The 111,757-nt window shown below is 48.0% G+C and overlaps 2 protein-coding genes and 1 long non-coding RNA gene across 9 annotated transcripts; 1 reads left to right on the forward strand and 2 right to left on the reverse strand.

Annotated features, from left to right (window-relative positions):
• Positions 1-30,301: 30,301 nt before the first annotated feature.
• On the reverse strand, positions 30,302-34,278 carry LOC123632390. Of its 2 annotated transcripts, XR_006733363.1 has the most exons (5): positions 34,249-34,278; positions 32,990-33,145; positions 31,579-31,694; positions 30,846-30,933; positions 30,302-30,488 (listed from the first exon to the last, which is right to left on the reverse strand). It is a non-coding gene; the product is annotated as an uncharacterized LOC123632390 (long non-coding RNA). The 2 variants fall into 2 exon arrangements; XR_006733362.1 differs by having other exon boundaries at positions 30,302-30,933.
• Positions 34,279-37,188: 2,910 nt separating this feature from the next.
• On the forward strand, positions 37,189-47,094 carry SNN (stannin). 2 transcript variants are annotated; one of them, XM_045542612.1, is made up of 2 exons: positions 37,189-37,319; positions 44,025-47,094. In XM_045542612.1, the coding sequence occupies exon 2, from the start codon at positions 44,111-44,113 to the stop codon at positions 44,375-44,377; it is 267 nt and encodes an 88-aa protein (XP_045398568.1). In that variant the 5' UTR covers positions 37,189-37,319; positions 44,025-44,110; the 3' UTR covers positions 44,378-47,094. The 2 variants fall into 2 exon arrangements, with proteins under 2 accessions (XP_045398568.1, XP_045398569.1); XM_045542613.1 differs by lacking the exon at positions 37,189-37,319 and adding an exon at positions 43,783-43,875.
• Positions 47,028-107,014, reverse strand: TXNDC11 (thioredoxin domain containing 11). 5 transcript variants are annotated; one of them, XM_045542606.1, is made up of 12 exons: positions 106,616-107,014; positions 101,280-101,496; positions 97,544-97,641; positions 94,514-94,643; positions 83,063-83,156; positions 65,186-65,298; positions 62,855-63,055; positions 58,030-58,822; positions 55,576-55,718; positions 55,131-55,240; positions 52,009-52,089; positions 47,028-47,757 (listed from the first exon to the last, which is right to left on the reverse strand). In XM_045542606.1, the coding sequence occupies exons 1-12, from the start codon at positions 106,864-106,866 to the stop codon at positions 47,142-47,144; spliced, it is 2,847 nt and encodes a 948-aa protein (XP_045398562.1). In that variant the 5' UTR covers positions 106,867-107,014; the 3' UTR covers positions 47,028-47,141. The 5 variants fall into 5 exon arrangements, with proteins under 5 accessions (XP_045398562.1, XP_045398565.1, XP_045398563.1 ...); XM_045542609.1 differs by lacking the exons at positions 94,514-94,643; positions 106,616-107,014 and adding an exon at positions 97,825-97,977 and having other exon boundaries at positions 101,280-101,358; XM_045542607.1 differs by lacking the exons at positions 94,514-94,643; positions 101,280-101,496; positions 106,616-107,014 and adding exons at positions 97,825-97,977; positions 98,987-99,510.
• Positions 107,015-111,757: the final 4,743 nt, after the last annotated feature.

A 111,757-nucleotide genomic window follows, 5' to 3' on the forward strand; every position in this document is an offset into this window, starting at 1 on the left:
AGGCGTGACGGATTAATCACCGGCCTTCAGTGACCAGCCCAACCCCCATCCTCTCCTCCTAACCTGCCAGGTCAGGGGTGGGGCTGAAAGTGCCAACTCTCTAATCACAGGGCTGGTTCCTCTGGCAAGCACCCCACCCCCACCCCATCCTCCAGGAGTGTCCCAGACTCAGGTGTGGTTGAAAGGGACTTATTATGAACAACAAAAGCAGTCCCCCTCCCCTGCCACCCAGGAAATCACAAGGGCCTTAGAACCAGGGACAAAGACCAAAGTCTTATTATGTCACAATATCACAGGCCACGCCCTGGTCTTTGAGCACAGATCCTCTTACAGCGAAAGAACCATAAAAGTCAAACGATGACGCCGACACATTACTGAATCAGTCATTGATAGTGGTGCAGTCCATCACCGCATGAAGTGTATGGCGACGTCTCCCAGGGAGGCCACCGGGCTTGCAAGCTTCCATGGCATCGGCCAGGTTCCCAAAGCGGGCGTGGTCCCCGCAGTACACGGCTGCAGTGTCTCAGGCATCCGGGGTAACTGAGCCACGAGACAAGACCGTCTCTTGAGCTAAGCCTCTTTCCAGGTGCTAATGGAATACCAGATTCCCTTCATTCCATAACCCACTTATCTATTCATTCTTTTACTCCACTCCACGGTACTTTTCCTCCTTCTCTGCATTTATGCCCAGACTTTTCCACCTTTGGCAGGGACATTCCGTTCCGCACTGTGCCGGTCTAGATTGCAGGCAGTGGCACTAGTCTAGCCAGTCCCTCCTGGGGTGGGGGTGGGGAGAGCCTTGAATCTGTAGTCAGCCCAGCAGAAGTGGGGGTGGCCTGGGGATGTCATCTGCGGCTGGCTGGCATCTGAGAAGGGGCAGTCTTGTGGGACCGAACCCTTCTCCTGTGGAGTCTGTACTAACTCTGGGTAGTCACTGTCAGAATTGAATTGAATCGTTGGGCGCCCAGTTGGCATCTGAGAATCACAGCGTATCTCTGATGGGTTCCCCTGGGCTCTCCTAGCAAAGTGGTCTCTTGCCCGGTGGTCCACTGCCCTTGCCTCCCAGTGGGGGGAACGTTTCCGGGGCTGGGGGCATCACCCAGATCTGCAGGTGAGAACCCAACACCACCCTGGGCTCAGAGGAAGTTTCTCCACATGGTGTTACAAGGCAAACACAAGTTCCCCAAGCACCCTAAATGTCACAAGAAGGGACGTGCACCTCACCCTGTGGGTGAGAGGTTGCCAACTCAGCCCCCTTTGGGGGCCGGGCAGGCAACAGAAATAGGAGAAGTGACAGAGTGTGATTATTGCAACCACAGGGCATTCTTGGCTTAAGGGTTTACATGCTCACTTTTGAAGCTGAGGTGGGCAAAGGGAGTGGTTTCTATTCTGCAAGAAAATCGACAGCACAAGTATAACGATGCGAGGAATTCATCCTCACTTCCTGACAGGGAGGCACACAACATGGAGTGGTGGGGACTGTGGCAAACTGGAAGACGGGGCCCCGTGTATTTGTCAACCCCTCATACTGCAACCCTCCAGGGGCGAATTTCTACCTGAGGTTTTTCTCTTGGCCCATGTGCTGGCTGACTGGCAGCACCAGGGCATTAATCCCTGGGTCACAGCCCTCCAACAGTGACAGACACGAGTTGGAAGGAAATATCCCAGCTCCCTTGCCCCTCAGGCAGGCAGCACGACCCCAAGCTACACGGTACCCAGAGTCCCCTTCGGACAAGAGTGGCCCACTGCCCGACACCCTGCACTGTGTGTGGCCCCTCCCCCACCCACCTCTCTTCCCCGTCTCTGAAGGGGACCCCTTCATCTCTTCCTGGGGCCCTCCACCCTAGTAAACCACGTGCACCCAGATGCTGAGATCCTGGTCTCAGAGTCGGCCTCTGGGGCGACAGGAACTAAGATAAGAGACCAACTGCTTCTTAGCTACAGCCCATTTTTGCTGGGTAGGAAGGCGGCCCCATATTGGCAAGACCTTCCCATTTTTTCGAGAGAAACCAAAATCCAGAGCTTCCTGTGAGATCTCGCAAGTTTTAATGGCCAGCTCAAATTAAACAACACAGAACAAAATAAACCAGGGCAAATGACACCCGTCTGCAGCTGCTCCGGCCTCCGTCTGCGTGCTCGAGGCTGTCCTGGCCGGTGAGGAGGGGCAGGCGGTGGGGACGTGGGGAGAGGGGCGCTCTGGGGGCCCACCCTGTTGGACCAGGCAGTGTGGCCTGTTTGTGGGGCCGCAGCTGGATGCATCTGGAAGGGCTCGCTTGGCCGCCCTCGGGCCGTCAAGAGACCCAAAGTAAACAATCGGCTCAAACGCGCAGACCCCAAGCCGCCCGCGCCTTCCCCTGCTCCGGGGTGGGGAGGAATCCCAGGGCCCCTCCGCCTGCCTGACATCCCAGCTCAGGCCCAGGAAAAACAAACCTGGGGCGGCCAGAGCGCCCCGAGGACGAGAAGGCAGTCGTGGGAGAGCGGCTTCTAGACTGCACACTTGTGAACTTCTTTCTAATTTCGTGCAGATGGAGGAGGCTGTCGGTACAGATTTCCATCGACCCACCCCTGCTCCCCCCTTCTTTCCTCTGGCAGAGAAAACAAAGACGGTCTCTCTCTCGAGACTCTTTCGCACTGTTTTGCATGGTTATTTAAAGCCATCACTTTTCTGCTGTCCCTTCAGGATGTAAATTAAGATTACAAAGTGTCATGGAGAGTACAGGAGGGGCAGGCAGTGATGTGAAATTTCAGTTCTGCGTGTTTATTATTCGACAACCAGTCAAATCCGTCCACGCCTGTTCCTGAATGTTTAATGCACTTGGTGGATTTTAAGATGGAACTATATTCACTGAAGAGAAAAATTCCTGAGAGCTGATCTTTAAGGGGCTTCTATCAACCAGACATTAGTTCATTTAATCCTCATCGTGACCCAGTTAGTTGTATAGTGTCATTAGGATATCTTTCAGATCTGAAAGGGAATTTATTGGCTCACATAGTTGGAAAGTCCATAGTACGGACTTCAGGCATGGCTGGATCCAGGTGCACAAACACCATCATCATCTCTATCTCTTGACTCTGCTCTCTGGGGCTGTATCACTCTCAGGGAGGCCATTTCCTTATGGTTACAAAGACGGTCCCCAGCTGTTCCAGCGTATGCCCAACCCACTAAACATTCTTGGTAGAAAGAGAACATCTCTTCCCCAGTAGCTCCAGCCAAAGTCCCATGACCAGATCACATTGGTCTAGTTTGGGTCATGTGCTCATTCTCTGGTCAGTCACTATGGCCACAGTGATATAATCCCTGACAACATGCCCACCCCTGGCATTTGAGAGGGTCAGTCCCACTAGAATAGAAATGGAGGTAGGTAGTTGTTATCCCCAGAAGAGGTGCTGGATGGTGGCATTCAAAAACAACAAATGCCTACCACACAGTGGCATGTGAAAAGAATAGCAAACACCATGGTACCATGGGCAGCAAGGCTGTCATGACAGTTGCACAGGTTGTGCACTGCACATCTCTAAGGGGCTATATTTATGTTCCCTGTCACTGTATGTTTATATATTTATCCTGACAAATTTCCAACAGATGACCGTTAAGTGCCTTAAGGAAGGGAAGTGTGATAGATTTCAAATGAAACACATGGCCACAGGATTTTGCAACTCTTCCCATCAAGAGGTAGAATCTAGTTCCTCACCCTTCACATCTGGCTGGCCTCATCATTTGCTTTGACCAACAGAGAAGGACACTACAAATTTTGAGGCTAAGCCTTAAGGGGCTTGGTTTCCACTCTGACCCTCTTGGCATGCTGCCTGAGATTAGGACATATGCAGGCAAGTAGCCTCTGGGAAGAGGAGAGGTGACATCAGTGAGGACGGGGAGGCCCCAGCTGCCCAGCTCTGGACTGGAGGACCCAGGGAGGTGAGACAAAGTGCTGGGGTGAGTTGTTCTAAGCCAACTCGTTGAAGCTGAAAACTCAGCTTCCCAGAACTCCCTCCCTGTGTGGTTTCGGGGTTGTAGTTGGCCAAAAAAGGGACATGCATGCAATTTGGAGGGTAGCAATGAAGCAGTGACCGTGACTCTCTGAAGGTCAACATGGGCAGGTGTGAATATGGCGTTTCCTGGGGTCACCTCCCAAACAAAAACTACTTGCACCTAAATCTTGTCTCAGGGTCAGCTTCCGAGGGAACCAAGTCTGAGACAGGCTTCTAAAGAAACCCCAAGTCCCCCCAGGTTGTGTACTAAAGGGACACAGTGGTGGAAATCAGAGCAGAAAGAGATAAACCTTCCATTTTAATCTTTCATTCATTCATTCAACAAACAGTCAGCAAGCTCCTGTTATGTGCCAGCCCTGGGAAGAGAGAGAGCCCAGAACTCGCAGTCAGCCAGGCTAGTCCTAACCTCAGCCCTGAGACACGGGCAAGCCACCCACCTGCTGGAGCCCCATCTAATGCTCACGATGGTCCTAGGAGGCAGGACACGTCATGATCCCCATTGTTCAGATGAGGAAATGGAGGCACAGCAAGGTTGAGTGACCTGCCCAAGGTCACACGGCTAGTCAGCGGCAGAGCCAGAATTCTAACCTGGGAGCGGATTCCAGATCCCAGGCTCTCAGCCACTTCCTCAGCAGGCCCAGAGTCTGGGCTGGCAGAGGAAAGTCCCATAATTTCGGACTGGTTCCCATAAATGGTATGAATTACTTCCCCAATACTTGTGAGAAAGATCCCATTGCTTTATTTAAGTCTGAGCCCCCCTTGCTAGCGGGGAAGGCCCTTAACCACTCAGCAGCCTCCTCTGCAGACACCCCCCTAAACATGCTCAGTGATTGCTTCAGGGATGGCCACATGACCCAAGCTGAGCCAATGAGAACCCTAAGACGCTCTCTGGAGCTCCTGAATGAGAGGAATTCTTTCCTAGGCTGGTGAGACGAAGTCTAGAGCTGCGAGGCACCATCTTTGTCAGCACGTGGACAAAGCCCACTCGAGATTGAAGCCAACACAGGGAACAGCAGGGCCAGAGATAGGGACAGACCCCTGACAGCACTGCTTGAGCCCCTGGATCCAGCCGTGCCTGAAGGTATTAAACTCTTGACTTTCCAGTGACACAAAACAATGCATTCTGCTTTGGCAAAAGCCAATTTCAATTGGATTCTGTTGGCTGCAGCATTATTTAGCAGTCCTAATGTGCTAGACTTGTAAAGAAACGAGGCCTGTTGATCCTCCACTGGCCCAAGGCAAGCACAGCCATTCAGAACACAAGGACACAGTTGCTCTCTGCAGGAGACGGAGGGAGGGAAAAACACTTCCCATTCTGTTGCAATGAATCAACAGCCAGAATAAGACCTGATTCATTCCTCACGCAGGTTTTCTTACCTAACAACCATTACCCACCCAGCCCCAACCGGCCCTGAGATTGGTGGGGCCCCAAAGAACCTGTTACACTTGGAGCCACCCCAGTTTTTCATGTTCGTGGGAAAAGAATGTGTCATTTCTCCTTTCTCCTCCAGCTGAGAGTCCTAGGAGCTGGGTTTTCTAGAGCTCCAAGAAAACACCTTGCACCTAGCACTCTGGGAGGCTGAGACAGGAGGATCCCTTGAGCTCAGAAGTTTGAGACCAGCCTGAGCAAGAGCCAGACCCTGTCTCTACTAAAACTAAAAGTAGAAAAAGTTAGCCGGGCATGGTGGCGCATGCCTGTAGTCCCAGCTACTTGGGAGGCTGAGGCAGGAGAATGGCTTGAACCCAGGAGTTTGAGGTTGCCGTGAGCTAGGCTCACACTATGGCCCTCTAGCCCGGGCAACAGAGTGAGACTCCATCTCAAAAAAAAAAAAAAAAAAGGTTAAAAAAAAAAGAAAACACCTTGCAGAACGTCCCGCTCAAATCAACACCCAACAAATGCTCGCAATGCACAAGGAGGCAGCTGGAGATCTCGCTTCGGCAGAAAGTGTCCCACGAAAGGGAAGAGACAGAAGTTGGTCTTGCCGCTCTTACTGAGCGCTGGGCTGGCGCATGGGACCTCCGTGGCAAGGGGAGCTCGGCCGGGGTCAGACGAGGAAGACTCTGAAGGCTGCGCCAATGAAGCAAGGCTTTCCGGAGGGCGCTCAGGACTGCGGGGCACCAAGCCGGGAAAGTCAGACATGACCTCATCTTAGGTTAGGTTCCCTAGAAGCAGAGCCTGAGACGGAGATTTGGGGGCACGTGGTTCTCGGGAGGCGGGGAGAAGGAAATGCAATGGCTGGACACTGGCCTTGACCTGAAGCCAGGGCAGTGACAGAGCAGGAACTGCATCAGAGTCTAGGCGGCTGGGCTGCCGAGGGGTGGGCAAGGGGGTGGGCGGCACAGCTGCGAGCAGTTAGCGGCCACACTCACAGCAACCCACCCCTTCCTTCCTCTTCTTGGCAGCACCTTTTTTCAGGGAAGTCGCTCATTGACACTCATTGACAGTCCCAGCTGGGGTGTGAGGGATTAACGGGATATGGGGCTCAGTGGTTGGGGGGCCAGGGCTCTGGGGGCAAATGGATCTGGGTTTGAATCCTGCCTCTGAGCTGACCTGGGCCCACACCTGGAGCTGCAGGGGTGCACAGCTCACAGGGCGAGGTGGGGATGAAACATGACCAGGTGTTAAATGCTCGTCCACCCAGAGCCCAGTGCGTGGGAAGTGCTGGATAAATGGTGGCTTTGCAAACATCTCGGAGTGTCACAGGCCTGGGGGCTGTGGTGGAAGCTTTAGCGTCAGCCCCCAGGCACTGGGGGAGGGGAGGGGCTGGGGTGACTTCCTGCACCCCTCACGGCAGCCACAGACACTGGCTGAGCTTCTATCGGAGCCAGGTCTTGCTCCTCCTTACCGAGTGCTGGGCACACACAGGGGAGGTCGGCAGGGCCGGATGGGAACCAGAGCCCTTTGGGGTGTTCCCTGCCTACCCTCTGATGGAAAAGCACTGGAACTGGCATGAGTGGTCAACTGGTCTGGGCACAAAGCGGGGGTCCTCCCTGAGGAGCAACTTGGTAAGAGGTGCAGGAAGTCTGGCCTCAGCCTTGATCAGGGGTGCTGAACTTGCTTCAAACTTGCCAATGACACCCTAAGGCCCTGAGGACAAGTCCCCGCCCCTCACAGACCCTGCTCTGCAGGGAGACCTCTTGGGCCTCATCGCAAACCCCACCCCACCTCCAGGATGCTCGGGAGATGGGCAGGCATGAATGACAGCTGGTGAGGGGTGGACAGCCGCCGCCTCTGCCAGGGGCTAGTCACTGCCACCACTAATTACGTCCACTTATGTTGTGCCAACCAGAGGCACCGTCCCCCAGGCTGATTTTGTCAATGGTCTGTGATGGCCAACCATTTCCGGATCTATTTATTTCCAGTGAACACCTCCCTGCCGCATTGCACTTGCCCTTGCCCGTGATGCACGAACAGCAGGAAGTGCCCCGCGCATGGCAACAGCCGGTTTCTCTCTGCACCCGGCTCGTCTGAGCACTGCCTGGTCATTTTTTGATATCACTGACCCTGTTTCACAATTGTGGAAACTGAGGCTTAATAAGGTGAAAGTCACCCGCTCAGAGCACGTGGTAGAACAGGAATTTGAACTCAGGACTGTAGAAATAAGTAATCAGGTGACAATGGCGTCAGAGGAGAGTCTGGCTACAGGTGATGAATTGGTTTCCTGTGGCTGCTGTGACAGATCACCGCCAGCGGAGCGGCAGATATCTATTCTCTGTTCTAGAGCCTAAAAGCTTAGTGTCAAAGTGTTGGCAGGGTCACCTCACCTCCCTCTGGTGGCTCTAGGGGTGAATCCTTCTTAGCCTTTTCAGGTTCTGGCTGTGTCACTACTTATCTGAGCTTCTCTTCCCCCTGTGTCTTTTTTTTTTTTTTTGAGACAGGGTCTCACTCTATCACCCAGGCTAGAGTGCAGTGGCCTCATCATAGCTCACTGCAGCCTCAAACTCCTGGGCTCAAGCGATCCTCCTGCCTCAGCCTCCCGAGTAGCTGGGACTACAGGCATGCACCACTACTCGAGGCTAGCTTTTCTATTTCTCATAGAGATGGGGTCTCGCTCTTGCTCAGGCTGGTCTCAAACTCCTGGCTTCAAGCCATCCTCCTGCCTCAGCCTCCCAGAGTGCTAGGATTACAGGCATGAGCCACTGCACCCGGCCTGTGTCTGACTTGAACCTCCCTCTGCCTTTCTCTTAGAAGGTCACCTGTCATTGGGTTTAGGACCCACCCTAAATCCAGGAAGGTCTCATCTAGAGATCCTTAACTTGATTACATCTGCAAAAATCCTGTTTTCAAATAAGATCGCTTTCACAGGTGCCGGGGTTAGGATGGTTAGGACAGAGACATATCTTTTAGGGGCGGGTCACTATCAATGTGCAACAGATGCAGTGGGGGGCAGGGTTAGGCAATCAGCTGACCCCTCGCCCTGTGGACCGGGAAAGGGGAGGGTTGGCTTGAGCAGGGAGAGAAGAGGGCAGAGGCACAGAGATGACAGGAAGGGACAGAGAGGGCTGCCACGCTTCACTCCCTGCTGCAAACCCTGACTACAAAGGAGGAAGCAGCCCAGGGAAGCTCCACAGGTGCCAGCTCAGGACAAACAGCTGTGCCTCACTCGGTGGCCCTCAGGGCGCTCACGCCAGCCAGCACCCCCCCGCCCCGGCCCCTGTGGCCTGGGCGCCCTGGCACAAGGAAGCCCCACCGGGTCGGACGAGGGCTGCCAGCCAGACTCCAGGACCAAGGCAGCCGTTGCCCAGCCCCTGCTTTCGGTTCTGCAAATGCCACTGCTGCCCCGAGCACATGACTACGCTGAGCCCTCAGCCCTGCAGGGGCAGGAGTTTTCCATGCACCTCCTCCTCCTCCGCTGCCTTTGTTCTGCCGAATGCCTGGAATTCCACAGGAATTCCCACAGAGGCCCCTAGCAAGGAAACAAAGGCCAGCCCTGGGGGCAGGGCGGGAGGGCTGAGCAGGCCACTCCTTTGCTGTCCCAGTGCCCAGCAGCCTGCACTCAATGGCCCCTCCTGGAGCCCCCGCTGTGGGGCCTGGGGAAGGAGGCCTCTCCTGCCCCTCCCTCGTGCACATAGTAAGTGCAGCCCCGACACACACGTGCACACAGGAACCAGAGACACGCCTGGCACACGCGCACATACCACCCTGGGATGCACTGTTCCCAGAGGCGCACCCGTCCATGTGGCCCCGGGGCAGCCCAGGGCCACCTAAGCAGAGAACTGGAACAGCCTGAGGGTTGCCTTGGAACAACCAGCCTGGGTTCAAATCCCAGCTCTGCAACCTCAGGCAAGTTACTCGACCTCTCTGTGCCTCAGCTGCCTCCTCTGCAAATCGAGATAATAACAGTACCCACCTGAAAGGGTCGTTGTGAGGGTTAACTGGGTCGGTGCACGGAAAGCACGCGGAAGCCCGTGCACCGGAAGTGCCATACCTGCGTTCGCTGTGACTAGTGCCATAAACACACGGCCGTGTGTAAGGCCACTTACCGATACACAGAGACACATGTAGACGGACACGCAGAACCCCATAACTCACATGCAAACAGACACACATGGGCAGAGACACGCAGGCACTTATGCATATACGGAATGCACACCCCACGTGCAGGCACGCACACGCACAGATGTGTGCAAACACTTGCGTAGACATGCGCATGTGTGCACGCCGCCCTCCAGCCAGAGCCAGCCCCTGTGCTGGTCCACGCTCTTTTCCGCGCTCCCCTCCCCCTCCCCCACGCAACCCTGCCGCTCAGCTGTGTCCAGGACACGCCTGGGAGCGGTCATGAGGACCACAGGCCTCCCCTGTCCTTTGAGAGGCACCTGCGGTGTGTTGCAACTCTCGGATGGCAGCACACGGGCTCACATGCAGGCCGCTTTCTGTCTGCCCGACCACAGATACCCCAGAGCGCCCACTTCAAAGAGGAAATGCGCCCGGGGCCCCAGCAGCCTCTGGCCCCAGATCTCTCCCTGTGGCCAAGGGGAAGGAAAACACAAACTCAACTGTAGCAACTCCCTCCTGTCTCCCCTCCTCTGGGTCAGCGTGCCCCACCCTGGACCCCGTGGGCTTTCCTCCGTGGGACAGCAAAGGGCATTTCTGACCCACAACCCCAACTCCCTGGGACTCCCCCAAGGCCTGTGTCTCGGGCGGCAGAGTCCCCCATCCAGCGTGGCCACACAGGGCCGGGTCTGGGCCGTGCAAAGACACTGGGGCGTCTAGGGGAGAGGCAGGAGGAGGGGCAGGAAGAGCAAGACGCGGGGCCGTTGCGGGCCGGTTATTTTTCCTCCCTGAGCCTCAGCCATATCTGTGAAAGGGGGTCGGAAGAGGGGCCGTCGCTATCGGGCACGGGCAGGTGCTGTTTGGGGCAGCCCAAGCTTGGGGAAGTCTCCCGGGTCACGAGCCCGCGTTTCTCCAGCCTCCTTGGAGCCAGGGTGGGGCAACCGGGTGCACCTGGCCATGACAGACGGGCACTAGTGCCACAAAGGAGGGCCGGGGCTGGTTCCACTGCAGGTGGTAGGAACGCCCACATCCTGGGGCCAGTGTGGCTGCAGCCTGGGCATGGAACCCAGCCGAACATTCCAGGCATGGATCTACTGCTCACTTTCTCGCCACCTTCAACGAGACGGGGCTGAGCTCCTCAGTGTTCCTCCTCAAGTTCCTTTGCTGCCTACGTCAGCCGGGTCTGTTTTTGCTGCTGGCAGCCGAGCACCAGGGCCTCCCGTGGCCTCGTAAAACTGCTGCAAGAACGGAGTAAAACACTCCAGGAAAGACTCAGCCCGGAGCCTGCCGGTGAGGGGCGCACAGCGCACGTGGGCAAACCTGCGATCACCAGTGCCATGAGCCCAGCCCCATCACCAGTCCGCCGGAGGAGCCTGAGCGCAGCACGCCACCTCTCTGGGCCTCAGTTTTCTCTGCTGTAAGATGGGAACATTAACAGTCCACCTCCTATGGGTTTGCTGCGAAGATTAAATGAAATAATGCATGTAGTGAGCGCTCAGTATTTCCTATCGATAATATTTGCTTAACATAGTAACAGCATGATTTATTGGGGTTTCATGAAATAAGAACTGAGTAGGGGTCCTCAAATTCAGAGGATCCATGAATTTGTATAGAAAAAAAAAAATACGTCTTTATTTTCACTAACCCGCAACTGACATTTAGCATTTAACTTCAATTCCTAACGTAGCGATACACATGACGGTATTAGCAGGAGGCCAGCGGGAATCACAGGTATTTTTATATCCCACAATCACATTGCGGGTACACACAGCTGGCTGCCTTTGTAACCTGTTTTCTGTTTTTCGCATTGAAAAAAATTTACTCTGGACAGTCAACTCTAGTTATCTAAATGCATGACTCAGTGTTCAAGAGAATAGGTACTGACGTCAGCAACTTACTTCCAAATGCATCAAAAAAGTAAGATGTACAGAGTGATGGGTGGGTGGGTAGGTGGGTGGATGAATGGGGTAATTGATAAAGCAAATATTTTCTACAAGTATCCAGTCATAAATCAACAGATGTAAAATCCAGATACATCTTAGACAATGTTATTTTGAAAAGATTCTGGGGGCTTCACCAGGCTGCCCGAGGGGTCCCCAGGAGTTGGGGTGTCCCGAGCTGGGTCCCCTGCCCTCTGTGTCCTCCTGACCTTTGCAAGTCTCATGTGCTTCCCGACGGGGTTTCCCTGTTTTCAGATGGTCACAATGCAAACATGAGGCACCGCATGGCAGCCTCCTGACCACCCTGCGTGGGCGGTGGCCCCAGCCCTGGCCAGGGCAGGCACGAGGTTCGGGCCCTCGGGTCCCTGTTTCAGAGTAAGGAGACCTTGGAAGGAATCTGGCCGGAGTGACGGCCTCACCCTCTTCCTGGCAGAGCCTGGCGGGGAGCCACGTCAGGGACTGTGTGCCCCAGATATCTACCCCAAAGGCAGCCCGGGCAGTAGGGGGACCTGGGCCACGGCCAGGCTGGGCCAGCTGTCACCATCACCAGCATCCCAGTGGGAGGCATGGCTTGGCATGAGGCCCTCTGCCACCCACTCTCCAGGCCTGAGCCTGTTGTTCCTTCTAGACATATTTTGAGCATGTTCCAGGTGCTGGCACTGAACAAACATTATCTCATCGAATCCCCACACACCCTTGAGGGAGGAGCTACCATCACACTGCCCCACATCACCGACAAGGAAACTGAAGCACAGAGAGGTTAAGTGACTGGCCCAAAGTCACACAGCTCAGGGCCTGAATTCTGGATGGCCACTCCATGCTGCCTCTTTGAGGAAGGGCAGAAACCCAGGTGGGGTGAATGGACCCTGCTCCACCTGTGAACAAACTCCCACGCGGGAGGGTGCTGTGCCACTCAGTCCCTGCCTACTCCGGGAGCTGTCCCCTCCCGTGTGCCCCATACCCTGCAGGGCATCCCCACCCCCCAGCCACCCAGCCAGACACCTCCAGCCTGAAAACCCCTCCCTTGACACCAACTGAGTGACCTGTAGCAAGTCACTTGACCTCTCTGTGCCTCAGTTTCCCCACCTGTAAAATGCAGATAATGACAGGCCTAGCCCACAGAGTCAGCATGGGGTTAAAGTGAGGTTTTTATTAATGTGTACACACACACACTTACACATGCATGTATATATTAATAAAGGCCAGGGCTTCCGACGGTACCTGGCACGGAACAAGTGTTCGACGCTATTTAACTATTGTAACTATCATCTGTGTTCAGAGCTGAGCACAGAGGACAGGACACCAGAGAGCCCACAGCAAGTGTCTGGGAGGCCACTGATGGTTCCATGGGCAGATCTAGTCCTGTCCCTCTCCAGCCAACGGTCCTGCGCTGGCCCCCCTGAGCCCGAGGAGGAAGCACAAACTCCTCAAGCTGTCCTAGAAGGCTGAGCCGATCTCCCCGGTCCTGCCTGCTGCGCACTGAGCTCCCTTCCTCTCCTGTGACTCTAACACTTAAGCCCCATCCTGCCCCAGGACCTTTGCACATGCTGTTCCCCCTGCCCGGAACATTCTTCCTCTAATGCCCTGCACAGCGGACGCCTTTTCACATTTCAGGCCTCAGCCCATGCACCACCTCCTCACGGAGGCCTCCTGACCCCCTGCCCCACTGGATCAGGTCCCAGCACGTGGCTCTCTTCCCTCGTGGCACTAGAATGTCCACTCTGCAACGGCCAGACCCTCACTGGGTGCTCGTGGCTGGATCCCCGGGGCTTAGCACAGCCCCTGGCATTGAGCAGGTGCTCAGCGAATGTCTGTGGCACGAGTGAATGCACGATTCAGTGAATGAACAAATGAACGACGGGGGCTCGTCCCAGTGCTCGTTTTGCAGCCTGGGCAACCAAAGCTCGGAGAGGAGGGGGCTTCGCCAAGGTCACACAGATAGTGGGGGGCGGCGCTGGAGCCACCTGCACGATTCAGGTGATGAGATATTTTCTAAGCACAAAGGAAGGCCCGCGACGCACAGCTCTGGAAGTCCCCCTCTCTGATTCGCCGCACGGGCAGCCGGAGGCTCCACAAACCACTGGCCCTTCGTCGTGGCCACCATCACGCTGTGTAGGGCCCAGCTCGAGGTCTTTCCTCTCAGTGCTGGGGTGGAGGCCACCATTGTCCCTCTGGCGGGTACAAGGACGCCCGTGGGGACGGGGAATCTGATCCTAATTGCTGAGTCACAGCCAGGGGACGGAACAGCCTTGTCTGTAACCGTGACGTCGATTCCAAACTCAGCCCCAGCACGGTTTCTCCCCAGGTTCAAGCGAACCCCAGTCAATCTGCCCCCTCTCCGCACAGCGCAGCTGTGGCCAGGCCTGCTCACCCGCAAGACGCTGCCGGGGAGGAAGGAAGCAAACCCGGGGACAGGAGAGGGCTGGCTTGTGGCGGGTGGCCAGGAGGGGGGGGAACAAAGTCACAACAGGCAGGCCCACTGGGCGCCTTGTGCTGGGTCCCCCTAAATCCTCATCCGCACCCCTGTGGGCTGAGCAGAACTGCTCTCTCCACCACCCAGATGAAGAAACAGGGCTCAGAGAGGTTGAGGGCTTTGCCCAGGGGCACACAGCCAGCCAGAAGTCCTGCTGGGCCGGAACTCCAGAGCCTGTGTACACAGAATTAAAGCCCCTGGACTGACACGTACAGTCCCCTGCCTGAGCCGCGTCCAGGGAGTAAACAGAGCTGGAATGAGGGAGCTGAGGGCTGGGCAGAGGGACAGATGGCCTGGGGACAGATCGGCACACACCGGAGGACCCAGACAAGCAGGAGAAATCGGCCAGGACACGTACGACAGGCCGGTGCCGGCTAAAGGAATTCGCATAACTGCAGGGCACAGATAGGAAGGAAACCTGCCCTGACTCCTCGCCGGCCCAGCACGGCCCCCTGGAGGTCAAGGGTGAGATTTTAAAGACATACTCTGAAAACAGCCTGGCCCGGCAGAGGGCCCTGGGTGTCAGGGGTGACTCCCAGAGCGCACCATCCACCCATCTCAAGTGCTCAGGGGTTTTAGTACACCCTCAGACAGGGGCAACTGCCCCGCAGTCGATGTTAGCGCATTTTCATCACCTCAAAAAGAAACCCCGCATCCTTTAGCCAGCAGCACCCCACCCCTCGCCCCCCAGCCCCCCACCCCTGGCAACCACTGATCTATGGTCCATCCCTATGAATTTGCTTTTTGAACTAAAATAAAATTTTAAGGCTCTGCCCACCAGCTGATTGAAGGGAGCCCCTCCTGGCCAGGGGGATACCCTAACACTCAGTTGCCAGCCATAAGGAGGGAGGTCAGCCTCACATGTCCCCCACCCTTCTTGGGGACATCCTTTATAGCTCATTAACAGGCCTAAGACCTTGCAAGACAAACCTGCAGGTCCTCAACTCACACAACAAATATATGCAGCCTTCCTTATCTAAACTGAAAACACTCCAAGCCTTTAGACAAAGCTTCATTATTTAACCAATTACAAGTCAAAGCATCTTTAAACCCACCTATAACCTGTAAGCTCCCCACCTTGGAGATGTCCCACCTTTTGGGGCCAAACCAATGTACACCTTCCATGTATTGATTTATGGCTCTACACATAATTCCTGCCTCCCTGAAATGAATAAAACCAAACTTTAACCCACCCACTGTGAATCCACTTGCTCAAGGCTTCTTGTTTTTGTTTTTGTTTTTGAGACAGAGTCTCGCTCTGTTGCCCGGGCTAGAGTGAGTGCTGTGGCGTCAGCCTTGCTCACAGCAACCTCAAACTCCTGGGCTCAAGCGATTCTCCTGCCTCAGCCTCCCCAGTAGCTGGGACTACAGGCATGTACCACCATCCCCAGCTAATTTTTTCTATTTTTTAGTAGAGATGGGGTCTCATTCTTGCTCAGGCTGGTCTTGAACTCCTGAACTCAAGCAATCCTCTTGCCTCAGCTTCCCGAGTAGCTGGGACTACAGGCATGTGCCACCATGCCTGGCTAATTTTTTCTATATATTTTTAGCTGTCCATATAATTTCTTTCTATTTTTAGTAGAGATGGGGTCTCACTCTTGCTCAGGCTGGTCTCGAACTCCTGACCTTAAGCGATCCACCCGCCTCAGCCTCCCAGAGTGCTAGGATTACAGGTGTGAGCCACCACGCCAGGTCTGTTCAAGGCTTCTTGGGCGTGGCTCCGGGTCCTCAAACTTGGCTCAGAATAAACCTCTTTAAATTATTTCCCAGAGTTTGGCTTCTTTTCTGCTGACAGCTCATTCGGGACACTTCATATAAACGGAATCATGCAATTTGGAGCCTTTGTGGTCGTCTCACTCAGCATAATGTTTGCAATGTTCATCCACGCCGTGGCACGCACGGTCGACTCATTTCTCTTCACTGACAAATAACATCCCATTGTACGGGCAGGCGACATTTTGTTTACCCATTCGCCAGTTGATGGACTTTTGGGTTATTTCCACCTGTCAGCATTCTGAGGAATCCTGCAATAAACATTCCCGTGCAAGCGTTCGTGTAGACATGTGCTTTTCCATCTCCCTTGGGTGGAATTGCTGGGTGTTCATCCACAGTCAGAAACCCCCAATAAACACACAGCCAGCAACCTCCGCCAGCCCAACGGGCACAGCTCTTGCAGGCTTCCTACCTGCCAGGCCCTGTTTCATATTAACTCATTTAATCCTCACAACAATCTAGGAAGGAGGTACTACTACCATCTTAGTCGTACAGACAAGGAAACTGAGGCACAAAGAGGTCACTCGTCCAGTAAGGGGGGTGTGACGTGAACCCCTGCTTGGCTCGAGAGTCTCTCCTCTTATCACTGGACTGGAACAAAGCTTGTGACCAGATAGAACATTGTAGAAAGAACAAGGCCAAGGGCAGCCTGGGAGTCAGCAGTGGGTGAGACTCAGATCTTTGGAGGACCCGAGTGGTCCTCTTCCCCTTTGTTACCCGGGCAACCTCCAGGAACCAGCATCCCGGGAGGAGGAGCCCACTGAGCTCCAGGCTGGCCCAAAGCATGTCAGGACGGCTGGGACCTGCATTCACTCCACAAACATATTTACTGAGCACCTGCTAATGCTGCACACTGTGCTACACACTGGAGATCACACCATGAGCAAAACAGACACAACCGCCGCCCTCCCGGAGCTGCCATGTTGGTGTGGGAGAAACAGAGGTGCACCATATGAGTAACGAAACGTGCCCAACGTCATAGGGTGGACAGGGCTGGAGGGAGGGCAGGGCAGGAGAAGAGATGGGCAGTGCTGGGGCGCCGTGCGGGTGCAATTTAATACAGGCTGAACCTGAGCGGGGAGATGTGAGAGGGAGTGAGACACAGGGATGCCCAGGAACAGTGTTTGGAGCAGAGGGAACAGCAAGGGCAAAGGCCCAAGGTAGGGAGTATGTCTGCAGGACCAGGAGCAGTGAGGAGATGCTGCTCCTCCAAGATGCTGCCCAGGCCTCCAGGGAAGGGGTTTTCCTAGGCAGAGAGGGCAATCGAGCCCAGACAAGCCCAGAATTCCGGGCCTGCCAGGCTGGCCTTTCCCCCACCAGGTTCTAACCCTCTGAGATAATCAGTCCTGATGAGGAAGATCAATTTCAAGGCCAGGGCAGAAAACGGGAGCAGGACCCTGCAGGCTGCACCATGCCGCCATTGGCCAGTGCGTATAAGCTCACAGGGACACAGGCAGGTGCACACGTCCACACAAGCTGGGTCCATATACCCATGTGTGCACAGGGTTCACACACGCATGTGGGACAGAGTCATGCTGGTGGGGAGGAAAGGGATCAGTCAGGACTCTTTGAGCTGCAAGGGACAGAAATGCAACCTGAACCAGTGCAGGCATAAAAGGGAATTTGCCGGCTCATGGACAGTGGGGTCCTGAACCAGGCATGAGAGGCCACCAGGATTCTCCCTCACTTCTCATGTCAGTTTCTCTCTGTGTATGGCCCTACACAGTCAAGCCATCTTGTCCCAAGGGCAGCTCACAGCTCCCCACCCTTGTGTCTGCTGGCAGTAAAAAAACCCCAGGGAAGGCTTCTGATTGGCCCATCTTGGGTCACGTGTGCACATCCCCAGACCAATTGCTGTGTCCTGAAGGAGCAGCAAGGATTAGTGTCCCAGAGGAAGGGACTGCCACATGGACAGTTACTGTGCACAGAAATGCCACCTGAATTCAGGGAGAGTGCCTGGTAAAGGCATAATCTGGACTAATAACTTCATCTCTCAGTTTACTCATCTATAAAGTAGAAGTCATAATAGAACTTGCTTTACAAGTGCTTGTAAAGACTGGATGCGTTGATATGTGCAAAACACTTAGTGCCTAGTACATGGTAAGTAACATGCAAGTATGAGCTATTGTTGAGTATTACTACCGCTATTACTACCACTACTTCCACAATGAGAGCAGCTCTGGGAGGTGGGTATTATTATTATCATCATCACCATTCCCTACAGGGGAGGAAAGTGAGGGAGAAAAAAGTCACGCAGAGTTTTGCAGAGGTCTATGCTTCCGAAAATCGCAGAATCATCCAACAGTAACTTTCTGGGAACTGCATCAGGGAGCTGAGAAAACCCCAGCAACGAGATCAAGCCCAAATATCTTTGACAGTTGGATGGAATCTCAGAGATGATCTTAGTCCAGGGTTTCTCAACTTCAGCCTTTTGGGGCTGGACAATTCTCTGCCGTAGTGAGGATGGTGGGGCCGTCCTGTGTGTTGTAGGATGTCTAGTGACATCCCTGGCCTCTACCCGCTAGATGCCAGCAGGCATCAAAAATCCGGATGCCAGACAATTATTAATAAAAAGGCCTGCAGCATTGCCAAATGGTGTCTGGGAGGTAAAATCGCCCCTGGCTGAGAACCAGTGGTCTCGTTACACCCTGTCAGATTACAGTGGCGGAAGCAGAGCCCAGAGAGGTTTAGAAGTCACAATGGCTGCGTGACTGAGCCCCTACCTCTTGCTGGCCCCATACCAAGGGCTTTTCAGGTATCACTTGAGTCCCTGACACCACCCTGGGAGGCAGGCGTTACCACCTCCCTTTCAGGTGTGCAGAATCAGAAGCTCAGAGAGGTGAAGTGACTTGCCCCAGGCCACACAGTGGTACTGGCCAGCCCCCCACCCCCACCCCCATGCACGCCCACGCCACCCCATCTGTTAGCCGAGGGTGAACTTAACTGAAGGAGTTTTGGTAAACTGGCAAAAAAAATACTGACAAATTCATTCATTACGTCATGGTGACAAGACTGTGGTCAGCTGCAAACATCTGTGTGTTTCCACTGGGGTCCATTTGGTTCCTTCCAGTGGCGGGAGGATCGATTGAGGCCAGGATTTTGAGAACAGCCTGAGCAACATAGAGAGACCCTGTCTCTACACAAAATAGAAAAATCAGCCAGGCATAGTGGCTTGTATCTGCAAGCTCAGCCACAAGGCTGAGGCAGGAGGATCGCTTGAGCCCAGCCCAGGAGTTTGAGGCTGCAGTGAGCTATGATGATGTCACTGCATTCTAGTTGGGTAAGAAAGCAAGACCTTGTCTTAAAAAAAAAAAAAGAGTCAGCAATCTTATGTCCACCCTCCAATTTTTAAAATAAACTTTTAGTTTTAGATTTATAGAAAAAATTATGAAGGTAACAATGGAATATTATATAGCCACAAAAAGGAATGAAACCCTGCCATTTGCAACAACACGGTTGGAACTGGAGAACATTATGTTAAGTGAAATAGGCCAAGCACAGAAAGACAAATCTTGCATGTTCTCACTCATTCTACAGAGAGTAGAATGATGGTTACCAGAGGCTGGGAAGGGTAGCAGGGAGGGGGGATAAAGGGATGGTTAATGGGTATGAAATAGTCAGATAGTTAGAATGAGTAATATTTGATAGCACAACAAAATAACTATAATCAACAATAAGTTAGGACATACTTTAAAATAACTAAAAGAGTGGAATTGGGAGGTTCCAAACACAAAGAAATGATAAATGCCTGAGGTGGTGGATACCCCAATTATCCTGATTTGATTAATTCACCTTGTATGCCTGTATCAAAACATCGAATGTACCCTAAAAAGATATACAACTATTATGTACCCGTAATAATTTTTTTTAAAAAAAGAAAGGAAAAGTATGAAGCTGGTAGAGAGAGTGCCCAGATACACTCACCCAATTCCCTCTATTATTAATACTAACATCTTACATGGACACGGTGCATTTGTCAGAATTAATGAACCTACATTAATGCATCGTTACTAACTAACGTCTACACTTCATCCAGATTTCCTTAGTTTTTACCTAACGTCCTTCTTCTTCTGTTCCAGAATCCCATCCGGGACACTACATACATGTCATCGTCATGTCTCCTCAGGCTCCTCCGGGCTGTGACAGTTTCTCAAACTCCCCTTGGTTTTCACCACCTCCACAGTTTTGAGGAGTATTCATCCGGTGCTTTGTAGAACATTCCTCAGTTGGGATCTGTCTGATGTCTTTCTCGTGATCGGACTGGGAGGAAGATCACAGAGGTGAAGGGCCTTTCTCCTCACTTCCTATCAAGGGGACACACTCCCAGGGTGACATCACTCACTGTTCATGTTGACCTTGATAGTCTGGCTGAGCAAGGCGAATTATTTGGAATTCTTCTGCTTGGCGATTCATCCCTCTGCCAATTAAAAAAAATACACATATATATCAGTGAAGCTCTAAATTCTGGCTGTCACCGTTTGCAGACTCCAGCTTGCACAGTGGGGCTCAGAGAGGGAAGTGGCTGTCCCAGGCCACACGGTGTGGGTGGCAGCTGTCGGGCTTGCACCCACCCGAACCCCTGCTGTGCTCACCGCAGGGACCCTCCGCCCTGTGCCCGTGGGCGCCACCAGCCCTCGGGGAGAACTTCAGAGGGCTCCGCTGCAGCTCAGGAACCCCGAGTTGGAAAACTGGGCCGGGTGCCTGGACATCTCACGGACTGGGGGTCTCGGCTGCTCCGGGAACCACGCCCGGGGCCCATGCAGGGTGGGCTGGGACGGGCGTGGGTAAAGCCCGCTCCGGAGGGGGACTCTGGGGCCCTGGACCCCCTCCTCTCGACCTCCAGGATGTCGCTGGCCCCCACACACCCCGGAAACAGGTCCGCAGGCAGGAGCCCCGGCCTGGGGCGGCCCCTCCTGCTCTCCGGGCCCGGGGCGGGAGCCGCCCCCACGCCCGCCCGCTCGCCCCGCGCCCGCCGCCTGCGACGCCAGCGCCCCCTCCCGGCCGGGGGCCCCTGGGCGCGTCCCCTGCTCTCTGCCTCCCCCTGCAGGCCGCGCCGGGAAGGGCGGCTGGGTTGAAAGCCACCAAGAGCCGGGAGACGGGGTTCATGAACCCCTGGATGGCCTAGAGAGCCCGGGCTCTGGGCTCTACCACTCGCTAACGGAGCCTTAAGGGTACTCTCAAGATTTAACCCAATGCTTTGTCCTTTGTAAAATGCATATATTTTTAAAATGTATTTATTACTGGTCAAGGTATAAAAACCCTTGCAGAAAAGAATAAAAGCGCGCACCTGACGTGCGCAGCTCCATGAACCATCACAAAGCAAGCACACTATGAAACTACCCAGGACCCGGACTGAAACATTATCGGCACCCTGGAAAAGCCCGTAAAGCATTCCCTACTTCCTTCCTCTTTCTCCCAAACTCCAACACTGCATACAATGGCTGTAGGATTAATGCCTTCCTCATAGGATTGGGCTGAGGGTTAAATGGGGTAATGTGTGCACGAAGCACTTGGCGTGCAGGAGAGCATTCAGTGTGTGCACGGGCTTTCACATCCTCTCTCTCCCGCGTTCCCCCCTCTTGGTCAGCAGCAGCTGTGCAAAGCCCCTTCTACACAGGTGTGTTTGCAGCCCACAGCGAGGGGAGCAAGAGCGGTTAAGTAAGCAGATGACCGGCGCATCTGTGCCTCTTGGTGGTAACACTTACCCCGGGCATTATCTTCTCCAGCCCTGTCCATTCTGCCTCCTTGATACTGTCATTTCCATCCACCCATCCCTGGGTCCCTCCCGGGCTAGGCCCTCAGCCCCTCTCTCAAATCACTGCCCAGGCCTTCAAATGGCGCCCAGTCCCCACTCCCAATCCATCCTCCATATTGCAGCCAGGGCCCTCTTTCTAAAGCACAGATCTCACCACTCACTCCCCCTGCTTACAACACTCAATGGCTCCCTATTGCTCTCAGGAGAAAGTCACACCCTTCACGACATTCAAAATCGTTTAGACCTGGATCCTGGCTTTGTCACTAATTCGATCAGTTACCATCTCCTTTTCCGTCCTGGACGTCTGCATACTAAATTCACTGTCACCCTCTGTGCTCCCTCACCCTGTAGCCATTTTTGCACCTGGGCATTTGCATGTGCCACCCCTGCTGCCTGGATGATTCTGCCTGTACCTCTGTCCACTGCTCATCCTGTCCACATTGGAGCATGAGCATGCAGCCCAAATGTCCCCAACCCTGACAGGTCTTCTTTCCTTCCCACTCCCTGCCCTGGCCAGAGAAAAGAGGGCCCTCCTTCTACTCATCCTTTGGGTTTCTTCCCAGGCTCCACCTCTTCCAGGAAGCCATCCCCGACCTCCCCCACCCCCCACATTCAGGTACTTCCTGTAGCCTCAGCACTTCACATGCTGGGTTGGGACATCTGCCTTTGTTCTGTCTGAGCCTCCAGGACTGTGAGCTCCCAACAGCTGAGCCCCAGTGTCATCAGGGAGCAGCGGCAAAGGCTGTTCCTCAGCTGGGAGACAACTGCTCCCTGAGCATCTACCATGTGGCAGGCCCTGGGCCAGGCACTTCACCTGCAGCCTCCCACGATGGCCTCGCCATAGCGAGGCAGGTCTTGCCTGATCCCCATTGGACAGATGACACTGAGAGGCTCAGAGAGGTTAAGCAACTTGCCTGAGGTCACAGGGCAGAGCTGGGATTTGAACTCAGGTCTGTGTCTCTCAAGCCTGAGCCAGGTTCAGGCTGCCTTGTCCGGGCCTGAAAGTCAGGAGGGGTCACTCTCATCCCAGCCAGGGCTCAGAGGGGACTGCAGTCAGTCAGCAGGGGGGGCACTGGCTCCTCATGTCCTGCCCAGGATGCATGCAGTCCCTTCATGGGGAGCAGGGGTTGGCTGTGCCAGACCTACCCTCCCTTCTTCTCCAGGAACAGTTCGGGGTCACCCCACCTTTCTAATCAGCTGAAACTGGAGCACACCTCAGCCTCAGTTTCCCCAAGACCCTGAACCCTGCTCCCTGCCCCACGCACAAAGGCCAGATCGCTTGTTAAGCGGCGTGGTTCAAGCTTAGAAAGAGACACCCTTCTGTGCTCACTGCCTCAGCCAAGTGGCACCTCTGCCCACACTGTGCACAAGCCGGGGGCCGAGGAGGCCTCCTTACCACTTCCCTCTGCCCCCCGCCAGCTTTTCCAAACCCTCACAGTGGCAGAGACTGCAACGTCCACTCTCCCCTCCTTCCACAGCAATAGAACCTCCAATACCTGGCTGGCCACAGCCACCCAGCACTAAGACTGCATTTGCCAGCCTCCCTGTAGCTGGGTGTGGCCAAGCAATTAAACTCCGGCCAATCGGATGTGAGCAAAAGTGACCCCTGCGGCTTCCTAGCTGTACCCTCTAGGGAAAGGGTGGGGCCTCCTTCCTTCCCTTCCCTTCTCTCTTCCTCTTCCAGGTATTGGGCATGCAGGACATGGTGGTGATCAGATTTGGATCACGAGAACAAAGACAATAGCCTGGGGATGGTGGAGCAACCAGGTGGGAGGAGCCTGGGTCCCTGCCACCCTGGAGTAGCCAAACCACAGCTGGAACACTTACCCCAGGACTGTGTGTTAAAGGGAAAACACAGTCCTTTCTTGTTTAAACCACGTATTTTGGATCTTTGAAGTGGCAGCTGAACCGATTTCCCAACTAATAGAATCCCTAGGTTCTGTGTATTTTACCTCCTAAGGATCTTCCAAATTCATCTACTTTTTCCAGTCTCCCCTGACCCCACCCCAGGCAAAGGCACGGCCTCGCCTCCGTCCCCTCACTGCCTGGGCTCCAGCCTCACCTGCTTTCTGTCAGTTACTTGAATGTATCATGCTCGCTCCTGCCTCCGGGCCTTAGCACATGCTGCCACCGGGAACACTTTTTCTTCCTCTCTTTGTCTAATCGCCTCCTACTTTTTCTTCAGATTGTCACCACCACCTCCTCCTCAGGAAAAGCCTTCAATGACTGTCCTGGCTAGGGCAGAGCCCCTCTTACGCAATCCCACGGCACCACAAACCGCTCCTGAGTAGCATGTGTCATAGTTACAATACCTTAAGGGCACCTAGGAATCTATCCCCCGAATACACTGCCCCAAATACAAAATCGCAGACACACAAGGTTTTCTGTTGCAGCCCTCCTAGTAACGGCAAAACACGGGAAACTCAAACATCCACCAAGACGGAACTGGTTGAATAAACTATGGTACGGCCACACGGAGGAGTACTACGCAGCTATAAAAAGAAACAGGGAAGCTCTTCCTGTAATACAATGGAGTGATCTCCAGGATATACGGTTAAGCAAGAATAAATAAATAACAAAATCCAAGGAGCACAACTGTGCATGCAAAGCCGGCTGCCTTCTGAATATGTGTGTGTTGTGTATACACTTGCTCATATTTTCAAAAAGGAACAATGAAATGGTAAAACATAAATGGTTACCTATGGGAGGGGGAACGAAACTGGCAAAGGGGTGGGAGTGGAAGCTAGGCTTCTCTGAGTGTGTCTTGTTTTAGAGCTTTTATTTTGTAAATGTAAATATTTTTACAAAACTATAAAATCAAAGACCAAAAAAAAAAACAATCTTTCAAAATAAAAATTAAATAAATCTGACTATATGCCAACTTGGCATAACCACACTAAGAAGAATTATTGGAAGTGACTTTAAAATAGTATTTTGATTGTATATTCCTAATGAGTTTCACCCTAAGGACCACAGAACCACCGAGAAACAGAACCACAATGAAATCCTCAACTGCACTCAGTCATCTTATAGGTAGTGATGATAGTGGGATTGTTATGTTGAAACAATTAGCTTTGTGCTGTCTCTTGCTTCTTCTGTCACCGTGTGATCTCTTTGCACACGCCCACTCCGCTAACACTCCCCACCACGAGTAGGAGCAGCCTGAGGCCTCACCAGATGCAGCTGCCTGACCTTGGACTTTCCAACCACCAGAATCATGAGCCAAATAAACCTCTTTTCTTTACAATTTTTAAAAATGAAACAATTAACTTCATAATATAGGATAAAGAATATAAGAAATTGTGTTCATGCTGTTAGGAACCAAGATTTTTCCATGTAAGAAAAAGAAAGAGAAACAAAACAAAACCAATGAGTTGAAATTTAAAAATCTTATAATCCCAAGTTTGAGGAAGCATCAGTTTTCCAGATTTAAGCCTAGACACAACAGTAACCCAGTAACAATGAGTACCCCAGGTGTCTGGACTGTGGTCCCTAACCCCCATGTTTCACCCAAAGGAACAAGGCTTCTTGGAGACATGGCTGATTTCATGTAGAAAATGTAAAAGAAAAATCTGGGACACATTGTCCTCTTGAAATCAAGGAAACTGTCAGACTACTGAGATCACGTCAAACGATGATGGACGTAGCTCCCATTTACTCGTATCAAATGTGGTTCTGAGCGCTTTGCAAGTATCAGCTCATCCTTAGGAAAGTTCCTTCACCTTATTTAACCCTCACAACAAGCCTTTTGGAAGGTACATGATTATGCTCATTTTATGGGTGAGGAAACTGAGTCACAGGCTGATTACTAAGAAAATTGCCCAAGATCCATGCCGCTGGTAGGTGGCTGAGTCAGGATTTGAATTCAGAAAGTCTGACTCTAAAGTCTGAGACCTTAACCTTCTTCTAAGCTTCCTCTTCATTAATGTAGGTCATTCAGCATCAAAGTAGAAAAGGACAATAAAGGGACCCACTCCCGCCCCCAGGCTGGGCAGGGACCAGTGTGGAGGTGGGTTCAGGACCATGGACAGTGCCCCAATCTTACCCCGCCCCCCCTTAGTTCAGGGATGTCTACACCCAGGGCATGCAGAGGCTGACCCCATGGGAATTAGGGACCAGCTGGCATGTGCTTGGCACCATATCTTGGGCAGCTGCAGACCAAGCTGCCATCATGCCCAGCCGCCCTGCCAGCCACACCTCACACTCTCCTGACCTGCTTGGGCACTGGGCTCTCTTCCTCAAGACAAGCACTTAACAGTAGGGATCACCATTTAATTCCTGAAAACACTCAGCCGGGTAGGAATAGGCATCCCCATCCCCACTTCCTAGATGGGGAAACTGAGGCTCAGAGAGGCATGGAACTACCCAAGCTCACGTAACTGGGAAGCGGCTCATCCTGGCATCGTGCCCTTGTTACGCCCCCACACTTCCCTCTTATTGGCTCATCCTCCTCGGGAGGGTGAGCGTGGGGTGCTGGTGGCCCATGCTGAGGACTGAGTCACCCTCATTTTGTGTGTGTGTCATCTCCCCGGCTGCATCTGGGAGCTGGGGAGAGGCGTCTGGGCAGATGAAATGCAGGTAGGAAGGCTGCTTTTCCCAGCGAGAAAGGAGGCAGCTCCCAAAGCACCCTGACGTCTCCCGCCCTCCACTCTCACCCACCTTCCACTGCACCGTCATGACCAGTTCTACCTCCAGAAGATTCCTGGCACCCGTCCCCACGCCCTCCTCATCAAAGCCACTGCCCTGGCCCAGGTCACCATCAGCTCTCACCCAGGCTGTGGGAGCCTCCTCCCTGGTCTTCCTGCCTCCTCTCTGGCCTCCCTGAATCCACTTCCTGCAAGAGAGACGCAGGCGGATTCCAGGTGTGCTTTGAAGGTGAGGTTGATGGGACTTGTAACGAAATGGACAAACGAGTACATTCAGCTGCTGCTGACATCAGCGTGACTCCCTTTCCTAGCCACGCCTAATTTTATTTCTTTTAAGGTAGCCAATGAGGTGGAACTCTCTGGCTCTCCACAAGGCCAAGGCTGGAGGCCTTTCCGCTGGAGGCTGTTTAAGAGGCAGGAAATCAGCGACTACCGGCGACGATGCTGCACTTTCTGCAACAGCTGAAGGGCCAGGAAGTACAGAGGGAATCGGTACAGATCACAGGGATCTCCTGGTTTGACTCAACCAATCATAAAAATATATTTAGGAAACAATGGGGGAGAGACGGGATTTTTAGAGGACATTACAGAATCGCAGCAAATGATACAATGTCTGAAATTTGCAACAGAATAATCCAGCAGGGGGCGGGCGGGGAAATGAGCTAGAACAAGGTCATCCTTCCTCAAAAGGTAGATGTCACGTGATCTCAGTAAATGCAATATGTCAGGAAAGTGGGCCAGCTGGCGGCCCACAGGTGCCACTAAAGACATGGTGGGACCTGCTTGTTGGCCCACCCTGGGTGGTGACATTTGTTGATCATTATACTATTATTCTTTTTACTTTTGTGTATGGGGACACGGCAGAAGTGAGGCTTTTAGAGCCGACCTGCCTGGTTCAAACCTTGCCCCTGACTTCCTTGCCTGTGACCTTTGGCAACTCACGTTCCCACTGCGTGCCTCAGTTTCCCCATCTGTCAAATGGGAGATAACAATGTCTGTCTGACACGGTCGAGGTGAGGGTTATAGGCGTTGACACTTTGGGTCCAGTATGTCACAAGCACTAAAGAAACCTTAGCTCTGATCATTGATATCAGATAATATTTGAATGTTTTCATGACTTGTTTTTTGACTGTTTAGGTATCTGAGCAGATCCAGACTCCCCCGCCTTTTGGGGGGAGGATACAGAGCGCACAGGGTGTTGGTTTATTATAAGCAGATTTATGTAGCTATAATTCTCATGTCATATAATTCACCTATTTCAAGTGTGCAATTCAGTGGGTTTTAGGGTATTCAAGGAGTCACGTGTCCACCGCTGCAATCAACTTCAGGATATTTCCCCCAAACACGGCGCTGCTTCACGGGGGTGGGCTGTGTTCGGAGCTCCCTTATAGCCTCTCTCAGGGCAGAAGGTGGGGCCGTGGGGGCCACCCCGTGTCCACTGCTCCTCTGGGGTGGGGCCAGCGTGAAGGCCCCGAGGTGTCCTTTGTTGGCCCCCGTGAGCCACCGGCTGTCCTGGCTTCCAGGCCTGCGGCGTTCAGCGCTTCAGCGCCCGCACACCTCAGTGTGGCTTTCTCTCGATCACCGATAACCTGCCGTGATTTCATTTCCTCTTCTTCTCGCAAGAGAGAGGGAGACATGATTACCACCTACGTAGCAGGTGTCGAAGTTGCCGCAAGGCCCAGCAAGGATCATTTGGTGACCGGCCCTGGGACAGGGGGCAGCGAAGGAGAGGTATCGAGAATGGCCCTGGGCCGCCCGGCTCCGCGACAGGCAGCTGGCAGTGCCATTTAGCAAAATAGGGGGAACGAGGTGGGCAGGTAGAAAGGGGAGAAAGGACTCGCAACCCCCACTTGCACGGAGCTGTCGTGAGGCCCGAATGGGGCCTGATAAACCTCTGGGGTCAGACTGGGCTGGGTTCGAATCCTGCCTCCTGCCTTCCGGGCCACGTGGGCCTGAGCGAGTCGCTCTGAGTCGGGGTCTCCGGGTCTGTGACGCGGGGGCCTGTGAAACCTGCCTCCGACTGGTCAGCCCCCAGCACAGGCCGGTGCCCGCAGCAGGTCCACGCCCTTGGCCTTGGGGGAGATGAGCTTTAGTTCCCCTTTCTGGGGGCAGATCCTGCTCACCGTGGGAAATTCCAGCCCAGAGAGCACCTGTCACGGGGCTGGGAGACGCACAGACCCCAGAAAGACCCTGGGAAGCGGCTGGAACAGGGAACTCCCAGCCAGGGGGTTTCCGGGCTGCAGGGAGAAGGGAGAATCCAGCGGAATCGAACACACCACACCCGGCTAGAAACCCCCCAGGCCTCCCCAGGGTCACTCACCTTCGAGGCCCCGCTCACCCCTCCAGCCCCTTCTCCCACCCTGCCTCCCCCTCCCAGGCGCCCACCTCGGGCCTTCGCAGGGCCTGTTCCCTCCTCCAGGGACACTCGACCCTTCCGCGACTGCCTTCTCTGCATCCGGAAGGCCTCAGCTCCATGTCCCCAAACGGCCCCACCCTGGCCCCTCTCCAGTGCAGCCCCCAGCCCCAGCCACCAGTCAGTCGCCACCTCCCATCACTGCATTTCCCTCTGAAACGGTATTACATGATTTACTTATTAACTTATTCACCCGTTCCCGCGCCCACTGCCGCCTCCTCTAGAAGGTCGGGCTGGAAGCTTGTCTTGCACACGCTGCCATCCCAGGCCTTGACACTGGGGCTTCCTGGGAGGGGGCCTCCTGGAGCCCAGGTCCCCAAGCAGGCCCTGGGAGGGGACCTGGGCTCTCGGCCCCCAGAAATGGCCAAAGACGTCCCTGGGGCTACTTCCTGCCTGTTTCCAGGAGGGAGCATGGTCTTCGCTCCCAGAATGTGGCTCTGTGTCAGCACCCCCTGCAGTCCCCCAGGTCTGTGGCTCTGCCCAGACCTCCAGGTGAGTGGCCAGGGACTTGGAGGCTCATCCAACCCTGTTCCTGGGATCGGGCACTCGCAGCTGGCCTGGCCCTGCTCGGGCAGGACACCAGGCCTCACCCCAGCCCTCCCCTGTCCTCCCTCTGCACACTCGGTGCACGCTCATTCTGTTGGCTCTCTGCTAAAAATCCTCCCGAATCCGTCCCCATCTCTGAATCCCTGTCCCCATCCATGGCACCGACTTTCTCCTCCAGGGGCTGCAGGGGTCCCTCTGGCCCTGCTGGGCTGTTTCCTGTGCAGCAGCCTCAGGCAACTCTTGAAAATTTGCTCTGCGTCCCCTCTCCCCAGGGACACTGAACCTGCAAGGGCCCCACATTGCTCTGGGGACAGAGCTCAGCCTGCCGCTGCCCACCCCACCCAGCAGGTCTGCCTCCCACGCTCCCCTCTGGGCAATCCTTGACCACTGGGCCTTTGCATGTGCAGTTCCCTCTGCCTAGAAAGATCTCTGCCTCTCTCTGCTCAGTGAGCTCCTGCTCAGCTTTCAGGCCAGGCCTCCAGCACCACTTCCTCCAGGAAACCTCAGACCCCCGGCTGGGTTGCACCCCCTCCTACGGTGCCATATTTGCCTTCAGGGACCACAGGGGGTAATTATACAATTATCTGTTTAACCTCTGCCTTCCCCTCAGACTGCAGATGCCCTGAGGGTAGGAACCCCCTTCCCTGCTCTCCCGGCACTCGCCTGGAACCTGTGCAGAGCCCTGTACATAGCAGTCAGATGAAGGAATGAATGAGGGGCAGGGGGCTCAGGGCACTCGCGCAGATCTTGGTTTCAATCCTGTCCTGTGTGACCTCAGACAAGTGAACTAACCTCTCTGACCCTCGGTTTCCACATTTGCAAAATGGGGACAACACCTAACCTTAGTGATTCCTCGAGCACATGTGCGTAGAAAGCCTAGGGCAGAGTGGGCTCACAGCAGACGCTCAACAAACGTGAGGTCTCTCTTGCCTCCTAAGCAAGGGGTACCTGCGGGGGGGCAGGCGGGAGGCAGGGGCATGACGTAGGGATGGGCTGAGCCAGAAAGCCAGAGCTGCAGCTACTGTGTGCCCTGCCCCGAGCCCCATCCAGATGTGGGGGCTGGGGCTGGCCCCGGCTGGAGGCCTCTGTCCACTCATCCACCGTCCGGGGCTGTCTCCTGCCCGCCCAGGCACCTCCATGGTGTGTCTCAGTAGCAAAAACTCCCAAGAGGCCCAACCCCGGTCCAGCCACATCAGTGGGCCCCACCCCTGGCCCTGGCAGGAGGGGCCGGGCCAGACTGCTAAACAGTAACCTGCATTTATTGAGCACCAACTAGAGACATCGTCCTCCTTTAGAGACATGCGAAGTTTGGGAAGACATGTTCCTGCCTTCCTTCCTGCTTTCAGGAAGCATTTGCTGGGAACCCACAGTTCCTGGGTGACACAGCTGGCACCGCCTGGGTCCCGGGCCTCAGGGTCTCAGAGCCTGGCGGGGTCCAGAGATGAGCGTTGCACTGGGCTGTGGGAGCACAGAGCCAGATCACAGGGTGGGCTTTTCTGGGAGGGCCTTAGGCGGCGAGTAGGAGTCTGAAAGCAGGGGAAGGGGGTCCCGGCCTTGGGAACAGCTCATGCAAAGGCTGGAGATGGGAGGAGACATGAGGGGCTGGGAAGTGCATGGCGGGAAGGCAGGCAGGGCGGAGGCAGCAGACAGGGCACAAGGGCAGATGGAGGGGCCAAGGGTGGGCTTCCGCGCCCCCATGGGTCTGAGCAGGACCTGGGGGCCCAGAGCCACCATCCTGCCTCGCTGCGGCTCAGCCGCTCACCCCTCTCCAGCCTTCCAGCCCCGACAGGCCAGGAGCTGCTGGAGACAGCTCACCAGACTCCAGCCCTTCCCTCAGGGGCCTGGAGCAGCAGGGACAGGGTGGGGCGGGCAGCTCTTCCCCGGCGTCAGGCATCTAGGAGCCCTGGGAGGAAACGGCGTTGCTCAGAAATGGTTCTCGTTTTCTTACACACTCCCCTCGGCCCGAGCTGAAAGCAAGTACTCAGTCTGCCCGTACACCAAGCCCAGGTTGCAGGCAGAGAAACCGAGGCTCAGAGCCACGATGCAGCAGGCCTGGGACATAATCATTGAGACAGTAAATGATAATGACAGCAACTCCCATGATGAGGCCCAGCTACAGGTTGTTTATGCCTCTTATGAGAATTATTTCTAAATCTTTTACCAAGGTAGGGCCAATTATTCCCATTTTACAGATTAAAAAAACTGAGGCCAGAGAAGGTAATCAATTTTGCCAAGGTTGCAGAGCTGGGTACAAAGGAGCTCACAGCCCCTTGCCTGCCAGTGGTCCACAGCCTGCAGCTCAAGCCGGATTCTCTGTCCCCCCCACCCCACCCCCCAGCCGGAGAGAAGAGGACTGTTTGTGCTCAGGCTCAGCTGTGCATAAAAGCCCCTGAGAGATGGGCCTTGGGAATAATTCCTGCCTGACCCCAGAGCAACCCCGGGCTCAGGATGGTGAATAATGCATGACACCAGGCACCCTCGGCCGGCCAATGGCCTGTGCCGGGAGAGGATGGATGTCCCCAGCCTCCCCCTCCCTCCCCGCTCTCACCAGGCGCAGAGTCAAAGGTCAGATCTCTCGCTGCTTCCCGCTCCCTCATTGCCACTTCTAGGCTCTTCATCCCAGCAAGGCTGCCCCTTCTGCTGTCCCCAGGCCGGGAGCGGATTCTGGAGGACAGAGAGAGGAGAGTGACATGCCTCGCCGTGTGGCTGTCAGGGTCGCTTCAGCCGGGCTGCCAAGGTTCAAGTCCTCTGACGCGCCCTTGCTGGGTGCCCTGGGGGGACTCACTCATCCGCTTTGAAACTCAGTTTCCTCATCTGTAAAGCGTGGAAAATACCATCTCCTCTGTGGAGTTGTCGGGGTCAAATAAGTTAACAACCCACGTAAAAGCTGGGTGTGGTGGCGGCACCTGTCATCCCAGCTCCCCGGGAGGCTGAGGCAGGAGGCAGTTAAAACAAGTGAGCTACAACATGGATCAGTCTTAGCCACGCACTTACGAAAAAATGAAGCCCCAGAAGACTCAGACAGCTTGATACCCGTTTTTGTTTGGGTTGAATTGTGTCCCCCAAAAGATACATTGAAGTCCTAATCCCAGTACCTGTCACTGTAACCTCATTTGGAAATAGGGTCTTTGTGGGTATAATCAGTAAATTTACACGCGGGTGGGCTCCAAGTCTGGTGACTGGTGTCCCCCAAGGAAGAGAGGACAGAGCGGGGAGAAGGCCGGGATGACACAGGCAGAAGCGGGAGCCTGGAACACCAGGGTTGCTGGCAGCCGCCAGGAGCCCGGAGCGAGGCCAGGGACAGGTCCTTCCCTGCAGCACTCAGGGAATTGGGCCCTGCCGACACGCTGCTTTCAGACTTGCAGCCCCCAGAACCGAGAGAGAACAAATTCTGTTGTTTCAACCACACAGTATGTAGCAACTTGTTATAGCAGCCCGAGAAAACTAGCATACCCTTGTAATAAAGTTAACAGGAAGAAACTGAAAGTACGCTTTTTAGCATACAGGTACAATAAAACTACACAAAAGGCAGGCAGGGTGTGACAGGGACAGCATTCAAGACGATGGGGACCCCGGCGTGGATGGAATGGGGGGACCCTGAGGTTGGAGTGGGTCCTCGTCAGGGCCCTAGCTTTTGTTCTGAGTGATGGGTTACGTGGTGCACATGACATTTGAATAACTGTGGGAAATTTTAATAAAAGCAGGTCAGGCAAGGACCAAAGAGAATATACCATGACCCAGACTGTGATCTGCCCATAATCCTGCGTATCTGTTCAGAGGGAAAAATGCAAAAAATAAAAAGCTTTCCTGCCCAGTGCCAGCTCACTGTCTGCCTGCTTCCGTATCTGGAAGCTTCTGTGGTGCCAGGGCTAAGCTGCATCCACGTGGCACCTGGCACATGTTCTCGGAGAGGCCTTCCCACCTCTGCCCCCCACCCCGGGTGTGCCCACAGCTCTCACCCTGTCCCTTCTTCCATGGCACGCACAGTTGGACACGCCGTATGTCGCACTCGTTTCTGCATTCACGGTCCATCTTCCCGCAGGAGAACGTGAACCCCACACGGGCTGAGTTTCGCTGCCTGGCTCATGGCTGTTTCCCCAGCACCTAGCATGGTGCTTGGCACACAGTAGGTGTTCAATTAAGATGAGCAGAATGAACAAATAACTAGGTGAGTGAGTGAGGAAACGAACGAGTGACCTAGGCCAGTGGTCCCCCATCTTTGTGGCACCAGGGACCAGGTTCATGGAAGACAATTTTCCCATGTACCTGGGAGGGTGGAGATGGTTTCCGTTATTGTGCACTTTATTTATATTATTATTACACTGTAACAGACAACGAAATAATTACACAACTCACCATAGGTTGGGGACCCCTGAGCTAGGGGACGGATGATTAACAGACTCCACTGCTCAGGGTGTGTAAGAGTGTGTCTGTGTGTATGTGTGTATGTGTATGTATCTGTGTGTGTGTGTGTGTGTGTGTGTGTGCGTGCGTGCGTGCGTGCGCACATTGGGGGCACGGAGCACTGGGGTGAGGCCCACTGTTCCCCCTCCTTGCCCACCCCTCATCACACAGACACCACAGACCCCCGGCAGGAAGAGCTTGGTATCGTTGGAGTTTTAAGAGCCGACCCAGTCCCTGCTCTACCACGACAACCCAGGTGGACTTCTCTAGCCAACACGGGGCCTGTGCGTGGCCGGGTCGCCCAGCTGCGGGCTCTGCTAGGCCCAGCAGGAAGAGGACTGTCGGATGCCTGGGTTGTGACAGCCCACCCCGTTCATCTCACTTCAGACATCCATCTGCCACTGTCCCCATGTCTTCCGTCTCCCTGTACCCACTCTACAGTAACTTCCTTTGTATGTGGCTTTAAGTTAACCTACTTACTTTCCTAAATAAATTGATTTAAAAGGGACGGGCATGTCATTATTATAAATGGAAAAGCAACACCTGTGCCACCAACAGAAGGTAACAGAAACATAAACACAAGGAAAACAACACATTGTTAAATTCTAGCTCAAGGAGACTGTCAACTGCCCCAAATTCAAGCCTGAGGCCTGCCCCTTCTCCTGGTTAGAAAGGGGACAGAGCCAACCTTAGTGAGGTGATGAAGCCACATTAGCAGAAAGACAGGCTTTCTTCCCGTGAACGAGAACTGCTGTGTGTTTCAGAGCTAGATGACACCCTCTCTGTGCTGCACCTAAGTTCACACTGAACTCACCCGATGTTCACATCTCACCCTTCGGGAAACTCCCCTCTGGCCAAGCAGTTTTCATTTTGTTTTTAGGCCTAGAACCCTTAAGGGGATGCCCTGAGCAGAAGCGGGGCCCCAGCTGCAGGGGGTGTCCCCGGAGGCTGGCCGAGGCCTCTCCACCCCCACAAGCTCCTTCCTTGTCCCAGCCCCTCCAGCGCCTGAGGCAGTGGGAACGGGGCCAGGCTGGCACCGCGCAGGCCCAGCTGGGACCCGGCGAGCCCCAGGGTGCTGGGTGAGCTCACCCCTCACCCTCAATTATCTTCCTGGCTAATGAGCATCTGAGAACCTCCGTCCCACTGACAGGGAGGACCCCTGGGACGCTGAGCCAGATGTCACCACGGAGGGAGGCACAGGGACCCAGAGAGAGGAAATGGGCTTGGGGGAGGGGAAGATACTTCCTGCCTCTTCTTTGTTGGGGAGAGAAAGTCGGGGCAGGCAGTGAGGGCCGCATTAAGCCCAGGACTCTTGTGGCTTACCCAGGGGGCTCGGATCCAGCCTTGGTGCTCACTCCCTTTGTGACTTCCAGCAAGTGACTTAGCCCTCGCTGCTGCTCAGCGTGCCCGAACCATCAGCACCACCTGAGAGCTTGTGAGAAATGCAGCACCTTGGGCCCAGACCTGCTAAGTCAGAATCTGCATTTTAACACCCTGCTTAGGTGATTTCTTTGCACCTGTGGCTCTCAGTGCCTCAGTGTCCCCCAACTGCAGAATGGGCATATGCAGTGCTCAGAACATGGTGACGGCCGTGTGGGTGTTTGCTGCCGACCTCGTTACCTTTATTGAAGCATTCTGGGCAAGACGACGGCTGGGCCCAGGTGGGCTACTGCCAACCAGTCACCTCTCAGCACACCCAGAGACAGACTCCACGAGGCCTGTTGTGAAGACAGGGAGCACAGGCGCAGTAACTTGCCCAAGATCCAAATAAGGAAGGCCAAGGTCACCCCCAAAACCTGTCCAGCCCTGTTTACAGTGTTACTAGTGAATAGGCGGGATTGCTTCCTCTGGGATGAGCACCTGATGTGCTCACAACAACCCTGTGAGGTCAACTGTACTGTCATCCCCATTTTCCAGATGAGAAAACGAAGGCACAGAAAAGTCAGGCTGTTTTTCCAGAACCGAGCAGCAGGAAAGGCCGGATTTGAACCTGGGCAGTCTGGCTGTCAACTTCTATCCATACTACATCTCTCCCCATTTCCCCCCACCCTTTGAGGGATCTTTTCCCTCAGAGTGTCCCTCCCTCACCTATCATGGTGTTGCTAGCCCGGGCTCTGGGGTTCCAAGCCTGCCCCTCCCAGGTCCTCCTGCTAATGAAGTCTCTGCCAACTTGAGGCTGGACCCGGGAGGCCACTGGAACAGGCTTAGTGAGAAGAACCTGCTTCCTCCCCCTCTGGGCTCTAGGCGTGGCGGATGCAGCGGGAGCCCTGAGGGCCACTGGCCTGGAGCTGGGCCTCCCCTGCCTGTGGGTTCCCCGTTCTTGCTCAACCTCACCTCACCCGCTGGGCCTGGCTTCCTGGCCAGGGTGCCTCGGGCCTAGCCTTGGAGTTCGGCAATTGGATCATTTAACGTGCACTTATGTAGCACCTACTGTGTGCCAAGCACTGTTCTGCAGACAAGTCAGCGAATGGAACAGACCTAGTCATGGGAGAGACAGACCAACGGTGAATCACACCCTTGAAAATGTACAATTTCACAATGGGCAGGAGAGAGGATCACACAGGGAACTACTTTTGGGAGGGCCCCATCTGAAAGGTGAGGTGGAAGAATGTTCCAGCTGGAGGAAACGCCACAGGGAAAGGCCAGGAGGTGGGAAACAGCTCGGTGTAGCTCGGACAGTGCAAGAAAGCAAGCCCAGCGCAAGGCTGCAGTGGAGGCAGTGAGAGAGCCTGGCCACCTGGGCCTTAAGAGCTGGGCCCTCCACCTTCTTCCAGAAGGTTCTGCTTGAGGCTAGGAGAGAAGTTTCCAGCTACAACCCCCAGCTCAACCTGTTCCCTCCCATCTTCCCAAGTTCCCTGGGCCACAGAGGCATTGAGGGACCCACCCTCACCCCTAATGTGGGCCCCAGAGAGTGTCCTCTGGCTGGACGGCCTCCTTGGGGTGCACTAACTGGCGCCCGTGTTCCCAGGCACACAGGCCTGGCCTCAAATCCTGCCTCCACCACCAAGCTGTGGTCCTTCAGCTCCTAGAGCCCTGGTTCCCGTCCGTAAAACGGGATGCTTCTTCCACAGTTGTCAGCACGGGTCATGGCCCTCGGCAGGGGCCAATCCCAGGGTTATTATGTGAAAAAATAACCGTGATTGTAAGTGGCCAAGCGCTGCAAAATCCCCGAAGTCCCATCCCGCGGCAGAAGGAGAGCTTTGCCAGGGCAGGGACCTCGTTGGCTCGTGGCTGTTCCCGGCGACCGGCGTGGCAGGCACGTGGCCCGTGTTCCGACATCGTATTTAATGATAATCGTATGAATGACAAACGACCGAATCAGCGAAGGAACGAATGTCCAGCCCCCTTCCCAAGCAAGGTCATTCAACTCCGTGGTCGCGCCTCTCTCCGGCCCCTGCCCGGGATTCCGCCCGCCGCTCCCAGTTTTCGTGCAGTGGGCGACACTCTTCCGTGCTGTGCGCCTCAGTTTCCCCCTCCGTAAGCGGGCGGGAACACGGCAGCCTGCCGGGGCTGCGGGGAGGCCGGCAGAGGGAGGGCGCCCGCCGCGGGCCCCGCAACCCCCGGCGCCCGCTCCGTGCGCGCCCGGCCCGCGGCCGCCCCCGCCCCGCCAGCTGCGCTCAGCCCCCGCCCGCCCGGGCCGCCCTCCCCTGGCGCACGTGACTCCGCCCCGGGCCGCCCCGCCCCGCCGTCCCAGCGCGGGCGCCCATTGGCCGCGCAGGGTGGGCCCCGCCCCCTCAGGGGTGGAGCCGGAGGCGCCCCGCCCGCCGCAGAGCGGGCTGCTGCGTCCCGACGGTGCGCGGCGGCCGGACCGGGCTGGCGGGCGGGCGGAGCCGGGCCCGCGGGGCTGCTCGGGGGCGATCGGGCCGGGCTGCGGGCCGCGCCATGGTGAGCGGGCGGCGCGGGCTGGGCGCTCCGGCCGGGAGGGGCTCGCAGGAGGGCGAGGGCGGGCCCGGACGGGGGGGCGCGGGGCGGCCGTGCGGCGGGCCGGGGGTCTCCGCGGCGGGGGAGGGGCGGCGGGGGCCGGGGCGCGGCTTCGGGGGAGGGTCTGTTCCGGGGGCCGCACCCGCGGGCGGGGGCTCTTTGTCCGCCGCGCTGCGGCGAGATCGGGACAAAGGCGGCGGCGGGGGGCGGAGGCCGCTTTGCGGGGAGCGGGGTCCCCCTCCCCCTCCAGCGCTTCCCCCGCCACGGCCCGCGGGTCCGCGCCCCGGCTCCGCCGCCGGGCTCACCGCGACACTTCGGGATTTTTCAAAATTCCGGGAGCGGCGGGGGTCCTGGCAGCCCCCAGCGTGGTCAGGAGGGCTCCGGGGGGTGGAGGCGCGGGCGACGGCTGGTGCCCAGTTCGAGGGTAGGGAAACTGAGGCCGGGCCGCAGCGTTTGGTGCTGGGCTCCGCCGGCAGTGACTGCGCGGCGTGGGCATGACTGGGTCTCGCGCCCCACACCCCGCCCCCAGTCAGGCCGACTGGAGTTGCTCCTCCAGCTGTCGTTCCCTCTCCAGCTGTCGCCCCTGGCCGCGCCCCCTCCTCCCTCGAGCCCCCCTTTGCTCCTCCGTAGAGTGGGGGGACGGCGGCGCCTGGCAGGGTGAAATGAGAGGGTGCGTGGAGCGCGCCTGGCACCGCGCCTGCACGCCGCCCGCGCTCAGCACGGGGGAGCCGCCGGGGCGCTTGTCATCCCTGAGTCCCCGACATCGAGCCCTCGGTCCAGGTCACCCAGCCTGCCCCAGCGGGGTCCATACTGGGGTCCACCTGTCCCCAGCCCCTCAGCACGGGGGAGAGGAGGTGGAGGTGTCAGGACTATGACAATTTAAAGTCAGGTGGAAATCCGGGATTAGGGATGCAGGCTCCCTGGGTTTGAATCCCTGCGCATCTTCTTTTGAGCTGTGTGACCTTGGGTGATTGACTTAACTTCTCTGAGCTGCAGATTCTTTATCTGGCAAGTGGGAATAGTTAATAATTTAACTCTAGGATTGTTTTGAGGCAGAAAGGAGACATCTGTGTGAGGTGTTTAGCTCAGTATCTGGCACATGATAATCGCCACCAACTTTGTCAAGGATCTGCTGTTACCAAAGTTGTTGGGCAGCTGGGCTGAGCCTGGAGCAGCCTGTGACAGTGACCAGGGGGTGATTCACAGGGTGGGGGCATGAGCCTGAGGCCTGAGCCAGGGGGAGACCCCCACTGACCTTGGGCAGCCCCGGGTCAGAGCGCTGCAGGCTCCCGCTTCCTTCTCTGCCACACGGAAACCTGGGGGCTCTGGGGCAAACCTGGGGGCTCTGGGGCGAGTTTCCTCTTCTGGAGGATGGGGGCGTAATGGGGTAGGGGTGAAGCTGGGCACAACCCCATAAATGTGCGCTTCCCCTCGGGATCCTGGCTGTTCTTGGTGCTGGCTCTTGGAGGGCAGGGCCTTGCGTGATGCGTCCTTGTGTCCCAGTGCCTGCTCCGGGCCCAGCACAGAGCGGACATTCCACTGCGTCCTGGTGGTTCTCCCTACAGTCCCATTCTCCCAATCAGAACCCAGTGAGGAAATGTTTCTGGTCTGTAAACTGGGGTCCCCTGAAGGGGCAGAGGCTGGTTTGTTGGCACACTTGGTAGGGGGCTTTGTTGGAGAGTAGGGGCATGGCTCAACCCCTGGGGGCAGTGCTGCAAGCCCCTGGAGGGGTGGCTGTCCCCCTTTAAGCAGGGCAGCCCTCCTGGCTTCCCTCGAAGAGTCCCTGGAGGTGGAGGCCGCCAGGCAGGGGTGGTGAGCTGCCCAGCCGAGCCCAGCAACCTCTGTGCTGTGCCCAGTTAGATGAGGAGGAGGAGGCAGAGCGCCCCTGGGGAAGGGGCTGTCTGTGGCAGTGGGCCTGGCCAGGCTCGGTGCCGTCCTGGGAGTGGGAGTCCGGAGGACTCACAGTCCTCCTTGTGGCACCCAGGAAGGTGTGGCTGGTGACATGCAAACCTGGTGACCCTGTGGCCCTTCATTTTCACGTTTCTTTTCACTTCTCCTCCCTCCCACAACCCAGTGGGTGAGGTCAGGAATGCGTACCCACTCTGCATATGGAGAAACTGAGGCCACAAGGAGCAACTTGCTCAGCTGCATGAAAACAGCCCAAAATAGCAGGAGGAGGGGGGACTGTGCTGCCAGCTGCAGCCCCCCGGGCCTGGAGCTTGTGGAGTGGGGTACGGCTTAGCTTGGAGATCTGCGAAGAGGCAGGAGGACTTACAGGAGAAGCCGGGGGGCCTGGGAGGCAGAGCAGGACAGGAGGAGACCCCTGCCCTCAGCTCACTGGTGGCTTTTGAACTCTGCTCCCCTGCGCTTTGGGGCCCAGTTACTGGTCTCTCTGGGCCCTGGGAAACTGGGTACTGCCATACCTAATACCTGCAGCCCGTGCTCACCTGGCACTGCCCGGGCTTGCTGTTACTGGTTTCCAGGGGACACAGCTGACCTTTGAGGGTGTTCAGGATGGGATCCAACGGTCAGGCCACCCTTGGCAGGGGGAGGAGGATGGAGGGCACTCAGAGCAGCAGGCTGTTATGGGGGATGCAGGTGGCCTTGGACTTCAAACGCCAGGCCAGGGGGACACTGCGGCGCAGAGACCACAGGCGCACGCTGTGATCTGGTCCCGGGCCCCGCTGTGCTTGGAAGACCCTCCCTTTGTGCTGTTGCCCACCCCCACCCCCATCCTGCTTTCTAGCTTTTTGCTCTTGGGCACTCCACTTAAGCTCTCTGTGCCTCAGTTTCCTCATCTGCAGGAGATGCTCATGGTGAGCAGAGGCAGCCACAGGTGGTTGGGAGGATTAAATGCTTGTTTGGGGTCAGTGAGCTGTTTGGACAATTGTCCCGAGATGGCGCAGGTTTCCAGTCTGGGCACCTCCCCAGCCCAAGCCAGGCACCCCTCCCCCACCCCGCCCCAGCGCTGCGCTTTGCTGGATCAGGGCAGGGATTGAGCCGGCCTGCAGGAGACACCGTCATTCGTCATTCGGAGGGGCCTGAGGGGGGCGCATGTGGGGTCCAGCCAGGCTCAGAGGGCTCACGGGGGCCACTGCCCCCAGCTCTTTGGGTTTCCTCTGGCTTCTGCCTCTCGGCCAACTCTTCCCCTCCCCTGCCCCGGGCAGGCATGGAGACGGCTGTCCCTCCGCGGGCCCAGGCCTGCCAGGAATCCACCAGCCCACGCGGCTCCTGCCCCGCACTCGGGCTGCAGCCCGTCCTCCCACGCAGGCTGCTGGCTTCTGCGCGTCTGCTGGGACAGGCGTGGGGACCTGGGTACAGGGTCCTGGGAGTGGCCTAGGGGATTGGGAACTGGCTCAGGTGGGGACCCCACTCATGATCCCTGTGAGAGCAGGGTCTCCTCTAACTCATCGCCACGTCCCCGGGCTTGGAACACTCAGCAGACATTTATTGAGTGCCTACTGTGTGCCCGTGCACAGCTGTGTGCAGGCCGGATGGTGCCTCCTCGTACAGCCTCGGAGCCCAGTCTGGGGCGCGAGACAGCAGCCAGGGTAACAGCCCCTGGCCCGGGAGGCTTACAGGTGACAGGCAAGCAGGATGCAGGGGGCCGGGGCTGCGGGGCCGTGTGGGAGGAGGGCATCTGGAGCCAGGGTGGGCCAGGAGGGCAGCCGAGAGAGGGACCTTCCAGTCCTGAATAGAAGGAGCCAGTCTCTGGGACAGGCAGCGGGGCATGGTGCAGGCAGAGGGTGCAGAGGCCCGAGGTGGCAGCTGGGGAAGTCTGGGGAGGCAGAGAATTTGGAGTCTCTTCTGATGCCGGGAGGGTTCTGAGCAGGGAATGACGTGATGAGAATTTTTAACAGAGAAGTTCTCAGGAAACACTCTCGGAGCGAGCGAAGGAACAAACAAGCGCACTCAGGGGAGGGCTGGGGCCAGGGGCCGGGCTTGACTGCAGCTTGCTCGCCACGCTCTGTGCTCACGGGGGTGACAGGCCCACACCTGGCCTGGGGTGGGGGCAGCAGACAAGGTTTTGAGGTCACCACTCCTCTCAGTCCCTTTGAGCTGGGGCTGCCTGTGCCTCAGTTGCCTCATTAGTCCTGGGACCACTGGTTTCCCCCTGGAGTCATGGGTGTCTAGTGGGCTCCCCAGCTGGCTTTGGCCCCTGGGCCCCCCCTAGGTTGTGGTGCCATTGTTTGATTTTCCACTTCCTGCCCCCGAACCACCCCCACCCCCGAACACACACTTCCCCTTCCGAATTGATACTGACTTGCCTTCCTGTCCAGAAGCCCCGTGGGAAGCAGGCACCCGCAGGCCCTGCGCGCAGAGGTGCAGGGAGAGGGGGGCAGGGGCAGGGGCAGGGGGGTGTTCTGCAGAAAGAGAACGTGGAGGTTGGGACAGGTACAGACAGGCTCACCCAGCTGCAGCGGGCAGGCTCTCCGGGGGTCCCAGGGGGTCCCTTGTCCCATCTGGAGGCCTGAAGGACAGCTGTGGGAGCTGGTGGTGGCAGGGGAGAGGCCAGGGTGGCCTGTGCAGTCAGGGGCACAGAGGAGCAGGGCCACGAGCAGAGTGCGCAGCCTTTGGGGGCACTGGCTAGCCGGGTGCCGGGCCCAGGAGCCAGGCCCGCGCTGCAGCCGTGCTCTGGGGGAAAGGAGCCCTCCTGGACTTCCGCGTCAGGAAGCCTTCCCTGCTGGAGCTGGCGTGACTGTGTCAGAGTTCTGTTCTCTACCCTCACGCTGGTGACGTTTGGGGCCAGGCCGCTCCGTGTGGTGGGGGCTGTCCTGTGCATTATGGGATGTTTAGCAACATCCCTGGCCTCTCTCTGCTAGATGCCAGTAGTACCACCACCACCCCCCCATCGTGACAAGCAAAAGTGGCTCCAGACATGGCCGCATGTCCCAGGGTGGGGGCACAGTGACCCCCAGTCGAGAACCACTGAATAAGGGTAAGTGGGCAGAACATTCTGGGCCGAGGGAACTGCCTAGGCAAAGGCCTGGTGGTAGGAGAGTGCATGGAGGTCATTGTGGCTGAGGACCCATTGTGTTGGGTCCTGTAGGTCACTCTGAGGACTTGGAAGGGGCCTGGCTTCAGGGGCCCACGCAGGTGGACAGGGAGCCCATGCAGAGGGCTGGCAGTGGGCTGGCCCCTGGAGGTGGTAAGAAGGCATCGGGTTTGAGGGGTGTTGCTGCCCTTGCCCAGGGCCCCCTGCAGGGTCTGTGGTTTGCTCAGGGCCTGGTCCCTGGACAGACTCGGGGTGTTGACGTAGCTGCCTTTGACCTTCAGGCAAACCTGGCGTCTGGAGAGACTCCTTGATCCAGTGAGAATCATTCCTGATTAAAGCTGTTATTGCTCAAGGATGCAGCAGGTTCAGTTCTGTTTGGAGGGAAAACCTCCTTTCCATGCTGTACCTGTGCTGGTGTCAGTCTAATTAAAAACAACAACAAGCCAATTCAGACATCTAGTTCTTACAGAGTGCCGAGCCCGTGCACAGCCCGGGCCTGTCCTTGTCCTGTACCACCTGGGTGCGAGTTACCATCATTTGCTCAGTTTATGGCGAGGCAGAGGAAGTAGAAAAGTCAGGGTCTAGGGACCCAGGGGAGCCTGCTAGCTTCTGTGGGTGAAACCAGCGCACAGCCCTGACCTCAGTGGGTGGTCGCTGGCTGGCCTGGGCGGATGGCCTGGAGTAGGCCCTTGAGGCTTAGAGGGAGCCTGGCGTCTGGGACTTCCAGACCTCGTGTGTGCCTGGCAGCCCCATCCCCAGGTGAGGATCCTGAGGTGCGCCAGGTGGAGGGGGTTGCCTGAGGACAGCTGGGAGGTGGTCCCGGTCTCCAGTTCTGGTGTCACTCCGTTGGCATGCTGAGCACTGGTGGGTCCTCTCTGCCTTTGGAGCCTTAGCAGTGGCTGTCCCCTGCCAGGAACACTCCTCCCCATGAGTGTCGCCTCCCTGCCCGGTTAGCACTGTGGCGTCCGGCGTTTGGAGTGTGGACCTGTTCGCAGTCTGGGTCGTGCGCTGGGCGCTGCGCCCTGTGAGGGCGGGAGGCGTCTGCTCACTCGCCGTGCTGCCCCGAGCGCCCCCGCCTTCCAGACGCGTGTCCCTTCTGCCCGGCCTCTGTCTGAGCCACACAAGGGACTCTGCCGCCCAGCCCCCACTTGGGCGGTGTGTTGTGTACCAGGGTCTTCCCAGGCCACCTGCAGTGCCCTTGTGGCAAAGGCTGTTGTCCCCTGCACCCTCTCACAGGTGTCCTGGAAGGACTAGGCTGTTCTGTGTATGTTGCCTGTTCGAGACAGGGACTGATGTCATTTCTCTGCTTTCGTGTCCCTCTCTGGCCATTATGAAGCCACTGGCTCTTTAAAGTCCCCAAGTGGTTACCGAACACCAAGTGGTGCTGGGCTTCCAGAAGGTACACCTTGAACAGAAGAGACAGAACAGTGTCCAACCTTCTGTTGGCCTCTGCCGCAGCTGTCACAGTGTCCTGGCCCAGCCCCCCACTCCACGTCAGCGCCTCAAGCTCCCCGGCTGAACAAGGTGACTTGCCTGGTGGCGGTGAGAGCTGCCGGCATGCCCTCACCAGGATGAGGGCAGGCTTAAGAACTATCAGAAACAGACCCCGTGGCCTCAGCTCAGGAGCTGTCCCCAGCAGAGTCCCGCTGACCTCAGCTTGCTTTGTCTTTCAGGACTCTCGTGTCCTGCCCGAGTTCCAGCCTCACTGAGCCGGCCATCCCCAAGCGCTTCCTGCCGAGGAAGCCCCCCAGCACTGACCATGTCTATTATGGACCACAGCCCCACCACGGGCGTGGTCACGGTCATCGTCATCCTCATTGCCATCGCTGCCCTGGGGGCCTTGATCCTGGGCTGCTGGTGCTACCTGCGGCTGCAGCGCATCAGCCAGTCGGAGGACGAGGAGAGCATCGTGGGGGATGGCGAGACCAAGGAGCCCTTCCTGCTGGTGCAGTACTCGGCCAGGGGACCGTGCGTGGAGAGGAAGGCCAAGCTGATGACGCCCAATGGCCCGGAAGTCCATGGCTGACCAGGATGCGAGGCTCCGGGTCCTGTTTGCAGCCAGCCGAGAGGCGCTGGGAGGCGCAAGACCACACGGACACGCTGCTGTCTGGGAGGAGGGGCTGACACTTGCTGGCATGGCCTCAGCGGGCTTCGTCACCGCATGCATTGACTCCCGGGGACCCGGCTGCCCTGGGCTTCCCCCCGGCCTCCTGGTGGGGCTGCCCATTGCGGGCAGTGGGCAGGCCCGACCTTGCCGGGGCTCGCGGCCCCGTAGCGCTTTCGTTACTTGAATGTTTAGCTGAGCCTGTTTTTGACGGAGCTACTACTGTAACGCGTGAACTAACCAACCTGTGAACTGTACATAGGCCCCCAGAAGCACGTGCTTAAGCCCTTCTGCTGATTTTTCAAAACATCATCTAGAGCACATGGGACTGGTTGACTGCAGCTGTCCTCATGATGAGCTGAGGCGAGGCCCAGGTTGCGCTCGGCAGGGGTCTCTGATGTGTATCTGTGTGTGTATGTAAAGGGGTGAGATGTCAATTTGGGGTCCTGTGGCTGACCACTTGGGGTGTTTGGGTGATTTCCGCTTGGTTAGTAATGGATGGAACCACGACACCCCCTTTTCTCCAGGTTAGTAGCAGTTCCTGTTGACGGTGGAGGTACTGCAAGGAAGCTAAGGTACCTGCCTGGGAGCCGGTGACGGACGAGTCTGGGCGCGTCCCGAGGGCTGCCAGGCGTCCCAGTAGCAGAGCGGTTTCTTGCCCGTGGGCCTAGAGCATGCTGCACACTCCCCTTGGTGCGGGTTGGCTGTACTCGCCCTGGTCCTCGGGAACACCCATGCCCACGGTGGCTACTTTCAGTCAAACCCAGTTGGCCCAAGAAAGAGAAAAAGTGTTTTTTGTTTTGTTTCTGTGTTTAGTATTTTCTGCACTGGAGGGGGAGGGGGAGGGACTGTTGAGGTTTCTGGTTTTTTTCTCCCTGTCCTTTTTCACACTTAGCTTCCTTTCCTGATTACAGCCCACCTGGTGGGTATCGGGTTTCACTCTCCTCTGCGGGTCTGGAGATGGTGTCTTGAGTCCCCTGACCCGCCCCTAAAGGCACCCCGTGCCAGTGGAAGGCCATTTCTCGTGTGCACGTTCACACAGGAGCCCCGAGACCGCTCCTGCCTGCCCGAGCCTCGTGCAGGGGCAGGGGGTGGATTTCCAGTGCGGGACTTGGTTCCTGCACAGATGACGAGTTGGTGGCTCTCATTCAAGCCAGCGCCTCAGCAGCCTGCATCTCCAAGGTATCATTTCAGTGAACTTGCTTAGATTCTTAATCTCACCACTGTAAGCACACTCTAAACTATTATGATTAAAACGTGATTTGTGTCGGCATCCTCGGTAATAAACCGGAGGCCAGTCCCGGCTTAACCACGGAGTGCAGGCCCTTAGCACTTGAGCTTAGAGCACTCCTCTGGCCTCACCCAAGACGCCTCTAAAAAGCATGTTGAACTTATCCACTTTCTAGAACCCCAAGGGGGAGCTGTAGGAAACACCTTTTTAGCAGCATACTGGGGTCAAACGTAAGTAATGGGCGGGGAGAGGGATAGCTCACCAAGCCATTTGGGCTGAGGGCAGTCACAACACAGCAGGTGGGCTCTTGAGAAACCCTTAGGAAGCAGGAGGGGAAACACTTTTGGCCACTAACGGGGTGACCAAGCTCGGGAAGAGATGGCCATGGGACGGGTGGGATTTCAGCAGAGGCCCTGCAGGTGCAGTGGGCAGGACACATGGCAGGACGGGGAGGGGGGAATCCAGCCACTGAAGCCAGGCCTAGGAGGGAGAACCGAAGTTCCAAAGCTGCCGACTGGAAGATCGGGGGGCAGGTTTGCTTTGGTGAGCTAGAAAAGGCCGGGGTGTTCGATCCATCCCCTTGCGTTTCAGAACCAGGCTTTCTACCTCTACTCTCACCGAAGCCAGCAGCATAAACCTAGGCTGTTTTTCCTTCAGCTCCACACCTGAGTCACCCGGGAGCAGCTGGGATTTGCATTTTCGGTCTCTGAGCCTGACCCCTGGCACTGACCAATGCTTGATTGTCAACACTCACCTGTGGTTCTTAACGTGCCAGTGAAGTTCTGGTTTTGAAATGATTAAACATTGCTTTCTCTTCAGTTTCACTCGAGGTTTTCTTATGCCACTGCTGGTGGCCAGGGGCATCCCTGGAGTTTGAGTCGGGCCCAGCAGAGCGTGGTGGGGAGGGTGAGAGGCTGGGTGGGCGGTGGTGGTGGGGTCTTTGGGAGGAACACGAAAACACCTGTAGAACTAGTGAAAACCACATAATCTCTCGCTGTTCTTATTTATCAGTAGCTACTTTTTTTAGTGTAGACACCAGAGCCACACACTCAATGGCTTAGTAAGTTATGACTTCTCTTTGGATTCTTTCTGAATAGCCCAACTGTTGCGTTCAAGTTTTCTGACTAATCGAGACATTAAGCTTTCATTCTTCTTATCATCGCAGAAGCAACAGTAGGGGAATGAGGAGGGAACTCTTGACACTGAGCCACTAAAATATGGACTAATTTCTCAGACAAATCCTCAAATGGACTGTGCTGTTTCTGTCTCAAAGCTACCAAGTTTGTGCAATAAGTGGAAGGGATGTCATCCCTCTTCAACAAATGCTGACTGACATTCAAGTTGATTTTCTAGACCACTGAGAAAATCTTTATTTACAATAAACTTCAATAAAATTTGCATAAATACATTCCCAATGTACAGTTTTCATCTCTGATTTCTTCATGTCATTTTAAGTTAGTCTGTCCTGTTGTCACTCCTTTCGGACGTCAGCATGGAGCTGACCTTGGAAGGTGGCGGGGTGCCTGAGGGCTCGGGGTGCTCGGGGTGTACCTTTCTCGGGGGAGCCAGGTTTTCACCTCCATCCTTGTCCTCCAGTTTCCTCTCCATGGTGGCCACCAGGATCTTGAGCCAGGTGTTCTCGGTGAGGAGGTTTTCCGAGGCGTCGGCCAGCTCCTGCAGCTTGCGGGCCAGCGCCTCGAGCTCACGGGTCTTCTGTTCGTACAGGGCCTGCAGCTGCACGCTGTGCTGCTGGAGCAGGCGGTGCTGCTCCTCCAGGGCCTGCTGCTGTCGCCGCAGCCGGTGTTCGTCCCTGCGGGCGCTGGACAGCCAGAACTCGACCTGCCCTTGTGCGCGCTGGAGGCTGCTTATTTCTGCCCTCAGCTTCTGGATCTCTCTCTCCAAGTGGGAGATGTGCCCCTGCTGTAGGACTGCCTCACTCCGAAGACACTCTTCGGTAGGAGGGTCAGCCATGTTCCAGGGCGACAAGGGCTTCGAATGATGGAGAATGAACTTCAGCAGGTTTGGAAGGGTGATGGGCAGGTCTTCGGGGTACTTGACACTGAGGTCCTTTCTGGAGAGGAAGGCAAAGGAACAAAGGTGAGAGCCATGCCAACACGCCTAGTCCAAAACCAGACCTGGCCGTCTACTTCTTACCAAGAAAAGACACTCCAAGGATTTTACTCAAAGTCAGTAAGGAAAATGTTGCCTAGGCAAGAAATTCTCTACAAACCAAGGATGTCCCGTATGGTTGTTCTGTAATTAAGGTGGCTTTTCTCAAACATCTGCTCCTAAGGCCAGAGCTCAGTTTCTATATACAACCCTCTAAGAAAAACAAGAGCTCCCAGGCCCAAGCCTAAAGCCAGTGACACAGGGCACCGAGGCCCAGTGGCCATGTTGGGCCTGGGGCACAACTGTCACCTGTATCATTCCTGTGCCCGTCAACAGTGCCTGTGAAATAGGAAAAACGGGAAACGCACAGCCTGTTTCTGCGGCAATCATTTATTACACATTATCTGAGGCCGGGGTTCTCAGCCAAGGGTGGCTGTGGCCCCCAGGGTACATTTGGCTGGTGCCTGGGGGAGGTGCCCCTGGCAAACAGACCGACCAAGGCACTCTGATGAAGTAAGGCTGCCCGACCCTGAGAGTACCGAGTAAGGAGGGAGGGTGACGAAGGAAAAGGTTCTCCACAGCTTTGTTCCAGGTTCTGATTTAGAAAATTCCTTTTTAGGACTTGTCATTTAATTGTCTGACAAGTAAAGTTTCTCTCTCAGATCTATTTACTTGTGCGTGCACAGTCTGGCTGCATTAATCAAAATTGCCGGCTTTATGCATTTATGCATGAGCTGCACCAACAGACGCTGATGTCTCCCTTAGTATCAGCGGAACGGAGGTGGCAAGCAGGGCTCGGAGCCCAGCTGCCGCAGCACAGTCACAGGGCTCTGCTCACTGTCATGTGCTCTTAGACAAGCAACTTCTCTGTGCTTCTGAACTACTTCCTCTGTGAAATGGGGACAAGAAGAGTGTCACCTACTTCATGGGACTGTCGTACAGGATTAAGTGAGCTAAGTGAATGATCGGTGAATGTCAGCTTTGTAAAAAATTGCATGGTTCCTTAAGAAACAAACAGGAAATTACTAATTAAAAGCTCCACACACAAAGCCAGTGGCCAAATACCTAAAGTGACAAAGGCTACTCTTAATGAGTAGCCTTTTCCCTATCAAATAAAAACCACAAGGAAATTAAAGTCAGATATGCCCCATTTTACACAGTGTTTATGGAAACTTCCAGGTAATAGCAAACATAAATAAGAAGTTGGAACCTTGCATGTAAATTGAAAATTTGGGGTAAGTATTCAACTATCCCCTCCTTTTAAGCAGTTTCCTTAACACTTCAGCTTTCTTTAAGTGGGGCATCCCAGCCATTCAAGCGACAACTGAAAACGGCTTAGCCCTGTGAAGTGGGCGTGTGAAAGGATCGGCGGAGGCTGCATCTGCCACTGTGTTCTCCCGCACAAACCTGGTCTTCTAGGGCACGGTCAAGGTGACTTATCCCCCAGGCAAGAGCTGCAGAGACATCTCAGTATGTCTGTCTGGAGACATTTACAGGACAGACAGTGCCATTTGTAAGCATGCTATCTTAGAAGTCTTGGTGCAATTGCCACGAATCTCCCTAACAGGCTAAAAGGATAGGGAGATGCTATCATGCTTTTTTGGAGACAGAGTCTTGCTCTGTCACCCTGGCTAGAGTGCAGTGGTGTCATCATAGGTCACACTCCTGGGCTTAAGAGATCCTGCTGCCTCAGCCTTCCAAGTATCTGGGACTACATACGTGCTACCACCACACCTGGCTAAGTTTCCTATTTTTTTTTTAATAGAAACGGTTTCTCGCTCTTGCTTAGGCTGGTCTCAAACTCCTGAGCGCAAGTGATCCTCCCGCCTCGGTCTCCCAGGGTGCTAGGATTATGGGCGTGAGCTACTGTGCCTAGCCACTTCCATGCTTTTTAAAATTAGCAAGGCCATGAGTGTCAACAACCTACTTCCAAAAAAACAGTAATCTGAAAGTGTGGTGGTAAAAGATCCCGCTGTTTATCTGACTACCCTCTAATCCCGAGGAGGGGTGGGGCACGCCTCTGAAGAAATGTAGTCCTTCCCCTGGGACACATCAGAGTCTCTTGGTAGAACATACTCCCCCCACCACCAGCCCCTCAGCCCCTGGCCTGCTGACAGGCCAGAGCACCTGTACCTTGAAATGTCACACAGTCTGATGCAAGCGCTGGCTGGGAGGAGTGCTCTGAGACGCCCCTGCACAGGAAGGTTGAGTCTCCCTCAGGGCCCCAGCCTGGCCTCCTGCCTCTAGTCGGAGGACAGGCTCTTTCACATGGTTTTTCTCCTTCATGATTTTTAGAAATAAGGATGTGTTCTTTGTAAACAACTTACAAGGGACATAAAAGACATACAAGAAACATCTTCAATTCACTTGCAGACTTCACTGCTTTGAAGTAATCATCATCAACACCTTGACATTTTCCCCTGCTGCACACATCTGCAACTAGCACATGCACGAATTTCTGTTCTATCACAATGCATGTACAATTTTATATTCTTTTCACTAAAAATAGCATAAGCAGGTGAACCATGAAAAAGGTCTTATTATATGTTATCAAACAGCCTTTTTCATTTCCTCTTTTGCAAGCTGTCAGCTCACATCATTTGCCCATTTACCTTCTGGCTAAAGCACTCGCTCACTGTGGGCCAGCTAATGATGACCTTACTACACTTCTGACTACCATTTATTTTTAGGAAATGAGAAAAATTCCATTCCAAAGCCACAGGGCTTTGGTTTACCAAGCTCTTTCCATTGAAATAGAACTGCTCAGGCTTCTCATATTCAATATTTACATTCCTAACCTTTCCTGTGCAAGGAAAATAGTAGGGGCAGCAACCGTCCAGCACATGTCTGGAGAACAAACTCATCTCCGTGTTTACTACGCCAGGCAGCTCTAGAATGAAAGTCACTCGACCCAGACGCAGGCCTCCAAACAACCCTCTGCCGTGCTACCTGTTGTGTGTGTGTGTGTGTGTCTCTCAGTATACATTTATTTTTTCCAGTTGCTGAGAACTACTACATGGAAAGCCATTTGCTGGGTTCTGTAACTTTAATGCTTTTCCAAACTATGTTTGGAATTCAAAACCTACACTTCATTAAACTACCTTTCCAACTTCTGTCCTGCACAGATGAAATTGCTAGTGTTACTGTCCATGATTCCTTGACTACATGGCAATTTAAACACTTCTTAGAAAGAAAAAGGCTCATCACGACTCAGTCAGCAATAGAATAGGGTGAGTCATATTCTGTTTTTAGTGCATGACTTGACGAGACCCTACTACCACAGGAAGTATTCCAGCAAAAATTATTTGAGATAAAGAGCAAAAACGAAGGAAATGATCCGCAGACACCAAGGAGGCACTCTCCTAGAGAAATGTGACAAGCAGAGCAATGGCCACACTGAATCGTAACAGGGAGGCAGGAAATGAAAACAGCCAACGTCACACATGAGTCAGGGACCTCCCTAAATGATCCCGCAGACACTTCCCTGTAGAGAAGATAGGGTCAAAGCCATATGACTTCATCCCCAAGAGGACCCAACCTTCTAAAAACCACAGGGACTCTGTAAAAAGGGAGTGAACATCCAGCTTCTCAGGCTGTTAAGGGCCAAGAGTTCATGTCCTCTGGCACCCACATTCCCTAACTGTGAAGTCCGCTCCCCCTTTGCTAACGTCCCACCCTGCTTGCTGGGGCTTTCAAGGTAGTGGCTGTAGTGGCTGTAGTAACTGAGCTTGGAATACTAGTCAAGCAAATGTGAAAAGATCAAGTGACAACGGCACGGCAGACGTTCGCACCAAGCTGCACCCGTGGGGAGAAAGCTCCGCTGCAGGGCTCCTTGACTCCGAGCAGGGACAGTGCTGCGCAGGGGAAGGCTCAGCGCGAGCAGGGCTCCACAGAATTGCTGCTGCTGCGCCCCACAGACACGGGGCTCCTCCCTGTCAGTCCCCGCATCCTCCGTACGTTCATGCAGGCCGTGAAAGCTAACCAATCCTGATGGCCACATTCATGCTCATGTAAGGAACAGACTCTGAGAAGAGCAGACCTCAAAACAATCCACACCACACATGACATCCTGACACTAAAGCCCTTCCAGCATACGTCCCTAAGGGCACACTTTTTGAACAGTTTAGTCATAACAAATGATTTACATCATTTCATTTTCAGACCTCAACAAAAGAATCTCATCTGCCCCAAATTGAAAAAAATTCAGCATTACCTGTTGCAGGGGAAAAACATGACAGTAGGAAGACGGTCAACCATAAATTCCCAAGGAAGATCATTCTGAGACACATCAATCCTGGCAAACGGAAAGAACAAAAAAAGTAAAAGATCAGCCCAAGAAACCCCAGGTTGAAAGAATGTTCTCAACAACGGAGAAACCTGGTGCACTGTCTATACCCCACACTAGACCAGCCCCTTCTTGGTGAGTGCACTGCCAGGTGTAAGTTGGGCACTGATACTTCCAAGACATGCAACTTCCCACTGAGTGGTAACACAGTGTCCTGAAAGTAAAAATGAACTTCCAAAAAATGCCTCACAGACACCTGACTAGTCACACACCCAACAGGATCTGGCCAAGTATTTTAATGCCTGAATTATCTCTGGAAAAAGAAAGGAAATCGCTAAGCAAAATACATCAAGCTTCTCTGATGATGCAACTTTGTACCTTCCTTTATATGTTGTAAATCTGGTTGGAGGCCAAAAACAGTGTACTGGGCAGATTTTAGATTAATTTTCAAATACAGAAAATGACATCTGTACTAAATCACCCAACCAGTGCTCGATCACCATGGCGCTCGCTACTGCAACTGCTCCACGGGCGGCTGGCACCGAGCTGGGCTCACAGCCAGGCCCCCACACCTGGGCTGGGCAGACTCGGGGCCACAACAGCATCCGCAGAGGAAGGGGCCGCACCATCCTTGCGGAAGGGCTGCTTGGCCAATATTCACGAACAGTGCATACAAAAGATGGAAATGTTTTGAATCATTAAATTGACAGAAGTTTTCAGAAAGCATAAAGGGGTCAGGGATGAGTGTCATGTATTTGTCCAAAAGGATGAAATTCACTTTTTAAAAGAAATGAAAACCATTTTACTACATCTTTACTAACAAATTGCACTCCTGTCTCTGCCTGTGCCAGCCTACCTGAAACATTAGAGTGCCATTTTTTACACAAGTGGTACTGAACACCATATTCTATAATCAACACTTTCTTCCTCCTGATTTTTACTTCAAAGAAAGGGCAAACCGTGAAAGAAAAACAATGTAAAAATCCACTCAAAATTCCACAGGGCTATTTGGGACCTTCTTTGTGGGATTCTCATTTAGGCTTCGTCTATGTGCTTACATAGTTTTGAGAGCAGCTGTTACATATTTCATGCTCTATTCTTTCCAATAGATTGTATGAAAGCATTGTTTTAATGAAGGGACAAAAATCCCATCAAATGCCCAGCCATCATTCACTTAACCATCCCTCTACTGGTGGGTATAGACAACACTATGATAACTAGCTCATGCTTCTCTGGAATTCCTATTTCATTAAATTCTTCAAAGTAAAATTAGCTGGGTCAAAAATGCACAATTGTTTTTGCTGATTTCTTGCAAATGTTGCCAAAATGCTTTCCAAAAGGGTTATGGCAATGTACTCATTCTATTAGCTACATCTAACTGTAGCCAATTTGACTTCATTTTAGCCATAAAGAGTTTGTCGCTTAAAAGCATTTATTAAATAACTATAAATGACATTTTGTTATTGTCTTAATTTACATTTATTAGATTATAATTTCCCCATTTATTTACTCTCTCTTCTTACATGAAAACCCCGCTCATATCCTTTGTTCACACTGGAGTCTCTGTTTCTTAAACCATTGTAATTTCTTAACCATTTTAATTTTGCAGGGTCTGGAGTATGAACACTTGATTCTGAATCCTGGTCTCTCATTTATAGGCTGTGTGACTTGGGGCAAGTTGCCTAATCTTTCTGTGTCTCAATTTCCTCTTCAATAAAAAGAGAGTGATAACCATACTGACTTCACAGAGTGTCCCGAGGATTAAGTCAGGTAAGAATGGACATGCAAAAATCTCTCAGCATAGTAACTTCTCAAATTTGGCTCTAAGCATTACCTATGGTACATATGACAGATGAAATACAAATGCAGTAAAATACATTAATGGTCCCCTTTTTTAGTCTGTTTTCCTTATTTGTTTTCTTTGCACATATTTCTAGTGGAATCTGTTCATCTTTCTTTCATTATTTTTTCAACTGCTTCTACTTTGGAAAGTTTCCATCTCTCAAAGGAACTAGCAAATCAAATACTCTGTCTTCTGTTTTTTCTGTGATTTGATCTTTTATGTTTAACCCTCATCTATCTGGAGTTTTGTGGGGAGGAGTTAATCTAAACAATCCCCCTCCCAAACTGCTTACTACCTCATCTAAAAATTCTGTATTTGAGCCTTCTTTAAAAAACAAAAAAATTGGCCGGGCGCGGTGGCTCACGCCTGTAAGCCTAGCACTTTGGGAGGCTGAGGCGGCAGGATTGCTTGAGGTCAGGAGTTCAAAACCAGCCTGAGGAAGAGTGAGACTCCCATCTCTACTAAAAAAAAAAAACAGAAAGAAATGATCTGGACAGCTAAAAATATATATAGAAAAAAACTAGCCGGGCATGGTGGCACATGCCTGTGGTCCCAGCTACTTGGGAGGCTGAGGCAGAAGGATCGCTTGAGCCCAGGAGTTTGAGGTTGCTGTGAGCTAGGCTGATGCCATGCCACTCTAGCCTGGGCAACAAAGCAAGACTCTGTCTCAAAAAACAAACAAACAAAAAGCAATTTAGATTTTTTTTTTGTTTACTCAAGAGCCTATGTATAGTACCATTGAATCATAAAACTGGAACACGTGGAAATCAATGAATCCTTCCTTTTAACTTCACAAACGAGGAGGAAAACAAGGGCTGGTGGAGAGATTTGCTCCAAGTCCCAGGGCTGCTTGGCAACTCCTGGGGCGACCTTCCCATGGTATTCCAAGGAGCTGGCCACTTGGGGGCCCATCCTGGCGACAAGGTCAGTGCTCTTCCCACAGACCCGCACTCACCCACCTATGAATTCAATCAGGGCTAAACATCAACATCGTGGAAGGAACACACAGAATTCATCAGTGGATGTTTGGTTTTAGTAAGGCTTTGCTCATGGCTTCAGCCTGACAATTAAATCCAACCAACGGGTCTTACCAAAGGTTAATGGGAAATGGGCAGACCCTCAAACGTCATATGGCTAAGCTGCAGAAAAAAAAAAAGAGTGACCGCGCGGGCACACACCCCCAAGTGCTGCAGAACGGGCTTCTTACCTTGCTACAGTGAACGTATCCATCGGCAGGAGACGAGCTAGCTGGATAAAGACGTGATTGAGGGATGGACAGAAGCCACACCACTGTGCATAATAAAGCAGCAGGACGTCCTGTGGGAAAGGGAAGAGGGCTGTTACTGGCACCTGAGAAACAGGCTCCCCCCCAGTTCTTTACTGTGCTGAGAATCCAGCAGGCATTCAATAAATGCCGCCTATGCAGAAAGTGTGAAAAATGTCATCTTTAGATCCTTCCAATTATGTGCTTTCTTAAGGACTTTCTGCAATTAGAAAACCACCATGTAATTCCCTCATGTTCCACAATCAGACTGCCACGTGGTTCCTCTTGTATACATCAAAAACAGCCGCTCACCCCAACAACTGCAGCTTTGGAAATTACTTTAATAGAGCTAGATGGCTTTCTTTTTGTCTCTCTTATGACTCCATACCTGTTTTTGAAGGACTACTTCCCAAAAGGAATCAGTTGTCACTTCAGTGATTAAATGCTGAGAAGAGAACTGGGCAGACTCACTTCCAATGAGATGCCTTTTCAAGGGACTGTAGAGAACGCTGAAGTTTTGAATAAAGGACTCTAAAAATAAAGAGAAAATGAGATCAACTCTTCTCTAGGTACAAGGAAAGTAGCTGGCCTACTTTAAACTCCACATTTTAAAAACTGGAATGACTTCACAGGCTCACATTTTTAACTCATTTCACATATAAGCAAAACCCTGAACAAAGCTGCCAGGGCGGCATCAGGCTTAGCTCTGGTAGTATTAACTCAGTGGACAGTAATTTAGATAACAAAACACCATGCAGCGTTAGATGCTCTGACATTCACAGACTAGGAACTCTATTCTTCTCTAAAAGGACTGATCCACAAATAGATACCAAGTAAGACTGCATAAATCATCAACAAGCCACAATCTTTTCAGGAGATTTTGAACTATAATACTAAAGTTGTATTAAGGTACAGAGGTAAGCATAACTACAAATGCAGTAATTGCACAAGCTATAATAATGTGGAATGTATTTAAATGTTCATTAATTTGAGGACAAGGAGCTATGGTTTTTTTGTTTCCTTTATTAAAGTTCTTCAAGTTTCTTAAAAGGTTAGGAAAAATAAACTCAATTATATGTAGTGGACAAATACATAAATAAAACCTAAAAGTACTCAAAAACCTAACTTGAACCAACAGTTTGACCCTCCCCACAGATTCTGCCATCTTCAGAGTCCTTTGCCTCATCTGCACTAACACTAACTTCAGTTTCACTTCTTTTTCTTTCTTCTAACTCCCTCCATTTTGAGGTCCTAAGGGACAGTGAAATGCGCAGAATGGAGGAGGAAGTAAAGAATGTCATGTGAATACTAAAGAGAATTCGTGATCAGCATCTGAATAACACTTAGTTGGCCATATTTTTGAAACATAAAACCAAGAATTATTTCCTATCTGAATGAAGCCTAAATTCTGAAACTGCCCTTAGAGACAGCTGACTTGTATGTTAACTCTCTAAACTGACAATGACACTCAGATGTTTTTTTTGTTTTTTCACAAGGGCCCCTAAAAATTCTGTCTCCAACTACAGGACAAAGAACAGCTGAGCTAGACATTTCTGAGTAGATACAGAAGATGGAAAGAAATCTGAAGAAGGCTTCTTTCAATTACCCTTAAATTCAAAGTGAACACATTATGAGCTCATCAAACACTTGAGTATTACTGAACAGAATTCAGGAAAATTCAATGCGTACTTACTTTAAAAATACATGCTACTTTCATTGTAAGAAAACCCAATACACCAAAATAATTTTAGAAAGCCTGAATTAGGAATAATATCAATAGATTATGCCCTTCATAAAGTGACTGGACACAGGTTCCTTTAAACACCGAGGAGCCCTCATGTTTATAATATATAATTTGATATAGAAATATCAGTATTTACATAAGCCTTTTCACAAACATTTCTAATGTAAGAAACAAGCTTCACCTGGATTTAAAAGAGGATGGCTGAAAGGACTAGTATTTACAAGCTGAGTTTACTTTTGATTTCATACTTTGTAAAACTTGAAATAGAAAGTTTCCTTCCTACAAAATTCCTCCTTTCACCATTTGGCAAACACTGACCCTCCCTCAATGTTTCCAATGAAGCTGAACTAACATGGCTTTTGAATTCTCACTTCCTTGTGTGTACATCAGGACGTCAGCAGAGTCCTGGGAACAGGACAGCATGGGACAGTTCACGGCTGCTGCTGAGCCCCAGGGGCAAGCTCTGGATATTTTCCCACAATGGAGCCTTACCCCCCAAAAAGTGGTTTTTGCTGGTTTGCAACTTGACCCTTGTTTACTGCACACGATGCTTGTTTGGGCACTTGAGGTCACAGCAGCTCCCTCAACACATCATAAAACAGTTGCAGAACAAATTAGGTCTGGTGGCCTTGATACTCAACACTTTTAAACCTGTGAAACCAAAGGGGACGCAAGGTGGTCCTATTTTTTCACTGCTTGCAGTTTAAGCTCCTTTCCGATGAAGCAGCTGTCATTACTCACATTCTTCCCCCCTCCCGGGGGCGTCCCACCAGACTGGCTCCACCTCCCTGCCCAGTCCCCACTGACTGCAGCTGGCTCTACCTTAGAAATGTGACTGGAATCGCCAATCTAAAAATTCGGACTCTTACCCTACCATGATCTAAATGACAAACTTTTCCAATTTGGGTTTAGGAAGTTCCATTCAACAGACAAAATTAGCTTCTTCTAAAATTATGACCAATTGTGGTCTAAAGATTTAAAATGAGCTACAGAGCTGACGTCACCTCCACAACCAAACGTAATGAGACCCCTCAATAAAAGTTACCTATATTAAGTTAAGCAAAACTTATGCCTGGGGAAGTGGACTGCCCACAGTACCTAGGGTGAACTTCATAAGAGCTTGTTTTGGATCCAAGATATAGTGAGACTCTTCTTTCACATCAACAATTGCAGCAAATTCTTTTACCCGAGTGGAGCTTGGAGCACCCAGTCTCTCTGCATATAACCAAAATAAATTTGAATCCAAAAGGTAGATGTTCAGGGTCTTGTTGGTTCTGCAGCTCAGGCCTGTGAAGTTTGTGCTCGTCATGTCCACTTCAGGAAAGAGATACCTGTTCTCCTCAATGTGAGGAACGGTGCTTGGAGCATCAACCTCACATTTCTTCTCCAGGGAAGAAAATGCAATGGTCGGGGCTTCAAAGACATCTTGTTCAGAATCAATGAAGCCTGCCACACCCCTGTTTATGGTCCTGCAACATGCAGTGTAGTAGCTGAAAGGGCTGTAGGAAGTTAAAAAATTGCTGCATTCTATGCTGTCTGATGCCCCATGATAAAAGGTCTGCTCCTTGAGGTAGAAAGAATCCAGAGCTGCTGCCATCTCAAAAAAGCTGCACTGTGGCATGCTGACCGAGCTCGGCTTTATGCCCCCCGCGGTCTGGTTGACACACAGTTCACAGACATTGTGGGTCCTGGAGAAGGAGTGCCACTGGGGCAGCACTACGGTGTTGCAGCAGGGGGAAGCTGTGATCAGCGGTGGGTCTGGCAGCTGTGCCGGCGGTTCGGGTGCCAGGGACTCCAGCGCTGGAGCGTCCACGCGCCGCAGGTGCTGAAGGAGGCGCTCCACCACCTGGTCCCCATGACAGTTGTTGTACTCCAAGGCCACTTCGGTGATCTGAAATACGGAGCAGAGTTGGTGAGGGCGTTGGAGAACATCCTAGTCTAAGTCCCTGGCAGGAGGCTGGGCCAGGACTGCCTCAAAGAGGATGTGGTCACACCAAACCTATCAATAAAGAGGCCTGGATTATTTTTCAGAATGTGTCATTATTAACAAGCAATGAATTTTTCCAGAGATGGAAGGGGTCTCAGAGATGTCTTAGCCCACAACAGCAGAAGATGAAGCCTGGAAAGGTGAAGTGATCACCCCAGGACAGATGTCCAGGATGTCAAAGAACCAGGAACAGCATTTCTCTGAACTTTCAGTTGAGTGCATTTTCCTTTATACCTTTATGTTCCTCCATAATGTCTATTTTCTACCTCTTAACTGATAAGCTTAAAAACTTCCCCAACATCTAATGAGTGGATCAAAATATTTTACAGCACGTATGTTTCCAAATAAATTCACACCTCACGGAAGGCTACCAATTCAACCTGTTCCAAACCAAACCCCCCCCTCACCTTCCACCTCTACTTCGTCCTCTTCCTGTACCACCCTCTCTGGGAAAATGGCAGCGTCAAGCTAGAAACTCGGTCGACCCTCACCTTCTCTGTGTCACCACACACCTCAGATCCCACCAGCTCCGACTCCAGCGTGGCTCAGGAGACGCTCCTTTCCATCCCCACAGCCACGGCCTCCATTCAGGTCCTCAACTGCCATAGACCTGCACCACTTTCTCTTCCACCTCCATGGAGCCTCCGTACTGCCACCTCTTACAGCAGTCCCCCCTGACCCGAGGTTTCGCTTTCTGCAGGTTCAGTTATCTATGGTCAATTGCAGTTCAAAAATACTATTAAATGGAAAATTTCAGAAATAAACAATCCATAAGTTTTAAATCGCACACCGTTCTAAAGTATCATGATGAAATCTCTCGATACCCTGCCCAGGACATGAATCCCTCTGTCTGAGGATTCATGTGGCAAATAACTTTAAATGTTTGTCCCTGAGATGTTTCCTTCCATTTTCTTTAATCAGAGAAATTTGTAAGTCCGAACACGATAACCATGCTTTCGCTTACCAAATTCACACTCTGTGAACACCTCAAAGAAATGTTTTTAAATTGGAAAACAAGTCACAAAGAAAGACTCTTTGCTGGCTGAGGTAAGCACTTCCTCTGATTAACAAGTTGTGTAATATACATTGCGATGTCTTATAACCTCTCTAGAACTTTCTAGAGACACCAGGGTGTCAGTGGCCTGACACTAGTGTCAGGGTCTGTTCTTTTCTGCGTGTGGGTGTGTATGTGCAGGTCTGTGTGGGCCTACGTGCAGGTGTGCGTGTGTGTGAGAACAGCTGCCCATTCTGGGCTTGGTGCAGCCATGATACAGTCACTTCTGACCGACACTCTACACGTGCCCCACTACAACTGTCCTGAACAGCCTGGCGTGCCCCCCAACTCTAATGCTCACCCTAAGATGACCTCTCTCTTCTCAACAACATAAGCTTCCTCAACTTTCCGCCCCAAATTAGGCCTAAGGTTACTTAATGGATAAATAAAGCTGCCTTAAACTCTTTCATGGTCAACGAGCTAAGGAGTTTACGGTTCACCCTGTGTGAGTGTGACGCTCATCCCTCCCGCTGGCCCGAGCGCCCAATGGCTGCTGCATCTCTGGTTACTGTGCCACCACTTCTTCCCCGACCGCAGACCCTACTATGCATCCCCACACCACCACCCAGGTGTAGCTCTCCCTCTTTCTCACTTCTCAGGAACCCTGCTACCAGGAAAACTTTCATAATGCCAACACTCATCTCTGATCCCATCTCTTCGTTGACAACGAGACTTTGATGACCATGATTAACCCTGAAACCCTCAGAGAAGCATCCAAGTCCCTCCCCTCTGAAGGTTTTTTCAGCCTCTTCTCTAATCTGCCCTTCCTGTGGGCCACAAAACCCACACTCTTTCCTAATACCTCCCTGCCGCAACTCTCCCTTCCCTTGCACCTTTGCTCGGGCCGTTCCTTCCCTTAAGTTCCTCTCAACCCATCAAGACCCTGGCTGCCCCTGAAAGTCCATCTCAAACACTTTTCCCTCTCAAAGCCTCTCCTAACCCCTCCCCTGCCCAGCGCCCAGCACCCAGCATTGTGGGTGGCACCCAGCCTCCTCCAGTTGCTCCTGACTCTGACCCTGGGCCTGATCTTCCCCAACCTTGAATTAGAAGCAGGCTCCCTTTTGCCTACTGGACAAGTAGGCATGAGCCCATGGGACCAAGACTGTGTTGTCCGCGTCCTTTCTCCCCTGCACTGGAGATCCCGTGGCACTGTGCTCAACAAACACTTGCCTGACTGGCCTGAAACAAAGAGGGAAATGTGCCGGACACTTTGCTTGCCTAAGTAATTCACAATACTGCAAGATCCCCTCTGGTTTTCAGCCATCTCAACCACACGCTGAGGTTAAGGGAAAACACTCATCTCTCAAAGACACTGGGAGCCCCAGGAAAAGAGCTGCAGGCAAAACCATGATAAACAAGGGCCTGGGTCTAGCCAGCACAGCAGCACACGCCTATAGTCCCCGCTACGGGAGGCTGAGGTGGAAGGATCGGTTGAGCCCAGGAGTTCCAGGCTAGCCTAGGCAATGCAGCAAGACTGCTCTGTCTCAAAAAAAAAAAGGACAGAAGACCTGCCAATAGGTGGAAGAGACACTCGTCCAGGAACAATGGGCTAGAAAGAAAGTGTCCTCCTACCAGGTGTCTAAATCCGACCATGACCCTCTGGACTGAGAATGTGGGCTCCTGCCACAAAATACCATTCCACCCAGGACTCTGATGTGCCCAAACCAGACAAAAGAGAACTCTCTAGAAAGAAAGTTTAAAAGTTAATGTAAAAAGCCACAACCATAGCCACCACTTTGGCTGGAAAACCCTCCCTTTCCTACAAACAGCTTTAAGGCTCTTAATAGTAGATATGGTAAAGGCCTAGTCATTTGAAGTAATAGCTCAGTTCATAAAATGTCCACACAGTGAAAATTTTCTAAAGAAATGAACGTTTCATTACTTCGAGTCCTTCCTGATCATAGGAGGATATGATGATTCTTTATTCCTCCAAGCCAGGACAGCAGAGCTCATTGAGAATGCTCCCCAGCAGCAGTAATAACTTTAACAAGAAGACTCCAGAGTGGCCAAGTGAAGGGTCTGGCTGGGTGAGAAGTCCTGCCTCCCAGTCCCTCCAGGCAGATGACCAGGCTGGCGCTGAGGAGCTCTGGGACCAGGCACTGTCTGCTGAGCCTGGCCAGTGGTACACTGGCTGTCTAAAATTGGTTTTGGCCAATTAAAGGATCCTTGAGGGAGAGAAAAAAATAAAAGGCTCAGTAAATGCAATTGAGCAGTCCCACTCGCTCTTGCTTATCATTATCGCTCTTGCTAAGTGCCGCCAAGTGAGCCATGTATGAAATGAGCCCACAACCAGAGAGGGAGTGCGGCAGAGGAAGAAGAGGCAGGAGAGAGGGGCAGGTTGCTGACGGTGTTGTCTCTAAAAACCACTCTGGCTTCTGCGTGACAGGAAAGGTTTAGAAAAACAAAGTGTCCCAACATCGCCGCTGCTGCCCCTCTTTCCTCTGTCCCAAGGGTGGCCAGGGCCAGCAGTCTGGCCAAACCCCCCGAGACAGTGGCATCTCCTAGGCCACACTAACCTGCCTGTGTTCCCGCCCACTCCCTGGTCTCACTTCCAAAATAGAAAGCTCAACACCAGTCACCTCAGAAAGAGGGATACGGGGTACTTCTCTGGAGAGGCAAGGTTTGGCTTCCCTGTCTCCTGCTCAGCTCAGACATGAGCAGCTGTCAATCCATGTGGCCAGAGAGGCTGCGGCATTCCCTGTCCTTGGCGTGGGCTCTCTCTCCTGCCCATTTAGAGAGGGCGATGCCACAGAACCCCAGCTGCCACTCCTGGCAGCCACTCAGCTGCTGGAGCAGATGAGCATGACTGTGGGGGAAGAGAGGTCCAGGCTAAGGAGGCGTTCCCACTCCTTATGCAGCACGTTCAACATTACAGCTCTTACCTCATCTATTAAAGGATGACTTTCGGCTAACGGATTAAAAGGTATGAACAAAAAAAGTGCCGGTCCTTTCTTCAGTTCGTTATTCATCAGGAGACTCTTGCCTCCATGTGGCCGCAGCCATCGCAGGAGCATCTCCCGGTTTTCTAAGGCCCACTTATAGATATTCTCAGCCGTGTAGTTCATGATCTCCCTGGGAAAGACCTGTGAAGCACAAATGCATAGAGGGTAAAGGAAGCTGAGGGAGGCAGGGAAGGATCAAGGCGCATCAGCACGGTCAGCTCCACCCCTGCACAGGGGAGGACAATGGGGCTGAAAGCCGGACCTGCCCCAGCTGCACAGCTACCACCTGGGCCCCCACGTCTCCAGACAGAGCATTTCCTCACAAGTGGCTGAAGAACCAAGAGCGGTTGCAGGAGATGACTTTCACACCATGTGATTCATCTTTTTGCCTTTAGACAGACTCACCTATCAACAGATAATTCTCCCTGCCTGCTGGTGGCAAGGACCACCTCTATCACCCTGTCCGAGGAGAGCTAGTAAACCTTATTGGGTATTTAAGAAACGACCAAGGCATGTCTAAGGGAACACAAATGGAGTCAAGGATCATTTAGATTTCTACCTTGGTCCCTTGAACACTGCTGCACCAGGGCGGGAACGGAGCCTCCGTGAGGCAATGTCTGCTCTGTCCACTACGTCCCCAGTGACGGGATGAACACCTGGCACAGCAGGGATTCAACACATATTTGAATGAATCAACAAAGGACCTAAACTTGTCCAAAGCCACAGATCACACTTTACGTACATGGATGAAGGAAAGATTTTTTTGCTTTGTTTTTCTATAACAACTAATGTATATAAACATAAAATTGTTTTTGAAATTCCAATGACATAAATCACTGGTTTCAAACAGAACTTCCAAAAAGGTGCTTCAGAGGGTTTCACAAAATGAGATGTTTTACATCCTCCAAAATGGACTTAAATTGCCTCATAATGAAGATGTCCACTGCTTGTATTTTTTCAGATATCGGTAACCAAATAATATCTGATTTGATAAAAGGAATTCTGCTAAACCAACCAACCAACCTTAAAAACTATCAAATCCAAGTAGTAAATCTGATATATTTTTCAGTGTCATCTCACAGTCCTACCTATTTTTTCTCCATCTAATTTTAATTTCTTCCTCAGTACCCTTTACTATAAATAAATATGATATATATGTAGGCTGTATAACATGCTAAAAATGGATGTAGGAAAACGACAGATAGCAGATGATGTCAAAAGCAGCTGAGAGGCACAAGGAGCATGGGTGGGCAGCGGAGAAGCAATCGCAGTGGTGATTCTCAAAGTGGGACGACGGGAGTTTGAAAAACACACTCAAACATCATAATAAACATTTCTATTTGGAAAACACAGAAATACATTTGACCTTTGGAATGTAAGTAGCAAGAAGTAAAGCACAACATCTGGGCTACCGGAGATATGCAGAAGCCAGGGTGACTGGCAAGGGAGGGGGCAGCCCTGGAGTGGGCCTGACGGCACCTCTGAGGGCACAGAACTTATACCTAGTACCCAGGGGAGCACAGGTTTAAAATGCTGGGTACACTGGGTACAGGGAAACTGATATGCATATGACCTGTAAGTCACTGACACTGTCGATGATGTTGGAGAGACAGAGAATACTTTAGAAAAATAAACTCTCGGTGATGTGACTGAAGAATAGCAACGAATAGAGCAGAAGCACAGGACTGCACAGGACACAAGTCAAAGCTCAGAAATAGCTGAGTTGAGGTTATTCCACCAAAAAGCAAATGAAATCAGGAAACAAAAGTGACAATGGAAAACTGTGGTTCTCTGGGTTGAGAAGCCATCAACTTCTCACTGTGACTTGACAAGAACTTCAAAAATCCCATTACATCAGCTAAGGAGAAAAGCATGTCACATTATTATTCTTCCTAAAAGGAACAAATGAACAGAGAACATGGCCCAATGGAAGCTTAACCTCTGAGAACATGGCCCCAGAGGAACAATTCCCTAACAGAGTAACTCTGCAATTTCACCCAAGAAGGAAAACTAACAAGGCTGTACCAAAACCTAAGAATATAAACAAAGAATTTCTAGACGTTAAACTCTAGAGCCCTTTAATGCATGGGTTCGTAACTGGGGACACAGGCTCTAGAATGGGGTTGTAGGAACTCTCAATTCGCATATAAAATCAAGTGCACTGTCCTAAAGAGGGTGTCTACAGATTTTATCCAATTCTCAAAGGAGACTGTGACCTAAACAAGGTTAAGAACCACTGCACTAATATAAACGTGATTTCAAAATACTTACAAGTGATGTGTTGAAATGTCTATGTAAATACACACTTCCAGAGTGTACTAAGGATACCAGTTTCGCAAGATGTTTATTTGTGATAACCCCAAATCGTACTGTTCCTAGGTAATCTGAAACAGAAAATTTTCCTTAATTAAAGAAAAGGCCTATGCCTTAACACAACCACAAAATCCAATGATTGAGTCTTGATGCACAAATCCCCTGGAGCAAAGCCCCCGTTGGTGACCTAGGATAGCTGGGGAAGGAAGAGGAGCTGAAGAAACCCTCCTCCTGAAACAGACCTCAGCCTTCCAAATCCAAGTCTACTCCCACGAGTAACACCTCTGAGTAACGTCTCCAATGATCACTTGCTCTGAGGAGTGCACTGTGTCTCTCTGTGATGATCTGACCTGTCCCCCTCTTGCTCATTGCTCACAGCTCACAGGCTCACCTCAAAACCAAGCCACATGCTGTCCTCCCTGTCTGGACACATCCCACGCCTGGCTCCTTCTCATATTTCATCTCAGCTCCCACCTTCTCTGAGAACCTTCCCTGACCACCCACCTAACAGCAAATACACAGGGGACAGAGTCTACAAGGGGAAGCTGGGGCTCCCTCCCCACTCAGGTACTCTCTCCACTGTTACCCTATGTTCAATAACACTTATTAACATCTACATAATCTTATTCATTTATTTAGATTTTCTTTGGTCCAAGTTCCTCTCCAGAATGTAATTTATGTGGTATTAGAGGCCTTGTTTATTGCTGGCACCCCAGCACCTACAGCAGTGCCTGGGGTGTATAGTAAGAGATCAATAAATATTTGTTAAATGAACAAATCTAGCACATACAAAGAACTCATACAAATAAACAAGAAAAAAAAGGTTAAAAATGGGCAAACCACAGAAAAGGAAATATACATACCTAATATTCACAAGGAAATACACTCAACCTCACTCTTTCAGAGGAAAGCAAATTAAAACAAAATACCACTTTTGACCTTCAAATTGCTTATAATTTAAGACACAGGAAATGTCGAGTATTGATGACCAACAGAGAAATGAGTACTCCGGTACAATGCTGGGAGAAGGGGTAACATGGCAAGCTACGTGGAGAGCAGTGTGTTGTGCTGATTGCAATGAAGAACGGACACAGCAATTGCACTTCTGAGGTTCCACATACATGCACTAGAGTCACATGCAAGGCAATTCACCAAGAAACACTCTGCAGATGTTAAAAACAGTGAGGCAGGGCTATCTATACAGCATGAACAGAAGCTGAAGAAGATAAAGTACATCTTTTATGTTAATAAAAAAAAGAACTCCTACCAATTATTTTTTCTATAAGTTTTTTCTAATATGTTTAGAAATATATAAAGCATCTTAAAGGATAGTAAAAGTAGTTTGGTGTTGAGGGACAGAGATCAAAGGTGACTTTATCCTTATGTGTGAAGCTTTCATTTTTTTCATGAAGTATCTGATACTGTAATATTTCTGTGATTATAAAGTATTTAGTATTAAAGGAGGGTAGATACGATAGTGTAGGAAAAAGCACATTCTTTCCTATCCCCTTTCTGCTTTATTAGCAGACACTAAATAAAATATCAGTTAAACTTTAACTGTTACCAAGTTATATACCACATGGTCAACAATCTTTCCTACAAACCTGATGAGTTTAAAAAGACACAAAACAAACAAAAAATACAGGGTGAATAAGAGAGAAATTAAAGAGATTGGTTACCTAACAGGGTAGGTGGGAAGGGGAGAAGGGGAGCAGGAGAGCAGGCAAAGGAGGCCGGGCACTCTCTGATTAGACTTGTTTGTATCTCTTACAGCCATAGTAATGTCGCACACACCCTTCACATACTCCAAAACTAAACAAATAACTATAATAGAACCAACCAAGACATGGGGAACCCATTGTGGAATACAAACACTAACAAATAAACCTTGTCTGGATGTGGTGGCTCACACCTATAATCCCAGCACTTTGGGAGGCCAAGGTGGGAGGATCCCTTGAGACTGTGCATTCAAGACCATTCTGGGCAACACAGCAAGACCCTGTCTCCACCACACACACACAAAAAAAGTGGTGGTGTGCACCTGTATAGTCCCAGCTACTCGGGAGGCTAAGGTGGAAGTCTGAGCTTGCAGTGAGCTATGATGATGCCACTGCACCCCAGCCTGGGTGACAGAGCAAGATCCTGTCTCAAAAAAACCCCCTAACTACTATAAATGAATAACACTATAGTGAAAGGAGTGGGAAGAAAGAACTAACCTACGTAACCAAAAAATAGTATCTTGCCTGGATGCTGTAAAACTAAAGGCAAAAAGAATTGCATATAAATGCTGTACATCTAGTGGGTATGTGCTCCTCAAAGAGGTATAAGGTGGCCATCCTGAAACTACTAATATGAGCCAGGATTCTCACTGTTGGAGTAAGAAGTTATATATTAAGAAGGGAAGGCTAAAATAATCCCTGTGGTGTGGATTGGAATCAGAGAGAATTAGGACAAACTTAGGGCTTTTAATATACACACACAAACACACATACAAATGATACAGAAATAACAGATGTATGCACATGCTTGGGTATAAGTGCATTTGCTAGTTTTATCTGCTGGAAAGACCTAGTGGTAATGAGACCCTGATACCAAAGGGCATACTCAGCACCCAGATCTTGGTTTCTAAATGCCATTCTCCAGTAAAAGAAACCAGGGCTCTCAGAGAAAAGGGTGAATCCAGACATGGGGAAAGGAAAGTACAAGATAGGCCTGAAATACCTGGGTGCGTCAGAAGTAACGAAGTGCTCATAAAAGGATGAGAGCTCGTCCAAAGGACATAGGAGCCAACCCAAGGTGCTCCTAATAGTCAAACAGACAAACTTATCTCTATCCAGAGCATTCTCTGTTAAGCAGGGCTCCAAGGGCTTTCTACAATGAGTCTTTGTCATTTATAAAACAAATTATTTTACCCTAAAAGTAATGAAGTTTCAATATTTTAATTAAGAACTTTAAATCTGAACAATTTGAGCAACAAAATGATGATAGTACATAGAATAAATACCCATGACTCCACAGTGATATTAATAAGTGAGAACAGTCAGCTCTTTCTTAGAGGAGAATTCCACTAATAATGAAGAAAGAATGAGGGAAATAGAAAACAACTAATATTTGAACACCACAGTAATTGTTGCAGCCAAGATCCACTGATGGTTGCTAAAATTAGTGGGCAAAAGTTTAGAGAAATATTTGCATAGTCTCAAAGTATCTTCCCCCAAGGTATTTATTAATTACAGCGGAAAAGATCATAACTTCTCAGCGGACAGACCCAGTAAACACTAACTGTAATCAAGTGATCAAGGTTAACATCACTAATAGGACACAGTGACATCATATGAACCCCTTGATAAGAAACACTGAGAATGTATTTCTGTGGTATTCTTGCCAGAAATGCATAACCTCATTCCAATCACAAGAAAACAAACTGGCTGGGAATGGTGGCTCATGCCTTTAATCCTAACACTTTGGACAGCAGAGGTAGGAGGATCACTTGAGGCCAGGAGTTTGAGACCAGCCTTAGCAACATAGCCAGACTACAAAAATTTTTAAAAATTAAAAATTAGCCGTGCATGGTGGCACACCTGTACTCCCAGCTACTAGGGAGGGTGAGGTGGGAGGATCACCTGGGCCAAGAGTTCGAGGCTGCAGCAAGCTATGACTGTGCCACTGCCCTCCAGCCTATGTGACTAAGTGAAACCCCGTCTCTAAAAAAAGAAAAGGGGGGAAAAAGAAACAGACAAACTAAAACTGAGGGACTTTCTACAAAATACCTGAGCAGTATTCTTCAAAGTGTCATGGTCATTAAGGACAAAGAAAGAGGAACTGTTACAGGCTGGAGGAGACAAAGGAGAAAAAACTAACTAAATGAGACGTGGGATCTGAGATTGGATCCTGGAACAGACACAGACACTAGTGGGAACACTGGAACAATTCCAGTAAAGTCTGCAGTTTAGTTAATAGGACTGCACCAACGTTAATTTCTTAGTTTTGACAAAACCACCACAACAAATGGTTATGTAAGATGTTAACAATGGAGGAAGCTGGGGGAAGGCAGGTAAATTAGGGAACTTTCTGTTCTATTTTTACAACTTTTCTATAAGAATAAAATTAGTTCACGATTTTTAAAATTTTGTTTAAATGGCATAACATGTAAGTTCAGATCCCAAAGCTGTCAGAAGAAAATGCATGACTTAAGAGAGGATATGAACTTGTAGGACCTAAACACCACTGTCCAGAAGGAGACACTGAATCTTGGTGGACAGCCACAGAGAAACAGTGACTAAGAGAAGGAAAAGCAGCCGGTAAGGAAATTCATTTGATAGTCTGCCAAAGCCTCCATCATGATTTACTTGAGCAGAGGAATAAGAAGTGACAGCCTGACCCAAAAGTTAAAAGAGGCCACTCAAAAACCTATTTAACTACATTAATAAGAATGGACAGTCTGCCTGCACACAACAGATTCTAACATCAAAACCACATTTTTCACACATAGAGAAATTTATAAAAATAATACTTCTATTTAAAGTTCCAGCATATGGTGGAATCTTGCTGGAGGAAGCAGCTTAAATCTGCAATCTCATGTGAACAAAGTATACTTGGATTAGCAGAGGAAGTTTATAGTGTAAAGATGACACAAGAAAACAGCACTTCTCATCTTCCCCATCCAGGGCATTCTCTGTTAAGCAAGGCTCCAGGGCTTTCTACAATAAAAGTCTTTGTCATTTATAAAATGAATTCTTTACCCTAAAAGTAATGAAGTTTCAATATTTTAATTAAGAACTTTGAATCTGAACAATTAAAAATAAACTGAGATTCATATTCTCCTTTCCCCCACCTAAAAAGGTATAATAGCAGGATCTCATTCAATTAATTAAAAAAAAATTATCAATATACTCCATTAGCCTGGTAATTGGCCAGTTTAAGTCTCTATTAACCATATAGTGACAATTCATGTCAAAGATCACTGCACGATGTAACAAGACCTTGAGGGAACACCTGGGTAAAAGAATTAGTTACTAAGCACTTTCTGCAGCTGCTCATGCAGGTGGCTAAGCAGATCAAGGCCACCACAGCATGACTCCTGTGGCCACTCACTCCTCAGGGAAGGAGCCTGCTTGTTTGCTGTTTGCTACAAAAGGTGCTGAACTTGGCAGTGTGTCCTTCAGCTACAAGGCTGTGCACAGAGCCACCACCCAGGCCCATGAGGCACATCCCCTGTGGACACAGGGCCAGGGGAACCAGCACTACCATGCTGACACTCCTGCTGCCTGCTGTGCTTTCAGTAAGAAATGGTCTTGCTTTGATCCATTCAATCTCATCTATTTTCAGCACTTAGGCAGGTTTACTCCTGGCCATATCTTATGAAGTTGGGGTTCTTCTTTACCCCTAACAGAATGCTCCACCCCTACTTCCACACTCCCCTGGGTATAGTTTCAGTTGTCTGCTAGTGCCTTCTACACACCACTGTCACCATTTACCTCGGGGCAATCACCAAAGGAGCATCAAGAGTGGAAGGAACTGAAATTCCATCTGGTTTCCATTCGCATTCACCTGGCTCACTCTGCTCTCTAGTTTGCATCAGGATGTTCTGTTTTTGGATAATGTTTTAAATATCAGACTACAGCTGACCTTAAGCAAGATGGGTTAGAACTGCAAGGGTCCAGTTATACATGAATTTTTTCAATCAAAAGCAGATAAAAAATACACTATATAGTATAAAATTATACCACAGTATCATATACTATAAAATATAGTAGCAGGATGTGAAACCTGCCTATATTGGGGACAAGGTGCCTGGCTTTTCATATGTGTAAGTTCTACAGGGCCAACTGCGGGATCTGAGTATGTGTGGATTTTGGTACATGCGGTGGGGGCGGGGGGGGTGCTGGAACTAAGCCTCCACATATACTGAGGTTGAGCATACTTTATTTTGCTTAGTATCATTTGCTTTAAATTCAATTTTAAATATTAAAACTTCAGTTTATTATTACAGTAAAGCACTCACATTCTAACCTACGAATCATGTCAGTGTGGCAAGATATTAATATTCTCAAACATTCCAGAAATAAGAATAGTTTATTTTTTGTTAAGAAACAGGATAGAATTTTAATTTGTGTTTTAAAATAAACAATAAAGGGTCCTGCCAGAAGGAAAAGGTACATAGCTCACACACAGAAACTAACAGACTACTAGGACTACACTCTGAAACATGAACTCTAGGATGTGCCTGCAGGAGATTCAGTAGATAGAGTTATTCAGTAGATGCAGTTATCTAGCAGTTATTAAACAACTGCTTTTCTTCAGGACACTTGGACAGGTCCTGCAACAAAGCAATGTTCAGAGCTGCACTGTTCAAGATGGTAGCTGCTAGCCACAGTGGTTACTAAGCACTTGAAATATGAACAATGAGGAACTGAATGTATTTAATTCTGATTAACTTAAATTTTAAAGTGATAACTCAGTTATTGGAAAACTTGTAAATACATTTAAAACAACTTGGGTATGTAAATCACTTTTTCAACTACAAATCATATGAAATACCAAGTATTTCCAAGGAAAATTTGGCATCTGAATTGAGATGTGCTGTTAAGTATAAAATGTAAAAGTATAAAATCCTTTTCAAAGATCTGGCTAAAAAAAAAAAGAACATAAAATATCTTAAGAATTTTTACACTGATTAAATGTTGAAATGATATTTTGGATATACTGAGTTAAACATTAATTTCACTTCTTTCTTTTTAATTTTTAATGCAGCCACTAAAAAATTCTAAATTAACTATGTGGTTCATATTATATTTCCACTGGATTGTGCCAGGGTGGTAATGATGAAAAAGCAAGATTCATTATCTCAGGAAGAAAATTAAGCTGAGATGATAAATTCAGCAGCCAGTAAGAATTAATAATGGGCAATTACCTGGTAAGGATACACAAGACAATTATTCTTCAATTTTTTTCATGAAAATCCCTCCAACAGCAGAAAATGATTATTTTAAAGTACATATTCTCTCTCTCCTTCAAAAATGAAAAGATAGGGCTCTAGGCTGGGTATGGTGGCTCATGCTTGTAATCGTAGCACTCTGGGAGGCTGAGGCGGGAGAATCGCTTGAGCTCAGGAATTCAAGACCAGCCTTGGCAAGAGCAAGACCCTATCTCTACTAAAAATAGAAAGAAATTAGCTGAACAACCAAAAATAGAAAAAATTAGCCAGGCATGGTGGCACGTGCCTTGGAGGCTGAGGGAGGAGGATTATTTGAGTCCAGGAGGTTGAGGTTGCTGTGAGCTAGGCTGATGCCAAGGCACTCTAGCCAGGGCAACAGAGCGAGACTCTGTCTCAAAAAAAAAAAAAAAAAAAAAAAAAACAGGGCTCTAGACCTTGTAACTCTATCTAGACTAAGATTTTGAAACTAATTTTCTCTCAGAGGCCCACAGTAAATATTAATAGCATTTGATGTGCTATAAAGTAAGGTACCCAAGAATACACTGAAAGAACACACAGAAATGCCAGAGTTGAACAATGTGGAATTCTCTACATCAGGGCTGGCCATCTCCTATCTAGGAGATTTGTATGTGAGCTAACCTCTCAGGGATCATGGAACAAAATGGAATACCAGGTCAAGAAAAATGCTCATAAAGATAACTGCTAGGCTGGGCGGGGTGGCTCACACCTATAATCCTAGCACTCTGGGAGGCCGAGGCGGGCAGATCGTTTGAGCTCAGGAGTTCGAGACCAGCCTGAGCAAAAGCGAGATCCCTATCTCTACTAAAAATAGAAAGAAATTATATGGACAACTAAAAATATATATAGAAAAAATTAGCTGGGCATGGTGGTGCATGCCTGTAGTCCCAGCTACTCGGGAGGCTGAGGCAGGAGTTTGAGCCCAGGAGTCTGAGGTTGCTGTGAGCCAGGCTAATGCCATGGCACTCTAGCCTGGGAAACAGAGTGAGATTCTGTCTCAAAAAAAAATAAAAAAAAGATAACTGCTAACAAATACATACAATATACTTCAAAACAAAATACCACTGGATTAAGTCACATGGCATTTAATCAGCATGGCTAAGAAGTCATTTACTCCCTGGGGAAACGACTCTCATTTCTTTACACTGGGAATAGTGATATTCCAAAGGCAAACCTATATCCTGGTATCTTCCATCTGCTCAGCAACAATCCTCATTTTATTCTATACTCTGTCATTTTTATTAACTTCTGCTTTCCCACTCTTCTTTCCAAGGTTTTGGATAAGTCAGAAAAAGGAGAATAGGATTATATAAAAAAGGATTAAAAACAACCCTGCCAAGGCTATTAATACTTAACATTTACACAGTGATTCACTCTTCAAGTGCTTCATAACCATTACTGGATGATGACTTCATACATTTCCAATGATAAATACATCCATCAAAATAAAAAAACAAAAAACCTTCAAAGAAATGTAACAGATTACAGAGATGCTTGTTTTCAACGAATAAACCATCACTATTACTTGCATTTCTCCCCCAGAAATGTGACTTTGAGATTTGTATATTTTCAAAATTCTTAATATAAAGCACAAAGCAATTATCTAGGAAAAAATCTGGCATTTGGGCACCACAGATATATTCTGGTGCTTGCCAAGGTACTGCTAAATTCTAAGTAAACATGTAACTCCTTAGCTATGATTTTTTTCTTTCTTATGAGTTAGGTAGGAGGAAAGGAGAAACATAGTTTAGGAGAAAAACTATAGAGCTAAATATGAATTGTCACATATACTTAACCTGACAGTGAAATAAACACCCTCACACCAGCTGTTCTCATTTAATAAATATCAAAGCACAATATTAAAATGATCAATTCAAAAACTTCCCTTGTATGTACTTCAATTAAATTCCTTTTTTTACAAAACCCTCAGGGAAGGAAGGACTACTCAAACAAACATATCTGCTTAGAAACCTTCCTCCACCCCGTCTCAGGCTGCTCTTATGGTCTAGCACAGGGGTCAACTAGATGAAGTCTCTGTTATGTGTTGTTTCTTCATTTCCCCCCCACCCCACCCCATACACGCCTTTAAAAATGTAAAAACCATTGATCCCAGGCATACAAAACCAGGCCAAGGGGCACTGCATTTTCAAGCTGAAGTGTCCCTTACAGGCAACTAGGGCAAAGCTCCCTTATTTTAGAGATGTGGAACCTGAACCCCAATGAGATGCGGTGACTGGGCCATGGTCACACCAGGATATGTGCCACTAAAATGACTTATCAGGAGTCTTTGGTCCCTGCCTGTAAGAGCTTCTTATTAGGAAGATACCACTAACATCCAAGGGAAAATTAGAAACCAAAGCAGTTGCTAAATGGGAGACACAGCCCATTAGTGCAATAGGAGTTCCAACAAGGAGAGCCTGTGGTATGAAAATCTCCATGTGATGTCCACAGAGTGCCGGGCGTCATGCTAGAGAGGCAACAGTTATCAACCCATAGGACTTCCAGTTGGTCTTGAAAACTTAGGAAGGCAGATATTAACTAGGGAAAGGAATTACATTTAAAGCAATATCACGGGCAAGCCAGGAGGAGGGAATCACCGAAACGTACCACCTGCCTCAGCCCAGCAGGGCAGAGCAGCCACAAGCAGAGTGGGGTAGGAGTGGAGAGAACGAGCTCCGCACCAGGATCGGGGCTCCTATCTCAGCTCTGGCGCTGACCGGCGTGCGACTGTACTGGTTTCCTGTTGCTGCTGTTAACAAACGACGGCAGACTTAGTAGCTTAAAACAACACAAATGTATTTTAAAGTTCTGGAGGGCAGAAATCCAAAATGAGTCTCGCTGGGCTAAAATCAACACTGCCCTTGACAGCATGGCATGTTCCTTCTGGAGGCTCTAGGGCAGAATCAATTTCTTTGCCTTTTCCAGCTCCAGAGGTCACCCATATTCGTGGTTTGTGGCCCCTTCCTCCATCTTCAAAGCCAGCAATGGCCAGATAAGTCCTTCTCACATCACATCACTCTGTTATTCTGCCTCCCAGTTCTACTTTTAAGAATTCTGATTATACTGGGCCCACCTCAATAACTCAGGATAATCTCAAGGTCAATTGATTAGCAACCTAATTCCATTTGCAAGCTTAATTCCTCCTTGCCATGTACATATGCACAGGTTCTAATGATCAGGAAGTGGACCTTTTGGGGGAGCCCTTATTCTACCTACCACATTGACCCTGAGCAAGTTAACAACCTTTGTAGAACTTCAGTTTCCTCATCTTTAAAACTGGAAAAATGAAAGGTACTCAAGTACAGACTAGAACTGGATTTGTCTGCAGAGTCGTTAGACTATAAGTTTGTGACTTTATTATGTAATCCCTAAAATTTTTTCCAATATTTTAACCCTTTTTGTTCTTTGTCTAGGAGTCTTATCTCAATTTCCAAATATGAAGGAAAAAAAAACCTTGAAGAAATAGGACCCCCCCACACCCCTCTAAAACGGGACAACTTTAAAAAGGTAGTATGTATCACAATTAGAAAGTGAAAACGATGCAATTTCTCAAATACACGGGTTCAAGGAATCAAAATATCTATACATGAACCCTAAATTTGGTTCTGAGCTTCCGGAAGCCAAAGCAAAGGTGGACAGGCCTTCTGCCTTCCCCATCAACCTTCCACTCTGCATGTAACTTCTTACACACTCACAAAGGCTGAGCCCCGCTGAGCACCCCAGCCCCAGCCCCAGCCCCAGTCTCCCTGCCTCCATACTACAATGAAGTCTTCACAGATCTGGCACCGAACTTTCACTGTGAGCAACCCTGCCTGTTGCCCACACTAGCTGGTGGCTTTTGCTGATGGCAGGGAATGAGGCTCACTCATCTTTAAAGCTGTATCACGTAGCAGATCCTCAAATGTATGTTGAATTAAGAAATCATGCTTTTCAATCTAAACTCCGAGTTGGGAGGTCTCCAGGTCTGAATTCTTATCTAGCGGCATTTACAAAACTTAAGAAATAAGTCATAACAAGAATAAAAAGACATCTCCCATGAAATATGAGGATTCCCTTGCTAAAATAATGGCAATGTAGTTAAAGTCAGGTTTAGAGGTGGAGACAAAAATATGGCATTTTTAATGTGTTTCTTCTAATGGGTATTAGTACCCAGAGGGTCTCGGAACACAGCCAGATAGTTAGAAAAAGATCTCCTCCTATGAGCGAGTACAGGGACAATGAATGAGACTGTCCAAGAAAACCAAGTAATCCTAAAACCTGTTCCACTGTCAGAGAACCCAATGCCTGGTCCAAAGACCCAAGAATTAGACCCAAGTACTTGAGAAAATAAAGCCATCTCCAAGTTACCCTTGCTTGTCAGTCCCTTGTTTTTTCAATGTCTTTAGAAATGTCACACAGGGTACGAAAACCCTACCCTTTAGATCTCTTTACATAAAATTTCACAATCTAATAGAAAAGTGCTCCAGAAAAGCTTTATTCATGAATAAGGATACGGAAAGGCCAGGTACAGTGGCTCATTCCTATAATCCTACCACTTTGGGAGGCCAAAGCAGGAGGATCAACTGAGGCCAGGAGTTCGAGACCAGCCTGGCAAGACAGTGAGACCCCATCTCCACAAAAAATAAAAAAATTAGCTAGGCATGGTGGCATGTACCTGTTATCCCAGCTACTCAGGAGGCTGAGGCAGGAGGATCACTTGAGCCCAGGAGTTTAAGGTTATGGTGAGCTATGAGTGTGCCACTCACTCCAACCTAGGTAACAGAGTGAACTCTGTCTCTTTAACAACAACAATAATAACAAGGATATGGAAGAGGGTACTTTTTATGTGTCCTGACTCAGTTCTACAAGCCAATCTCAACAGCGTTAAATGCCACCTGGTGGAGTAGAAGGGTCCTGCACTGGGATCACAAGTTCTTCCTCTAATAAATTCTTCTAAACAATTTCATTAGAACAGATTTCCCAAAGGCTGTTCCTCAGAAAACTAATGCCACAAGGTTTCCTTGTCAACTAAGTTTAAGAATTCTCAAAGGCAGTAGAAAGGAGTGGAAACATTATCTTTAGTTAATATTTTCAAGGTGACATTTAGTTACTGAGTCAATTTCAACTCAGTTCATTATTAGGATTCTAGTGTCAGGAGACAGTGAGAAGCCAGTGGAGAGAAAAAGCAAGAAGAATGAACCCGGCAGGGGCAATTCCCACACACTGGTTATGGAACCTGAGGGGCCAGGCACCAGAAGTGGGGGTGGTGTGGGAAGGGAAGCAATACGACCTTCAAAATCCCACAGCTAAAATCCTTCTCAAGTACCCTTTACTAGCCATTCATTCATCCTTTGAGCTACAATTATGCTAGAGCAGGATATTAGAGCTACAGGAGCAAGAAGACAAAACCCTGGCCTCAAGGCACTCAGTAAATAGTATCTGAACAATCAGCTCCTATTCTGATGAGAGAGAGATTCAGTCAGTTCTACACTAAGAAAATCATGTGGTACAAACAGAAGCAGATCCAGGAATGGGAAGAGAAAAGACCGGGCTTGCGGGCCAGTCAAGTGACATAATTTCCAGTGTAGACGCTTTCACTAAAACCAACACAATACTTGTTTGAGGTGCTTCAGCCAGGTGGCTTAGTTTACAATTAAGGTACTACAGACCTCAAGCTATTACTTTACTCACAAAGTATTTCACACATAATTTGGCCTTACAAAATAGGCATTTATCTTTACGTCTACCCTCCTCAAATTTACAGACAGACAAACTCAAACACAGAAAAGTTAAATATTTTGTTCCAAGTTTACAGACCCTGTCTGGGGCAAAGCGTAAGGACCAGAGGGGTGGGGCACCTGTGGTCTTGGGACCACCTGTGGCCTCCTGGATCTTTGAGTATGGCCCCTTGACTGAATCCAAACTTTGCAGAACAAATCCTTTATTAAAAGGGGACCTGGAGGGCCACATGTGGCCTTGAGGCCGCAGGTTCCTGCTAGCTCCCAGGCCACTGCTTTTCCCTCTAGACTAGACTGTACTCCTTTTGTAGGTCAAATGAAAAACAAGATCAAAATTTGCTACAAATTTTCTCTTTTAAAAAAGCTGCCGAATCATAGCAGAATATAACAACATTTTACTAGAACATATCTTTATAGCAAATAATGAAATAATCATAAGATTAAAAAAGTCAAGCAAGTAACTTCAGAATATGACCCCTCTACCAAATTTTCTTTACGTAAAAGAATAAAGAATCCTGTCTGCTAAGATCAGATGGGCAAAGGTTCCAAGAGGAATAGGCTTTGCAGTCTGGGAAGAGTAAAGAAGTACAGGAGAGAGGATTCCTGTACTTGAAACAGGCTCTTGAAACACACACAAAGCTGCCAAGCCCACAATTAATGATCCAGCACTTTGAAATGATTAAACATTAATGAGAGATATGTAAGACTTACTATGAAAAATTAAAAAGAAGGTTTGAATAAATGAATAATCATGCTGTGAACCTAGAACGGGAAGCTAAATGTTATGAACATGTCAATTATCTTCAAGTCAATTTATACATTTAATATAATTCCAACCAAAATCCAGCCAAAGGCACGGATGAATATAAAAGAACATTCTGCAAAACACAAGACCTAAAGCAAATGGAGTCCAGACTTCACCAGGCAATAACAATTTACAAAGCAAGAAATTAAATTATATTTACCCATAAAAAAATAGATATCTAAATCAAAACAAAACAGTGAAATAGACTCAACTTCATGAAAAAATATATTCTGTAATAAGGCAGGCACCATCATGATGAGAAGGAAGGAAGCATCATTCTGTAAATGGTGCTAACTGATCAACCAATAAGAAGGGAGAAAATCAACTGTGCCAAGGTAAAGCCGGGTAGCGTTATATGCTAAATAATTTTTAAATTTAAAAAAGACCAAAATAATGAGTCATCAGATATTCAGAAAAAAATACATCAAGAAAAAGAAACAGAGATTTAACTACATGAAAATATAAAACATATATGTAACAACATAAAAAATAACAATAAAAGTAAAAAGGCTAGCAAAATAGTGGACAGAAACGTAACAAAGGCTGCCTGCCCATCCCACCTAAGAGGCGAGCCTACATAAAATGACACATAAGCACTCAGGCTGAGGGATCAGGAGGTAAAGGACACAGATAACTGAGATGAAAGGAGATAGTTAAAAAAAAGAGAGAAAATAGTTAATGTTACAGTGCTAAGGTCGTAAGTGAATTTCCCTTATTTTCTTTATTATAATGTGTAAAAATATCAAATGTTAGACAAGTAGGCTTAAGGGAATAGTAAAGCACCAAATAACCAGACCTTACAACTCAACCCCCTCATCCTGGAGGGCAGGAACGAGCTCCCCTCTTAGCACACCCCACGGCTCCTAGTCACGATGTTTCATACATGGTACACTCTCAAATTATTTGTAGACTGACAGCCAGCTAGCTTCTAGAAAAAAATGTGGAACTCACAGAGTATCCTGGCTGTTTCTAACACAATTTTTTAAAAAAATCATTAAAGCAGTGAAAAGACGTGCATTTTGTAAATGTTTGTGGCTTGTTGAACCAGAGCATCTGCTTTCTACCCCAATAGTCTAAACACTTCTTCACTTTGGCTCTCTATAACCAAATATTAAGTGTGTCAAATGTTTCTCAGGCCTTGATTTGTGTACACAATCTAAACACGACATTGACCTAGAATTTACATTTGAAACTGAAAAAAAAAGTGTGCACGTGTTTCTCTTAACCTTCATCTGTTTTTAATAATAAGGAAAATACCATTTGACTTCAGGGTAGGAGAAAGAAAAGGGAGGAAAAATCCCAGATGCCCAAGGCAAGATTTATTTTAGGTAATCCTTCATAGTGTATGTATTATGGAATATCATTTCCAAATGTGTCTTTTTCTTCTAAAAATGGTTCATTAAGCTTAAGTGGGAACTTAGCCACAATAAAATGAGGTAAAAAAGGATTAATAAGAATTAATCTCAGTTCCTGCAAACTTGCCTATGCAACAGAATTTTATAAGAGCCAACTAGACTCACAGGATAGGGATGAAATGGAGGAAAGGTAAATCAGACTGAATTTATTATGAGAAAAACTTTCATATAATCATTTATCAAAATTAATGACTTGACCAGGGAGGTTAAGTTTGTACCTTTGAGTAAGTTTTAACCATTTATCCCCTTTGACCTTATTTTATCCCTATTTTTGTTTTGTTTTGTATTTCTGAGACAGGACCTCTGTCGCCCGGGCTACAGTGCAGTGGTGTCAGCCTAGCTCACAGCAACCTCAAACTCCTGGGCTCACACGACCCTCCTGCCTCAGCCTCCCGAGTAGCTGAGACTACAGGCGTTCGCCACTACACCTGGCTAATTTTTCTATTTTTAATAGAGACAGGGTCTCACTCTTACTCAGGCTGTTCTTGAACTCCTGGCCTCAAGCAATCCTCCTACCTCAGCCTCCCAGAGTGCTAGGATCACAGGTGTGAGCCACCTCACATGGCCTTATCTCTATTTCACTCTTTGCTTAAAGAAAAAAGAGGAAAAAGGCCACTGTCTTGTATTTGGAAGAGTTTTTCCAAAAAGGAACACCATTTTAGAAACCTCTGAATGGAAACATAATTTAAGATGAATGATTTATGTCTCACTAATGTGGCATAGCAGCCCACCATATAAGCTAACCAAATAAAACATCCTTCCACGATCTTGAAATATCCTCTTCAGCTTAGGCTACCGTCATTTTAGTGAATGACTCTAGGTTACCCTTTTATATATAATCTTTAGTTCAGGTCTTATCTTCTTTGAAGGGCATTATTTAATTTTCCATGAAGAGGTGTGAATGTCTGCTTCTTAAGCTTATGTAAGTTGGCAGTATTTTGTTTTCAAAGATCAAACTTTGATTCACTAAGTCTTCTCAGTCACTTGAAGCCATGGAGCCCAAAGTATTTCAAGTGGACAACAGCCATGACAGCTTGACTTCCTCCCCCAACGTCTTCAAGACAAAAAATGTGAACACAGTAGATTCTCTATGCATAAAACCTTCATAATATTTATTAAAATGGTCAGTTGCATAATTGTTTGATACATTAAGAGTATACTGTTGTAATACCCAAAAAAATAATAATAAAGGATGGTTACATATTTTTGGTTGATCTACTGGGGGAAGATGATAGGGCCATTAATCTGATCACTCACTTGGCAAATACTCATTGAGCCCCTGCTCTGTGCCAGATACTGGAGAAAGAACATGAACTGAAGATACATGGTCCCTGGCCTCAGAAAACTCATAGTCTGGGGAGGAAGACAGACATTAAACAAATCATCTTGTAACTACATGCAAACTCTGTCAAGTGCTATGAAAGAAACAACAAGGTATCCAATTTCAATTAGGAAGGATCAGTTATTCAATTGTGTAACAGAAGTGATTTGTAATTTACTTATTTATTTATTTAGAGACAAGAGTCTCTTCTGTTGCCCCAGCTAGAGCACAGTGGCATCATCATAGCTCACTGCAACCTCAAACTCCTGGGCTCAAGTGATTTTCCTGCCTCAGACTTCTGAGTAGCTACAACTACAGGCATGTGCCATCATTCCAGGCTAATTTTTCCTATTTTTTGTAGAGACAGGGTCTCACTCTTGCTCAGGCTGGTCTTGAACTCCTCGCCTCAAGCAATCCTCCCCCCTTGGCCTCCCCGAGTGCTGGGATCACAGGTGGGAGCCACCTTGCTGGCCTGTAGAAGTGATATTTGAGCCGGATGCTGAAGGACAAATGGGGGCCTCAATTGACAGAAAGCTGGGCCCTACAAGTGGAGACACATTCCAGGCAAAAGGACCAATATGTGCCCAGGCCACAGTGTGAGGAAGCGGTGAGAATGGACACCAGGTAAGTGTCCACTGGTCGAGTCCAGGTGTGGGTGAGGAGCCTGGACCAGAGTGATAACGAAGGAGAGGAAGACAAGTGAGCAGATGAACATGTACCTGACAGAACTGGCAGGCCTTGAAGTCATGACTGGATAGAGAGCACAGAACAACATGGAAAAATGAATAGAACACAATGTTTAATTTAAAAAGGACTTCAAATAATAAATGATTCCACTAAGTAAAAAAAATATGGATTTGAGAAAAGTGAATCTGGCAATAGGCTTATACTGTAATATGATATAACTTTTATAGTTATAAAAATACTTCCTAAAGGAAATGTATTGCTAAATTACAGTATATCCAACTGACTGAAAACACAGACAAAAACTTGTAACCATACACAAAAAAGGATACAATAAATTTTAAAGTGCAAAATATATAATTGCAGACACAATATGACCAAGTTATCTTTTCCCCCCCGCTGGCACCTTGATCTTGGACAAGCTATATATGTTGATTTTTTTTTTTTTTTTTTTTTTTTTTGAGACAGAGTCTCACTCTGTCATCTGGCTAGAGTACAGTGGCTTCATCACAGCTCACTGCAACCTCAAACTCCTGGGCTCAAGCCATTCTCTTGAGTAGCTGGGACTACAGGCGTGCTACCACACCCACCTAATTTTTTCTAATTTTGGTAGAGATAGAGTCTTGCTCTTGCTCAAGCTGGTCTCAAACTCCTGACCTCAACCGATCCTCTTGTCTCAGCCTCCCAGAGCTAGAATTACAGGCGTGAGCCACCATGCCTGGCCCAAGCTATCTTCTTAAAAAGCTAACATTTAAGAGAAAATATCTGAAATAGTATAATACTTTTTGTTTGCTAATGATAGCATGCTAAACAATGTAAGTATTTATTAAGAATACATTGAGAAAAGGGATCAAGCAAATTAGAAAATATATACAGAAGATATCAATACAAATACATTTCTGTTGCAGTACCAATATCATAATATGAATCACTATTACCTTTCTTTAATGAATGCAGCGCTGAAGTGAAGAAGGTCAAATAACCAGGAGGCTGGGGTGAGCCACTGAAATCAAAGTACCCAAGTACTCCAGGCTGTAGGAACAAGAACAGAAGTAGGTAACTGAGGCACTGTCAGCCACAGCATAGTGAGGGATATTTTAAAACAAGATGGGACATTATTATGTGACAATTATTGCATTTTGTTGCATTTCATTTTTTAAAAAAAGCCTAACCACATGAGAATGGTGCAAGTTGGGGTTGAACTTCCCCTCCATTTGGACAACCAGCCGGGTAAGGGATGGAGTTGTAGCAGCTCTGATGGGATTACACAGTGGTTATTCAGGGGCATTCAATGCTGAAACTTCCTCTCTCTGCCTAGGAGGTCTTACAACCCTCTGTTGACAGCACAATTCTCCCAGGCCCCTGGCTCAAAACCTCCCCATCAAGTTCAGACACTCATTCGCTTTTGTTTAACTCCAGGCAAGCTATGTCAATAATTTCTTCGTAACCTTTCTCAGATGTCTTTTTCAATCGCTTCCTCTCACTCACTCCAAACATACCTTCACACCTTGCTAAAAATCACTTTAAATCTGACTGGCTTCACCTGTGATCAAGCCCCTTCAAGGGGCTCCCCCCAAACCCAGAACCCACTGTCTGGTCAGTCTGCAGAGGACCCACCTCCTGCCCTCTGGCTCCTCCACCCACCCAAACTCGTGTCCACCTGCTCATTTCCTTTCTCTAAGCTTAGCATAGAATGTCTCCTCATTCTGCCAAACCAGTTCAGGATCCCCTACTGTACCCGAAGATAATTTTTCCACAGATGGGGGAAGGGGAAGTGGAGCTTACAGCCCAGTCCCTAACAGGACAGGGACCAGTACCAGCCCGTGGCCCTAAGCAGGGGTGCTGGGGACTGCAGCCCTACTGGATACATTCTACCTTCCTGCTCACAATCATTTCTCCCTTCTTTGAAGGCCCTATAGCACTCATTCTGTGTGGTTTTGTTCTGTAATAATCGTAACTATCTTAAAAGCCAAACTGTAATACCCCTGAGGAAAGGGGGATGGGCTTGGGGTCAGAAGACCTAAGCTCAACTCCAGGCTCTAGTGGCTGAATGAATAACGTTGGCTGAAACCTTCAATATGCAGCCTCAGTTTCCGGATGTGGCAAACAGGGACAATTCTCCAGGGTGTTACTGTGCGGAACGAGCCTGATGAACTGCAAAGCACTGGGCAAATGGAAAGAATCCTTCTTTCCAGCCCTAAAGCACTTGGCACCATGCTCTTAATAAGTAACTGTGGAAGCTGATCACTGGGACAAAATCAGATCCAAATGTTAAGGTGGATATTTCATCCCTTGGTAAAGTTTAAAATCAGTATGTTGCACAAAAGAGGAAACTTCTGATCTGTAGTGGAACATATTATCTTTCCAATCTAGACCACTTACCGCTTATTTTAAGATTCATCTTTAAATAAATCAATTGGTTTTCATGCTGATAGAAACTGAGACAGAATATTTAATCCTAACATTTAATAAAAAACCAGCAAACAGCCAATTTCTCAAACAACTGAGGAAATCAGAAAGTCACTGAAAACAAGATTTTCTCTTACCCTACTCCTTCAAAACATTTTTAACAAGCCAACCTACAATTGGCTTAAAGTAGAACTATATTGTTTTTGGGTTCTTAAAGTTTCCAACCATGCTATGGTTATGATGGTGTAATAAGCTTTCTTTCACACTAAGAACAAAGAAAGACAAAACATTCAGAAATTCTAGTCACTTAGTTAATATTGGACACAAGTTAACAAAAATGGAAACTAAATAAAAGAAAATAAACTCACTTAAGTATCTTTAAATTCCAACCCATCTCCCAAACCAATGGATTAAATTCATTTTATTAATAAATGTTCCATGGCTGGAGATTAAGGCAAATTTTAGCCCTCTTTCCACATCACATTATCTTAGGTTGTTTCATGGAAGTGGATTTTCAGCCCATAAACATGTATATATCTACATACATGTATTTATGTATATACACACACACACATGTATACACATTAATGGAAATAAAATAAATATGAATTCTGAGTCTCCAAGGGAAATTCAAATTAAACCTTTAAAAATGAATAAAAGTTGGACCATTTGCAGATGTCCTTTGTGGACATTTCTAGCGTAGAAAGGTTTGTTCTGGCTGCTGACACTGCCACCGCAGTTTCTATATGGCTTGGATGAAGGAGCCTCTCTATCTTCAGAAGAACTGCTATTGAAATTTTCAAGTAATTTGATCAAAAAATTCAGTAATACAATGCAAAACAACCCCATAAGCAAAACTGCTTCTATTTTTCACTGCCAAAAAAAGATCATAAGATTCAACAACTATATGAGATGACTAAAGGTTGCATAAATTGTTAAATACTTGCTATAAGTACATTTTATGTGCTATTTAAAAATACAGTACTGTGACAGTCCGTATTGAATTTTGAAAGCTGGTATTTTTGAGTACATAACCTAAAACTAATACTTCAAAATCATAAAAAGGAAATAAAGTGAAGTGATAAGTTATCTGCTTATTTCTATTGCAAATTATCATTTAAAAGATACTAAACCACCTCTGGTTATGCCTTAAGTAAAACAAATTTTGCAACCATTTCCCCCAAATTTCAATGTCTTCCCAACAGAAGCTATATCATTATTTATGAAATTATCACAAATTAGCTACACAGATTTCAGTCTCCTCCACAGTTCTTGCTTAAATCTGAAACAGAGTTTGGGGAACAAAACACACATGTATATGCACAGAGACCTTTCTCGGTCTAAGCCCCTGTTTCCTCAGATGCAAATAAACCACCAACTGGTTCAAAGCACACAGCTCTAAGCCTGTCTAACTGTACTTAATGCCTTGGGCGGCCTGCCTTCAGCACACGAGCCAGCCTGACACGGGGACCTGAAGTCAGGTTTCAAGCCCTGCTAGTACCTAGGTTGTCCCTCCTCACTCTGATGATTGCCAATGTGTAAAGACCATCCGACCCCAGGGTACAGCTGCGGTGTTTCCATTACTTGACTTCCAGATGCTTAAACAACTACCAGGTGAACAGTCATAGGAACAACTGCCAGTGTTCCTCTTTCCTTCACTTGACCAACCAAAGGCTCCACCAGGACACACGATGGCGGCAAGAAACCTCTACCACCTCCTCCCCTCTGGCCCCACCAATCCTGTTCCTCCCTCAAGGTATTTGCACTTACTGTTCCCACCTCCTGGAGCACTCTCTCCAATCTCCTCAGGGATTGGTCACATCGCCTTCACTTTATTTAGGTTTTTGCTCAAATCTCATTTCCTCAGAGAAGTTGGCCCTGTCTTCTAAAATAGCTGTGCCCTTCCCCACTGCTCCCAACTCTATCATATCACCCATCGTTATTCTTCCTTGTAGCACTTACTACCTGAAATTATTATATCTTGTGTATTAGTTTCCTAGGGTTGCCCTAACAAATTACTACAAATTGAATGGCTTAAAACAACCGAAATTTGTTCTCTCACAGTTCTGGTGGCTAGAAGTCCAAAATCAAGATGTCAACAGGGCCATGCTCTGCCTGAAGGCTGTCGGGATAAACTTTTCCTTGTCTCTTCCTAGTCTCTGGTGGCTCCAGGCATTCCTTGGTTTGAGGCTGCATCACTGCAATCTCTGCCTCTGTCTCCACATGGCCTTCTTCCTTGTCTATGTCCTCTCTTCTTCTGATCAAGACACCAGTCACTGGATTTAGGACCCACCCTAAATCCAGGATGATTTCATCTCAAGACCCTTAACTAATTACATCTACAAAGACCCTATTTCCAAATAAGGTCACATCCTGAAGTTCCACACAGACTGGAGGATACTATTCAACCCAGTACACCTCATTTGTTTTGCTGTTTGTTGTCTAACTCCATGAAACAAGAGACTCCCTCTTGTTCATCACCACATTTCTCCAGCTCAGAGAGTGCCTGGCACAGAGCAGGTACACAACGAACATTTGTTAAACAATGAATGGGGATAAAAAGATGAATAAGACAAAGCTCCTCAATCAAGTTTACAATTTAGCAAAAAATACAACACAATGAGTGCCAGATTTTACCTAGACCCATTTTGTGTATTTTTAATTCCATCCCTTAATGTGCAGTATATTTAGGACCTGTTATGAGGAGTTGAAACAGGCTATTTATAGGAGGCCAGGAAATCCTCATCGGCATAAAATATTTCTTTCCTAAGTGGGCACCATCTGTATAACAGTATAATACAAATTTCAGCAGATGGTGCACACACCCTCTAGTGGCCATGAGAATAGTTACGTTGGTATGTTTTTTGCTCAATGGCATTTGAAATATTTCTGCACTAATGTTAATTCACACCTTGAAATGTAAAACGATTTTATTCAGTGATATAAAACTACGAATTGACAGAAACAGTACCTACCTGCTCAACACGCAGAGAATTTTACTATAATGAGAATACCAGGTGCTAGACATTCTATTAATAGATTTTTCTCCAAAATGCTCAGGTTTTTCTGTCACCTGGCAATTTATCTAACCATGCTCTTCCACTCAAAAACGATTCCTAAGCCTTCTCCCATCACCCTTAAATTTAAAACAATTTGGTTTACCGAACTGCTAAGAATGAATGAATGAATGTATGCTACATAAATGCTCTTAAATGGATAAATTATAGAAATTCACAAAAAGATTTAGGAAATAATTTGGCTGCAGATACAAGATAAGAGTTCTAAATAATAATACCGTTGGCATTTGATGGATAAATTGTAAGGTACAAGTCAAATGATTCTGTCAAGACAACAAATTCAAAAAATAAAAAAGAAAGCATTATTGATGTAGAAGTTGCCAATACCTAAGACAAATGATAACTAAACAAATACTGAAATTAGAAGAGCCACAAAACTAGTGACTGAAAATTAAACTACCATTACTCAGTCCTATCGCCTTTCCAGTCAACTATTGTTAACCAAAATAAAAATGACACTGGGTTCTATTTGACTACACTGCCCACAGTAATAAACTACGTTTTCCTGTCTGAACCTTAAATAAGCAGGAAGAGCCCTCCAGGAAGTGGGATTCTACCACTGGAGTCACTATAGGAAGCAGAATTTCTTAATATGGTTTGCAATGAAATTACTTAGAGCTCTTTTTTTTTTTTTTGAGACAGAGTCTCACTCTGTTGCCTGGGCTAGAGTGCCATGGCGTCAGCCTAGCTTACAGCAACCTCAAACTCCTGGGCTCAAGCAATCCTTCTGCCTCAGCCTCCCGAGTAGCTGGGACTACAGGCATGCGCCACCATTCCTGGCTAATTTTTTTCTGTGTATATTTTTAGTTGTCCATATAATTTCTTTCTATTTTTAGTAGAGACGGGGTCTTGCTCTTGCTCAGGCTGGTCTCGAACTCCTGAGCTCAAACGATCCACCCGCCTCGGCCTCCCAGAGTGCTAGGATTACAGGCGTGAGCCACTGCACCTGGCCCTACTTAGAGCTCTCGATGGCCCTTTGTAGGATCCCTGGCAGCTTCACTTCAGTTTGTAGCTACATTCATTGTTCAAGCATTTTAGTGCTTATCTGGGAAGAAAATTCTAGACCCTATCCTGCCTCAATACTGTGATTATCATGGCACTCCCACTTCTGCAGAATAAATGCTAATGACGCAAATTAATAATAAGAAATGGCAATGGGACTTGAGTATGTGTGGATTTAAAAAAAAAAATACGAATGGCAAAAATCTGCGCCTTAACAGTAGGTCAAGAGCCATGGCCCCATCCTTTATCAGTACTTATTCTCACAACCATTCATAAATATAGACAAAAAATGTTACAGCCAAATTAAGAAGCCAACACCTTCAAAATATTTCTATCATGAAAGAAAAAGGTTCAAAAATGACATAAAATAGTTAATCATTCAAAGTTTTAACCTCTAGATAGGTATGTTTCAACCAGGGGAGCTTAAGCATTTCTTTGAGGAAGGATCGTGGTAGACAAGAAAGGATTTGGGGAGCCAAAAGACCTGGGCTATAGTCCAGGCACCACTTAGGTAAATCAGAGTCTCTCTGTACCCCAGCTTCTTAATCTGTTCAAAGGAGCTGTTATACAATTTCCAACTCCCTCATAGGGCTGTTGGGAACATCAGATGTAAAGGAACATGAAACGTGAAGGATACTCTATCAATGCATAGTTTACTCATTATTTCCCTTGCTAATAATGACTATAATATTTCAGAATTTTCAGAGTTAAGTACACATAATTTTCAGCCTTTAATGTCTTTTGGTGATGTTTAAGTAAGTTAAAGGTAAAACTGTTCTTCTAGAAATTGTTTCTGGGCTCGGAGTCATTATTTTATAAGCATAAAACTATGGTTAATGATTGGTAATCTGATTTGGGTAGATTTGAGATATCTAAGTCAAATAAAATATTTTCCACTGGTTAAAAAATTTTACTCTTTTGGTAATTCAATATAAAATCACCTGAAATAGGCTTCTGAAAGATTTCAACTGTAGGACTTATAAAAATTCAACCAAGAGGCTGGGCGCAGTGGCTCACGTCTGTAATTCTAGCACTCTGGGAGGCCGAGGCAGGTGGATCGTTTGAGCTCAGGAGTTCAAGACCAGCCTGAGCAAGAGCGAGACCCCGTCTCTACTAAAAATAGAAAGAAATCAGCTGGACAACTAAAAATATATAGAAAAAATTAGCCGGGTATGGTGGCGCATGCCTGTAGTCCCAGCTACTCGGGAGGCTTAGGCAGGGGGCCTGCTTGAGCCCAGGAGTTTGAGGTTGCTGTGAGCTAGGCTGATGCCATGGCACTCTAGCCCAGGCAACAGAGTGAGACTCTGTCTCAGAAAAAAAAAAAAAAAATTCAACCAAGATACAATTAGAGCACTCCTTTTTATAACAATAGAATAAGCACATCTGAATGAAGTTTAGTATACATATAATAAAAGTTTATGTGAATAGACAAAATTCCTTATTTCAGGATATCATCACTTCCCAAGTAATGAATGCTAACTACAATTTTATGATGGTTCAAATTGCTCACAAATATCTGGATTAGAGACAAATTTATAATTAACCAATATGGCTTTTTGAATATTACCAAACACCCTCCTACAAAATGTCACAAATACATTTACAGACATAATTCAAGCAAAAAACCAATCTCTGTCATTATGACAAACCTCAGAAGTGTCACAAAAACATTAATTCTTTTGACCTAATTTTAAATTTACTTAAATTTAAATATACTTGATATTAAAATCCATATTTATAAAAAATATAAAATAGGAGATAAGGCTCTTGAGCAAAACAAGTACCTTTCACGGTATGATTTCTTTAAATTAGCAAGGTCTTTCTCATATTTAAAATATATAGAGGGTTTTTTGTTTTGTTTTTTTGGAGAAAAGAAATAGTTTGAGTAAAAAGTTGAATATCAGGGACAGCTCTGCTGATGACAATCTAACCACTCCTCACTCTAGTCCCCCACTGATAACATTTCAGTTCTCCAGTCAAGACGCTGTTCAATTTTCATCCTCTCTCTACTGCCACCATTATAAACAGATAAGCTTACAGCTATTAGATTGTGGCCTTCTGAGCGCCACATGAAAAAAGATGTGTTTGTACTAATGCCTGTGATATAACATCTTAAGGCCTTAATTGGGGAAACTCTGAACCATTTAGAGTAGTATTTTTTGTTGTTGTTGTTTTGAGACAGTCTTGCTCTGTCACCCGGGCTAGAATGCAGTGGCATCGTCATAGCTCACTGCAACCTCAAACTCCTGAACTCATGCATTCTCCTGCCGCAGTCTCCTAGGTAGCTGGGACTATAGGTGTGAACCACCACACCCAGCTAAGTTTTCTACTTTTTGTAGAGAGGGGGTCTCACTCTTGCTCAGGCTGGTTTTGAACTCTTGTGCTCAAGAGATCCTCCCATCTCAGCCTTCCAGAGTGTTAGGATTAGAGGCGTGAACCGCCGTGCCCAGCCACGTGGTTCTGAAATGGGGCAATTTTCACTCCTAAGGGACATCTGGCAATGTCTGGAGCTGTTTTTGGTTGTCACTACTGAGGAGGGAGAGAGGTGCATCTAGTGGGTGGAGGCCAGGGATATTGCTAAATATCCTGCAAAGCACAAGACAGTCCCCCACAACACAGAATTATCTGACCCCCAAATGTCAATTGTGCCAAGGTTGAGAAACCCTAATTTAGTGGATTGTTCAAAAGTAAACTGTGCTCTACACTGGGGCCTCCAAAAATTCCTTTAACTTTCCTATTCCTATTCATTCAACTGTGAAAACCATGACAGTGGTTTCATTTCCAGATCTAGAATTTTGTCTCTGTTATCTTACAGGGCGCATATGAAACTGACACAGCTTCTAAGCTGTACTATGTGGTATATTTCACAAGATAAATGGTTACACAAGTGCTTGACTCCCCAGTTCTTTCACAATTAACAAAGTTTTATCTCTTGCCAACCAGACAATTTCATCTCAGTGAGAACTAAAAGAAGATACTAACACAATAAAAGCTATCCACAGCGTCTGGGAGGAAACCATTTTAAAGGCTGATAGAAGGGACCTAGAGGTCCCATGTTGGTGGCACTCTTCATTTCCCATTTTAAAGGCTGTCTAATCTTTGTTGTATATCACTCTAGTTAAGTGGGCTGCCAAAAACCAACTATAAGTAATGTCATCAACATCAGTCTAATGGGAGCTCCATGTCAATACTTCAAGCATAATCTTTAAAAATACTGCTGCAAAGCAGATAGAATGCCAAACCTAAAGACAAGGAATCATCCTTGTTGCTCAGTCATAAATGTGCACTTGTCTCTCTCCTATAGATGCAACTAGAGAGAACACAAGAAACATCAAGGCAATAAATAAGAAAGGATTAGAAAGATCTGATATAGATGTTCAAGAGCATTGCCTCAAAAATACCGTTACAACCAAAAACTTATTCACCTTCTTCTGTCTGCCTCTTTCCAACCTCTACGCCTCAATGAAGCCAAAAGGATAAGGAGGGATCTGAGCCAACTCCCTGACTTTAGAGTCGAGAAATCTGAGTGAAACTCAGAAATCAGAGACTTGCTAATGTCAGAGCTAAAACCCAGGCCTCTAGAATCCTGGTTGAGTCCTCCTGCCTTATCACATGATCTGTGCTAACAACTGAAGCAAAGAAACTGGGGGGTCAGAACTTTCTGGACACAAATCTCTGATAAAGATGAAAATTATAACAAAGGCACCTCTCAGTCCTTTTATTAGACTAAATGATCTCAATTTTTCCACAGTTTTTTTGGAAGGGTAAACACATGCAGTATAATATCTGATGTTCCATAGCTCCTCTCTCATTTCTCTTTCCTTTTTAGAAAAGACTGAGTGAAAATTTAAAGAAAAAAAAAAAGAATATCAAAACTGGGTATAGTGTTTTACAAAAGTCCCAACAGAGCATAACTAAATGATGACCTCTTGGCCCTTATAGGTCATTTTTATCAATTATTTTATTTAATTTCAAAACAAAACATACGTATTTACTGTATCTAAGTAGAGAATTCTAGCAGAATTATGCACATTTTAAACTCTCTCAATAGCACTAAATACCCAGGATTTTCCCCATGATGTCATTTTTACTGATAACAGGCTTTCATTTATTGAGACTACATCCTAGGCATTTTTGATGTCTTGTCTCCTTTATCCTGTTTTATAAATGAGAAAACATAGGCTTAAAGAGGTTAAGTAACTGACCCAAGGCCACACAGCTAAGTGACAGAGTTGAGCTTCGACTCATGTCTGTCTGACTCCCGATTCTTTACCATCTTGCTGTGTCACCACCAGTGACTCTGCCTGTCTCTACCACAAATCTATGTGAAAACTCACTTATCACAACATTATTGCACTTAAAGAGTTAAAGAACTCTCAAGAAAACCCTGGCCCAGGCCCCAAATGCCCAGCAGGTGAGTAACTCACCCCAAATCAAAGACCCAGTTAGTGCTGCCAAAGGGACCAGGCCCAGGTGCTGGGCCTCCTAGCATAGCTCTCACCTCCCAGCCTGCCCAAGCCAAATGGTAACCAGCCTGAGAGATGCACAGAAGTCCATCTGTTATCCATGTAAGATTAGGGAATATTTACTCTGATGCATATCTAAGACCTATAAGCTGAATAATTAGATATTAACACTACTGCTTGGGGAATCTGCTAATAGTTAAAACACAAACAGAGTTTCTAACATGATTTTCAAAAAGCTGTAAGTGGTGAAAAAATTCATATCCAATCTATTTAAAATACACAGTGCAAAAGGTAAAATTAAAGCAGTCACAATTCTAAATTATCAGTGAGGCTGAGGTTCATATGTTTTTTAATCTCTATCAGCTATTTATGGTCTTGATTTTTGTTGTACCTAAGTATCAAGTATTTACTTGCCGTACCCAAGTATAATTTTACACTTACATCAATGAATTTTTTTTTTTTTTTTTTTTGAGACAGAGTCTCACTCTGTTGCCCGGCTAGAGTGAGTGCGGTGGCGTCAGCCTACCTCACAGTAACCTCAAACTCCTGGGCTTCAGTGATCCTACTGCCTCAGCCTCCCGAGTAGCTGGGACTACAGGCATGCACCACCATGCTCAGCTAATTTTTTCTATATATATTTTTAGTTGTCCAGATAATTTATTTCTATTTTTAGTAGAGACGGGGTCCCTCTCAGGCTGGTCTCGAACTCCTGACCTCGAGCGATCCACCCGCATTGGCCTCCCAGAGTGCTAGGATTACAGGTGTGAGCCACCGCACCCGGCCATATCAATGAATTTTTTGTGGAAATATTTTTATAACTTTTTGAGACTACATATTTTAATTATCCCAATACTGGCCTCTCAATAATAAACTGTCCTGAACATGCATTAAAGATCCTGTAAAAATAATTTATCAAGGATTAAAGATGGCGATGGGAAAGCAGAAGAGAAGCCATGTTGGGAAAGTTAGGAAACTTTCTGTAAATAAGACCCTGAAATAGTTATGCCCTTAATAAAATGGAAAGGAACATATTTCCAGTTTAAAAAAAAAAAAGCTAAACTATAACTGAGAAGAAAAGCCAGGCATCCCACAGCACAATGCTATAATGTTTCAAATAACATCCATAGAAATTTGCAGCTGTACATAAATTGCAAGTTAATTCTCATGCACTGTAAGTTAACTGTGAGGCAAGCTGAAAGTTTACTGAAAATTCCCAAAGAACAGACAAGATTTTGCAAGTATCCTATTCTCTTAAAATTCACTTGGCCAAACCATCCTTATCAGTAGCTCAAAAAGCATTTAACTGGGGCTTATGTATAATGTGACCTTTTAATTGCTGCGATTCAGGACGTATTAAAAAAAAACTTTTAATACAAACAATCCAATACAACCAGTGAAAGGCCTTGGGTATGGAGGAGATATGAAAGACAGGTACCTCGTAGTTTGAGAGAAAATCTAGTAATTCTGATTGAGATGGGATGTAGAGAAGTGGTTTCATCACCCGGCGGACAAACTTCTCAATGTAAACAGCACTCATGGGGCCTTTGTATTCGATTGGTCCAAAACTAGTACCAAAAAAATAAAAATTAAAAAATAAAAATAATATACCATGCATTAAACCTGTAATGTATAACTAAAATCATCAACACCACAAAATGAAACTGTCTTGCTTTAGGATCTGACTGGGCCATAGGTAAATAACTTTCTTTCTCAGGAGGTGACTGGAGGGCTATTTAAGTATAAGCATTTTAGGTGAGGGGAGGTACAAGGGGCTCTTAACCTTCTGTGAGCTTAATTCAACTGCAAACTGAATTTCCAAACAAAGGACAGTCATTCTAGTCTTTGGGGAGGGGGGAAATTAATTCCCACAATACTTCTTTAAAAAAAAAAAAGAAAGAAAAAACAATAAAGGCAGCCCTGAATTGTCCATGTGAAGGATTCTAGGATTTTAACTAAACAATTCAATGTAGGTGGGCACATTTTCTTTCTAAATGGCATTCTGAAATAAGGAACTAGTAGTTGGCCCTTTGGATACTAAAAAGTAGTTATTAAATATCCCCAAAGGCACTTACACAAAGGATCACTAAATGAACCTTAAACCTATTTAAAGTTTTACTTCAATAACAACAAAAGATTAGTGAAGGTATGAAGTCAGTGACCCGTATAAATGATCTTCCTTCCTTTCGTTTCCCGCTGTATTTGGGGACACAGAGGAATTTGATTCAATACTGCTAAGTAATACCACCACCATTCAGTTCCTCCTAAGCTAATCAGAATTCTCACATGGCTCTCTTCAATCTCACACAATAGTCATTGCCCAAATATAATTGGATGATAGGTGGCGGAGCAGGGGGTATGGTGAAATTCCACAACTGCATGACCATTCTTCTCTCCAAATAGAAACTGACATTAAGCTTACTGTTAATAGCGACAACAGAGCACAATAAAGAACTAAATAAATGCTATGATCACATTATAAAATACAGTTACAGAAACACACACACACATCATGAGAAACACAATTCTTCAGTGTGCACTGCAGAATGATGTCAAAGGAATTTTAGCATGAAAAAAGCAAAAACATTTTCTACATGCACAGCTGGGAGATAGAGTTAAGAATTTTATAAATTCAAGACTTACAATCAATACAAATTAGTTCAGTTTAAAAATTATCATTACCACTATCATCAACCCCCATCAACCACCAACAATTTTTAATTAAAGGAAGAAATCAAAGCATTAACTTGTTCAGTAAAGAGAAGCTAACCAATCTGGAAACCTCATTTATTCAAGCAAATAGGCTCTGCTGAGTTTTCCTGGTATGAAGTTACAAGGGTTCTAGCAATTTGTAAATGCTAACAAGGCAAAGATGAGGGACAGGCATTTCAGGTGAGTACCAACCTCAAATTCCTCATCTGTAAAATGAGAGGGTTGGACAATTTCTAAAGTTCCTTTCATGTCCTTTCAATCTCTCTATAAAAGCTAAGAAAACAAATTGTATATGACAATGCTGTATACCTACAAATCCCAAAATGACATTTATACTCAATTCAAGGGACCTCTTCTTCATTTTAATGTCACATCAAGCTGCGTCCCTCTCTGAGCAGCTTGCAAACCCCCCACTAGGCATCTGTGCCCTTTTCCAAAGCCAAAAAGAAACCCAGGGACCTCAGTAGGGCAAGCTCATCATCCCGTTACAAAGCACAGAGTTTTAGAACCGTCAAGTACATTTTATACTTACCTTTAAAAAGAAAAAAGTAACTGTGAGAAAGTTACTCAGAAAGTATTCTTATATTCTAAAAAACCTGCACTTTCATCTTCAAAGTAGAGGCAGAACCTCCAAATTACTGGCCAAAAATTGAGGGGTAAACTTGTTGCTGCAAATATTAAAATTACAAACATCTAATATCCAGAGGAAAAGGTAGGGGTGGAGATGGGGTACAAATACTACCTAATAGTTCCTGGAAGTAATACTATGTGCCACAAAAGAGTTTATGTCAGAGACACAGAAGTATGATGGAATGTGACAGAGAACCCACAAATGATAGTTTGTTAATGTTTGCTATAAACTTACTAAGGTCCAGGAAGTATAGAGAGGTGGTTAAAAATAAAGCCTAAAAAGTAAAGTTCTTACTACTAATTAAATCTCCTTTACTCATTTTACCTTCAACAAACTCAAGCCAGTCACACTGAACAAGTCCCAAATCCCATCTCCTGTATCCAAAATCCTTCAAGTCAGATTTTTAGACATTACTTATTATTCACAGCAGGGTCTGGGCAGCACTGCAAAATCAGACGCCAGTATTTCTACAGCATAATGAAGAAAGAGGCACCTTAAGCGGGATAAAGACCATAGGTAGCCTCTTGTTACTTTAGACCAAATGAATACATCTGGTAACAAAATGTATGAAACTCTTTCAGTGTTTCAGTCCTCTCTGTGATTCTGGAATTATGGATTCAGGATTGTGGGCCTGTAGTAATTTTTTTCCCAGTAGAAAAGATGGTAAGATATCCTCTTGACTAAACTATGCTGCCAGGTAACACGATAAGACATTTTGTGTGTTTTTATGCTGCAGAACACTTAGAATATCTGAAATGTACAGCCATACAATAGAGTAACTGGTACTTTTGAAACCAATGCTGTATAATATGTAATGACATGAAAAGATGCTCACAAAGGTGGGAAAAAGCAGTTTAGGAAATACTATCACTGCTCGATCCCATTTTTAGCTTAAAAAAAGGGTAGACATGTACATTCACCAGAGGATACAAATCAAAACAGTGTGATTATATATCGCTGATAAAACTATCACGATTCTTTTTTAAAAAATGTATTTTTGCTTATCTGTATTTTCTCTATTTTCTATAGTGAATATCTAATACTTTTATAGAGAAGAAAACACAAAATTCATTTATAAATGGGAAAACCCAACTGGAATTAGAAACACTACTTGAAAGTTCTTACCTCCGATGATACAGATAAATTACAGGAAAATAAAAGAAGTGTTTCTGTTTTCTGCATGTCCCCTGGTTCCACCAACAGTTAATTGCCACAAACAACACCTGCAGAGTCAAAACAGGTTTTCAGATGACTATGAATAACAACTGAAAATTACCAAGATTTAAAAGATGAAATTATAAAAATGGAACTATTCCTCTCTCACTGAAACAGAAAGTATGAAAAAAACTGTTTTGAGCTTTAAAGAAGGTCATCATTTACCACTAAAACAAAAAAGAAAGACATACTCTTATCTATAGTGTCCAGCTAAGACTTGAAGTCTGGCCCGAAGGAAAATTATTTGCTCTGTATTTAAAGTGAGTAAGTGCCAATCAGCTTTTTCAAAGCACGATTACAGTAAAATTTAGAAGGATGTGTCTTTTGATAGTCAAACTGAGCATCTGAAAATGAAAAAGAAAATGTTACTGCAAATATTAATAAAGCATCACAAATGTCAAAGGATCATTTTCAACGACTATTTTAAAAACTATTAATAAAGATAATCAATAATTGAAGCTATGCTCTACAAGGTGGCATCGAATAGTATATACGTATAGATAGGTGCTAAAGTATTTATCGAAAAGTGTCCCTATGTCTACAATTTACCTTGTAATGTACCAAAAATAAAATGGATAAATAGATGGAGTGGAGCAGAGTTTCTCAACTTTGGCACTATTGCCATTTTGAGCTAAATGATTATGGGGAGGTGTGGGTTATGTCCGTTTTTGTTATGAGGGGCTATCCTACAAACAGGATGTAGGATGGATGTGGGACAGCTTTCCTTGCCTCTACCCACTAGATACCAGTAGCACCCCCGCCTCAAGTACGGACAACCAAAAATATCTCTAGACATGGCCAAATGTCCTGGGGGGGGAGGGGAGGGAAAACTGCCTCCAACTAAGAAGCCCTGGATTAGAAGGATGATTAGATAGATGAACACGTAAATTAAGCACAATAAAATATTATTAGTAGAATTTAGGTGGTGGGTATATGTAAAATTCTTTCACCTTTGCTATAGATTTGCTATAGATTTGAACATTTTCATAATAAATTATTAAAAAATATGAAGACTACAAATGAAAATTTACCTTAGATGCTTTACACCTACTGAAACAATAGCAATACTGCTCAAAACTTAGTGGCAATTCAGTAAAGCTCTTTTTAGATCTTTACTTAAGGTTGACATCTTATTTCTTACTCAAAAATAGGGTACAATCTACCATATTTACAAATTTTACTAAACAATATGGTTCAAAATATTTTTGCCTGTTCCCAAAAATAAACGCACTCCTTTTCTCTACTGAGTACATGGAACAATAAGCTCTCAATTTGAAAAGAGCTGGAAAAATTTTTAGAAATTTTAGAAAAAATAGTGGACTGCACTGTAGCCACTGCTTGTGGCTGTGTTACCTTTAATAAACCCTTTAACAAACGCTTCATCCCTCTAAGCCTGAGGTCTTGCTTCAAAAAAACAGGGCCAACAGCATCAGCTTGCAGACTTGTGAGAATGAGCACAGGGCCTGGCACACCAGAAAGTTACTATTATTCCAATGTCATGACTCAGAAGAACACACTACTTGGGTTGACAGTAAGGTAACTCATTTACACTTAACATAAAATACAACTGATTCCACTCTTGTTCCCCACATGGGAGATATGATCTTTGTTCTCTAAATTCAGAAAACTCAGGGAATGACTGTCAAACTGGTGATTTCTTTCATGTTCCCAAACTGCTTGCTTCCCAGCGCAGTTCCTGTTTCCTCCCTGGAAGTATTTACCAGCTTGGTTACTATTATTGACTTTTGGGGTGTAAAGGGAGGTACAAAGGGAAGACAGGGAATAGATAAATTCCATGGGTCCATAGCTGGAACACATAATCCACTTACCCACAATTCCCCTCACTGAATCAATGTTAAATGGCAGTGGTCTCCAACCTTTCTGGCACCAGGGACCGGTTTCACAGAAGACAATTTTTCCACGGATAGGAGGTGAGGAATAGGTGGGATGGTTTTGGGATGATTCAAGCACATTACATTTATTGTGCACTTTATTTCTATTATTATATCACATCATAATATATAATAATTATACAACTCACCATAATGCAGAATCAGTGGGAGCCCTGAGCTTATTTTCCTGCAACTAATGCCGCCACTGATCTGACAGGAGGCAGAGCTCAGGTGGTGATGTGAGCAGTGGGGAGCCGCTGTAAATAAGGTGAAGCTTCATTTACAGGTAAAGCTTCACTTGCTCACCCGCCACTCATCTCCTGCTGTGCAGCCTGGTTCCTAACAGGCCAGTACCAGTCTGCAGCCTGGGCTTGGGGACTGCAGTTATAAGGAATAGAAAGTTTATATTTAAACAGTACTTGGTACCACTTTCAGGGATATAATGGTTAAAAATGCTTGGCTGGGCAGGAAGCTTAGCTACCATTTATAACACTGTTTCTAAGAAACACCAACCGAGAGTTCCAAATATTCTTATGAAACTCAGCTGCCTGCACGAGTTACCTCAGCAGTGGTTCTGAGCAGGAGGCTCTTAGAAACCTGTGGGATGCTCTTTGCTTGTCGAAATGACTGAAGGAAGCTACAGGGCATGTACAGGGCAGGGGCCCGGGCAGATGCTCTGCAGTACTCAAAATGGCTCTGCACAGGAAATGGTCATTCATATCATCCCAGAGTATTTCGAAATGCATGCCAAACACTGATGTAGGGCAAAACCGTTATTATCCAAGCCCAGAACCTAAGTCCATTTTACATGTAAATCTAGTGGCTTTTATATTCACCGAATTTCTCAGGAACTTAACTTCTATGTAAACTGAGACCAAACAGTACTTTGTGTGGTTCAGGATTTTATCAAGAGTTGTTCACCATTTAGGAAAATCAATCACTGAGAGCAATGTCTCTGGGGTACCTGAGTCACCAACACATCACACCTTTATCAGTCTGCATGTATAATATCCCATTCACAGTGGTTCTACATAAAGGTACAAGGACCTGTTTTGCACATGCATTTACATACTAAAAAACATATCTTTTAGTTATAAATTCCTTTCTCCCCCACCTCTGGGTTACAATTAGTGCATTAGATTATTTTGAAATTATATGTGCAGCAAAGTTTTACCATCTATGAATTCTATCTCAGGACAGAAGAAGGGACGTCAAACAATACTTATTTTCTAAAGAGCAATTGGGACCCACTGGGCTAAAGACCACTGCCGTAACAGATGACTTATTTGCCTATAATCCCTCTTACCTAGCCCAAAGGTGGCATTCATTAAATATCTGTTTAATACAGTTTTGGTCCCTGTATTAAAAAGGTCAGCCTTGTCTCACTGTAGTCATATATCATACATAAATTTCTCCTACATAAAATACCTGACCAGCAAATATCAAATGGATACACAGGAACTAGGATTTTCAGTCCCCCCACCTCTTTCAACATTGAAACCAAACAGCATGGACCCAGGTACAAGCACTGGCCTGAGTCACAAGACACAAAATCTGCTCCCATCCCTGCCTCTGACTATGACCATCACAGCTGGAAAGCCCCTGTTTCTTTATAGAAGGCTTTGTAATTTACAAAGTACTCCTGGAGTTTACCTTGGCAAAATCTACCAGTTGACAAGGTATCTCTGTGGGGACATCCTATCTCCACATAGGACTGACAGTCACTTGATTCTCAGGCTGAATGCCAGCATTACCTGGTCTGAAAGCCGACTTGCTGCTTGTTCAATTTCTGCCCTGGCAGCGATGGACTGTCCACACCATGGGGCATAGAAGAATAGCAGTATCACCTCTGAATCATGGCGAATGTTTTCTGCATAGTCCAGCTGGCCCTGGAAGAGGTCAAGGACTGGAGACCTCGAGGAGAAAAAGCTGACAGGTGGCTTTGCTGGTATTATCACATCTTTTGCTCGACTAAAATAAAAGCAAACACAAACAAGATTGCTTAGTTTATCTTCTTCTAACAACAGCTTTGTGTGGAAGGAGAATGAAGCTTAAAAGAAAAGCCCTCTTTTGAATAAGAAAATGAGTTCCCAAATCACTATACGGGAGTAAAAATATTCTGTGCTAAGGCAACATCTGGCTGAGCAAACACAAGACATGAATAATATGCTGGAAAGGATTCTCTAAGATTCTGTCCCCCCAGGTGTGGGCTGGGAGGGCAGTGAAGGGCAGAGGACGATGTCCTTGAATAATCCATATTCTTGCCTCCCACACCCCAAAGATTTCATCTTCATCTTTCTACAGCCTTTCTACACCTTCCACAGGAGCCACTGATCTGCAGGGCTTTAGAGCCACCAGCACATGAACTCAGAATTATGGGGGAGGGCACATTCATGCTACCACTAATAAGATTTCTACGGGAGATACTTACAGTCAATTCAACTTTCAGAAAACATTAAGTTTATTAGCTAGTGTTGACCTGTATTTACCCAGGGCATACAGGCAAAAGTAACAATTAAACAATAATATACAATTTCTCCAGATATATATCACAATCCTAAAGGTAATAAAGAAAAGTAACAAAGCAACAGCCTATTTAACTAACAGGCTTTCCAAATACTTAAGTTTCCCAGGAGAGAGAGGTCAGGAGGAGGAGAAAAAAAGAACACTGAACAAGTGGTCAGAAGTCACAAAACTGCCACTACTTTCCCCATCAAGACAAAACAGATGTGGCTCAGGCTGCATCTCATCAAGTTAAAGGGACCAAGTGAACATCTTGAGCTGTCCACGTATCTGCACTAAAATGGCATAAAACCTTTATTGCAGTTTGGCTAAGAAACAAAAAGAGAATATAAAAATGGAAACCTAAAACAATACTAGATTAACTTAAAAGAAGGCAGGAAAGGACCAAGAGAGGAACAAAACCCAGAAGATACAAATGGAAAACAAGTAGCTCAAGAAGGTAGATTTAAACCCAACCACATCAATAAATACATTAAATATAAAAGGACTAAACAACCCAATTAAGAGGAAGAGACTGTCAGATAGGATAAAGCAAGACCCAATTACATGCTATCTAAAAGAGATACATTTTAAACATAAAGACATAGGATAAAAGCATAAGGATGGGAAAAGATAAGCCATGTAAACAGCAAGCATAAAAAAGTTCACATGACTTATCAAGTAACAGGTAAGAACATACCCCAGTTTATTTAAATGCTATTCTGTAATTTAATAGAAACCTACTCATATATCCTATAACTTGGATGAGTCTCAAAATAATTGTGCTGAGTGAAAAAAACCCAGGCACTAAACAGTACATACAACACGACTGCATCTATATAAAATTCCAAAACAGGCTAAAGTGTTAAAAGGAGAAAATCACCTATTTATTCATTCAGACTAACATTTTAACCTTGCTATCACAGAGCTTTCAGTCTATACAAATACCTTCAAAACCTAAAAAACTCAATCACTTATACAATTATTCAAAAGTCTTTACTGAGCAACTATTACTGTGCTTCAGACATCAGTACTGAGGCTACATACAGCGGCTAGCACTGTATCTGTCAAGGAGCTTACTTTCTAGGAGAGGAAGACAGAAAACAACTCAACATGTAAACAATAAAAATATACAAAATGATCATTGCTACGTGGAAAATTTAACAAGGTGATTTGACAGAAGGACACGGTATCTCCTCTGATGGGGTGGTGGGGATGGTATCATTTAAGCTGAGACCTGAATTACAAGAAGACAGCCATGCAAAGAGGTGGGGAAGGTCTTGTGGCAAAAACGTCACACATTTTCAAAAGATCAAAAATTCTACTCTTTAGAGGAATTATTTTTCTACCAAATTGTTTGTTAAGCATCAAATAATGCAATCTGAAGAAAAATGTAGGTCTCTAACAGCCAAAGAAAAGATAATCATCAACTTAGTATTTTTGCTCTGCATGTTCAGAGGAGTTCCTAAAATAAATGAGCCAGATAAAATACAAGGCCAGTTAAAAATCAAACATTAGCCAGGGAAGAGAAACACTTGCCTCTGCTCCATCAGAAACATTCACGAGTCTCCATTTAACTCTTCAATTTGCTTCAGAGTTATGACAAATTATACCTAGATCAAAGATTTCCTGCAGCTCTGAAGTCTAAGTCTAACATACAAAAAACTCAAGAGTTGGGTACAAATGAGAAAGAGCTGTTGTTGCTGGGTGCAGAGGCACAGATCTATAGTCCCACCTATTTGGGAGGCTGGGGCAGGTCAATGGCTTGAGCTCAGGAATTCAAGGCTATAGTGTGCTATGATTGTGCCTGTGAATAGCCAGACTCCATCTCTTTTAAAATAAATGAATAAATAAATAATTTAAAAGGCCAGGCCAGGCACAGTGGCTTACACCCGTAATGGCAGCACTTTGGGAGGCTGAGGTGGGAGGATTGCTTGAGCCCAGGAGTTCAAGACTAGCCTGGGCAACATAGTAAGACCCCATCTATAAAAAAAAAAAATTTTTTTTTAATTAGCCAGGCATGGTAGTGTGCACCTATAGCTCTAGCTCCCGGGAGGCTGAGAAAGGAGGATCACTTGAGCCCAGGAGTTCGAGGTTACAGTGAGCTATGATTGCACCACTGCACTCCAGCCTGTGCAACCGGGCGAGACCCTGTCTCTAAAAAAAACAAAGGCCTATCAAAACCTCAATTTTTATATGAAATTCATACCCTACACCACTTCTTTCCAAAAAGGATCTGAAGCAGCTTTGAAATTACAAAATGTAATAAAGGAAAATGGATATATGTACACATACATATGTATTTATACACACACAATTTTTTTCTCCAAATCAGGGTAAAAGGAAAGTGAGTAGGATGTAGTCATAGAGCTATAATGCACAAACATGCAGCTAGGTAGAGATTAAATGCCCCCAAATGTACAATTACTAACTGTGGCTCAATCCCAAACCAGTCCTTTCTATACTGTTTTGAACTCAGCTAAGCATCAAACACTGAAGAGGGCAGTCACTTCTTCAGACCTGAAGTTATTAATAAAAAGTAAATTTAAAAAACATCCTATTCTCCCTTAAGCCTATATTCTCACTAAAGCAAAGATCTTAAAGTAAAATAGGAAAAGGGGGACAGAAAGGTTAGAGTCAGTTGTATAACGATAAAATAGTATCATGACACCATTCAATCAAAGATTACTCTAAAGAAATTAATCCGAGTCTACTTAAGACTCTCAAATTTCCCGGTGACACAGAAAGGAGATGAACAAGCAGCCATTCACCAGTTCACTCTCTTTGCCTGAAGCAGGTAAGGATCTTGTTCTGCTAGCTCTAGTAAGTGGATTTACTTCCTGAAATCTCAAAGGACCTTCATATCTATTAAGTCATGTTTTGGAACAAATACTTAGCATTATTTCTATAGATGGACAAAACGATGTAAATAAATGCCACACTCTTAGAGAGGGGAAAACCTCTCTTCCTAATTTGAACCCAAATGCTATACCTTGCAACATTCTACCTTGTAAAATACTTTGTATATTTTCCTTGTGGGAGACAATAATAAAGAGCAAAGAGTCTAGTTTCTGACAATAAAAGATTCAAATTCTAGCTCAGCCACTAAATAGGTGGGTGTGATTTGGGGCAGGTTTTATAACATGACCAAGGCTCAACTCCTTCATCTGTAAATTGGGAAAGATAACTGTATCCAGACTTTATTGGGGATTGTGAGATTTAAATGAAATCCATACTAGGCTCTCAAGTATGTGTTAAGTGAATAAATGCATTCATGTAAACAGCAATTCCCAAGCAGGCAAATTTGCCCCCCAGACTCTGGCAATCCCTGAATATATTTTTGGTTGTTATATCTGGGGGTATATGCTACTGGCATCTACTGAGTAGGGGTCAGAGATGCTGCTAAACATCCTATAATACACGGGGTGTCTCCTACAAAAAAGAATTATCTGGCCCAAAATACCAACCTTGCCAAAATAAAGAAAACTTGCTGGTAGTACAGTACCTGACACATGGCAAAAGCTCAATAAGAATTATGATAATTTGTTCTCTTTCTACTAAAATCCCCAATCCTTTGACATCTCTTTGATAATAGGGGTCACATATTGTGCTCAATAAACTCAAAAATGTTTTGGGCTGAAATTTTCCCCTTGGCTAGTATGCCAAAAGAATGTCATAGATACCACGGTAGCAACATACATTTTATAAATTGGAGTGTACAAAAAGTACACTGTGGATTTGAGAGGCCCGAAACACACCTGAAATATAAAACAAATTTGGTATCTATTACATTCCTGAAAAGAGGCACATTAGGTTTTATTGTTCCTGCTCATTATGCTCCAGCCTACCCAGGTACTTTTTCCAAGAAAACACTAAGCCTGTCCCGGCTCAGAACCTTTGCACTTGCTGCTCCCTCTACCTTGGACACACTTCCCCAGATCTTCCCAGAGCTGGCCGCTTTTTCTTCTAGTGTGAGTTTCAAATGTCACTTCCTTAGGAAAGTCTTTCTGTCCCACCTTCATCACTTCTTTCCCTGCATAGCCCTTACTTCAGCGCTTTCTGTCTGTCCCAGCCTCTTGGAATATCCACTCAAGGGGGCAGAGACTTTTTTTTGTCTCCATCGTTCACCCGAACCGAGTGCTCAGCACACAGGAGGTGCCAATACATGATTCTCAAAAAGGTCTGGGACTCTCAAACGGTTGTGGATCACTATACCAGAAGCTTAAGGGAAACGAAACAGGTGAGAAACGAGGCTCCTACAGCCTGGGCAGAAGTGACAGGTACAGCCCTGGAGACCCCAACCGGCGAGGGGGCGCTCAGAACCCCGGCCCACCTCCCTCAGTGCAAAAACCGGATAAAGGGGCGCCAGGCAGCACCCGGAAACCGCGCCATACGGTAGGCGAGCTGGCCGGCCAGAGGGAGCCACGGCCCAGGCCCGGGAGGGTCAGCCGTTCCCGGCAAGGGCAGGCCTGACCTCCTCCGCGAAGGCCGCTACAACCCCCGACCCTGAAGACCCGGAGCCGGCCACGCGCCACCGGCCAGGCGGAGGAAAGGCCGGCCGGAAGACCCGGGGTCCGGGCCGCCTCACCTGCAGGTGAACTTGAGGGCGAGGAGCAGCGCGCAGCCGAGCGCCACGGCCCCGCAGAGCAGCTCCGGCCGCCGGCGCGCCATGAGGGAGGCGCCGCGCAGCCCGCGGAGGAGCCGGCCCGCCGAGGACGCTCCGGCCGGGGCCGGGCTGACGGAGTCGGAGCCCGCGGGGCCGCCGCCGCCGCCCCCACCCTCGTCCTCGGTGTCGTCGCTGCTGTTGCTGCCGCCGCCGCGGCCTCTGCATTCCGACATTACATGCTCCCCGTCGCCGGCTTTATACTGCCGCCGCCGCCGCCGCCTCGGGCCCAAGGGCCCGGAACGGCCCGGCGCGCCCCAATCCCGCAGCCCGCCGCGCCCGCTAACCCGGACCCTCCACGTCAGCCGCGCCGCCGCCGCGACGCCCGCCCCCGAGCACGCGGCCCCGCCCCCGCCCACGGAGTCTGCGCGAACGGCGACACCGCCCTCGGCCCCGCCCACCAGGCCACGCCCCGCATCCCCAGAGTCTGCACGTAGGCTCTTACCGCCCGCAGCTCCACCTCCTTCCCGCAGGCCCCGCCCCCGAGCACGCGGCCCCGCCCCGGCCCACGGAGTCTGCGCGAACGGCGACACCGCCCGCGGCCCCGCCCCTCCAGGCCCCGCCCCGCACCCCCGGAGTCTGCACGTACGCTCTCACCGCCCGCAGCTCCGCCTCCTTCCCGCAGGCCCCTCCTCCTTCCCGCAGGCCCCGCCCCCGTCCACGGAGTCTGCGCAGGACCTGCTCGCGGGGACGAATAGAGCCTTGGCACGCGGACCCGGCAGTCCTCGCTTGCGCCTCTGGGTTTTAGAAGCGGTGACAATAAAAGCAGTCGTGTCCACTACTCTCACCGGAGGATGTAGGTGCCGTTTCTTTAAATCTCCCGTTAGCGGAAGGAAAAAAAATACATGCAGTGGCGAGAAGTGACCCAGGACCCAGGAGCGAGGCAGGAGAGGTGGCTCGAGTTTTCTGAGCCTCGGTTTACACCTCTGCAAAGTGGGAGTGATGGCAGCACCTTTCTCACAGGCTTGTTTCTGAAGATTAAATGAAGTGATGATGGATGGCACGTGCCAGACCCCTAGTAAGTGCTCAGGAAATCTTAGTTACTGCCGACTCCCACCGTCAACGACTTGCATCACTTGAGTGCTGTGTGGGCAGGGCTATCTCCCTGCATAGACCACAGCCCTACGCGGAGCGTCCGTGCTGCACGTACTCACTTTAGAGACGGGGAACCCGAGGCTTGGGAAAGTCACCTGACCCGTTCACAAAGCTCACAGGCCAGAAATTCAGACTCAATTCGGGCCGCCCTGGCTAAGAAAGAAGCCCCTCCAACGACCCACTGCGCTGTGCGACTCCAACGTCTCGGTGGCTCTTTTTATGGGCACAAGTCAAGGTTATAGCACTCGCTGTTTAGGAAATAGTTAAAGGGAGTTAGCCAGGCTTGAGAATCTCGGGTTCCTGGGGGACAGGGGAGGGACTCTGGGCAGGTTGGTTGTTCTCTCTAGACACAGTCGTTTGAGGGCTGGTCCCACTAGGCATGTGTAACGCTGCTGAAACTCCACGCCCACGGGAGGTGTTTAGTAATGAGTGTTCCTCTCTCACTCTAAATATATGTTAGGACTTTTCTAAGTAAATTTTGTGATTTAAGAAAAAAAAAAGGTGAGGTCCTTGAGGGATGAAATGTGATTCAAGAGTTACAGGAAGAAATTGTTCCTGTGAGAGGGAGAAGTATACCCAGGAGTAAGTGAATGTGCATAGTTACACAGGCCTCAGATCAAGATGCAGCCTGCAATATCAGTAACTACATACTGGTCGAATAAAACTTTGAGGGAACTAAGCTAATATGATGTTATGCAAAAAAACGAAAAGCCCAGCTGAGAGCCAGAAGTTAAGGTGAGATCCCCACTTCGGCCACAGGTCAGTGGGGTGACCCCAGTGCAAACCCCAGTACTCCCCATCTGGTTCTGTTTCCACAGATGTCCAATGGGATTGTCAACGGCCACGTTACCAGGTGGGCCAGACACTCAATATGTCAACTACCTGGGCCCAGCGTCAAGGTGCAACATGTTGCAAGCCGGTGTACGCCTGCCATTTCGCTATTCTTTTCTAGATCTTACATTGTTTTTGCTCTTTCTCCACTGCCTTCTTTTGTAGTAAGTGGGTATTCTCTAGTATACCATTAATTCCTTTAACAATTTTTAACTTTTTTTAAGTTCCATCCTTAGCAGTTGCTCTAGGGATTATAATATACATTTTTTCAGAATTTACTTCAGATTTATACTAACTTAATCCCAATAAGATACAGACACTGCTGCAAAATAGCTTGTCCCTTACCCCTTTTGTGTTATTACTCTTTTTTTCTATATGTTACAAGCACGACCATACGGTATTATTCTCATATAATCCCATATTAAAAAGCTAAGAAGAGAAAAAATATATTTATAGAGGTTTTTTAAAGTAAACTTTCTAATTTACCATTTTTCGTGTTTTTGATTTCTTTGTGTAGATCTGAGTTACCTGGTATATCACTAATGAAACAAATACGGTCCAAAGTCACCAGTCCTTATTCACTGTAGTTTGTTGGGATAATATCTACCTTACAGTTCCATAAGACACCTGGTGTTTGCACAGGTGTTTCTAAGGTTCAAAGCACTTTTGCTGCTTGTGGTTCATCTCCTGAGACCCACAATCCCTTGTAAACAAATGCAGGCAACATCTTGCTGGCCAGGAAGCCACTGAGGGTTAATAAAACGATGCCTCTTTTCCCCTTCTCTTTCTGGGCAACTGGGCTGCTACTCTGGCACCAGAATGTTCTTCCAAACCAATATGAATTAGTTTCAGAATACACCAGGCTGTTGGGGTCAGGCAGTACTGCTCTTCAAAAGTTAGGTCAGCCCTAACTTGTCCACATCAACCAGTATCTGAGCTTTTCATGGCCACTTTTTATACCATGATCATATGGTGGGATTTGAGAAGGGGGTGGGGAAGAGGATTATATGTGTATGTGTGTACAGTCATGTACTGCACAGCAACATTTTGGTCAACAGTGGACTGCATATATGGCGGTGGCCCCATAAGATTATAATACTCTATTTTTACTGTACCTTTCTTCGTTTACACAAATGCTGACCATTGTGTTACAGTTGCCTACAGTATTCAGTACAGTAGCATGCTGTGCAGGTTGGTAGCCTAGGAGAATAGTATATACCATCTAGGTTTGTATGTGTACACTCCATGGTGCTTGCACATGGACAAAATCCCCCAACGACACATTTCTCAGAATGTATCCCCATCGTTAAGCAAAGCATGACTGTATCTCTCCCTGAGATGTTAATCTTTTCTTGGAACCAGACAGAGATAATGCTCATTAATTTTTAAAGCTTCCAAACTTTTCCTTACAAAGCAAGACGTGCCTAACATGGCACAAGACAGAAGGCAATGCAAGAAGGCCAGACTCTTGGCCTGGGGACTCTGGGCAATCAACGTGTCTGTGTTTCTTGGAGACTTTGTATCATATCCTCAGAATGGGCTTTCTAGAAATTGACATTCATCCCCTGCAACAAATACCCACAAGAAGCCTATATTCTAATCTCCCTGGGTCAACTAAAGAGCATTTGAAACTTGCCCTAACTGGTCAGGGAATGTGCTTTCCTTCAGCTTCCCAGCTGATGCAGGTGCCTGCAAGTAAGTCAAACAAACCTCGAGGACTCTATGCAAGCAGTCCTCACAGGGTAGGCAGCACTGGGGGGGTGAGGGTGATGGGGAGGGCCGGGCACCTCCAGGCAGCAGCCTGACTGCCCAGGGCACCTCAGTCATAGGGGCAGCACTGTGCAGAGAGGAGGTCCCTGAGGGTAGGAAGGGTGTGCCTGCAACCTCCACACACCTCATCAAGGCAGATGCGGCAACTCCCTACAGCCAACAGAACTCTGAGGATACAAAAACTTGCACGGCAATGTTCATATTCACAAACGCCAGAACATGGAAGCAACCCAACTGTCCATCACCTGATGAACGGATAAACAAAATGTGCTCTATCCATTCAATGCAATGTTATTCAGCCATAAAAACAAATGAAATACTGGTTCAGGCTACGAAACAGATGACTCTTGGAAAGTTATGCTAAATGAAAGAAACCAGTCATAAAAGGCCACGTGTTGCATGATTCCATTTATATGAAATATCTGGAACAGAAGCAGCCGTTGCAACAGAAAGCAGATCAGTGACTGCCTACAGCTTGAGAGGCCAGGGGGAGTGGATAGATTTGGGGAGTGATGGCTAAAGTGTGTGGGGTGTTTTAGGTAGTGAAAATATTCTAAAATTGATTGTGGTGATTGTAGCACAACATTGCAAATATACTAAAAACAACTGAATTGTACACTTAAAGATGGTGAAGTTTGTGTTATATGAATAATACTTTTGTAAATGTTAAAAGAACACCATATGGAGATAATGTGTCTAAGCAGACACACCAATTATTACTGTTTACTAATACTATGGGATTGAAGTTTTGCTCTTTCACGCTATTTTTTTCCTTTCCTTTCTCCCCTACTCATACCACCTGCTTCTCCTCCAAAGCTGCCACAGGGAACCAGGTGCATGTAGGATGGAGGTGCGATCTCACCATAGAATAATTAACGCTGACTTCCTAATGCTGAGGCCAAGGTGTGCCAGGCAGGGCTCTTAGCTGCAAACCAGAGCATGAAACTGGCTGATTTAGCAGAAATGGAAATTACCCGAAGGATGGCTCAGAGCACAGAGAATTGCTGAGAAGGTGGAAAGCTGAATCAGGGGGAATTTGGGGGGGGAGGGGGGATCTTAACTGTCATAGGATCTTAAATGTTTAGTGTTCTAGCCTAAATTCCAAAGGTCAAAACAACCAACTTTTTAATCTTTAACCTGAAACGGAGCACCAGAAATGACTTTTTAACACCTACTATTCTCCCTGGAAAAAGAGGACAAAAAGAGTTCCAGAGGAATGAATGCAGGGAAAGAAAAAAAGAAAAAGAAAAAAAACGTAACCACAGCCATGAAGCTAGGGAGACACAGCAGAACAGTAAGATTGCCATTCTCCACCTACAGAAAACATAACGCCTGCCAGATTACTGACCTGGCAGTGAAGATGCACTCGCT

The sequence above is a fragment of the Lemur catta genome, chromosome 2 (assembly GCF_020740605.2).
Source record: "Lemur catta isolate mLemCat1 chromosome 2, mLemCat1.pri, whole genome shotgun sequence".
In the NCBI taxonomy this organism is placed as follows: domain Eukaryota; kingdom Metazoa; phylum Chordata; class Mammalia; order Primates; family Lemuridae; genus Lemur; species Lemur catta.

Excerpts from the sequence above, each read along its gene's own strand:
- SNN (XM_045542612.1), top strand. The coding sequence starts at position 44,111 with ATGTCTATTATGGACCACAGCCCCACCACGGGCGTGGTCACGGTCATC.
- TXNDC11 (XM_045542606.1), bottom strand. The coding sequence starts at position 106,866 with ATGTCGGAATGCAGAGGCCGCGGCGGCGGCAGCAACAGCAGCGACGAC. Across the intron at positions 101,497-106,615 it reads GCCCTCAAGTTCACCTGCAG|TCGAGCAAAAGATGTGATAA; the intron begins GTGAGGCGGCCC and ends CTTTTATTTTAG. Across the intron at positions 52,090-55,130 it reads GATACGTTCACTGTAGCAAG|GATTGATGTGTCTCAGAATG; the intron begins GTAAGAAGCCCG and ends TCCGTTTGCCAG.